The following is a 144,179-nucleotide window of genomic DNA, read 5'->3' as shown; positions in this document are numbered from 1 at the left end:
CAGGTCTCTTGAAAGAGACAGATGTCACAGCTGCCCACTAGAGAATCCCACTCATTTTTACCCAATTTGTTGACAATACCCGCCACATTCCATGAAAGAACCTTCAGGGTTCCAGCTGGAATCTTTGGTCCCAGCCCCCTGGTTACCACGTGTGCGGTGTCCGGCGGTGCAACTTCGGACCCTTGCAATATCGTTGCCAGGGTAGGTGGAGCTACAGGTGCTGCATTAGGGCCAGGTGGACTCAAAAGTGGGTGATTTGCTTTGGCCGGGGAGCTGAAGGAAATTGAACTCTCCCGGAGACATACGTCGGGACCTTGTGTAATGTTATCAGTTGCGCTTTTCCCTCTCCCCTGTCTTAACAGTTCACCAACGAAGCTTTGGGTGTGCCCGGTAGGAGCACCCTTCAAGAGTCAGTCAACCTGTTCAAGGCAAGTGAATCGGTTGGGGTGCACATAGTTGCCATGGGTAGGGATATCAATACGGGTTGGCCTATATCTTGACCCATCAACAGCAAATCCCACCCTTGTCCAACCCTCGTCTCTCCTCGTAATCAGGTCTCGTGCATTAGGATAAAAAAACGACAGAGGGACCAATTCTATAGATGTATTTCCTGAACTCCCCAGCCAATTGCAAATATGTGTGACAACCTGCGTATTCTTAAAAGTTACAATTATGCAGTCCCCCTCCCTTTTCTTGGCAGTGTACCCAATCCATGGGACCCTTCTAACCATGATTACATCTCCTCTTAAGTTAAATGGAAGGGGTCTATGGACATTTAGCCAGCTAATGACTTTATTACGTAGGGAATCATAGGATTCGACCATGTTGCTGGAGAGCTCCGGTGCCCCCAGCAGAATCACAGTATAGGCCGCCGCCTCAGGAGGCAGATTAACTGATTTTCGCCAATTGGAGGAGCTGGCTAACCGGTTTGGACAGTTAGATATTTCATTAGGTGGCCTTTCCTGTCCAGATGTACTAGCCGGAGCAGGTGGCTTCGACCTCCTGGCAGTTGGTATCGGAGGCAGTTGCCTAGGTAGGGGCACAGGGACATGTTGAGGTGGGGGAACTATAATGGTATTCTCCCGGGAAGGAGCTGTTGGTGAGATAGGAATCACAGTGATTATAGCAGTAGGGGCAGGAAGGATCCCAGCATTAGACCCGTTGGCTCCAGGCATATCTAGTTTTGACCCTTGCTGATCACCGCCACTACCACTTAGTCTTTCTTTAGCTAGAAGTCTAGCCTCAATAGAGTCCAGTTTAAAGGAGAGAGGGTCCAAAAGACTTTTAAAGATATCAGTAAGTGAGCAAATAATATGCTCTGATGTGTTGGAAATACCCCCTCCAAAAATAAATGGGCCGGTATGCGTGGGTAAAGGGTTGTGGGTAAGGGGTACAGGACTCGCCATTTCCGCACCGTCTCCCGTGCTGGAAATTCCGGGGGCAACCAAACTATCTTCAGTAGTGTTTGTCGTATGGTCAATTTTAGCCCTTTTCACACATTTAGACTTCCTTGATCTTTTCCTTTTCGGGGCAGCAACGTCTCTTTGACCCATTTGTTCCATTAGAGTAGCACCATCCCCCGTAGCCCTAGGTGGAACTAGCTCTACAGTAGAGGAGGAATCCGGCTCATAAGTAATATGTACTGAGTCTCTATCCAAGGGTGGATTTGTTGGTGTTCTTAACTGTTGTAGGACAGCCTCTATGGTTTGGTCAATGCTATCCATTAACGATAGATGCGTGGCATCGAGCAGTGATGATGATCTGACAATGGAGGAGGACCCCGGAGAAGTCAGTTTCGACTTTTCTATACCTTCGGCAATTTGCTTTTCTAACACTGTGAGGCCCTTATTTACCAATGTATTTGCCTTTACGAGAAAGTTATCCAAAGTACCTGAAACCATGGAGACAGCCTTGCTTCTTGTTTCTCTCGCAGCCATTGTGTTAAGTCCAAGCTCCCAATTAGCGAGGCAAGAGGGTAGAGGTGACCAGGGAATCAAAGCATTAGAGGGGTGGCCCGGTCCGGTCTCTACCGTTCTCTAACGGCCTCAAACGGCCCGCCCTTTGCCCGGGCTTAGCCCGCGCGCGTCCCGCGATGCGCGTCCTTAGGTGTGGTCTTAAAGTCAATTGCCGTGGTCTTAAAGTCAATTGCCCGCCGGGGGCGTGGCCAAACGGGAAGAGTCTCCAGGTGCGGCTGTTCAGCACGCCGCTTGGGTTCCTGGGACTCGCAGTCCCGCTGCACCGCCGATGACTTCTCTGCCCACGTTAATCCTGGAACCCCTCTAACAACAGGTGAGGGAAAGACACTCCTCGCTGCTCCAACCAACTTCGAGCGGCACCCGCGGAGCTGGGACCACGAGTCGCGGTCTTGTGCGCCCAGAGTGGGGGGCGCGGCCAAACGGGAAGAGTCTCCAGGTGCGGCTGTTCAGCACGCCGCTTGGGTTCCTGGGACTCGCAGTCCAGCTGCACCGCCGATGACTTCTCTGCCCACGTTAATCCTGGAACCCCTCTAACAACAGGTGAGGGAAAGACACTCCTCGCTGCTCCAACCGACTTCGAGCGGCTCCCCTCAGGCTCCCTGAAGCCTTTGTTCACAGAGCTGTGAACAAAGAAACATTGGAATGTTGGAGCTCCAGGCTTATACCAGCCATTATAAGTCCAAAGCACTCCATTGTTTTCAATGGAGCTCCCAACATTCCAATGTTCTAATATCGCTTATGAAAGCATTTTCAAATATATGAGTTCAGATTATCTGTCGTACAGAACTATCACTTATAAATGGTACTTCTAACTGCGTTGCTACAATGTGCCCTATTAATATCAGAGCTTCAACGTGTTAAAGAAATAGACTTTTTTTATTTTGAAGAGACTCTATTCTGTTTTATGTGTTGTTTGTTGTATGATTTACATAGCAAATATTTTCAGGTCTCGGCTCTCCCCTCTAAGATCCAAGCCAGACCCTGGCTCGGCTCTCCCTGTTAATTTGTCGGCTCACCCCCTCTAATTAGCCTGACAAATAGCCAGTTCATTGACCAGGAGACACCGAGCAGAGGCACACTGATACACCTCAACAGTCTGAGAGTTATTGGGGTTGTATGTATGCATGCATAGTTAATTCAAATGCTCGAACCCAGCTGGCTAGCAAGGTAGCACTATACAGAGGCTAGCCAGGGTCATTGGGTGTCGTCCATTTTGTGAACTCCCTCTTGAACCTGCACCTAAGGAGGTGCAGTGCAAGTCACCCACGATGTCCACCTCCCTCATCAGACAATGTTTCCAGTCCTGCTCTTCCACCTAAAAGTGATTTCAATCAGGTGAGTAATTATAATCAGTCCAATAGGAGCCAGCCAGGACTGAAACACCCATAATGCATTAGTTTGTCCACGAAAGCCCAAGATTGGAAACAGTGCATATGGTGAAATAGAGCGAGGTAACTGCTTTAATTCGACCAATATAGCCAGGTACTCTGGGCGGGTAAGTGTTGGGTATCACTAGGGGGTAAATGATAGTTTAGGGTTCCTTGTTCGCTGGTCCCTGCCTCAGTGCAGGAGCGGGTACAGATGTTACAGAATATCGGCCATTTTATGTGTCCGTGGTACTTCAGGAACCACTTTTTCTCGTTCGTTCAGGTACATGTTTCTCGCGAATGTTTTCTTCATGCACTGTTGGCATGGAGCGAATGTAGGTGATTTGCACCACGTTTGACCTAGAAAGCCTTCCAGCAGTCATGACAGACCTGCACCGAGCGGGCGCTAGGACCCGGCGTCGGCGAGGGGCCGGCCCAGACTGAATGGGAATCAAGTGTGCTGGAGGAGCAGAGACAAAACACACACAAAGGAGGGAGGGAGGGAGCTGTCCAGGGTAGAGCCGAGGCTGCAAGAGGGCTGCCCGGGGTAGGGAGGCTGCAGCGGGGGAGAGCGGCGCAGGGGCGTCCTCTGCTGGCCGGGCGCAGACTGGGGGAGACCGCAGCCGAGGACTGAGAGCGGGGGTCTCGCGCGAGCAAAGAGACGGACCCCGTCGGAGATAAAGCACCCCCGAAACCAGTCCCTCCGCCTTGAAAACTGCGCCCCCCCCCCCCCAATTGAAAAGACCATCGTCCCGTGTATGAGAAGGTCGCCTCTATCTCCATCCACCTGGTCCACTGAAACGAGGGCCCCTCTTCTGTAAGAGACGGGGTCAGCGGCGCGGGGGGAGCAGCAATCCGACCCCCAACCCGGCCCCCTCCAGCCCGGCGGAGGATGGCGCCGAGAACAAAGAGGCGGCGGCAGCAGCGGAGCCCCCGCGGGGGGCGCTGAGGCGGCGAGCCTCTCAGGCGAGGAGACACCCCCCCACTCAGGTAAGACCCTCTCAGGCAGCGACAGCGGATATAAATAGCATCCACCCTGGGAAGCAGCGTGCACCTGCACGGACCGTGGCTGGGGGGAGGGGGCTGTGTGCGCCAGGGGCCCGGTGAGTGAGCCCTTCATGTGTATGAGGAGAGCCCGGGGGTAGGCAACCCCATCCTGTGTGTGATCTGACACACAGGTACCCCCAGACCGCTCTACGTAAAGATCATCATCCGGTGACGGCCTTTGATAACCCTTTCCCATGTGTGAGGGTTCCTTGCAGCAATGTCAGTATGTGAGGGCCTTTGAGGACCATGTCCCATCACTCGTGAGGGAGAGCGCGCGCCACCAGTGAAGGCATCTCACGGAGAGAGAGAGAGATCCGTCCTTTGTGAGGGGCCTCTGTGGTGAGAGACCGATGCTGTATGTGTGAGGCCCCCCGGCACGAGAACAATGCCTCGTGTGTGTGTGTGCACGCGCGCGTTTACCTGCTGGTCAATGTCTGATATACACATCTCTGATTCGAGCAACAGTGTGAGCTTCACATCCCATGTTGTGAGAACACTCCTGTGTGAGCTTCACGTCATATCTTGTGATGACACCTCTTTGGGAGATTTACATCCAATGTTGTATGGATCCCCGTTGCATTCATGGCCATGTTGTGAGAGCACCCATGTGTGATATTCACGTCCCATGTTATGATGTCACCCATGTGTGATATTCCCATTCAATGATGCGAGGCCCTCTTTGGGAGACTCACGCTCCATGACATGCGAACAACCCCGTGTGAGATTCACGTTCAATGTACTGAGCCTCATTGTCTGCTATTCACGTTCTGTGCTGCAGGGGTCTGTTCGAAATGCACATCCCCTGTTGTGAGAACACCTCCATGTTAGCTTCACATGCCATGTAGAGAGGATCCTCCTGTGAGATTCACGACTCATGTTCTGAGGGTCTGATGTGAGATGCACGTCCTATGTTGTGAGAGTCCGAGTGTGGGATTCACATTCGTGCTGCGAGGGTCATGTTTGAGATTCACACCCCTGATGAGATTGTCCTGTGTGAAATGCACGTCCCGTGTTGCGAGGGCCCTGTGTGAGACTCACATCCCACATTTTGAAGGTGCTGTGAGATTCACGTCTCTTGTTGTGAGGATCCGTGAGGAGAATTCACATCCTAAACTGAGAGGCCTTGAGTGAGATTGACGTCTCACAATAAGAGGGCCGAGTGTGAGATGCACGTCCCATGTTGTGAGGGCTCGAGTGTGAGATGCACGCCCCATGTTGTGAGGGCCCGAGTGTGAGATGCACGCCCCATGTTGTGAGGGCTCGAGTGTGAGATGCACGTCCCATGTTGTGAGGGCTCGAGTGTGAGATGCACGCCCCATGTTGTGAGGGCCCGAGTGTGAGATGCACGCCCCATGTTGTGAGGGCTCGAGTGTGAGATGCACGTCCCATGTTGTGGGGGCCCGAGTGTGAGATGCACGTCCCATGTTGTGAGGGCTCGAGTGTGAGATGCACGTCCCATGTTGTGGGGGCCCGAGTGTGAGATGCACGTCCCATGTTGTGGGGGCCCGAGTGTGAGATGCACGTCCCATGTTGTGAGGGCCCGTGTGTGAGATACACGTTCCATGTTGTGGGGACCCTGTGTGAGACTTGCATCCTACATTTTGAAGGTGCTGTGAGATTCACGTCCCATGTTGTGAGGGCCCGTGTGTGAGATTCACGTCCCATGTTGTGAGGGCCCGTGTGTGAGATTCACGTGCCATGTTTTGAGGGCCCTTGTGTGAGACTCACATCCTAGATTTTGAAGGTGCTGTGAGATTCACGTCCCATGTTGCGAACACCCGTATGGGAGACTGACATCCCAAACGGCGGGGACGTCTGAGTGAGAGTGACGTCTCATTGCACGAGGGCCCCTTTGTGCGAGTCACATCCCGGGTTCTGAGGCCCCAGAGTGAGAGGCCTGGCCGGGGTCGTCGGGTCCCTGGATGCGAGACCCGTCTTGTGATATGAGGATCCATAGCTCTGTCCCGAGGGCCCGAGTGTGTTGTAGGCCCGCTTGATGGGAGCTATCTGTTGGTAGTAAGAACCAAAAGAATCGAATGTTTTCGTGTTTTTTGCGGCAGAAATTGAGGAAGAGGCACCTCTAGTGGAAGGCGGGCGTGAAAAGCAGTTGCCCATCTCTAAACCACAACCGTAGGCGCCCTGACTGACCCCACTCCGAAACAAGAGAAAGCAGAAGTGCCCCCACCCCCCCAACACACACATACACCCTCCTGGCTTCACTCAGTAGATTGTGACGTGTTCTCTGAAGTGGACCAAACAACGGTTCAGATATTTGTAACAAATTACTGGGAAAAAATCAATTTACAGAGGCCTGTGGCTCGATCACGTTTAGATTAACACATGTAAAGCATTCCGAAATGCAAGCTGCACGTAGTATGTATGCAGGGCCGAATGAAGAGGCTTATTAGAAAATGTTTGGTCTAAGACGTCCTTTCCTCTCTCTGCCTTCTAGTTCTCAGCAGTCTGCAACCCTGTGTCCATGGCCTGCCTTCACTCACAGTTTCCTGTACCCTGGGATAGCCACAGTGTTGTAGGGCATGTTGTGAGATTCCCTACCTAGCCTTGCAGTGATAGGTCATTGCTGAGACACCCGTCGTTTCAAAAGAGGCTTGTCCGGAGAAATGATGTAATATGACAGCACCGTCCTGTGCTGAAAGGATCTTGGATGAGAGGCCTAACCATTGCGTAAGGGCACGAGTGTGTCCGATTCTTCCAAGGTGTTCCGGATGAAAGCCTAAGGATGCCTGCCCCCCCCCCCCCCTTTCCCTGTTTGACTCACACCTAGGGTTCTGAAGCCTCAAGGTGACTATCGGGTCCCTTGTTGGGACGGTCCATGTCGCTTGTCGCGAGGACCCCTCGGAGAGACCCTTGTTATGACCCATAGGTCTGTGATGGTTGCGCATCCTTGAGCCCTGTCTCCCTGCTCTGTCGTGGAACGCATCGCGCGCCAGTGAGGCAGCGCAGCTCTGCCGCCCGGTGTGTTTACATGCTCACCCCTGCGGCCTGCGCTGTACTCCGGGCTGTCCAATCCCGACAGAGGTCAGCGGGGGGCATGTGGACGTGAGCCTGTTCATTGCCGGGGTCCGTTTGCAGTCCTCTGGCAGATGCGGCGCCAAGGGCCCGCTGTCGATGGCCAGGGGGCACCTTTCAGTAGCAAATGGCGAGCGCCTGCACTTCTGTATTTGTTTCAATCACAGGGCACATGCACCTGTCACAGAAGAAGGGCAATGTTAAGCGCAAAAATATAGCGCCCACGGGGGTCTTCGAGGTCAGTTGGACGAAAATAGTGCGTGCCCGGTCGTCTGATGGCGTGGATGACAGGTCTGCTGAGACCTTTGTGCGGACCTCACATCATTGTGTAAGTTAGTGTGATGGTCGCCTGTTGTGACCCCTGCGGGCATCTACAGGGGTTGTTTGCTGATCGTTAATCAGCTCTATGACTTTTTTTCTGACCGGGCTGAAAGTCTTCTGGGCGCTGTCGGAGGCATCTATTTCAGAGGAGCCACGTGTCTCAACACGGCGAGGCCACATTGACGGTAGATGCCAAGACCAAAAAGATAACAATACCTGTGCGTCACTAATACCGCATCTTTGTGAGCATGTTCATTGGTGGTTGCTGATGGTGGCCAAAGAGGCCAAGCACTGGATGGGCAGCGGAGATTGTATTCCTCCCATCGCTCCTGGACGTTCTTTACCGAGACCCGAATAAGGACTTGTCTCATGTATAGGGTTCTATACCGAAGTTTTGAGGTCTGTAAGTCATATAAATGACAGGGGTCACTGTTATCCAGTTTAATGAAAGGATTAGTACCGATCTCAGAACGATTGAAGTGTAAGTTTGCCGTGGCGTGAATCGAACACGTCGCACACAGGGCACATAGCAGATATCAGCAGGGGGTGTTTAATTTGATGGAAGGCAGGAGAAATGTGTAGTAGTAGCTTTTGCCGTATTCTATTTTTTGTTCCTAAGAGTTGCTTGCCATCCGTTGCCCATACTATACACTTATTAGGGCTGGCCAGTTTGTGCGGGCAACCAGGACCCACTGTTAGGGCCACAATATTCAGAGGGTCGCACGGAGCTGTCTGCATTAAGGTCACGCAGCACTCTTCCTCTGACCCAAGGCTTTAAGTGGGATAAAAAACATGTGTGCGTGTAGCTCTCTAAAAGGGGCATGGCCTATGTCATTAAAGGTGAGGCTTAAGCACAGAAGCTACATTTCTGTGATGCCTGTAATGTGCCACCTGACCGGTAGTTTGGTGCAAGATGAAGTCAAACATGTAAAATATAAACAGAAACTAAATCACTGACCTGAAACACCTTATTTATATTATTTGTTCAGAAATCAATCAGTGTTACTTCCCTGTACAGTTAAGGACATGAATTTAGGGCCTGATAAGGACCCGCTTTAATGTACATTTCTAAATACTAACAGATCGGATATCCAGAGGGACTGGGCCCACTCATAGCCCGGTGATCCAGTGGATCCAGGGATTTAGTCTTCCCTGCCTTTAAGTTTTACCACAGGCACCAGGCATCAGTTTTAATGCCTACTCCAGCTCCTACCTTCCCCTCCCCCGCCCATCTTCTTCTCACTCCCTACCATCTGTTCCAAGCCACCACCACCCGACCCTCACCAACACCTTGGCACCAGTGTAGAGAAGCATGGTGAGGGGGGAGTCATTTGAGATGGGGCACAGCATGGGGTTGTATGACGGAGGCACGCATGGCTGAACCATGCCTGCCTCTACACCGCAGTCTCAACCACAAATGTGTCTTAACCACACATTCCTTTACCACGCATGCCTTTACCATGCAATTTTGTTGTAAAGCCATGATCTGTAATGGGATACGCGTGGTAAAGATCACGTCTACCCTGACCCCCTCATCCTCAGCCCTTAAATCCTATCCCCCACCTGCCCCCCCCCCTCCCTGAGGCCTACAACCTACCCCACCCTGCCATAAAACTACCCCTCCCCCTCCCCCACCCTGTGGTCTAAAACCCTGCTCCTTCCAAAAACTACCCTGACCCCCCTGCCCTGAGCCCTGCATACCCAACGCTGCCCTTAAAATTACCCCATCCCAGCTCAAAGCCCTTAAAACTACCGATCTTCCTCCCCCCGCCCTGAACCCTAAAACCACCCTTATCCCCTAAAAACGAGGCCCCCAAACCCGTCCCCAGCCCTTAAAACTACCTGACCTCCCCCCACTCTGAGCCCTAAAACCGACCCCCCACTCCTAAAAACTACCCCTCCAAACCCGGCCCCAACCCTACTTACCTGTGTCCGTCCAGAGCTTCCTGTTCCGATGATTTCTCTTCCGTTCACGGCCCATCTGGACACCAGAGCACTATCTGCCTTCTCCACACATATGCGTGCTTAAGGCATGCGTGGTAACGCGTGCGGGCAAATGGCACGCGTGGCTCAGCCCGCGTTTCCCGCTGCGTGGATATTAGTGCTCCGAGTCCAGTCCCTGCTCTGGTGTGATCAGCGAGGCGCCTGTGAACACCAAAGGCCCCTGTTAAAACGAAGTAGGAGGCTCAGACATGTCTTGTAGATAGTTATAGAAGATTTATTCATGTAGTAATCTTACAGGCTCTAAGATACAAGATAATATGTAGATCTAATCTTACAGGCTCTCAGATACAAGATAATATGTAGATCCTTAGGAATGCCTGGAAATGCCCCACCAGGAGCAGGGTCCTCTCTGCTCAGCCCATCACACCAACTGATTCTCCGCTACATACAAACCAACCTCAACATTCCAAGTGACCTCACCACAGGCTGAGCAGAAAGGCAGAGAACCACAGTGGAGAGACTGCATTAGTAATAAGCACATTACAACAGCCCCCCTGTTGCCTGATGTTACCCAGCTGGAGCTTCCAGGGCACCCAATGTGGTGCCCCCAGAGCGGTGTCTGAGCAAAGGTGGCCCTGACTGCTACCTATCCTAGAGGAACGTGCTCTGCTTGTGCTGCACATCCAGTGTGCCTCTGATGCCTGCTCCGCTGCTGCCTGTGCTCTACCTGATACATGTCTGAGGGAAGCTTGCGCTGGTGGGTAGCTGATGGTTTATGTAAAGCCAGTTCTGTTTGTGTGTGTCTCGTGCAGGGGCTCGCCCTGATGCTGCCGGCTGTGCACGTGAAGGGGGGGGGGGGGCACAAGTGTGTGTTGGAAGGGGGGGCCTGTGTGGAGTTGGGTCTATAATTGAAATAGTATTGCACTTCTGCTGCGGTTAGCCCTACCCCATCAGAAGGGCCACTGGCAATAAGGGATTGTGTGGCCGTGGCGCTTTCTGCATAGTAATAGATGTGTCACCTTTGCCCCATTATCCATCATGTGTGGCTTGATCTGCAGATTTTAACATAACAAAATGTTTGTAGCTCAAACAGATCAAACGCTACTAAAAACCCTCCGCAAAGGTTAACTGGTCAGATTTCAATTGCTTTTTGCTGTCTGTGGGTATTTAAACAGGGACTAATGGGGTGAAAGCTTTGCCCAGTGTTTACGGCTAAAAATGACACAATTATGAAGTAATACTATCACAAAATAGACTGCATAATTCTGCATATGCATAAATCATACAACCCTGCAGCATCATTTGGTCCTCCCCTGTCACATAACTTCATATCGACAAGGGGCCCAGTGCTGACAAGGTGGCGAGGGCTCTCCCAGGGGTCGCTGTTGGACTGGTTTACGGGGCCAACCGCGGGCACTTGGCACAGTCCAGTGGCAGACGAGTGACAAGGCGATACCACAAGAGGCGGGGGCAGGGGACGCTTCGCTATTTTTACCGAGAGATGGTGGAACGAGGGGCGGCCTGACAGATCCGGAGCAGGGAGACGGATGGCGGGCGTCCCAGCCACACCGCGCCGGGAAGCGGATGGGGAGATTAATTACAAAGCGTGAAAAGGGCGCTACACGGTTAAAACGAAGACGTGACCTTCCTTGAAGAATCCGTCGAGCTGGGGGCGTCGTCTCTGCTCTGTACATTGCCTCACTGAGTCCCGGCCCAGGGTCGCCACCCATTATGGTTGGAGTGACCAGGCCTTGAAAACCAAAAAAACCGAGATGTTTCACAAACACAAAAGAAGGACTGAAATTTGGCATCGACTGCATAGCACAGAATGAGTTAATAGCCAGCGCGTATCACGATAGAACACAGGCAACGAGGTAATATCAAAAAATTAAACGCTATTTTTACACAGTATCATCTGAGTTAACAAAACTGCTTTCTGCTAGGAGCTGCTACCTAATCTGTACTGGACAGTGCTTGAAATGGAAATATGTAGGTACTCTGGGACAGAGTATCTGCCTGTTTCTGAGAAGTGCCAGTACTTTCCAATAAAAAGTATTACTTTTTTCTTAAGAAGTGCAGGTACTCTCCCTCTCAAAATAAGAAAGGCCCAGTACCGGAAAGTACCGGCCCATTTAAAGCGCTGGACTACTGGAAAATATGAAAACGTGCCTTCCTGTGTATTCTGTCGACTCTCGTTGAAAACCGTAGACGTGCTAAATATACTGAAATCTGCGAGGTCAAGTGCGTCCCACCTGAGAGCTGTTCTCTCCTATCCTTATTTTTGTTCTTGCCTCTGTTTTCACGGTGTGCCTCATTTAGTGGTGCAGAGACAGGACCACTGGAATTATGTGGAAGGGGAGGAACAAATTATGTGGCTGGGTTCACTGAATTATGTGGCAAGAAAAGACAATTTATGCGGCTGCAGCATTTTTTTGTGATAGCATTACTTAATTTTTTCCTTATTTACACATGGTTACACTGGCCAAATTATCACCTTATTAGTAGCAGTTTAACACCCAAATACAACAATGAGCATTTGAAAATCAACATTTGCAAATTACTTTCCACTATGGGGAGGGGGCGGCACACGGCACCACATTTTTAGTAACTTTTGATGTTTGAGCCAGGAAATTTTTTTTTTTGTAAAATCAGAAGATTATACAGCAGATGATGGATTATGTGACAAATGCAGAAAATCCATAATTATGGAGAAAATGCCGCAGCTGCAGAATCTCATTATTCCAGTGGCCCTGTTTAGAGCGGGTGCTTATTTATATGGATTTTTAAGCAAATGTATTAGAGACCTTTCCATAAAAACAGAAGTCATGAATTGCAACAAATTTATAATTTCAGTTGTTCTGACATGAGAAAAAAGGTATGCACGTATGGCACTGTTGGGGACGTAAGAGTAGATTAAGTGCGGGGCACGGCCAGGAAAGTCCTAAATGGTGGTGGTGCATGTTAAGTACAGATGTTGGCGTGTAATCCCAGTGGGTGGGTTTCAGCGGCGTGCAACTAGTATGTGGACCCTACGGGTGGCAAGACATTGTTGGAAGCAGGTAGAGAAGTCGATCAGGGTTTGGTCTACAGTGTCAGGAGTTGGTGGTTTTCAGCTGTTTCTTGAAGGACATAAACTATTGGTCAGCTATGATATTTAACCCCTTCGACGCTCATGACGAGCTCAGCTCGTCATGAGGTACGCCTCTTGTACGCTCATGACGAGCTGAGCTCGTCATGAACCGCGGGTCTTTTAAAAAGTCAGCGCACAGCGGGAAAATCCGCAGCGCGCATGGTGTTAAGGGGATATCTTGCCAGACCTTCTAAGCAAAACCTGAAAAGGATTGTCTAGGGGTGGGGGCTTTTGTTACACCAGGTGGACATGCTGGTGCTGGGCTGGGGCCCCCATCTGCCTGGCAGTATTCCTTTATTTCTTTGAGGAGGGGGCTGTTTAGTTTTTATAAAACTTTGAATATATATAATGATTTGAAGGTGTAGAGGGCTCGGAGTGGGAGCCTGTGGCGTTTACTAAGTGCAGATGCGATGTGGTGATATTTCTTTGTGTCTGTGTCCAGGCTTACAGCTGAATGGAAGGTTGCTTTTAATGGGGCTATCTATATAGCCAGGAGCCGCCCAGCTTCTCGCCCGGCCTTTGCCACTGGCTGCAAGGGACATTGCCGTTCCGTTGTCAGGTGCAATTGTCTCTGCTTCAGATACTGTTTCTGTGGCCGCAGAGGTACTTTAGAGAGATTTCCTCCCACCCTCTACACCAAATGTCACTACCTGCTTGTGTTACGCCACTCTCCGATTTCATGTCAGACAATAGGGTCATCCCCTTTTGTGCTCTGATTTGAATAATACATCTGTCTCCTGGGGACACCACTGACCCAGGCCATCAGGAAAGGGGCGAGCAAGAGGTGGCATTTCCTTGTGGTTATGGTCAGTTTTTAGGTTTCGCCTGCACCATGCTTGCGCTGTGCTTGAGAACTCTATTGCTCTTAATATTAAACTAAAAAGGGACTTTCATCCCACCTCCTCTCTTTCCTGGTTTCTCATTGGTTCTTCTGCGTGCCACTTCCATTTCCTCCATTTCTATTGACTGTAGCATATTATCATGCATTTACCAATGCTTGTTCCTCATCTGCTTCTCTTATCAATTTCCTGCCTTCGAAATACTGTTAACATATACTTTGGTGGAACTATATTTTCATAAAGTTTTGCCTTTTACTCTTGCAGCATATTTATACAACACTATATCACCCAGAGAGATTAAGAGATTTGCATAGAATCACAGGATGTTGTGCGCGGCGCTGCCGAGAGTTGAACTGGATCCCCAGATCTCGAGTGAGCAGCTCTGATCACTGCACAACATCCTCTCCACTCCCGTATTCTCAGTCAGGGAGCTCTTTCCTTTTGCTGGATGATGATTAAGGAAATCCGATCTTTATTCATTGCATACACGAAACCGATACATTACCAATGCTTGTTTGTTTCTTGCTACAGGCGTGTCGCCCTCACACGTCTCCCAGTGTTGGAGGGGTAACTTCCAAGAGCGGCCTGTGCATGTAAACATAGTGGTGCGGGGTTGAGGGGGGATTCGACAGACGACCACAGGTAAAATGAAATAAATAATTAATTTTACCTGGTTATTGTCTGTCGAAATCCCCCATACCCAGCATCAACGCTCTTACCTGCACGGGCCGGTGCTGGTAATTTCTCCTGTCCCTGGTCCGGCTACTACTTCTGCCTCTGGGAGGCACCACTCAGATGTATTGGGGGACAGTGTGTGTGGGGGGGGTTCATTCTGTCTGTGCCTTTATTACCTCTGTCAGAAGGGTCACCAGGGGCGTTTTAAGGCATGGGTGAAATGTACAATTCCCCAGGGTATCCTATCCATATTCCAAGAGACCCCCTAGGAAAGTGACCTTTCTCCGTACTTCACTTCTATTACCGTGACTCATCCATTTGGATAGAGTTTACTATTGTTTTGCATCAAGGGACTTGAATTAGCAGAAAATGGGTATCAGCATTTCGCTGTTCTGAACAGGGACCCCCAAAATATTTCTTCCCGGGCCACCAAAATGCTTAAGATCACACTGGGGTGCCATTCAAATGGAAAGGGCCAAAGGCTTCTATCACCAACGTCGGATAGGTAAGGCGGGCAGTGGCCGAAGGGCCGGTATCCGAGTTCCATCTGTGGGCTGTTTTTTGGGCAGCTGGGGGCTGCCTGTGCTGTTTGGATGCCAGCGGGCCAGGGGAAACAACCTTTACAATGCAACTTTTACAACGCACTACCATTACAATGAAACTTTTACAACGCAACATCCATTACAACGCATGCATTTACAACGCAACCATTACAACGCATTACACTACAACGCACACCACTACAACGCATGCCATTACAACTCAGTCATTACAACGCATACCATTACAACGCATAACATTACCATCCAACACTTACCCTACCGTTGCACCCCCTGGAGTTAGAATAGTAATTTTTACCCCTACACTATCCAACACTTACCCTACTGTTGCACCCCCTGGAGTTAGAATAGTAAATTTTACCCCTACACTATCCAATACTTACCAAACATGCAATGTAATGTAATGCGCTGTAATGGTATGCGTTGTAAAGGTATTATGCGTTGTAATGGAATGCATTGTGAATGTAGTTTTTAAAATTTCGTTGTAATGGCATGCGTTGTAATGGAATGCGTTGTAATGGATGTTGCGTTGTAAAAAATGCGTTGTAAAGGTATGCGTTGTAAAAGTGTGCGTTGTAACGTCATACATCCGCGGGCCAGTGAGTACCTGAGTGACCTTTCTGGAGACAGATGGGCGGAGGTGTCACTCCCTTTCTCTCGCTTGGCTGGCCCATTAATGTATGCTGATTGAGTGGGGGCAGGGTGCCTGAGCAGACATGGTCTCACTTGCATTCATGTGTGGTTCAGCAGTGTGAACTAATCCATGCATTTTTAAAATTTTAAATTAAGAAAACATCCGCAAATGTGGTCCACTTTTTTATCATGCCCGGGTCTATTTTTGATCCCAATCCAACCCTGTCTATCACAGCTCACTCATACTGCCACCTCTTGGCATGGTCATTGTGTCGCCTGGGTAGTACTTCTATTTCTGCCCGGGTTGTTACCTCTGCCAGCAGGGGGCGTGGCCTCAGAAGTCACGGGACATGGGTCCCATCTCGCTCAGCATCCAGTGCAGACGCCATCAGGCTCTTAAGCAGGTTAGACGGATCCAATGGGAAGCCCGGATTTCTCGGAGGCCGCTAATCCAAAATGCCGCCACGCTTCCCCGGTAACATCTGTTATCAGCGCTTCGAGACTCGGCGAGTTAACGCTATATGAAAGATCATTATTATTATTCTATATCCACAGGGAAAAATACCCGAGCAGAGTCTTACATTATGCACGCGGCGAAAAACTGAGTAGATTGATTCCGCCTCAGCGTTTGGGCCTCTGCCAAGCAGCCACAGACGGAGCGACCGGATTTTGCCCATTTGCAATCCCATATTTTAACTGTAAAAATGGCATACAGTCAGCTGGTTCAATTCCCTATTCAGTTTCAGAAAGGGTTCAAAAACTAGTCTGAGGCGGCTGCGCCCGTGCAGCTATTGCGCACACCCTCGCGCCTCCACAGGGAACATACTTATGTGTCTGCAGGGTTTCTCAAGTACAATACCGTAGCAGTTTCACCTGCGTGTCTTCCAGGGATGTCTAATAACCAAAATGGCCGACGTAGCGGAAGTGACGGCACACATTTTATGACACGCGGTAACTTTTCTTTTTTTTGCAGTTTTAAATAGTGCAAACTTTGCCAATGAGGTTCAGGGCGCTTTGCCTGGCTAATAGATTAAATTACACCTCTTTTTAAGGCAGCTGGACATTAAGAGATGTGCCCATCGCGGAAACCAGGACTCGAACTCGGTTCTCTAGTTCCTAAGTCAGCAGCTCATGGTGTTGAGCACTTGTCTAACCCTTTAGTGTCCTCCTCATAGGCTGGGAGAAGGCCACAGACAAGACATTACACAAGCCAAACGTCTGTTAGAGCCCAGTTTACTTTCTGTTCCTGCCATTGCCTTCATGACTCCTGAGATCTCGGATAAAAAGGGCTGGGTCAGGTCTACCAAAATAAAAGACAACAGAAACAACAGCTAATTCTGGACACCCCTCAAAACGAGTTCGAAGTCCGATTGACCCAGTCCCACTTCATCAATCACAACCCCTCATTGTCTTAAGGGCCCAAAGCTGGGTACAGATCTATGGTTGCTGATCAGCCCTATAAAAAAGTCTGGGACCTACACCTAACAAAATAAAAGCACAATCCCATTGCCAAAAGCTGGGATCTAGTGGTCTGGCTGGGCGCTTGGAAGTGTCTGTTCTGCCTGGTGCAAGGTACTCTTGGGTTGTGACTTGCTTCTCTGTTGGATATGGTGCAGTGTTTGGGCAGACCCCGTGAGGGGAACAGTCCCTGGGTTTTCCACTGCAACACATGCCTTGTACAGGTCAGTCAAAGTTACTTGAAAAGGTGGCATTTACACACATGGAGAGTTCTGCGTTATGTATGCTGTCATTGTTGTAAGTGTAATGTTAAAGCCCTGTGCCATTTTTGGTAGTCCGTTGCCACACTGACTCTGATTAGGCGTGTACTGTGCTCTCGGCAAGGTGCCCACCTCCATCCATTTCACTATGAACACCGGTTCATTTCTGAGCTTTTCACACAACAATCATTGCTCTCGAATGCTAGTCTAATTAGTTTGATGGAAACAAAGGAAAGACTACGGCACTGAAAACAATTTAGTTTGTCTAGTCTTCATCTTGGTCTGTTACCTATGTATTGTTTGCACCTTGTGGTGCCTTATATGTGATGCACAAGGCCTTGAACTTAATACAGCTCTTGACTGGCAACCAATGCAAACTCCAAAGGTGTTTTCACACTGATTGAAATTTGGGGATCCCCAGGAGGAGGCTTGCAGTCGCATTCTGGACCATCTGAAGCATAGGGATCCTTCAGGTGCTGTCCTGCCCCAGGGTCTCTGATCTTTCAGGAGTCATTGGCGAGGGCTGTTCTGGAGCACTGTACCCAGTTCTGGAGCCTCTCTGCAGAGGGCTAGGATGGGTGATGGACTGTCCAGCGTTGGCACAGAATTACACAACGAGGCGATCCAGGGATCAAGGCAGACATGGGCCAGATGCGGGCGTAGGCACTTGAGATTTTTAAATTACTGAAGAGGATACGAGCGTTACGCAAGGTGGACTTTTTCAGCTTCCTAACATCAGACAGTGGCCAGTAGGAAAGGCTCTAAATCAAGCAAGATTTTGTTTTTTGGGCTAGGTTATCAGCTCACTGCACAGAAGTGTTATTCAGATGCCCGGAGAGTGGCTTTGTTATTGAATATAGAACACCTCAGTTGTATAAGAGGGTACATCAGGGTCAATCTAGAGACTGAGTAAGGCGTTCAGTGTCTGAGCAGGTAGCAAAGTGGGCAGATAGTCCCTGTTTGGCGCCAGTTTCTAGGTTTTATGTTGGCTCCTGGTTGAGATGTCTCCCGGGGCACACTTTGTGGGCTTTTAATAGGTTGTGTAGGTAGTTGGCTGAGATGCCCCCAGGTCTACTCCCTATGGGCAGCTAAAAGACCGTGTAGATGCTTGTGGGTAGTTCATAGGTTGTGTGGTTGCTGGCTGAGGTGCCACGAGGCACACACTGTGTAGGCAGGTAATGGGCAGCACAAAAAGTGAAGGATTAAATGCCTGAATCAATCTCGGTCCCTTGCAACAATTACGGGCTACTTTCCAATCCTTGGCGTTTTATCTTGTCTATCCTTCGTGGACAGTTGATCACATCTCGCTCTTCATTGGTTGGGGCTGATGGAACCCAGGGTGATTGAGACACGATGCGACGGGGACACTCTCTGAAGGGGCACTTAGTGATAAGACCAGGGCTCGAGTCGGGGTACCACGCGGGTTGACGGCGTCCCCCCACTTACTTTACCGGTAGCTCGATAACTATAAACTGCAACTTAGTGCAAGCCACCTTTCGTGATGTCACTTCCTGTTGTGACGTCAGCGTCCCTCCACTTATTTGTTTAGGACTTGTGTCCTGGATAAGACACTCTCTGATTGGCCGCTGTCACATAGGTCACCGTATGAGGTGAACTCATTCTGGCATGACACACTAATATGAAACAAGTGATGGGTGAACAAACTGGTGGAGACGCAACTGCTACTGTGAAGGAGTTAACAGAAAAGATATGTTTTTAGGCAAAATTGGTTTCTAAGGCAAAGCTTCCCTCCCCTCTTGTCTCTATGGGCCATATGTATCAAGGCCAAATGGGTTCGCAAACGCCGAAATTCGCAAAATTTCGGCGTTTGCGAACCCATTTTCGCAAAATGGTATGTATCAAACAAATTGGGTGCAAAATAAGGAATCGCAAAATTTGCCATTCCTTATTTTGCGATTGCATTTAAGGAATTGCAAATTTTGCGAATCCTTAAATGCAATGTATCAAGGAAAAAAGAAATTCCAAAATGCCCTTAAGGAATCGCAAATTACCACCAACTCCTAGTTGATGGTAAGTTGCGAATTCTTTTAAAAAAGCATTTCTTTGAAAATCCAATGGTGCCATGTGACGCTCATACATGCCCTTAGGGCATGTATGTGCGCCATATGCGCACACATGTCATTTTCAGGGGTGCAGCAGGGTGTTCTTGAGACACCCCTGCACCCTTGAAATTATTCTCAATTTGCGATTAGCAAATTGCGAATCGCAAATTGAGAATCATTTCCCATTCATTCCTATAGGCCTCCTGGCCCATAGAAATGAATGGGAAATTATTCCTTAATTGCGATTAGCAATTTGCTAATCGTAATTAAGGAATTTTAAGGAATCGCTAAAAAATAGCGAATTTCTTCATACATACCAATTTGCGATTTCTAAATAGCGATTCCTTAAAAATCGCTATTTAGGAATCGCTAAAGGGTATGTTGATACATATGGCCCTATATGCTTTCTCGGTTCAACCTAATTCTGTATTGATCACGTTAATCAAGGAAACACGCTATAGTTTATATTGGTACAAAATTTCAGAATAAAGCCACAGATCATCTGGCAGTGCTGGCAAAGCTCCTCGCAGATGTGTCATGACAGTGAGTACAGAGTCCTGTTTACTCGCCGTCGCCTCATTTAGCACAAGGGGACCAGCCCACTCCCTTGCCTCCATCGCCCGCTGCCAAGAAACCACTTGTGGTGGCGCGCGCTAGAGACCTAATTAACATAACGTAACATAACTTTCTCCGCTGAGTGAGGAGTAAAATATTCCATTGAGATGCGCCAGCAATACAGCTTTTCTGGCATAGCTTGCGATGATTTCCTGGCTTTAGAGATCGGTACCTATCATTTTGTTGGGTGTACCCAGGCAACCCTCTGACCCACCATCTGTGTAGGCCTGGATGACATTTTATTTATTTTGGCAAAAATTGTACATTTTGTACCACGTGTATCATGTCCTGGCCTTTGCAGCCTCTTAAAACAACAGCTAATGGCCGGTATGTTCCCTTGGAAAAGTGGCAACTCAAAAGGGTAGAAGTCTGGTAAACGTGGGTGAACGCAGGACGTCACTCGGCGTGACGCCATTGCGCACTGCCTATGCTAATTAGTCCCCTTCACTATTTGTGTTAGGACCTGTGCCCTGTACATACCTGTTAAAAACAGCAGTGGTACAGGCTGTGCCTGCCAGTGGACACGTGACTCCATTGAGGAGAGGGGGGAGAGGGAGGGATGCGGGAAGCCAGATTTTCCAGGAAACATCAAAAGTCTATTCTTGCTGTTCAGACACCCCAGAGACATCTGAAAGCCCGGCCTGAAGGAGTGAGTGCTCGAGAGTGGCGAGCAGCGGAAATAAGAACAGCCCCAGTGGAGAGTTAGTGTTTCATGATATGCGCAAATAAATACCTTTTGTCAGCGGCTGAGCAGGTGAAGTGACCTCTGGAGTCGATTCCAAGCCGGTGCGAGAATGTAGACGTCAGCAAAACTATCATGAGGTTACAGAGGTGGCCAATTGTGCCATCAGAAACTTTTGTCGGCTGGTTTACAGAGTGGTGATCTGTAGCCCAAGAGTTTAAGTCTTGGCAAGGCCATCTCCTCTTTAGTCTTTCTCAGGCTGCAAAATTCAGCATCATTTCAATGGGTAAAAATAGCCCTTATAAAGAGAATGGTTGTATGAAGGGTTGTACGGCATTACAACGCAGGCTTTTACCCCGCATGCCATTACAATGCAGTTTTTACAACGCAAGTCGTTACAACGACTTGCGTTGGGGGGCGCTGGATAGTGGAATAGTTTAATTTTCTATTCCAACTCCAGCCCACGTTGACAGTAGGGAAGGTGTTGGATAGAAAATTAAACTATTCCCTATCCTCCAGCGCCCTCCAGCGCAAGTCGTTGTAACGACTTGCGTTGTAATAGCAGCGTTGTAATAGCAATACGGGGTAATGCCCGCGTTGTTATGGATGTTTCCCAGTATGAAGTGGTGTGTAAACAATAAGTTATTATCATGGTTAGTGGTATTTATTTTGCTAACATACATTAGCTAGAATCACTGGTAATCTATTTTTTTCGAAGGCCCTCCACTACACACTCTCCGTTGTACCCACTATTGGGGAGGAGGGGCGTGTGGGGTTTGCAGGAGAAGGGACGCACTACGAAGGTTTGGTAAATGGGTGCTGTGTAGTCGATACAGGCGTCGAAACGGGCAAGAGTAGATCCAACCTCAAATGCTCACATTTTCAGTATACTCACATTATGCTACTCTCTATTTTACCCAGTTTCTGTGTGCGAGGCAGTGGCGTATCACAAGTCCTCGCACCCCCTGCGATAAAAGGGGGTGGGGACCCTTTAGAGGGGTCCGGGCACCCTTCAAGGCGCACCCTTTCAGCCCAAGGACTTCGAATACCTGTGTGACATGGGAGTTGGCGGGGCCCCCAGGAGTGGGACCATCATTTTGCATTATGCCACTGGTGCAAGGGAAATGTGCACTGCCCTTGCATGTGCCATCTTAGACGTGTCCTGCCTACCCGTTCTCAGTGCATGGGGGCTCCTTGGACCCAGGGGCGTAGCTTCCATTGGTGCAGCAGGTGCAGTGGCATCTGGGCCCAGATACCCAAGGGGCCCACTGAGCCCTGATTCATGCTATATTTTATAATACAAACAGCCGCCCAGGGCCCATTCCCGTCCAAGCACTAGGGCCCATGACACACTGGTTACACTACTACTTGGACCACTAGTGTCCGTAATGTACTAATTAGCTTGAGAGAAGTTTGCGCCATGTTTTCCTGGTTGGACCATTTACGTGTTTGACCGAAGACTTCAGCCCTGCAGAGGGCGTTTGTGTTGATGTTCCCTACAGTGTTCCTAGCCCATCTAGATAAGGGACCTTGTACTGTTGCTGCCTTGTTGTACCTACTGTGTGTTAAGAAGCTTGCACTGCTGCTGTTTGTACTTGTTCTTTTTGCAAGTGAAGCTTGTGCTGTTGCCTTGTGCTGAGCCTCCTTCGTGTGAGGGATCATGCATTGCTGTGAGTGAAGCTTGCTCTGTTGCCCTGTGCTGAGCCTCCTCTGTGTGAGGGATCGTGCACTGCTGTGAGGGAAGCTTGCTCTGTTGTCCCGTGCTGAGCCTCCTCCATGTGAGGGATCATGCATTGCTGTGAGTGAAGCTTGCTCTGTTGTCTCGTGCTGAGCCTCCTCCGTGTGAGGGATCATGCATTGCTGTGAGTGAAGCTTGCTCTGTTGCCCTGTGCTGAGCCTCCTCTGTGTGAGGGATCATGCATTGCTGTGAGAGAAGCTTGCGCTGTTGTCTCATGCTGAGCCTCCTCTGTGTGAGGGATCGTGCTCTGCTGTGAGTGAAGCTTGCTCTGTTGCCCTGTGCTGAGCCTCCTCTGTGTGAGGGATCATGCATTGCTGTGAGTGAAGCTTGCGCTGTTGTCTCGTGCTGAGCCTCCTCTGTGTGAGGGATCGTGCTCTGCTGTGAGTGAAGCTTGCTCTGTTATCCCGTGCTGAGCCTCGTCCGTGTGAGGGATCATGCACTGCTGTGAGTGAAGCTTGCTCTGTTATCCTGTGCTGAGCCTCCTCCATGTGAGGGATCATGCACTGCTGTGAGAGACGCTTGCAATGTTGTCTCGTTACCGAGCCTCCTCCGTGTGAGGGATCATGCACTGCTGTCAGAGACGCTTGCTCTGTTGTCCTGTGCTGACCCTCCTCTGTGAGAAGGACAATGCAATTCTGTGAGCGAAGCTTGCGCTGTTGTCCCGTGCTGAGCCTCCTCTGTGTGAGGGATCATGCATTGCTGTGAGTGAAGCTTGCGCTTTTGTCCCTTGCTGAGCCTCCTCCGTGTGAGGGATCATGTACTGCTGTGAGTGAATCTTGCTCTGTTGTCCTGTGCTGAGCCTCCTCCGAGTGAGGGATCTTGCACTTCTGTGAGTGAATCTTGTTCTGTTGTCCCGTGCTGAGCCTCCTCCGTGTGAGGGATCATGCATTGCTGTGAGTGAAGCTTGCTCTGTTGTCCCGTGCTGAGCCTCCTCTGAGTGAGGGATCTTGTACTTCTGTGAGTGAAGCTTGCTCTGTTGTCCCGTGCTGAGCCTCCTCTGTGTGAGGGATCATGCACTTCTGTGAGTGAAGCTTGCGCTGTTGTCCCGTGCTCAGCCTCCTCCGTGTGAGGGATCATGCACTTCTGTGAGTGAAGCTTGCGCTGTTGTCCCGTGCTCAGCCTCCTCCGTGTGAGGGATCATGCATTGCTGTGAGTGAAGCTTGCTCTGTTGTCCCATGCTGAGCCTCCTCTGCGTGAGGGATCATGCACTGCAGTGAGTGAAGCTTGCGCTGTTGTCCCGTGCTGAGCCTCCTCTGAGTGAGGGATCATGCATTGCTATGAGTGAAGCTTGCTCTGTTGTCCCGTGCTGAGCCTCCTCTGTGTGAGGGATCTTGCATTGCTGTGAGTGAACATTGCTCTGTTGTCCCGTGCTGAGCCTCATCCGTGTGAGGGATCATGCATTGCTGTGAGTGAAGCTTGCGCTGTTGTATCGTGCTGAGCCTCCTCTGTGTGAGGGATCGTGCTCTGCTGTGAGTGAAGCTTGCTCTGTTATCCCGTGCTGAGCCTCCTCCGTGTGAGGGATCATGCACTGCTGTGAGTGAAGCTTGCTCTGTTATCCTGTGCTGAGCCTCCTCCATGTGAGGGATCATGCACTGCTGTGAGAGACGCTTGCAATGTTGTCTCGTTACCGAGCCTCCTCCGTGTGAGGGATCATGCACTGCTGTCAGAGACGCTTGCTCTGTTGTCCTGTGCTGACCCTCCTCTGTGAGAAGGACAATGCAATTCTGTGAGTGAAGCTTGCTCTGTTGTCCCATGCTGAGCCTCCTCTGCGTGAGGGATCATGCACTGCAGTGAGTGAAGCTTGCGCTGTTGTCCCGTGCTGAGCCTCCTCTGAGTGAGGGATCATGCATTGCTATGAGTGAAGCTTGCTCTGTTGTCCCGTGCTGAGCCTCCTCTGTGTGAGGGATCATGCATTGCTGTGAGTGAAGCTTGCGCTTTTGTCCCTTGCTGAGCCTCCTCCGTGTGAGGGATCATGTACTGCTGTGAGTGAATCTTGCTCTGTTGTCCTGTGCTGAGCCTCCTCCGTTGAGGGATCATGCCCTGCTGTGAGTGAAGCTTGCACTGTTGTCCCTTGCTGAGCCTCCTCCGTGTGAGGGATCATGTACTGCTGTAAGTGAATCTTGCTCTGTTGTCCTGTGCTGAGCCTCCTCCGAGTGAGGGATCTTGCACTTCTGTGAGTGAATCTTGCTCTGTTGTCCCGTGCTGAGCCTCCTCCGTGTGAGGGATCATGCATTGCTGTGAGTGAAGCTTGCTCTGTTGTCCCGTGCTGAGCCTCCTCCGAGTGAGGGATCTTGTACTTCTGTGAGTGAAGCTTGCTCTGTTGTCCCGTGCTGAGCCTCCTCTGTGTGAGGGATCATGCACTTCTGTGAGTGAAGCTTGCGCTGTTGTCCCGTGCTCAGCCTCCTCCGTGTGAGGGATCATGCACTTCTGTGAGTGAAGCTTGCGCTGTTGTCCCGTGCTCAGCCTCCTCCGCGTGAGGGATCATGCACTGCAGTGAGTGAAGCTTGCGCTGTTGTCCCGTGCTGAGCCTCCTCTGAGTGAGGGATCATGCATTGCTACGAGTGAAGCTTGCTCTGTTGTCCCGTGCTGAGCCTCCTCCGTGTGAGGGATCATGCACTGCAGTGAATGAAGCTTGCGCTGTTGTCCCGTGCTGAGCCTCCTCTGCGTGAGGGATCATGCATTGCTGTGAGTGAAGCTTGCGCTGTTGTCCCGTGCTGAGCCTCCTCTGTGTGAGGGATCATGCATTGCTGTGAGTGAACCTTGCTCTGTTGTCCCGTGCTGAGCCTCTTCCGTGTGAGGGATCATGCACTGCTGTGAGTGAAGCTTGCTCTGTTGTCCCGTGCTGAGCCTCCTCTGTGTGAGGGATCTTGCATTGCTGTGAGTGAACATTGCTCTGTTGTCCTGTGCTGAGCCTCCTCCGTGTGAGGGATCATGCACTGCTGTGAGTGAAGCTTGCGCTGTTGTCCCGTGCTGAGCCTCCTCTGTGTGAGGGATCATGCACTGCTGTGAGTGAAGCTTGCTCTGTTGTCCCGTGCTGAGCCTCCTCCGTGTGAGGGACCATGCACTGCTGTGATTGAAGCTTGCTCTGTTGTCCCGTGCTGAGCCTCCTTTGTGCGAGGGATCATGCATTGCTGTGAGTGAAGCTTGTGCTGTTGTCCGGTGCTGAGCCTCCTCTGTGTGAGGGACCATGCACTGCTGTGAGTGAAGCTTGCTCTGTTATCCCGTGCTGAGCCTCCTCCGTGTGAGGGATCATGCACTGCTGTGAGTGAAGCTTACGCTGTTGTCCCGTGCTGAGCCTCCTCTGTGTGAAGGATCATGCACTGCTGTGAGTGAAGCTTGCTCTGTTGTCCTGTGCTGAGCCTCCTCCGTGTGAGGGACCATGCACTGCTGTGATTGAAGCTTGCTCTGTTGTCCCGTGCTGAGCCTCCTTTGTGCGAGGGATCATGCATTGCTGTGAGTGAAGCTTGTGCTGTTGTCCGGTGCTGAGCCTCCTCTGTGTGAGGGACCATGCACTGCTGTGAGTGAAGCTTGCTCTGTTATCCCGTGCTGAGCCTCCTCCGTGTGAGGGATCATGCACTGCTGTGAGTGAAGCTTACGTTGTTGTCCCGTGCTGAGCCCCCTCTGTGTGAGGGACTATGCATTGCAGTGAGTGATGCTTGCTCTGTTGTCCGTGCTGAGCCTCCTCTGTGTGAGGGTTCATGCATTGCTGTGAGTGAAGCTTGCTCTGTTGTCCGTGCTGAGCCTCCTCCGTGTGAGGGATCATGCACTGCTGTGAGTGAAGCTTGCGCTGTTGTCCCGTGCTGAGCCTCCTCCGTGTGAGGGATCATGCACTGCTGTGAGTGAAGCTTGCTCTGTTGTCCCGTGCTGAGCCTCCTCCGTGTGAGGGTTCATGCATTGCTGTGAGTGAAGCTTGCTCTGTTGTCCGTGCTGAGCCTCCTCCGTGTGAGGGATCATGCATTGCTGTGAGTGAAGCTTGCTCTGTTGTCCCGTGCTGAGCCTCCTCCGCGTGAGGGTTCATGCACTGCTGTGAGTGAAGCTTGCTCTGTTGTCCGTGCTGAGCCTCCTCCGTGTGAGGGTTCATGCACTTCTGTGAGTGAAGCTTGCTCTGTTGTCCCGTGCTGAGCCTCCTCCGTGTGAGGGATCATGCATTGCTGTGAGCGAAGCTTGCTCTGTTGTCCCGTGCTGAGCCTCCTCCGCGTGAGGGTTCATGCGTTTCTGTGAGTGAAGCTTGCTCTGTTGTCCGTGCTGAGCCTCCTCCGTGTGAGGGATCATGCACCGCTGTGAGTGAAGCTTGCGCTGTTGTCCCGTGCTGAGCCTCCTCCGTGTGAGGGATCATGCATTGCTGTGAGCGAAGCTTGCTCTGTTGTCCCGTGCTGAGCCTCCTCCGTGTGAGGGTTCATGCATTGCTGTGAGTGAAGCTTGCTCTGTTGTCCGTGCTGAGCCTCCTCCGTGTGAGGGTTCATGCACCTCTGTGAGTGAAGCTTGCTCTGTTGTCCCGTGCTGAGCCTCCTCCGTGTGAGGGATCATGCATTGCTGTGAGTGAAGCTTGCTCTGTTGTCCCGTGCTGAGCCTCCTCCGTGTGAGGGTTCATGCATTGCTGTGAGTGAAGCTTGCTCTGTTGTCCGTGCTGAGCCTCCTCCATGTGAGGGATCATGCATTGCTGTGAGTGAAGCTTGCTCTGTTGTCCGTGCTGAGCCTCCTCCGTGTGAGGGATCATGCACTGCTGTGAGTGAAGCTTGCGCTGTTGTCCCGTGCTGAGCCTCCTCCGTGTGAGGGATCATGCACTGCTGTGAGTGAAGCTTGCTCTGTTGTCCCGTGCTGAGCCTCCTCCGTGTGAGGGTTCATGCATTGCTGTGAGTGAAGCTTGCTCTGTTGTCCGTGCTGAGCCTCCTCCGTGTGAGGGATCACGCACTGCTGTGAGTGAAGCTTGCTCTGTTGTCCCGTGCTGAGCCTCCTCCGTGTGAGGGTTCATGCACTGCTGTGAGTGAAGCTTGCTCTGTTGTCCGTGCTGAGCCTCCTCCGTGTGAGGGTTCATGCACTTCTGTGAGTGAAGCTTGCTCTGTTGTCCCGTGCTGAGCCTCCTCCGTGTGAGGGATCATGCATTGCTGTGAGTGAAGCTTGCTCTGTTGTCCCGTGCTGAGCCTCCTCCGTGTGAGGGTTCATGCATTGCTGTGAGTGAAGCTTGCTCTGTTGTCCGTGCTGAGCCTCCTCCATGTGAGGGATCATGCATTGCTGTGAGTGAAGCTTGCTCTGTTGTCTGTGCTGAGCCTCCTCTGTGTGAGGGATCATGCACTGCTGTGAGTGAAGCTTGCGCTGTTGTCCCGTGCTGAGCCTCCTCCATGTGAGGGATCATGCACTGCTGTGAGTGAAGCTTGCTCTGTTGTCCCGTGCTGAGCCTCCTCCGTGTGAGGGTTCATGCATTGCTGTGAGTGAAGCTTGCTCTGTTGTCCGTGCTGAGCCTCCTCCGTGTGAGGGATCATGCATTGCTGTGAGTGAAGCTTGCTCTGTTGTCCCGTGCTGAGCCTCCTCCGCGTGAGGGTTCATGCATTGCTGTGAGTGAAGCTTGCTCTGTTGTCCGTGCTGAGCCTCCTCCGTGTGAGGGTTCATGCACTTCTGTGAGTGAAGCTTGCTCTGTTGTCCCGTGCTGAGCCTCCTCCGTGTGAGGGATCATGCATTGCTGTGAGCGAAGCTTGCTCTGTTGTCCCGTGCTGAGCCTCCTCCGTGTGAGGGTTCATGCGTTTCTGTGAGTGAAGCTTGCTCTGTTGTCCGTGCTGAGCCTCCTCCGTGTGAGGGATCATGCACTGCTGTGAGTGAAGCTTGCGCTGTTGTCCCGTGCTGAGCCTCCTCTGTGTGAGGGATCATGCATTGCTGTGAGTGAAGCTTGCTCTGTTGTCCCGTGCTGAGCCTCCTCCGTGTGAGGGTTCATGCATTGCTGCGAGTGAAGCTTGCTCTGTTGTCCGTGCTGAGCCTCCTCCGTGTGAGGGTTCATGCACTTCTGTTAGTGAAGCTTGCTCTGTTGTCCCGTGCTGAGCCTCCTCCGTGTGAGGGATCATGCATTGCTGTGAGTGAAGCTTGCTCTGTTGTCCCGTGCTGAGCCTCCTCCGTGTGAGGGTTCATGCATTGCTGTGAGTGAAGCTTGCTCTGTTGTCCGTGCTGAGCCTCCTCCATGTGAGGGATCATGCATTGCTGTGAGTGAAGCTTGCTCTGTTGTCCCGTGCTGAGTCTCCTCCGTGTGAGGGTTCATGCATTGCTGTGAGTGAAGCTTGCTCTGTTGTCCGTGCTGAGCCTCCTCCGTGTGAGGGTTCATGCATTCTGTGAGTGAAGCTTGCTCTGTTGTCCCGTGCTGAGCCTCCTCCGTGTGAGGGATCATGCATTGCTGTGAGTGAAGCTTGCTCTGTTGTCCCGTGCTGAGCCTTCTCCGTGTGAGGGATCATGTATTGCTGTGAGTGAAGCTTGCTCTGTTGTCCCGTGCTGAGCCTCCTCCGTGTGAGGGTTCATGCATTGCTGTGAGTGAAGCTTGCTCTGTTGTCCGTGCTGAGCCTCCTCCGTGTGAGGGATCATGCATTGCTGTGAGTGAAGCTTGCTCTGTTGTCCCGTGCTGAGCCTCCTCCGTGTGAGGGTTCATGCATTGCTGTGAGTGAAGCTTGCTCCGTTGTCCCGTGCTGAGCCTCCTCCGTGTGAGGGATCATGCATTGCTGTGAGTGAAGCTTGCTCTGTTGTCCCGTGCTGAGCCTCCTCCGTGTGAGGGTTCATGCATTGCTGTGAGTGAAGCTTGCTCTGTTGTCCGTGCTGAGCCTCCTCCGTGTGAGGGATCATGCACTGCTGTGAGTGAAGCTTGCGCTGTTGTCCTGTGCTGAGCCTCCTCCGTGTGAGGGATCATGCATTGCTGTGAGTGACGCTTGCGCTGTTGCCCCGTGCTGAGCCTCCTCTGTGTGAAGCTTGCACACACCTGTACACGGCTGTAACGTGTGAGCATGGACTCTCCTGCTGCTGCTCCCACTGCTGTGCTGTTGCTGTGTGCACGAGGGAGGTTTGCTCCACTCATAACTCGGGTCGTATCTTCACATGTGCAGCCGGGTCTAAACACCAGTACCATGGGTCCTATTCCTAGTTTTGAGAATGGCTTCCTAGTCCCTATTGGAGTGTAATGAAAAAAAAGCACAGCTGTACTTGTAATCTTGTATGCCCCTTACAATCGGGGGTGTAGGTGCGACCACACCTGTTGCACTACTGATAGCTTCGCCATTGGTGTGAAGCTGAGCGTGAGGGAACCCATCATTGCTGCTTCCGCTCTCGGGCCCGGTGATACTTCCGCGCTGTCTCCTGCTCCCTTCTTCACCCACAACATGTAAGCATCAGACCCCGCCCGCCCCGGCTCGTCAGCCCGGAAGATAGATCGGTGAATGCTCTGAGCGCTCTCCAGGGCCAATGCCGAGGTCGGAATTAAAAGGCTGCCTGTCTCTTAATGGCCATCATCTCCCTGCTGTGATTGGCAGGCGGCAATGGGGAGCGAGGGAGGGGCCGCACAATACGAAGATCAGAGGGCCGCCGCGGCGGCTGCCTGCAGCAGCCTCCCGGAGTGCAGGCAGGGAAGGCCCACCGCCACCACCACAGGGTGAGAGAAGAGGTGCGAGGGATGCCGAGCCTGGGTACAGTGAGGTAGCAAGGACAGCCGGGGCAGGCAGGGGATGTCGAGCCTGGTTGACCCACCACCGAGGCAAGCAGAGGGTGTGGTGCTGAGCCTATGATAAATGCAAAAAGAACAATTGATGGACAGCATGCCGAACAATGTCATACGTTCACCCCAGTACAGAGATCTGGGCTTAAATCCATTATTTGTTTCCTCACAATGCCATTCCAGTTTGGACCCAGCCATATGCAAATCAGTCTTGGCCCTTCACCCAATGGGAACAGTCAAACCCGAACTGCCAGGCCAGGTCTTCCCTAGACTGGAAACAAACATCCTAGGCCCGGTTTCGGGCTTTCAGCCCTCATCAGCCAGGATATCTTGACTCCACTGGTGTGGAGAGCACGGAACTCACATCTGAGCATACCCATCCCACTCGGGGTGACAAATGCAAAAAGAACAATTGATGGACAGAATGTAGAATAATGTCATACATTCACCCCAGTAGAGAGATCTGGGCCTAAATAAGGCCCAACACAATGACAGAGGAAAGGACAGGCGGGAGGGTGATGAGCTTCGGGTGGATGCACCTCAGTGACTGAAGAGAGCAAGGGGGATGGGGGTGAGCTTGGGGTAGACCCACCACTATAACAATAACAGAAGAGAGCTGGGGTAATGGGGGGGGGGGGCTTGGGGTGGACACACCAACACAGTGACTAGAAGAGAGCCGGAGATGGGCGTGCTCAGGGTGAAATGTAGATTCCACTACAATGACAGAAAAGGACTAGGATGACCAACTGGCCTGAATGCAAATTCAGTACAGTGAGTGTAAAAATTCAGGACAAAGGGTTAACATTCATTACAGATATTCATTGAAGAATGTCAAAATGCAGGACAAAAATCCCTCCAATAAAATGGACTATTCATTACACGTTTACCTTATTTCTAGCAGGAAGTGAACCCCTAGCCCTCCCCAACACTCTGTAAAATTGTCTTCTTAAATCCTATCAAGTGTAGGCAATTAATTAGCAGTCGGGTGTCCTTTCAAATTAACAATTTTTCACCAATGTATTGGAGGAGAATGCCAATCCCTCTTGCATGATATCGAATTGGTGTTGTTGGCGAAAGCGACACTGAGGGCGCGTCCGATGTATCATTCACAAAAAAATTGTCCCATTGGTTGTAGATTTTCTATTATTAACTCCATTGCTGCGATATATTAATAAACAATATTTATGACATCAGATCAATGTCTGATGATTTTCCGACTGAAATATTCTGTTAATACACAAACCCCACATCAACAAATAAAAAGACACAGTGGCGGCTGCTCCCGGGAAGCAGTAGGGTGGTGGGGTTAAAAAAAATCACTTACCTGCCGGCCGGCTGTCCGGCCTGCCGCCACTCCATCATCCTTTCTGTCCTCCTCCATCTGTGGAAACAGGAAGCAAACACCAGGCTCCCCTAAGCCAATCACAACGCTGCAAAGGAGCGTTGTGATTGGTCTGAGCGCCGGACAGGGACCGGGAGCCTGGGCATGTTCGCCACCCAGGCTCTGCAATATAGCCTGGTGGAGAACTTGCAAAGTGCGCATGACTGTTTGGCTGGCGAAGATGGCCGGCCAAACAGTCATGCGCACTTAGAGAGTGCCACACTCCTCCTCCCTGCTCTGCCCAGCCCCGCAAGACTGCCTCATCACGGAAAAACAAAATGTAGAGGAGACTTCCCCAAGGGGACAATCGCTACCCCTTATTGTTTGTCGTTGTTGAGATAATGTAAGACCGCAACCGTTTTTTTTTCTATTTACTGGATTGACACTTGAAAGATTATTTTTCGTTTTTAAAGTATTAACGCTCGCTGAACATTCCATCTTTATGAATGATGTTATAATGATCCTCACACCAGGGCCCAGGAGCGAGGACGTCACTGCTTGTGGAAGCAGAGACTACTAGGAAACACATGCAGTGTCACTGTGGATACCGCCAGGGGGGTTAACAACTTCATAGACTCTTACATTTCGTAATGAAGTAAAATCCCCAAAGGGAGATGTCAGTGGGGGGCGGGGAGAGACGTCTCCTCTTGATTTGTTTATTCCCCGGCAGAGGCCCTTCCCTCTCTGAGCCACGGTGATGTCACGGTGACGTCACACTGCAGCCAATGTCACTCGCACCCCTGACTGGAAAATCAAGTTGGCAAGCAGGCACGGGCTGAGTGCCAGACTGGCCATTTTGCCCCTTTGAGCTTTTCCTGGTGGGTGTGTTGCAATGAAAGGCCCCCTCCGCCCGAGTCGGGCAGCGTGGGTCTGGTTTAAACCTTATTGTGAGGGTTCCTGTTGCTTTCCAGCTCAGCCCTGCAGACAAACCAACCCAGGAGGCGGCTCGGCCCCAGACCGGCGTGCCGGGGCTTGTCTGCCTGCACGTTTATTGCTTGTCAGTTGTCACTGAATAGGGCTCCAGTGTGGAGTTAAGGGACGTCCCTTGGGCACAGTGCAGCAGGTGCAGCGGCACCCAGGCCCAGAGGTCTGATGAGCTCAATCCATCCTTATCAAAGCTGCCTGTTTGCTACCAAACCAGGGTTTGAATTGAGAGCAATGCTTAGGAACCACGTGATTTTATTTTACTGTCTAGACACATTGTGTGTGTAGATCTGGATCAAAGGTTTCAGGAGGGGGGAAACGGCCTTTACAACGAAGCTGTTTCCACGAAATCTTTAACCACGCATGCAGTACAACGCATGCGTGGTTACCACTAAAGCCTTTACCACGCATACCTTTACTACGAGGTTTGTAGTAAAGGCATATGTGGTAAAGGTAAAAAGTAAAACGGGGAGGGCTTGGGGGGGTCTCCCCCCAAATAAAAAAACTCACCTAAAGTCACGTCGGGATCTGCACATAATCAGCGTCGTTTAAGAGAAATCGGAAAAAATATTCCGTTTCCTCTTAACGACGTATGACGTAGCCACGCAAGTAGTCGAGGTAAAGGTTATGCGTGGTAAACGAATTCCGTTGTAACGCATGCGTGGTAAAGGCATGCGTTGCAACGGAATTCGTTGTAACGTCATACATTCCAGAAGGGACTATAATTCTTCTAATAACGACGAGACGTATTTTCATGAAAGCGCCTCTTTTCACAGTTCTGCAGTTTCCAAGCTCTGTAAGCAAAGGATGTTGTATCTGCTGCCTGATTTAATGGACTGTAGTAGGGAGCCGGGCCCTAAGCATTCTGCCTCGGCTCAGTAATTTATTCAGCGCCCAATAGCGAGGCTGACAGTGGGTTGCAGCCTATTTCAAAAAGGCTGTCAACGTGCTGAGCCAAGAAAGAATACAATATTCTGTCGGTTGTCATGCCCTTTCCTTTAAATTATTTACATTAATGTAGAAAGCGTTTCTACCGCGAAAACCGTGAATAGTGACAAGGTGGTATATCCGGTCATGGGAGGTGTAATGTTTGCACACATCAGTGGTGAATGCGACAATGCATATATATAATTCAGGTTTCAGTCATTTTTTATTATATTTTACATGCTTACAGGTCAGGCACAGGGTTGTAAAGTGATTTACCAATGCTCTGTCAAGCACCAGTCAGGATTAGAACATAGGCCACAGTGGCGTAGTAAGGCCGACATGGGCCCTGGTGCAAACAAGCAACGTGGACCCCCTGTGTCCGCTGGATTAGTAGTAAAATATAACCATATGGGGTCCTCAGTTTGCCTTGGTGCCACTGCACCTGTTGCACTGTTGATAGCTACGCTCCTGCCACACATGCTGTGTGTTATGGCTACCCCTAAGCCAGGGACACTCCAATTGTGCAGCCGGGGACTACCAAATTATGCAACGGGTAGTGGTTAATTTGTAAAAAAATAAGTGCCGGGGCTCTTGTCAGGAGGCAGCTTGCACAAGCCCATTTCTCTTGTTAGCACGGCCTAAAACAGAACCAACTACTAACCATGAAAGTGGGGAGGGGGTGTGGTGTTATGGCCAGAGTTGGCGACTTTGGAGCTGGGTTACCAGTTTCAGGTCTCAGTGTCGGCTCAAAATCCTGTGATTCTGGGCATATCACTTAATTTCCCTGAAAAAGAATGCGCCCTTAACCGGTGCTAACGAAAAGCGCCAGTGTTGATGATTTAGTGCTGGTGCTGAGCAATGGAAACCAACAGTTCAAAATAAGCACTGCAATGGGGTTCACTAAAACATGCAGCAAGAAAAGGCAAATTATGCAACATAATGTGGCCTATTTTGTGATAGTCTTACTTCAAAATTCTGTAATTTTGGCCCATGTTAACACCGTCTGGACAACGTTTAACCTCATTAGCACCAGTTTAGTCACCCAAATTCAGCAATAAGGAACTGAAAATGAACCATTCTATCTTTGAATGGGCCATTTTACTGTGCGAGAACGGGCGTCACAGCAGTTCAGTAACTTTTGATCTGTTTGAGCTAGAAACAAAAATGTTGTTAAAGTCTGCCATTATGCAGCATGCGATTAATTATGTAGAAAAAGTGGCAAATCCATAATTATGCAGACAATGTTACAGGCGCAGAATAGCATAATTCCTGTAGCCCTGCCCTTAGCAGCTGGCCAACTTTGATTTCTGTCTTACGTCCACCCTAGCAGATTCCTGTAACTTGAATTTTGAGTACTTCATTAGTGCCGCAAGGTACTCATTTTAAAGGGAGTATGTGAGGTGAGCAAGTCAGCATCTGGTAGTGAGAGCTGAGCCAGGGATCATCAAGGCACAAGGACAAAAGATTCAACATGTAAAAGACACAGCAAATGGCTTGTAAAAATATGATAATATCTCTTTCTTCAAAATCAGGTTATTTCTTGAAAACTCGTGTTTCATTTTAGTACAAAAGTTTATTTCATTTCATTGGCATCTTCTAACCTTAATACTGTTTAAATATGATCTTTTCCAAGTGTCCAAGATTGGTGCCAACAGGCGGAGAAAATGGTTTATCAAAGTAGAGGGTGCCCTGCAAAATGGGAAAAGATTTGGACCTCGATGGAATAATATAGAAACTAATACTGTATTTATTTTTATTTATTTATTTAACTTGTAACGCGCAACAGCGACCCGCAGTGGGTTTCCCGGCGCTAAGGATAGACTCAAGAAGAAAGAAGTATCAGGTAATATCAAGCAGACCAGGACAACGGGCAGATCACTCGAAAAGCAAGGTCTTAAGTCCCTTCCGGAACCGCAGCAAGTTATTCTCCAATTTTAAAGCAACTGGTAAAGCGTTCCAGAGCTTGGGACCTAGATGAGCGAAAGACCGCCCACCCATTCTGGCAAGTTTAGTAAACTGTAAAGTGGGAGAAGTACTGGTACAAGTGGGACTACAAATCAAGATGCGCCACTACAATGTTGTATGTGCTGAATAATTTCCTTCTGTTTACCACCACCTTATGCCACCCTGTCTCTGTATTATTGCAAAGGTGTACCCTCAATTCTTTTATAAAAAGTTTAAAAAAAATCGGATCTTATCTTCAACCGGAATGCCTGATGACAATTCCATTAGTGAATTAACGGCTGTCACTTTAATATGGCCAAGATTGCTCCTGCTCCAGGAGCACCACTATTGTCTATTAAATAATTACATGAGTGAGTTTTTTTTATAGGATTCATCGTGCACTGAATTGCTTCAAGATGGGCTGATATATGGCGTTCTATCAGAATGAGACTCAGTGAACTAAACTGATTTTCTTGGGATCACATCAGTGTTTAATTTGAGCCAATGGCGTCTGGTGGGACCTACTGGTACACATTATTGCGGATAGCCACTTATTTTACCTCATTAAATGTTATCCCAGAGCAAGAGTGAGAGAGAAAAACACTGAAGGAGAAAAGGAGGAAGAAGAGAAAAACACATAAATGCCAAAGAAAGAATGCAGGAATGAAAGGGAACATGTAAAAGTCATATAGAGGGATAGGGAGTGTCTGGTGTTGGATGAAAGAGCCATGAGGTCGAACCAAGATTGCACAGCCTGGTATTCAGCCCTTCTGACATTCGATATCACCGTTTGCAGACTTCTGGGCATAACTGTGGGCCCAAGCACTTATTGTTTTACAAATTGAGTACAGGATCACACAATTTGGCCAAGTGTGCAGCCAGGATTTAAACAATAGTTTCCAGGTCATCGAAAGGGCAATTCAGCCATTGTATGAATATCTTCTTCTTCTTACTAGCAAACGATAGAGCTTTGTGATCAAATCTTTCACAAACGTCAATAAGTACAATTACCACATGTAAATTCAGACTGACAAAATATATGAGGAAAATGTCAAAGTGCATTTCTTTAAACAAAATACAAAGTTAAGATTCTTAAAAAAAAAAAAAAAGTTAAGAGTAAGGGAAGGCTGTCGGCTGTTTTATGTTAGCCTCATTAACTTGCCCTTAATGCAAGTAAAGGAGAGAGTCATCAACTCAATTGGTAATACACAGTGATTCCGACTTTAGAGTTTGCTCACCATTTTCAGATGGTAAGTGAGACCTGTGGAATTGCAGTATAGCTTGGAACTTTGCCAATTTTCTGAACTCTCCCGTCATGGGCCTAGTGTCTTTAAATACAGTGCATTATAGGAGGAGGTGTGGCCAGGGCCGGTGTTTGGCATGGGCGAGTTGGGCCCTGGACCAGGGCACCAATCTTCAGCAGAGCACGGAGCTGTCTGCATTAAGGTCCTGCAAACAATAGACTTAGGCCTAGATGTATCAAGCCTTTTGCGAATCGCAAAGGCCGAAATTCGCAGAATTTCGGCCTTTGCGAATCGGAAACGGTCTGTTTGCATGTTTTGGCATGCATTAAAAATTCGCAAATTAAGGAAATGCAAAAATTTGTGATTCCTTATTTTGCCATAGCATTTAAGGAATCGCAATTTTGCGATTCCTTAAATGCTACGTATGTAGCATTTTTGAATTGCGAATTTTGGTTAAGAAATCGCAAATTATCACCAACTTGTAGTTGATGGTAATTTGCAAATTCTTTAAAAAATGCACAATTTGGCATTTTTGAAGGTGGCATGTGACGCACACACATGCCCATAGGGCATGTATGTGCGCCATATGCACACACATGTAGATTTCAGGGGTGCATCAGGGTGTCTTTGAGACACCCCTGCACCCTTGAATTTATTCTCAATTTGCGATTAGCAAATTGCGAATAGCAAATTGAGAATTATTTCACAATCATTCCTATGGGCCTCTTGGCCCATAAGAATGCATGGGAAATTATTCCTTAATTGCAAATTCGCAAAATGCGAATTCGCAAATAAGGAAGACTAAGAAATCGCAAAAAAATAGCGATTTTCTACATACATTCCATTTTGCGATTTCTAAATAGCAATTCCTTAAAAATCGCTATTTAGAAATCGCAAAATTGAATGTTGAGACATCTGCCCCTTAGCTCCAATTATTACAATTAATCTGCTTTTAATCAGTAGTCGAAGTGCATTAAAAAAAGTATGGGAACTGGCATGATGCGTGCAATGGGGGTGGGGTGGGTGACTGGATAAAAAAACAAAATATTATGAAACTTTTTTCGGTCTCTCCTCTTCTGGTAACTCCATATAAAATTAGACACATCCTAAATGAAAATTAAATGCAAGTTAAATTAGTCAGTGGGAAATGCACTATTGTATATTATGAAAATTATATTAGTTAATGCACTGCAGGGGTCAGTGTGTGTAACCAGAGAGCCACAGTACTGAATCCGGGTTGATGCAGGGGAGACTAGTGATCAGTGGTCCCAGTCTGTGACAGGGATCACTGTGAACATGTAATCAATACCTCTCAACAAGAATATGTGTGTCATCAGGAAGCTTTAGATGATTCCATCAATTAAAGCCAATGCCGGCTTCCAGGCAGTCTTTACGTTTGCCGATTAACCAGTTGTGTACATTTACATTTCTTTCAGGCAAGCCGGCACCCTGGCAAGAACACTGGTTTAGCTGTCTGCGCCTCCATTGGTTTCATAGCACAGGAGGCTCCCTGCCTTATTCTTCAGCTAAAACATTTCGACAGAATTAACTGTCCTGGGATGGTTGTCTTTTCACAAACAGTAGGGGAACTGTTTTTCTAAAATGTAAAAAGTATGGGCTCGTCGTACACCTCGGAGCCCCCCCCCCCATTCGACCACTGGTTTTAATCATTTTTTTATTTGCTGCAGGTGCTGTTTTAAGACCCCTTAACCCTCTTCCTTCCTCTTCCCTCTCCCGCCACACACCAATAACTCCATCCACCCCACCAAGAACTTGGCACCAGCAGAGACCTTTTGAGGCATTGGCGAAGTGGGCGCGTGCCCAGGGCCCCAGCCTTTCAGTGGGCCCCTGGTAGAGCCTGCTCTGCAGACAGTCCTGACCTGATGACCTTGAATGGTTCTTAAACCTAGATTGTTTCAAATACTGTTTTCTTTTAACGTATCTCAAATATGGGTAATGAGTGGGAGTTGTTTACAGACATTTTGCAGAAAGATTTTATATTTATGTTTTTCAACACCATGCATCTTCCATGAAATTTTTTTTTTTAGATCGCAACAGGACCTCACATACGAAAAATGGAAGGGGGTCACAGTGATTATTTCTGATAATATTTGTAAGCTGCTACTGCATTATGCTGTTGAAAACACGTATTGCAATCCATTATTACTAAATTAAACACATTTAGTATTTGGACCAGTGTGCCTGTGCACTGTCATTGACCTGGCCAAAGAAGGTGTGACAGAGTCCTAATTGGATCATAACTTCAAAGCTTTTCTGAACAGGTGCCCGAAGATACATTAGGCCCAGGGCCCCCAAATCCTTAAAGATGTCTGTGGGCACCAGCCTGATGGAGCTAAGCACAGGAGTGAATCAGACGAGATAGGGGTGGTGCTGAGATGTTTGTGTTCAGAGTCAGCCACTACTTTGATGTAATCACCCTTAACTCACCCATGAACACAAAATGGGCCCCATGCTGCCTCATTTTATTCACCAGCAGCAGAGAGGGCGACAGATTTCTTTCCAGCCATAGCTCTAGCTGATCAAGGAATAGCTCTGGGTATGGCCTAGCAGCTAGAACTGCAGACTATGGAAGTGTGGAGCCAGTTTGATCCTCGTTTCTGCTCAGCATCCTGTGATTCTGGTAAATCACTTAAGCGCCCCATGCCTAGGAAAGAAACAAAGTGTGTGTGGTGTGATCTGGTCCCCTGGGACCAGTCTGCACCATACAAATCTGTAAATAAAAATCAGTTGCTTGGTTTGGGTCTATTTTGGGTCGCCAGTCACTGTGGGGCCATTACCGAGCCAAAGCTAAATGTTCAGGACAAGGCATGTTTGAGCTTTGCTTGGCTTTCCCACCTCCAGGTGGGGGTTCACAAGCATCACTGTGACACAGGAGACAAAATGGTCCAGAAATTAGCCCCCATAATCTCAATCCAGCAGCCATATCGGAAACAGGTGCAGCTATGTGCAATTGTAATTTGTAATCGTATAGCACTTACCGCCACTGACGAGGAGTTGAAGCTCTTTGCATCGTGTAGCACACTACTCCAGAACCCATGGTTAAAGATAATAGGTAGTAGATTTATAATATGTGCTTCCATTTTCCTTGTGGAATTGTCAAGTTATGGTACGTTACTGAAGTGTTTGAAAAGGGATGAGTTAATAGAATTGGATTGGTTACGAGAACACAGCATTGCTTTTGGCACAATCATTCATAGTACTGGAGTAGAATTGTGAAAACTGTCCCACTTGTACCTGTCAAATTTTGCTTGGAATGTGTATCTTTGCTAGTTTTTTCATCTTTAAATAAGTCCAGCTATGTGTAAATGTTTGCACAATACTCCAATGTATAATACAAACTAAACAACATATACCTATGTAAGCCATGTTTGCTTTATATTATCTTCTCATGTAAAGCGCTCTGATACCTCTGCGTCTAGCCAGCGCTATATAAAACTTTTAAAAATAAGATGTGATTTGGGAGTGGTGGACATATGCGCCTGTTGTGCAATATATTTGTAAAGTGATCTAGTGCAGTGATGTCACTGCTTTCAGTAAGAAGCAGTGGCTAATGGAAATAAAAAATGGGGTGCACAACAAGTCACCTACAAGTTTACTTGACTGCCATTAAATGACGAAAACAGAGCAGGGTGGAGCGGAATGTGAGCAGAGATAAAACCGCAGTGCTCTCACCTTCCTGTAGGCACTTTAAAAGACCCCAGTAAGAATCCAAAGAGTAAAATTCCCTCGCGAGAGACATACATCAGGTCACCGAGTATTCAGAAAGAAGCATGGCCTGTTTCCTTATGCTCTCAACAGTGCTTAATTTGTGCCGGTGGTTGAACTTTTTTGAGGACCGGTTCTTATTTTTTTATCGTCAGACTTTCGCCGAGCAAGAGAGAGGACAGAAATGGGGAAAGGGGGGAGTGAACAGTGGGAAAGTTGCGACGTGAGGATAAAGCAGGGATGGAAAAACCCCTTAGAATGACACAAAGAGAAAGGACGAATTGTGTGGTGGAAGAAACAAGGGCGAGGTGGAAACAAGATTAGGCGGCCTCCAAAGAAACTATTAAGGCCTGTATGCACTCACGTCATGCATGCTTGTATTTATTTGTTTATTTATTTAGCAAATTTAGCGCTGGAAGAAGACCCCCAGCGGACCCGAGTCCTCAGAGAGAGCCGTTATGGTCCAGTGCGGAAGATGCTACCCGCCCCATTCCATCATCTGCTGTCCTTCCAAGGTCATCCGAGATGCTGAGCAGCAGTGACCCTCGGTTCACCTCTGCTCAGCAGAGCGAGGCCGGCTGTGCAGCGTCAGGGGGGGCGATCGAAGCAAGACCACAAACACATCCTCTTGGGCTCTACATTACCCTTCCGCGGTTTCTGCATCTTTGGACTGGAGCACGGTTTCAGGGGTCCAGCCGTGTCAGCATCTTGGGCACCGCTTCCAATTCCCTGTCTTCTGTGAAGGAGGTTTTTAAAAATAAGAGCAGCTGAGCTGGTCCAGGTCAGCGGCTCGTAAGGTGCAGGTTATGTCAAAGCAATAACCGTGCAAAGTAAGAGATTGTAAAATAAATTTGTTCAAAGGGATGGAGAAAGAAAAAATATTCTCCTTTCATGCACCCAAATCTAGGTATTATGGGGCAGATGTATCATCCGTTTTTTTTTGTCGCAAACGCTGCGATTCGCAAAATAGCAGCGTTTGCGACAAAAAAAACGGGATTTGGAATGTATCATGCAAAAAGCCTTGCAATATTAAGGAATCGCAAATTTTGCGATTCCTTAAAATTGCGAGGCTTTTAAGAAATGGCAAATTGCGATATCTTATTTGAAATGTATTAAGCATTTCAGTGTTGCGATTTTTGACTAAGAATTCGCAAATTACCACCAACTTGTAGTTGGTGGTAATTGGCGAATTCTTTTCAAAATGCACTTTTTTAAAATTCTAAAGGTGCCATATGACGGTCATACATGCCCTTAGGGCGTGTATGTGCGCCATATGCGCACACATGTCAAATTCAGGGGTGCAGCAGGGTGTCCTTAAGACACCCTTGCACCCTTGAAATTATTCTCAATTTGCAATTAGCAAATTGCTAATCGCAAATAGAGAATAATTTCACATTCATTCCTATGGGCCTCCTGGCCCATAGAAATGAATGGGAAATTATTCCTTAATTGCGATTAGCAATTTGCTAATCGCAATTAAGGAATTTTAAGAAATCGCAAAAAAATAGCGAATTTCTACATACATTCCATTTTGCGCTTCTCAAATAGCGATTCCTTAAAAATCGCTATTTGAGAATCGCAAAATGGTATCTTGATACATCTGCCCCTATATTACGTTAACCCGGTCTGGGTATAGGACGAGTATTTAAGGGAGTGGGTTTACAATGCTTAATTTGTTTTGCAGCTGGTGTGCACCAGAGCTCGTTTATTTCTGGGTGTATTTTGTAGCTAAGCATCGTGGAAGGGAATAGTTTTTTCCTGAGGAATTAAATGGGACTCTTCAGCCTCTCAGGCTAGTTTATCCACAACAGTCAAAAACTACCAGTCAGCTCACATCCGAAGAAAAGGTGGAGTGGCCTGAAAGGTAATCGGGAGATTTCTTAACAGGTCCTATCTAATGAATCGAGATGGCTGGTACAGTACCAGTTACTGGTGGAGGGTCATACCCAGTGATCGAAGTGGAGGGAAAAAGTAGGGGAACTGTGGGCGGAGAATTGGAGGGTGGGATTAACTTGAAGATTGGGTCAGAGGGCGGAGTCAGAGATGTGGCCAGAAAGAGCAAAATATCCCAATTTTTAGTATTTGTTTGTCATTTCACTGGCCAGTTAGAGCTTATTACGTTATTTAATTCAACAAATGGATACACATGTTTATTATGGTTTAATATGAGTTATTGACATTAAAATACATTCACAAAGTGGGATATATTTCCTATCACAGAATGTCCCAAACACACTTAAAAGTGGAATCACAAGCCATTTGTCACCGAGCCATGCAGTTTTATCAGCACTTCTCCCTTTTTCCACAGAGCAGTTCATACATGAATGGCAAAATATCATAGTCTGCAAATGTTTTCCACATAATTATGGCTCTGTCATATTTGCCTCATAATACATCATCTGCGGCATAATCCAATGGTTTTAACCAAAAAAAAAGGTAGTTCAAACAGATCTAAAGTGACTAAAAAATATGACGTGTTGCTTCGGAGTAGAGGGCCCTTTGCAAAGGTTGACTGGTCACCTTTCTCATTGCTGCATTTGATGATTGCACCGATACTAATGAGGCAAAATCTTTGCAGAGACGGTTCGTTTGTGTACAAATGTCAATCAGAAAATGTACTGCATTACGGTGCAGCCTTTTTTTGCTGCATAATTTAATCAACACTGCGACATAATTTTGTCCTCAAATGCTGTATAATTCCAGTTGACCCAAAGCAGGCAGCACATGTTAAAAATGCCAGTGCATTAAGCAGAGAGAATATAAAGCTTGCAAACTTAGTTTGGTGTGCGTGAAAATCCTGCATTGCCGATCCCCGGTGAGTTGCACTACTACTGCTGATACAAGGCCAATGGAGGTTTCAATGGATGAAGCAAGCTGGTCTCAAGGGTCCTGTGACCACAGTGACAGAGTCCCTGTCGCTCTATGGTGTGCAGTTTCATAGCCTGGAGGTGAAATTCAGTATGGATTGTGGTGGGCAGGCCTTCAAGGTTCACCCATGCTTGCCACCACTAGGGTCCACCTGCTGGTGCTAAGACACCAGGGCTTTTAAGGTCTTGGGGGGCCTTCTAAGGTCTAGCAAGGGAATATGCTCCCTCATAAGAGTGGTCTGGTGGACTGGTCATGAAGGCCAAATCTGCCTCCCCAGTTCTAAATTTGACAGCTCTGGCCATAGTGCCACATCCTTTCCCCTAATGAACTCCACACGGCCCCACTGAGAGAAACGTGCACTGCCATCAGCTACCACCCAATTGTTCCCCACTATAAACCCCTGGATGCAACTCAATTCAAATTATGCACTAGACAAAAGTAATATGCTGCCTGAAAAAAAGTAATAACTTTGTGGAAATAGCAAACACTCATAGGGAATGCAAGACTAAGTAAAGCAGTAAAGCATGTGAAATGTAAGCAAGAACAACATGGTTTCCTAAACACTTTTATACGCATTATTTAGAAACCAATTAGGGTTTTTGCCTAAAAAGTTAAGGACATGACTGCAGGACCCAGAAGGAACCCCTTTCAATGCCCATTGCTTATATCCTTACAAAACTAAACAGTATGGTTTAAAAAGACCACATCCCTGAACACATTTTATAAACTAAAATAAGAAAACTTGCTGATAAAGGTTTTCCATTCCACATGTCAACCAGGTTTTGCAGTACCACCAGGAATGGTGCACTGCCCCACCTGGGAAAAACAATGCTGTTCAAAAAATCACAAGAAAACTAAAGTAACTCCTCATTGGCAAACTCTGTTAAGTGGGGCCAATGTGTTTGTTTGGGTGTAACTAAAAACAATCTGGCTACTTTGTGACATGCGGTCTTGCTTTCTTAAGTTATTAAGTTTTTGTATTTTGAACCTTTTTTCTCTCCGTTCCGAGGCTGCACTTTGGAGTAGAAAAAGTACATAAAAATATGTCATTTCCAGCAAAAGTTTTTTTTCTTTTCTGGATCCATTTCACAGGGGAATGAGTGAAGGAAAGGAGAGGAAAGAGAGAGTGAGAGCTGTTTCTTGAAGTCACGGTTTTCAGCAAGTGAGGAGGAGCGAGACACAGACAGAAAGAGAGGGAATAAGAGGAAGAGGGAGTGGCAGCTGCCAGCAGCAGAGCAGGAGCAGTGGGCACTGTCCTTGTCTTCTCTGGGCAGGAAGGAAGAGGAAGACTCCTTTTCCTTCTCTGCCCACCTGCCCGTTCCCGAATGGCCAGGAACGTCCGACCCTTATCTATAGGTCTTGGCTATTTTCACCATCCTGGGATGCTTGATTATTAAAAAAAGTAGGGGGACGGAATGTATTAAATTGAAAAAGTTGGGGCACACCGTGCCCTGACGATCCCACCCACCTTGACCACTGCTCGTATATCCCATGATCGACCCTGCCACTATCCTCCCGGCCTTCTGAGGTACAGGCATTGCGGGGATTATATTGGTTCTAGAATTGGCCAGTCCAGCCTAACTTCCCGCATCTTCACATAATGGTAGATTTTCCCAGTCATGTCTGGGTCCCATCACAATTGTTTGGACTTGTACTAATTTATCATCCAAGAATGTGGATTAAATGGGATTTTAGCCCCATTGAAGTATTAATTTCTTCAAGACGCACATAATCTTTTTACGGGCCAAAAGGCGCTATTTCAGCATCTCATACCCACAATACGGCCACTCTAGTGCATAAAAGCATCCACTTTTTATTGTGCACTGTACAAATACGCCTACAAAAGAGAGGACAGCTGTGAATATTTGTGCAGTACATTTCCAGAAAGAAATAGGACTACAAACAGTAGGTTTGAGCGGCATGCCATGTAATCTGGTGTGCAGTTTGATCCAGCAATGGGTCACTTTTCCACAACTCACTTCAGTTTTACCTTCACTTCCTAATAATTTCCATCTGATTCTTCCAAGTAGATTCTTAATTAAAACAACATTTGAGAATCTACTACGCAGGATGCAAAATTGAAAAGGTACACAGATCTCAGAAGCAACCCTTATGATGTAAAACAAAACTTATAGTATCACATAGCTTAGCTTCTTGGAGGGTTATTAAGATGTTACAGATGGTGGCAGTGATTTGCAGGCAGGTCCCAGGCTGTACTGCTTTATATAAAGATAATACTGTCATCCTAAGCTATAAATGCCTCCTCATTGAATAACCACCACAGCAGCAAGTAATTGACATCTGCCACGAAGCAAACAAGCCATAACTTTGTTACTGCGTGCCGACTCTGCTTGAATAATCTCTCAATTATTAACTTGAAGGAACATTTTGGAAATGCAATCATTTTGTCTCTGAGCGTCTGCCTGTAATTCTTAGGCAAAAAACTCATTTTGGCTTCAAACATCAGCTTGCCGTCTTATGAAAATAGACCCTCAAATTACACTAAAATACCAGCATTTCTCTTTTGATAAACAAGTTTTTCCATCTACCTCTCCCCCTAAACAAGCTTGTGATATCAATGTTTTTTTTTTGCAGATGTGCAATAAGCGCACACTATCCTAAGCTCAAATTTTCGATGATTTCATGTTTAAACGCCAAGTAAAAATTACTTGGGGTTGACACCCACATTCTGAACCCCGCTTCTCCCTAATTCGATGCACCTATTGCTTTTTAGTACCTCTCTAGTATTCATGTTTTGCTGGCTGGTCACATTTGAATGCTCTAGCCATCCAAAACGAATATTTAGATTTTTTTCCGCAGATGTTTCTTTAGCCTGTGAAATTTTCCATGGTCCTATTTTTTGCCTTGAACAACACACAGCCTTGCGTTATAGACACGACTTTCCATCTTTCATTGATCTTACCATTAAACCTGCCGGATAGCCCTCATCACCGTCTGCCAGGCTTGTCCATTTTCAACCTCTGGTTCTGCAAAAGGGCCGTAACGCCCTTGCACTTAGCTTGATTGCTGTGATTCTTACCCAGCTCTTCCACTGAAGCTTTCTGCACCACCTGCACTCGCTCTGAACTTTACTGTTTTGCGCACCCTGTTATCTTCCTCCATTTTCTCTCTATACTTCTGTGACTTCTCGCAGCTGGCTGATGATCTGTCTACCCAATGATTTTGTCTAAATGTCCTCGTTAGCTTCTCAATTCCCAAAGGACCTGATTCAAAGGCCGTACATTGTAAATTGTAAAAAAAATGATACTTGTATAGCGCACTACTCATCCGCAAGGGTCTCAAGGTGCTTGTACGAATACCGCTGTGGAACCCATCCTGGCTTTCCCTGTGAGGTGTCCACTCCTGGGCATCCCCAAGGTGGAGGCCAGGCATCCTTAGCATTGTGGGGGCCGTTGTGGAGATTAAGCAAGCTATTGCCCAGAGTTGCAAAGTGTGACCCATGATTGGAATAGGCACCGAGGCGAGAATTATCAGGTCCGTGGAATTTTGAGCCCAAGACCCGCCGAGGCGGGGAATTGAACCCTGGTCCCGGGCTAGACCTCTGCATCAGGGTCTGCCGCTCTAACCATTGAGCCACACTTCTCCACATTTGCTCACCCAGGATCACTCCTCCGTTTAGATACTTGTATGGATTCACAAGGGTTATGAAGGCACGGTCCAGGGGCAGATCTTTCTCTCTCCTGGGCCCCTCTCTGTGGAATAAACTTCCTCTGGAACTCAAACGCATCCATCGCGGCTACCCCCTTATTCCGAATAAAGCTAAAAACTTGGCTTTTTCCTAAATTCTAAGTCCATACCCTCATTCCCCCTCGGTTAGCCCTTCTTCTGCATTAGCGTCCCAACACTCCTTGGAGTAACAGTCGCGCCCTAGAAATCATATACATACATACATAGAACCTAAGGGTACTTCTGGAAATTTGTGCCAGTTGTAGACATCCATGAGTACTCACATGCATAAAGTTTATACATGCAGAGTTTTCGTCTTCTGGAAAATTCTGTTTTTGGAAATTAGAAATGTGTATTTGCACAGTTACCCCTTTACCCCTCGTAGAGACAAAAAAATCTCCTTAGAGAAGTGTCTCGCTCTTTCCCCCCATTTTTTTCTCCTTAGTCATGCATTTGAAAGAAACAATTCTGTGTCAATTTCCAGAATAGGAGACTGCCTATAAAAGATATGAAAATACTTTATAAACAAGTTAGTGCTCTACTATGCCTGCTGTGTACCACCCAAGTAATGCTCAAATTCCAGCGCCTTCTCCTGCATAAACAAATGCTGATAATACACCATGCTGGAAGATTTGTTGTGTTTGTGAATGCACTTTGCAAACCTAAAATACCACCAGTTCTGAGTCTGGGATTAATGATTGTGAGTGTTACATTTACAATGTGATATCTTTGGACCCAGAAGTCCAGTGTAGATGTGCTCTAAGTTTTGTCAGTTGTGTCCTACGTTTACATGGTATGCAGCCTTTTTCCTGGTTGATGGATGCTCCATCCTCCACATCTGTCCTAATTCAAGGGTCCCAAAAGTCTGTGTAAACAGATCCCCCTCGTTGGGTTTCATTGCTCTATTATTTCCCAATTCTTACGCCTTTCACTTCAATTTTAGCTCTTTTTTTGCTCTACCTGAAAGGTTTTGGCCATCTGTGCCTACACAGAAAATGTGCAGTTCTTAAGACTTCCTGTAAATATTGCTTGCAGGGTGGTTGAAGGCGCCCGGAGAAATGATGATACTGCAGTTTTGTTGAGAATGATTTCTCATGTTTGCCAATTTTCGACTCGGAGAGGAAATCCTTGCACAGCTCTATCGTTCTATATGCAAACATATCCAAAGTTTTTGCAGAGCCTCGGTCAGAGCAAATTATGAGGTCCTGTTCATGCTCTCCTGATAATGATGTTGCATCCTGGACTAGCAGCAGCTGCCTGAAGCTTAACTCGGAGAAGACAGAAGTCCTCGGCCCCTCCCCCTCAAAATTGGACAACACCTGGGGGCCAACCGCCATCAGCAGCCCCCCCCCACGGACCACGCACAGAACCTCAGCATTATACTTGACTCCTACCTCACCATGACCCGACAGATCAACGGCGTGGCCTCCACCTGCTTCAACACCCTCTGCATCCTCCGCAAGACCATCAAGTGGATCCCCTCAAAGAAAGAAAGACCGTCACCCTTTCACTCATAACAAGCAGACTGGACTACGGAAACTCCCTCTATGCTAGAATCAACAAATCCCTACTACGCAAACTACAGACCATCCAGAACACCGTGGCCAGACTCGTCCTCAGCATCCCCTGACATGAGCACATCACCCAACACCTCTGAGACCTCCACTGTCTCCCCAATGAGAAGAGAGTAACTTTCAAGCTACTCACCCACGCCTACAAACCCCTCCACAACAATGGACCCAAATACCTCAACAATAGACTCTCCTTCCACGTACCCAATAGAAACCTTAACTCCGTCGACCTCGCCCTAGCAGAAACCCCATGCATACGCAGAACCACATAGGGTGGAAGAGCCTTCTCCTACATCGCAGACAAAGCATGGAGCAAACTCCCAGTCAACATCAGACGCTCCCCTACTCTGTACACCTTCAGGAAGAGCCTCAAGACCTTGATCTTCGACTGAACAAGAGCTGCCTCCAACCCCCCCACCAGCACCTTGAGACCCTCATGGGTGAGTAGCGTGCTTTACACCCCCTGATTGATTGATTTGTATCTCAAAAACAATCAGTAGTCCATTATAACTTGTATCTAAGTGGTGCAAGGCAGTCCATAAGGATAGAAGACTCATCGTCCAAACAATTAATACACAGGAGCCATAATGTTGAATTCCAAAAATGTTTATTCTTCAAACATAAGGACAATGGCAGGGCTGGAAATGCAGGTTTGAAGAATACAATTTTGGGAGGATTCAACATTATGGATCCTGTGTATTAATGGATTAGATGAAGAATCTTCTGTCCTGATGGACTTCCTTGCACAATTTAGATACAGGTTGTAATGGGCTACTGCTTGTTTCTGAGATATTTTGTAGCGCTCCCTCTGTTGGTTGGGATTGATTTACAGATGTTCAGGGTTTATGAACAGTAGGACCTACATTGAAGGGTGACCATTTTAGATTGTTTGACTACTATCAATTGTGCTGTATTGTGGGGCTATTATTGCTCAATTTGGAGTTGTGTCTCCTCGTATCATATTTTTGAAGAAAACAGCAGCTATAGCATCTAGTACCATCTAGTTGCATGGTCTTGTTTGCCTCCCCATTATTAATAAACAGGCAGTCTTGCGTTCTATGAATTCATTTTGCAGCAGGAGAACTGGGCCCGAATGCCCTCTCTCCCTGACCTTGTGAACGCTCTGTATCTTGGGGGACTTATATACAGTACCAGGACTGGTTAGTTTCTGTAAAGATGTTTAAAATGTCATTTGCCATTATCCTCTTCGGATGATTTTGGAATTGATCATCCATCTAATTATCTACTGGCTCTCTTAAGATTGACCACCTCTACAATGTACAATTGATTCAGAGCTTTGGACTCTGTTTTTTCTTGATCCTTTTTAAGGGGGCACCTAATCAACTGTGGTTGGGATGCTGGGGTAGAACACATTTAGGGTTTCTTTAGCGTTTATCTCTTCCCAGGGTGTTTCGAGGGCAATCGTGTGAAATTTTTGATATTTTGACTTAAACTGCCTAATAAGTTTGGGCCCCAGGTTCATGGGTTTGAACGGCCGTGTGGTGTGTTTAATTATGTCAAATGAGATTATAGAGTTCTGGTTGTACGATGGATTTCTGTGACTTGATGTTATATGTGAAAGCTAAGTCGGAGTGTCGGCCTGCATGGTGTTAGGGCCCAGTCTATTTGGTCGAAGATTTTGTATGAATGTTTTTTTCTTTTGATCGAACAGCAAACATAGAAAGATGTGTTACATCATAGAAATTCATTAACAATATAAAATAGGTATGCTTCATCATTAAAATTAAAACATTATTTATGGCTTTGGTATACTATTGCCTAGTCTCTCTTAGACATAGTAAAGTGCAAAGCACTGAAAATAGCTTTAAGAGAGAATATTTGGACAATAAAGAAAAAAAACTATATTGTTCGAGGATTCAAGGAAAATAACCTCCAATCACTCTAAATTACTCCCTCCAAATTCTGCAGAATCCCGGATCGTGCCACTAAAGAGGCTATTGCAATAACCCCCCCCCCCCCCCTTTGTGGTTGCTTTAATGCATTTTTACTCAGTTTAGAGATGCCAAAAAGAGCCAGGCTCGAGTTGAATCTGTCGACTATTACAAAGAGCCCCAATACTGTATCCCAAAACTGGGTCGACATTGGACAAGCAAAAAAAGTAGGGAGCTAGTCGCCTGCTCCCAATTGCTGCCAGCGAAAACATTTGTCCTCCAATTCAGGGAACATTTTATGGAGAGCTTTCGGGGTATAATAAGCCATCCAGCGTGACAAGAATGACATTCACTTAAAGTTGGCGCCCTTAAAGACTTGTTGTCAAGTTGTGAAATCGTCTGCCACTCAGCCTCAGTAAATAAGCAATTATAGGAGATTTTAATCAAAAAGTTTTTTATTAAGTGACTTACCCCTTGATTCCGCAGAAGGTTATACCAATTAACAACCCCTCTTAACTTTGGTCTAAACAGACCAGCCGTAAGGGGAGATGAGCCTACACTAGCCACAAGATAACATTTCTTCACTAGATGTGTGAACTGCAAGTATCCAAAGAAAAATAGCATACAGCTATCACCGCACCTAGCTTGGAGTTCCTACCAGGTAGTGCATCTCCCTCCCATCAGAAAATTACCCAATTCCCTGAAACCGTGAATATTCCAAAATCTTAAATGACTAGAATGGATATGCAGCCCCACAAGTTTACATTCCCTGAGCTGCAAGTCTTCATATCCAGCAGACTTAATATTCATGGAGTATAAAGACTGAAGTTCGATGCGTAATTCTTGTAGTGTCGATTTTGTATGAATGTCGATGGTAGTTGTTGGTTAATCCATCTGCCCAGTATTTAATTTGTGTCTTTGTTTGCTGGTGTGCGACACAGGCACATGTTGATGACCAACACAAGGTAGCGGTGTCGTCTATTTTTTAAAAAGCACAACAGCAAAGTGTTTATAAAGTCAATACATAATTAAAAAAATAATAATCACAAGGGTGCTCAGGCTGTTCTTCCAGCCTTGGGTCACCTCGTATAGTCAACATTTTCTGATTTGTACCACTAATTGTAAGTGTGTGTCCTTGGCACTGTCAGGGGCTTGCAGGTGGTGCAAGCTGAAGTGGCACCTGAGAAATATCTTGTGCCTGGCACTTATTATTTTACAAACTAAGCACTTGATCTGTGCCTCCTCCCCGATTGATCGAAGTCCTCCATATCAGCCTCCTCTCAGCCTTAGTCTGAGGTTCAGTGGTAGTCCCAGGGTTTCATCTAGGAAGGCTGAATTGTATCCAGGGGTCTGCAGATCACTGCCACGATGACTGATTAATTAGACTGAGTGTGCTTCAAGCATGTGGCGCAGGCGTATAAAGTGTCACGTATCTCAGTGCATGCCATCTCATCAGCATATATGACTGCTGCTCCTATGCCTTTTTCCCGTCTTTGGGTAACGTTGCGGCACGGTACGTCACTTTATGTGGCCTCGCTGTTCCAGGAGGCTTGAAAGGCAAAAGTGGTGTGAAGTAGTTGGTTAGCATGTGTGGACATGAGCGTATAATCATGCAGGCATTGGTATCTGAGCAGGCAGGCATTCTGGTAGGTACTGGTGGGGAAGGATGACCAGGGCAAGTCTAGGTACAATGGTTGTCTTGAAAGAGACACTTCGCCTGTAGGTTGTCAGTAGTTTGGGTTGTGGTAGATGCGTGCATGAGATTGGGATGGCTGTTGGAGGGGAGAACTGGGAGAGCTCAGGGCATATGGTGAAGGGGGTGGAGCAGGGCCGTCTTAAAAGCATTATAGGCCCCCGGGCAAAGCAGTGCACTGGGTTCTGCCTACACAACCACTCACAGGAATAAAAATGTTTAACGTAAAATTTGTGTTAAATTCTGGTCTGCATGGGGCCCCTATGCTCGTGCCCGCCCCCCCCCCCCCCTCTCCCCACCGGGCAACTGCCCAGCGTGGCCATGCATTAAGACAGCACTGGGGTGGGGGTAATGTGAGTGGCCTGCTGAGATTGACATACTGCCTGGAATTGGCCTCCTGACAGCCTGCAAAATCGAATACATAGGGTTAGATCTATGCTTGGAGATAGAATCTCATTATGTGAACACTGGGACCTTCAGAGAAAGAAAGGGCCTTGCCTCTGATGTGAAATGCCTTTTGTTACTGTAAAAGGACTCTGATAATGCCAGCAGCAGGCGTGTCACTCCTTGGTTGGTGATGTGCCCTTCCGCTGGAAGGTAATGCATTGATGAGTCTGCAGGCTTTGGAAGATAAGGTACCAAATAAAGCATGCAGGTAGCGTTTGTCTTTGAAAGAAAAAGCTCCAAATAACAAGAATGCAGATAGCATCAGCAGGGGCAATATGGTTCTGAAATGACTCGTCTGTGTTGGTAATGTAGTTTGTGAAACACTCCTCAAAAGCGTATTAGCTGGACAGCATTTGTTTACATTACAGTATGGTGTAATATATGGCCATTAAGATGTTGATTCTAGACGAGTTGCTCCGGCTATATAGCTACCCTATTTTCCGTCTGTTTAGTCTCCAGTCTTTGTAGTTCTACTATAAGCCTTTGACTGCACTTAGCGTCCATTGTCATCCTTGAAATTCTAAAATGTCTTTTGTCTATCATAGGTGCTGGAAGTAGGGGTGCAGTTTGCGGGGTGGGGTGTGCTGCAGCACCCCCAAAATAACCCTGCTGGAGTTCAGAAGTTGAATGAGCAATAAATGTGCCTTAACATTTTATTTGTATCTTTTCACATTTGATGTGCGTTCAAAAACAGAGGACATATGTCAGGCTGTGTCTGATGACAAATTGCTGCTCATTCTGACAAAGAGATTGGTGTTTACTTTTCTTCATCGGGCTACAGGGTTAGAGGAATTTTTAAAGTGAACTGACACTTTTGAAAGGTGGTAGGATATTGGTTTAGTCTAACACACAACATTTAAATACCAGTAAAGTAACCAGGGCCGGCTCTAGGCTCACGGAGGCCCTGAGCAGGGAGTGTAGGTAGGGGGCCCGAGGCCGCCAAATCCCTGCCAGGGGCCGCCACGAAAATATGTATCTAAGAATATATATTGGCGTGGCGGCCCCTGGGGTTTGGCGGCCCTGTGCAGGTGCAGGTGCACAGCTTGCACATGCCTTAGGCCGGCCCTGAAGTAACTGTGCAGATATTTCAAAATATATCAGTAGTTAGGAAACCACGAACTAAGCATATTTGTTTGTAATTCTGCAGTGTGATAGAAACAAAGATTTAAAAAAGATCAAAGCACTTTAAGGCTCTTTATTTGGGGCTATCCAAATGGTAAATATTTGTTGAAAAATTATTTCCATGCATTATAGTTTGTGCACTATATAGTTTTCTCAGTAAAACTGCATGTCAGTGCGATTTGTATGGGCATTTCAATGAAAAATGTGCTGCCTGTAAATCATGGTGCAGTACCACACCATGCTTTAGTAATAGATTTTGAAGCACTGTACTCCAAAATCACCACAGCTCCATACACCACCTTTATCACTCCTGCTAAATGCGCGTGACTCGTTTGCTACACTTGTTCTATGTGTGATGCTTGGATTTCTCTCAATCCATATGACTTCAGTGATATAACATTGATGACAGCACCCCCACTCTCAAAATTATTCAAGGACCACTATCGGCTACAACCATGCTTGCAATAGACCCGATTCAGGTGGGAGACTCCTGATTCTTTAGGTCAAAAATGACATTATTTTGGCTGACTCCCACCTGTAATTGCCTTAACTTTAATGGAAGATAATAGGGGAAATGCATTCTCTCAATTGTATTTTTGAAATCTTCCACTTTCCTCTTCTAAAATGTTGGCATATATGGCTACAACACTTTACAGCGTAAACAGCAGTTATGCACCCTCTACTCTAAATCAAGCCCATCAGTGGGAGTAACCAATTAATAGTAGTTTACGCACTCTGCAAAGAATGTTACATAGCTGCCAAGGTTTCAGACTGTTTTTATGTGTGATATTTTTCATAATTGCAGTGTAATTATGAGTGACATTCAACGATTATGAGTGACACTTTGCTCACGAGCGAAAGCAAGCAAAGGAGATCTTTAAACTGCTCAAAAGCACCAGAAAAGACCCCTTGTAACCTGACCGTACTGTAAAACAAAAGTGTAACTATAATATTAAACTTGAACAGCGACTGGCCTCAAGGGCAAAGAAGCGCTCACCAGGGAGGGTGCTAGAGGAGTTTCTTCTATACTTCTTCTATACCCCACAACATCCAGAAATGTAATCCAATATCATAAAAATCCTGCGTTATTTGTGGAAGTCTGTTTTGAAAGCAAATTTCTCATTTAATACTGCAAATATAGAGAACAGACAAAGATAAACAGATGTAAATATAACTTATTTTGCTCTGTGGTGTATAGGAGGGGCTTGGTTATATTTAACCTGCCTCGTCTAACATCATAATTCACAAAAATTATGGAGAAGTTTGCTCATCTGTGTCTCCAAGATAAGCCACGTAAAGCACCTCCTGAGGTAACCACAAGATGTAGAAACGTATTTAGGCTTTATTATTCCAACTAAAGAAAAAGCACCAATGTTCTAAAATGTTCACCATGGTAACAACCAGTGCTTAACAACGGCGAGCGCAACTATCACGCTCATTTTTTGTCTTAAAGTTTACAGGTATAGTAGAGAATTTAGAAGGACAGCGGCGGACTCCTGGTGCCGCACTAGCCTTGGGCAGCGTACTCGAAGTAAGTTGAGGTTAATTAGAATGGAGGGTGTGCACTGTCGTCTCCTGCACCTGTCGTTGCACAGCCGAAAAGCCCGGACCCGCGCGGCAGAAAACTGAACGCAAGCCGTTAATCTGGAGGCCACAAAGGTTCGCTGATTGCACATTTGTTTATGACTACCTTGGACCCTTTTCATTGATAAGCGTACGCTGTCCAAGACACATCATATACGCCCTGACGAAGTTCGAAACACGAACGAAACGCGTTGGCTGATGTTGTGCATTATCATGTTTGATGCACCTGAATAAAGTTCTCTCTAAAGAATACACTAATTTGGCTTCCTTATTGGACATTATAAAAATTGGGAAGTGCACCACTCCATAGCTTGTTTTACAGGTATAGTAGTTCTCTCCAACGATTATGAAATTGGGAATGCAAGTGCCTGTTTAATTCTCAGCTCTGCGAATGATCTGGCATCTCGACAGTGGTGGAATGCCTAGCAGCATCTGACTCTGACCCTACCATCTTTTTAGTTTCTACCCAATGATGGGCATATCACCCTACATGCATGCTCACCTTTGGCCCCTCTCACTGCTCCGGCAAAAACGTTCTGCTAGGCAACTGAGCAAAGCATGGAGCCCGAGACCAGGTAGCCAACACTGGTATCTGTGGAGGCAGGGGAACCATGATAGTACAGAAAGCATGTGAGCTTCACAAGGTCAGCAGTCAGCTGAGCCACTCGCTGTCATATTGGAACGGGCCAATGAGTTCAGATTTGGGAGTCTGAGTGGGGCCATTGTCAAGAATGGACCCTTAAACGAGCCATGTTTGAGATGGAGCCAAACTCAGATAAATTTGGAAGACATGGAATGCTGATGATTGCCCTGCTATGTGTCCCCTACAATTTGAAGTTGACTAAGAAAACAGAAAAAAACACCCATGTGTGACATTATGCCCTCTAAATGTTACAACACGATCACGCGAGTGCATAGCTGCCACAGTTTCAGATTGCTTGTGTGGCAGCAGGCTGCGGCTCTAGGCGCCAACTCTAGGGCTCCGCTACTGTCATTTAAGAGCCGCCCTGGCGCAGGAGCTCGGTGTGCTTCGTGTCACACCGGCCCCAACCCTCATTGACCACTCGGACGCCGCGCTGCTGTAAATGCAGCTGTGACTGTCACAGCCGCTGACCTGCTTCACCCTCAGCGCGCAGGTGGGCAAAATGCGTGATAAATGCATTTTAATGCAGTGATGCGGCCCACCTCATTAAAATGCGCTAGTCTAGCACCTGATGCGTTGTACTTGGCAGGGCTGATATTATCCACTGTTAACATCATGATTATCGCACTGTAGAATAAGACACATGCTTCTGTTCTTTCTTTTACACACATAACCTATTTGAAAATCTCCTTTTTTGCCTTATACCATAAATAATCTTACAAAAATAAATTCAGACATATCTTTGTTGCCACAAACAAATCTATAATCACCATAAACTCGAATCTAGCTTCTATAAATGTAAAGACGGGTGTGGGCCCATTGTCTTTGCCAGTGCTAGTTTCACCAGCAAGCTCGTGTTTTATTTAGTGTTTTGTGATGTTTTTAATTGCACTTCTTCGCGTGAGATGTCTGCTGTTAATTTAAAGCGTTCTTTTCAAGAGTCACCGTAACAGCGACAGAAATAGACATTATCACGGCTAGGGAGCCGATTATTTCTATTTCAAACACAGAAAAAAAGCGTCCCCAAATTGTGCTGAATCTGCTGCCGGCGGCCCCGCACGCGGCTATGAATAACCTCAGAAGCAGCGAAGGCGAACTGACGAATCAGCGAATGCGAACTGACGAATCAGCCGACGGAGGCCCGTGGCGTGAAGCACGAGCCGCTGGCGTCCACGCATCACGACCAGCACGCAAGCCCACGGGGCCGGGCAATCACGGAATCAAAGGGGCTGGTGTCATGTTAGGAAACACAGATGATTGCCCAGGCTTGTAGGTTTTTTAAAACGAGGCTCCTTGCATGTGCAGCAGCTGTACTGTATCTGGGATCCTGTGAGACTCAGCACGAGTTGCAGGGCTCACAATAGCACGCTGACAGGTGTTAAAGGCGGTTTATTGTCTTGTAAGGAAGGGGCGGAGGAGGAGTTGGTGATTGTGCGATGCTAATTCAATCGTGATTTTTGTAGGGAAGGGTTTTTTATATTTTCTACAGTATGAATTAGTACGAAAGGCGACGCGAGTGCCGCCTTCCATGGTGTTGCATTTACCATAATTTGAGTTGTGGTCCACGACAAACATGAGGCAGACAACATTGACAAAACAAGTAGGCCTGGATTTTCCTTTATATTAAAACGCTTTTGTGATCAGCACGAACTTGCTTTTAAAAAAATTATTAGATCGTGTTAGTGGGAGGAAGATGTATCATTCGATACGAAAAACACTACTAAAGATGTAGGTTTTGTGTCACATTCAGTCCAACCAAGAGGAAAAACATTTTCCCCAAGAAAACCTATAATTAATTGTGACAGTTGGTCTTACATGGGCATTGCATGGGGTAAGAAAGCTTCGGAATAAATATCAGTAAAATACAAAGTTTATGGGTGCCCTGTGACCTATCTAACCAGGTTACATAGAAAACAAGCATTGACACAGTCACTATGTTTTAAAATTCTCTGCATTAGTCATACAGTTGTGCATGTTTGTTAGAGATGGGTGAGCCAACAAATTAATGGGGCAAGCCGAGCTAGAGCCAAGACAAGGGGACTCGACTCGCTTTGCCCTTAGATCCCAGGCACAACCCAAACCCAGAAAATGTTTGCAGTGTAAATCTTAAAACAAATATTACCTAAAATATGATAGACTCAAGATGTCCTGAACAGGATGCTGATCTGTTACACATGCTCTGGTCCTGCCCCAGCCTAGGGAGATATTGGGGTGGCATAACTACTATTTTAAAGGACGTCGTGGGTGACATGGGATGGCACACAGTAGATACATGTCTCCCTGGTCTATATAGAAGGCGTAACGAGTTCAAAGTACAGGCCAAATTCGCAGATCTGGCTTTGCTCCTTGCTAAGTGAGGTATCACTAGGAGGTGGAAATCCTCCGTAGCTCCAACACTGCTCAGCTGGACGGAAGAGGTGGAGAAGTGGGGACTGGCTGAAAGCGTATAGCTATCTGGCGAGAGGAGAATAGAGGCCTAAGAAAGGAACCGATCGCTATGAGTTGGGACCTCTTGCTGGAAGCTTTGAAAGCAGCAAACACACTCCTTCCATGAAGCTTTGTAGGAGTCTCAACACTTTGCCACCACGCTCCTGCATGGATGGGGGCCTCTCCTAATGTAGTTGCACTACAAGAATTACCGAGCTTGGGATCTAGTTTCTCCCCCCTTTTCTTTCTTCCCCCAATTCACAATGTACTCACCCACCAACTGGGACAGACACCCCACTTTCAGTTTCTTATAAGCTAGGTTTGAGCTACACCCTCATAGATTTCGGTGTTCGAAGGACAGGTGTGACCCGTCAGCAGGGAAGGGGGGGTGGGGAGTTTAAAAAAATGTGTATTACTTGTTAATCTTTGAATTCAGAAACTGCTACACTTGATATGGTGGCAGGATGAGAAGAGTGAGCATATCAGGATGCAGGCTGTTTAGCCGGGTCCCAAATGAGACGCGCATACCAAGGTGGTACACGGTCAAGTTGTGTAGTAATTGTTTACGATTTATTTTTACCACCCGGTATATATGTGCTATCTGCTACAAAGATTGTCATTATTTGAATTTTCTTCTTGATTGTACTGTGTAGTTGGAGAAACTGAATACAATTTGTTTAAAAACACAAATTTGATAGGCTCTTCAAAATTCAATAACTTGTTTTTTACCTTTGATAGCTCTTACATGAATACGTCACATTACAGCACTGAAGTAAATATTGAAAGTAATCAATTTTAATCATGATATTAGAACCATTCTATCTTTGCTCCCTACCTTGGTGACAGTTCCATTAGTGAACTATAAGGTAAGATGGTTGTTGTGTGAACCCTGTATGTGGCCCAGATTTTTATAAATAGAGCAACATTATAGTCTATTAAATCATTCACAATAGGTTTTTCTACATTTGTTTTTCTGAACTCACATATTTGAAGGTGCTTTCATTTCATGGGGAGAGGAGTTGGGTTAATGGCTAGGGCGGTTGACCTAAAATTTGGGGCACATGGGTTCGAATCTCGACAATGATTCTGAACATCCTGTGATTCTGGGCAAATCACTTAATCTCCCCGTGCCTAACAAAAAATAAATGTGTCCTCATGTAATACAACTGGTACTATGTAAAGCGCTCTGATACCCGATACCTTCGGGTCAAGTTTGTGGTTTATAAAACACCGTAAAATAAAAAATAAATGTGCAATGGTGAAGAAAAAGAAGGATTGGTAAAATCAAACAATTGCCTAGGATCACACAATTTAGTTAAGATTGGAAGTCATGATTAATGCAGGTTTTCTAATTTCATTTTTTTTCACTGTGTCACTTCTACAAGGCTTTTTTGCTTTGGAACGCCCACCTTCATACATTATACCTGACGCAGGTATAATGTGACGCAGGACCTTACAACGTGACTCATCTCCTTAATTGCGTCACGTTGTAAATGGGCCGCATTTTTACACTGTTGCTGCTTCACTTTTTGTGACGCAACTGCGGCGCAAAAATGACGCAAGGGGCTTGTAAATCTGCCCCATAGTGTATTGAAGAAAATTGTTCAGTTTCCACGCCGTCCATACTTTTATCTATTTGAAGCAGCACCATTCCCTAGATACCATTTCTGTTCTTGTTTCTATAGCAATAGATCAGCCTGAGGAGAATGGCCAGTATGGCTTTTTGAAGCTCATGGACATGAAAAGTGAATTTTTGTCTTGCGCTTATACCTTTTAACAACTAGTAAGCTGCGCTGATGGGAGACAACTGCGAAAGATGAAAAAATCATTATTGGTAAATGCACTGTAATACGTGTATAATTTGTAATACTTTTTTTGAATTTTTTATGTATCTTCTTGTACAAAAATATTTTGTTGATAAACAAAACCTGGTATGTATTATAGTGCAGCTATGAACTTATTTAGATGACGGTTTGATAATACGTTTATCAATTGAAATGTGTTGCTTTCATTTGGTATTGGAAGCTGTCTTTTAAAAATGGCAACTGCTTTCAGAAAATAGTCTCCACCAGATACTGAAAACAATACACCGCATTCCCTACATTGGAAGCACTTTTCAGGAGTTGAAATAATATACATCTGAAAGTGAATAGCTTGAGGTTGAGATAGAAATGCTCCTTTAAGCAAGATGTTATTCAGAATGTCTTAGAGCAGTGCCTGCAGTGGTCTCACCCTAAACAATCACTGGCTAAAGCGAACTGACCCAAAGCCTGTTCTCTGTGCAGTTTTTAAAACATAAGGGCAGATTTACAAGCCCCTTGCGCCACTTTTGTGTCACTTTTTCCATGTTAAAAGTGTCGCAAAAGTGGCACAAGGGGCTTGTAAATCTGCCCCAAAGTGTTTTGGTCACCATGGCTCTAAAAAGAAGACTATGAAAAAATTAAAAAAGAAAAAAATAACTAGGTGCATATTTTATAAATTATTCTTTTATTACAAATGTTGTGTGTGTGGCACAGAAGGAGTAATAGCATATGTCTTTGTTCTGGTTGTGCAAGAGATATTTTCTCATTCTAATGATGAGGGTTTCAGAGGTAGTCCCAGTGCTGACAGCGTTAGAGTGAAGATAGAGCAGTAGACATGCATAGCTGCCAAGGTTTCCGATTGCTATGAGTGACAGTTGCATAATTTCAGTGAAAATATGAGTGACATTTCAGGGACTATGAGTGACTCTTTCCAACATAAAGATGAGGGAAGCACATAAACACCAGAAAATACACTAATTTCAGCATGGAGAAACTCTAAGAAGATCTTAAGCGTACTGCAGGGGACCAGAAATTGAAGGGCACTAATCTAGTACTCTGACAGAGACTCGAGTGGGGCTGGCAAGTGGTAACTACTTTAATTACCTAACTCGGTTCTTGGTAATCCGATTTTCATCCAGGAAGTCGCAGCACTGTGTGTCTGGCCTCGGCGATTGACTCTGGAGCAGGCTAAAGGCTACCTCGTGCCATCCGCCCCCTCCCAGGCAATCATTTTCGGTTTGCCGCCGGTGCCCGGAGAATTCAGGCAGCCTGTCCGAGTCCTCTCCTGACAGCTGTTGCAAACGAACCAGACGTTTGACGGTCGGTCAGAGGTCATCACTCCGACCACACTCTACAATGCACTTTCCCGATCGGCCTCCTCAATACTGAGCTGTCTGTGGTGGTCCGGCCTGTGATAGCACTATACTCAGCACTGCCACACTCCTCGTACCCCCGCTTGGTCGCAGTTTGGTTTGCGCCGCCGCCCGCGCTCCCCAATGCCTCTCTTCTTGCGCGGCGAGCGACCATGAGTCAATACTTCAGTGTCTGTGTGTCCTGGCACTGTTGTGTCGCCGCGCCGCCGCCGGTGAAATTTACTCGGGGTCATCAATTTACATCATCTGCATTTGACGCAGCCTATGCTGAACAAAACAAATATTAGATGTGTATGCCAGGCTCACCTGTGATAGCATCTTGAAAATCCGAAACTGATAGTGGAAGTTGAAGATATTTGTAAAGCGCTCTGATACCAAGCGGTTTCCTGGCGCTAGGGGGTTGACCCGACGAGAGGGAGGCACCGGAAAGTTACTGTGATGGGTAGGCTTGAGAGAAAAGGTGGGTTTTTAGGGCTTTACGAAAATCCGAATAGACAGTCATGGACCTGATAGACAAGGGGAGGGTGTTCCAGAAACGGGGGGCCAAGATGGAAAACCTCATGCCGCCCACCCTGGTCCTCCGATACCGAGGGATGCTAAGGAGAGCCTGGGTAGAAGAGCGGAGGCTGCGGGTGGGGACATAAGAGGTAATCATGGAGTTAATAAAATATAGACTGGGGCCGTGCCAGCACGGGCCATGAAGACCGTGCAGCCCATCTTAAATAGGGATCTCTGCAGAATGGGTAGCCAATGAAGAGACTTAAGCAGGGGAGTGGTGCGATGGAACTTGGGAAGCCGGTGGATAAGACGAGCGGCTTGGTTCTGTATGGACTGGAGGCGCCGCCGCTCATAGGCAGGAATGCCCACGTACAAGCAGTTCCCATAGTCCAAACGGGAGATGATCATGGCCAGGATAATGAATTTGAGGGCTTCGAAGGGAAAAAAACGGGAGATCTTCCGAATAACTCTGAGGGACAAAAAGCAAGATGAGACGATGGAGCTGATCTGAGGGCGCATGGAAAGGTCCTGACTGACTTTGATTCCCAGGGTTTTGACAGAAGCAGAGGGTACCGGGGGGGACCAAGAACGGGAGGCCAAAAGGCGGAAGTCCAAGGGCTGGGGGAACCACCAGTCAGGACTAACTCCGTCTTGTCCGGATTGAGTTTTAGATGATTTTGATTCATCCAATCGTAAATGAAGGTAAGTGTGGTTTGAAAGTTGAGAATGGATGCCGGGGAGGAAGAGAGGTCAAAGACAAGCTGGAGGTCGTCGGCATAATTGAAGACAGAGACCTCCATATTGAGCAGGGAAACGATGAGGGGATGGATATAAAGATTGAAAAGGAGAGGGGAAAGGAAGGAGCCCTGGGGGACCCCACAGGAAACAGAGCGGGTGGGGGCAATAAAGCCCTCGAGTTGGACCGCCTGCGTCCGGCCTTGGAGGAAAGAGGCAAGCCAGGCCAAGGCAGTCCCCCGAATGCCCGCTGCTCCGACACGGTCGAGAAGAATGGAATGGTCGACCGTGTCGAAGGCAGCGGACAAATCGAGGAGGACCAAGGCCTGGGGAGAGTTGGAATCTGCCTTTCTCCTGAGCTCGTCCAGAACGGAAAGAACCACTGATTCGGTCGAGTGGGTCGACGGAAACCTGCTTGATGGGAGGCCAGGAGGTGATTGTCCTCGATATAGACCGAGAGACAAGAGGTAATATGGCTCTCGAGAATCTTACCCAGAAAGGGGAGCAGGGAGATGGGCCTAAAGTTGGCGAGGAGAGTAGTGTTTCACATGCCCTTTTGCTTGCCGTCCAGTAACACCCAGACTCTGTCCTGGCGGCCGCTACTACCCGGGTGGGTCGCTCACTCCTCAAATCGGACACTCTCAGGTCTGGCATTGTTGAATTTAGCGGGTTAAGTAAAATGGCTGAGTATAGCGCACGGCAGCGCCAGTGCGGAGCTGCTTGCAGCAGACAGCGCACCGCTGCAAGTGCCATATTTGAACAAATTTGCAGAGCCGCGCAAAACCCTAGGCAGATGGCATTTTCGTTAACAAACTTCCCTATGGCAGCAGGATGCAACGTCCCTCATGTGCCGTCTTGAAGCACACAACCTGATTGGCCGGCTGCTCAGCGAGGATTCAGGAAGGTGACACATTGTATCAGTGTGAGTCACCTTGCGAGCAGCCTTAATTTAGCTCAATTTAAGCCTGTGAGAGCAGTGGGGACACGACGCGCTGCCACACTAAACAGTTGTAACTGCCAGCCAGCACTTCAGTGTCCGCTGTGAGACACATGCATTATGCGTGACAATGCATTTCAGTGCGGTGATGCGGAACACCACACTGAAATGCGTTAGCGTCACACATGATGCGTGATACTTGGCCGGCCTGGATATGGAGATGGGTAGGCTACACCGGTTGCAGGTCCTTATCTTCCCTTAAAATAATTTGGATTAATTCAGCCTTTTATCAAAGGGGCCCAACTCCACGTAGGCGTGTCAGACACTTAGAGCTTCATTTTGGTAATGGTTAAAATTACTGATTATCTGAGTTTTAAAGGTGGTATTAGATATAAAGGGCCTTATTACGATTTGCAGGGAACTGGCTTTGTGAAAACACCCCACCATAACAAAACAAACACTAACAGTGCCACAATGCTATTAGCCAATGCCAGTCCTATTAGCTTTGCGAATATTTGTCATGCTTGAGTGTATACAAACTGGCCACCTTACCCTCACCACCATTAGTTTTACTTGATCCAGCCGGATTGTCATAGATAAAAGCCCATTTTCTTTTGAAGTTCTTCCATTCAACAGTGATTTAGCAGTTTCCTAAAAATGTCAGCAGAATTATTTTTCAACATTTTCCCTTTTAACTCTTAACTCTTAATTCCGCCATTGTACTTTTTCTTCTAGCTAATCTAGCCCAAAAATATTTTATCTCCGTTTTCCATGTATTACTTTTCGCATTCTTTTTAGATCTTCGTTCTCCTACACTCATATTCAGTCGGTGTAGACATCTGGTCCATTGACTCTGTAATGCAACTAGGCAACATTTTAGAGAGATTACATAACATGTATTTGTTTAATAGTTGGTAGTTGCTTTACATTTTACAACATCCTTTATTCCAAAATAGTGAATATAATTTATACAAGGTGGACAGCCATTCTATTTGAACATTATCTTTTTACTCCAATATTCACTATTTACAGATATATACATTTCAGTGTACTCAAGCCAGCTTGTGGAGAAGTTCGACTACAGGGATGGGGCTGAGTCAGCCTAGCAGAGGGCCTGAAAGAAAAATGTTTCCTAGGTAGGTTCTTGGATCTGTTTCAGTTATTCATTTTGCGTGTAGTTCTACATTGTTTGGTGAGTAGTAGTAATCTAATTCTTATTTGAAAGTTTTAAAAGAGAAGGTGTGATGATTGGTAGCTTTATACGTAAAGAATCTGGCTGTTGCCAGAAAGAAATGTCTTTCCGTAGCACGCCAGGCAAGGGATCTGAGGGTGATGTAGCCATACTTCTGAGTAATGGAGATCAGTCGTTCTTTTCCTCAATCTACCGATATTTCTTTCACTTTATAAACACCTTTGTTTCAACACAGATTTTGCTACTTTTGATGCAACATTTTGTAATTTATTTGACTTGTCTCATCTGTTTTTCTTTGATGTATTACACATTTCAGAAAAAGATAACTTTACTAAGTTCTAGTAACTTTGACTTCCTACAAACTGACTCTATATTTGTGGGTAGATTACTGTTTGTGAGTTTATAGTATTTGTGGGGCCTTTCCCAATAAAGCCACTTCAGGCAGCTGCCTTATGGTTCCAATGCAAACTCTCCTTGACTGCTAGTACCAAGGGCAGAAGGAACTAGAAGTTTCCAAGAGAAATGCATGTAAAGTGCAATCAATACCAAACAATTGTCAAGCACAGAAACAACACATAAACTATAAAGACACGTTTAATGAGCAAAAAGACAACAAAATAATTACAATTGTAACTAAAGGTATGATTTTTTCAAAAATTTAAGCCAAACAAAAGTGCCCAGAACTTTAAACGTTTGCACTATTTTGATGAGGTCTTCTCCCTTTGTCAAAGTCCAGAACTGTTTTTTTGCATTTGGGACAGGATCTAGAAAGTGTAAGAGCGCCCTGGAAATGTATGGGAGCAGATCATGATTCCAATTTGGCACCTCCAAGTCAAAAGAGGTAGCATTAAGGCTGTCATTTGTTGTGCCAACTGCTCCTTTTCCCCTCCCTGATGGCCAGTCCTTGTTACATGGGCCTACAGACTGGGCTACTGTCTTGTGAGAGCCGGATATTTAACTCCAGTCAAGAATATGTATTAAGCATCTGGAGGTGAGGTGAGTAGTAAAACGAGCTAGAAGTCGGTTTTAGTTTGGGCAGCCCAAAGTACATTGTTATAAAGCTGCTTTTCCAGAAAAAAATTAAATATCTTTCTTTCGCTTGAAATTGGTAGTTTAAAATTAGGTGGAAAATAACTTGGCTAGCATTTTCTCAGGTGAAAGGGTAATGATGAAGGGTTTTAATTTTACTTAGGAGTGTTCATGCAGAATCTAGCTGAACATACACAGTGAAAACAGATTTTGGGCATTTAGTCACTGTGTGGGCACAGTATTCCAAATATTTTGTGTGCCTCTTTTATATATATGAATTAATAAGCACTATTGACTGAGGGCTTACAAGAAAGGGTGGACGTAACTCCCGTAATTTGGTGTAGTGTAATCACACGGAGTTACCTAAGATTTCCATGAAATTAGGAGAGAGGAGTAATTCTGCCTTAAGTGCTATTTCTTAGTGCAAAAATGCCCCTTTTGCGTCCAGAATTGAGATGAGGATGCATTTTGTGCTAAGAAATAGCGCATAATGCAACAGAAAACGAATGGCAAGCACAAGTCGTCACTTGCATTGGCTAAATGGGCTCTTAGGGTAGGATTTTTCCCCAACATACTCCCTGCATTTACTCTAATTTGTTAGCGCAAAATGCACCCTCACGTCCAAAATAGGCAAGAAGATGTATTGTTGAGCTACGAAATGTAGCTAAGTGCAGCAAGACATAAATAGCAAGCGGGCTGCTCGTGAAATGTTCCCTTGCGGTAGGATTTCCCCCCCAAAATTATGCAAGCATGAGTAATCGCGTAATTATCAGTAATTCTGCATCAAAGAGTAACGCAGAATTACTCCAATTACTCAGGTGTGTATGAAATTCCGCCCAGACTTACCTACAAGGCACCCTTCATGGGTGTGGTAAAATATAAAAATTGTGTTTTGTACATGCACAGCTACTTCACATGGTATCCTGCAGTGCTTTTAAACTGCAGCCAAGCCAGAGCACAGTGGAGCTGCAGGCCGTGATATCGGTTTTTCATATTTGTGTGTGGTGTAAATACACACTGCAGCCCACATTTGACATTAAACTCCCATGGCACTGGTGCATTTTGTAAGCACCATCTACAGTGGCTTTACTGGAAGTTAATTAGACCAATTTACTGTAACAAATGTTGTCAGTACCATTTTAGGCCCAAAGCACACACACTGAGACACTGAACAGGTGTGTCGTAGGACATGGAGTCCTAATACATCCAAAAAAGACAACTCACCTACAATGACCATAAAAATACCTGGTTGTTTGGAGAAAAGGAAAGCATGGAAACTTCAAAATCCTTATACAGGAGCATCAGTCTGGATGAAATGTCCCAAAATGAAGCCTTAACACTTGTTTCCTATCTTACAAATGTATTATTTTTTCTATGTTATGCTTCCCCTGTGAAGGTGACAGTAAGGTGACTTCTAAGTACAGAAGAAATGCTCCAGCATACAGTCATTATCCTCTTGTGGCATGCCAGAATTAGGCATTTGTCGAACAATTTACTTCTGCTGCAGGACTTGTGGTTGGCAGTGCAGTACTCAGCGGGTGGGATGTAATCATGCTGATTATAGAGTAAACCAGTGCTTTTTTCTTGAAAAGCTCTCTGTCTCTGTTGTATTGTGCTGGTAGTTAAGTCATGACCGCCTGCACCAGGCTGACTTTAAGAGGATTCCCCTACCCTTCTTACAAAGTTACGCTTCTATTTTTACTAGTAGTACTAATACTGTCACCATTGTAAATCTTTCTGCATTCTACTTACTTTCTGATGTGCCGATTCATTACATTTTCTATTTTCCCCCATCATGGCCCAGCATTTCCTTGCCCTTCGTCTGCCTGTATCTTCTTTATCAATGTTTGCGGCTCCCCCTCCTATTTTTCCTGCTGCACTGCATCCCTGCAATTACTTCTTCTTTTCCCTTATCCTGCAGTCAGTTCCAATGGTGCATTGTCGTTGCAGACACATGCTTTTAGGTCAAGCCTACAGCGAAAGACATTGTGGGCTTACTAAGAGCACACAATGACTTACAGTCTGCCCATTGCTTACTATTGGTTGGCTTTCCTGTCACTCTCATTTGCCTGCTCCTTATTCATGCCCCAGCTTGTCAGCCTTGTGTATGTCCCTCCCGGAGTATTGACTTTGGCTAATTTTTGCTTGGCCATACGATAAGCAGGACTTGGCACATGTTTGAAATATTTTGTACTGAGAATATTTGATTTTGATTTAGAGTGGAAAAAGCAGAATCCTGATGAAAAAAATTAAAGTTCTGATGGGTTGACCAGAGACTCTCACACAGCAAATGCAAATTTCAAAGGTACATTGATTTGCAGCGTAAACCAATTTGGCATTGTGAACCAGAATTAGTATTAACATGATCAGTTGGACTTCCGGTTGAATCCAAGTTTGCCAAATAAGATTTTTGCATTCAAAACTTGTGCAGTCTTATCAGTCATTTCATTTGGTTGCTTCAGTTTTGTTACCCATGACAATAAATCACAATGAGTATGGCCAAGTAGCTTACAATTGTGACCAGTTCTGCGAGATTACACTATTAAGTTATTATACACGTTATTCATTCTGTACTCTTGTTTTTTCAGAAGGGTAATGAATATAGAAATCAGTACCAGCAAATAATGTAGTAAACAAAACTAGGCTTCCCATTGGTGGAAATGTGTTATTCATTTGAATGAACACATATCTGTGTGTTATTGAAAATAATTCACGGACTTAACACTACTTTGTTGAATGTATGATTTGGACCTATTGGTGTTTGTTCACTAATAATAACCAACCATGAGCGAAGTGTCTAACTTCCACAAAAATAGACAATTTTTCTACACCAAACATTTAAAGAATTTGGTTTATTTTGTTCTTTTAGTTTTGATGTAGAACCAACAAGGGTTAGCTAGGTGCCAGAGTGCTTTACGTAGCAGTTTCACATTTGAGCAGTGCAGTGATAAACAGAATTATTTCTCAACAGTATACAATTTGAATGTTCGCATAAAAGTTTCAGAGATGACCGTAGCAGTAATAAACCCGTTTGTACAGTATTACATTTGAAAGATAAGCATACTCCATTCTGTACTACAACAAAGGACAGGATGTTTACCACAACATCCAGAGGCAGTAAAGAAATGGCGTCTGGGTGGCAGCTTTATATGATCCTAGTGAGGGAGTTGGAAGAATTTGATGTGTGGGTGATGGCAAATCAAACACCTGGTGGCTATAGGGTCATGTACTCATTTATGAAAGTTCATCTACAATGTATATTCGAGTACCTAGGGGTTCCTTTCATGGCATTGTTTGAGGGATCACTTGTAGGTGGTGAAGGAAGTGGTTATTCGAATATGCAGAGGGAAGGCATTTGTTACATACCGAGTTACCCATGTCTCAAGTCTTGGGCATATATATATAGGCGCTAAAATTGCATTGTACCATTTGGCATTTACCGTGGAATCCTGTTTGGTGTTATTGTAAAAGGAACACTTTGCAACAATGTAGAAGGACTTTACAAATGGTAAAGGTAGTGGAAGATGTGTGAAAATGTTCAAGTGTTTCTAGAGATTAATGATGATGAACAACATAAACGAAAACCAATACCAAATAAGATTGAACATGAAAAGAACAGACAAATTGAGTAAACCGCCCAGTGTGGTTTAAGTATTGGAGGGAGTAAAGAAATGTTAGCCGAATCAGGCAGCTTGTACATATTAATATGTGAATCGTATATTGGAAATTTAAAAGGAAAGTCATTAAGTATTGCCAGATATGAAAATGGGGGGGGTAAGGCGGGTAACAAATGAGTTGTTAGGAATGACATCATCTTCCATAAAGTATAAGGAAGGAAGTGTATATAAAAGAGAGTATGTCAAAAGTTTTAGGTTGGAGACACCAGAAAGATTTACATGTAATCTTGGATTTCAGTTCAAGGGACCCTGCCATAGTAATTGACAGTAATAGGGAAGTTAAAGCAACTGACTGGATTGTTATGAAATACTCTGAAGTATTCACCAGTAAGTTAGGACTATTCAATGGTTTATTCATAAGATAATATTTTTAAAAAATGAGCTCATCCTGTAGCCCACAAGGCAAGATACATACCGAACTCGGAGAATGCACCATTGCAAAACTATATTGATAGATCATTGCAGGAGGACGTAATTTAGAGGACTGAATCTTTTGCATGGGTTGCCCACATGGTTTTGGACCTCAAATAATGGGGCAAGATGCTCTTATGTGTAAACTTATGTTGACGTGGTTCTCAGAAAAGAGCACATCTGAGACTGAGTTGCTTGAATAAAAATTGGGTGCTCAACCCACTATGGATAAAGGCGAGAAAAGAAGAAAACCCACATGGTTTCGTATGCACTTCCAAATCATATTGGGGTAGATGCTTAAAAAGGACACTTACAATAATAGCATTACCACCCAAATTACTATCATGGTACACTTATCGAGTAAGCTGCACTGCCAAATCAGAAGGGACTAGTGTGACTGAAATCTGGCATGTTTAGAGCAGGAGGCTTCTTTGGAACTGGTATCTTGAAATTACTTGATGATTTAAGATCAAAATACAATATTCAGGTATGGCAGTTACTAGCTTACGGCTGTACAGTGTGAGCACAATTCATTTAACAGAAGGCTGTGACTGAACTGCCGACCCATGAAGTTATGGAACGAGCATTCTTGATCGTTAAAGGGAAAAAATGAATATGTTTACAGTACCACGCATTGGTGGGAATGTCAAAAAGTGACCTACTGCATCATAGATCTAAATGGCAAATACATCTAGATAAAGAACGCTCAGACCTTCAATGGAATTTTGTGACTGGATTTCCAGGAAGACAAAGATTTATCAAAATAGGACGCACTTAGTATGCCCGAGATGTCGTTTTAATGATGTAGATTTTAAACCTATTGTCTGGAGTTGCACAGTTATTGAAGAATATTGAAATGTAATCACCTACTAGGAGGACTGACAGGGCAAGAAAGCAAGCCTAATTGTATAAAAGATTTACCTGCTGGCCCACATGAATAAGAATAAGAATGCAAACGCTAGATGTAAATGTATAGGTTTAGTATTGTTACCAGCAGAAACATCAATTGCTATGCAATGGACATACACCGAGATGGTTAGATTTGAACAGAGGTTGTGGCATGTCTACTGAAATGGGCAGAAACTGAGAACACTGTAACAAATAACCTGCAGAATATAAAGGGCGTGATAAGAAGAGCGTACAGAATTTGGATGAGCCTCTACTGCTACTAGCAGGAAAAAACTCTAATAGCAGGTCACTGAAGTGCACACATGGGTGAATACACATAATGTAAGTCATCATATCCAAGTGAGTGTAATTATGAAGACTGACCTATGCCCAATGGTTGAATGGCGTACATGGAGTATAGACATACAAGGACAGGGCCACCCATCTCAAGATTACCAGGATGTCACACAATTGTGTCATTTGATCCACAGATTTCACAAGAGTTTCAAAATTTAACAGATTGGGAATAAACTACTAACACACTAATTATGTATACCCATTTTAGGACAAACAAGATGTCTCCGTTATGATGGTAATATGTATATAATTAAAATGTTACCCAAATAAGTTGTTTTATGTTTCAGCAGCGGTGTTTAACACACTAAACAGACAGCTTGTTGGGAAACGTCAAGAAAAAAACACTGAATGTTTTAAAATAACAGTGTCTCCTTTTTAAAATGTTAATGAGACCATGAAATGTATTGGCCAGATGTTGAGTATTAATAAACAATATTTAAAAATGTCTTGATTTTATGTTATTATATTGAATATAGAAATAATCTCGTACATAAATATTGTTAACAAAAATATCACCACATTGAGTGTATACTTGTTATTAGTAAATCTAAAGAGGCCATATTTCTTTTGAATTATATTTAGAACACAATATTTATGTTAGAAAATATTGACAATGATATTCTAGAACTGCACCATAGTTGTATGCTATGTGGTCAAATCAAAATAATTGTATTGATAGCTGTGGCACAACACCTCAGAGATGTTGAGTTTCAAGAGTCAGGGCTAGGTTTTCAGGTTACTAGATCTGTCATCAGCATACCACAGAGTGAACCTACATGAAATTCTTAGCTCTTGGCATTGATTATTACTCTGGTTGGGCATAGCGCTACTGCATGATGTAACTTGGGTTAAAATCTGTGACATTGGTATTCTAATGTTTAATGCAAGATATTTTTTAAAGGGATGAATGAACAATGACTGTATTCCAAGGTTATGGGCTATTGCAAATGGATTCAGAATATGAACATTACTTCATTAATAAAGGTGATGAGATGGTTAGAAGAAAGGGAAAACATGGTAAAGAAAGAGAAATGCAATGGATTGGGAGAATACAATTCAAGATGTGTGGACAAGTATGCCAATGTGTTAGAAGCCACGAGGGAAGTAATGCATGAGAGAGAGCATTCTTAATGAGATGATAATTTAAGTGTTTAAGGATCTAAAATGCAGTATAAGTAATGCTCCTAAAATGGAAATGTTGCTACTACTACCATTGCTACTACTGATGCCAGCGATGTAGGGATAGGAGCAGCTTTATCGAAATGGTGGATAGCCTGGGGAATATTGGTACAATTGCTGTAGGCAGACAGAATATTACATTTTTTCGTTATTGAAAAAATAGCACTACCTTATGCTAGCCATAACATTATAAGATTCTAGGTGTCTGGGAGAAAGTGATTTCAAGGTATGGAATACAGTTTTTCGATGAAGCGTATGAAAGTGTTGAAAATGTGGTTCACGGCTGCATCAAGGTTGTCTAGTGATGGAGAAGGGTGAGATGCAGTGGGGATTATAGTCTGGTTGACGATGATGGTTGTCAAAGAGTTGGCATTAAAAGAGAGTAGAAGGACTTCATGGAAAATATGTGACTATGAAGAGAGTGTAGCAACAGATATTTGAATAGATAGGTGGATCGTGAGAATTTATGTCGTGAAAGGGAGGGGTTTTAAAGAGTGAGATATGATTTAACACATGTAAAGTACGCAGAAGAGATCATATCACACTGATTACGAGTTTAAAAGATAGTGTCATTTTTTTAGCTGATAAAGAATATCCTGGTTGCAGTGCGCCTAAAAGGAGAATAGAATAATCATGATTTGGGTGGTTGGACATGGATGAGCAAACAGGAGACATTGAAGTATTGCTAATGATATGCAAATAGTGAGTTAGTCCTCAGTCACCTAGCTTTGTCTCTGGCAGAAATAATGATGAAACCAGGAGATAAATTGGGTTTAGAATTCAGGGGATTGGTGCGTACTTTGGGTAAACAAAATAAATATATAATTTGTTTGCCTAGTTATCATTCTAAAGGATTACCTTGAAAACCCAAGTAGTGTGACAATGGAAGGAGTAAATGGGTTTATTGCTTAAGATTTTAAAGATGAGGGCTCTTCTGAAGGGATTTTGGCAGACAACGTGTTGCAATTCACCTCAAGACAAATATGTGATTTTATGGAAAAACAGGAAATAGGAGTGCCCTACACAGACTATAGGCATCTAGTGGAAAGGGTAATTAGATTTGTCATTAAAAGTAGTTGTCTGTAGCAAATGTGACGTCATACAAGAATAATTTCAAAGATTTCTTGTGGGAATATCGAAATAAGTCACATTTCAACACTGAAATGTATCTTTTTGTGTCCAAAGAGAGAAGGTTGCAAATTCTAAGTTGATGACTCCATGGTTTGTTAACAGTGGACCTATGTGGGTGGACAGAAGAACTACAGACCAAATGCAAGGGAAACAAAGATTGTACATAGAGAGGTATATTAAGAGGAAAAGGAATTACATTTATTGAGCTAGATGATCGTAACTGGATAATTGTGCAGAAAACTAATATGGTGAAAAAAGAGGATTCTAAATCAAACATTGTAAAGTAGTGGAGAGGAAAACCAAATGTGGTGAAACTGGAGAATGGACAAACGTAGTTTAGGAGATGTAAGATACCAAAGAAGTCAAATTTTATTTTATGTTGCAAAGACGTTTTGTTAAGAGTCGAGTCTGTAACACATGTACTCAGTACTTGGGCTTAGAATTGCAAAACTTTGAAATAACCCATGCTGTTTGGAATGTAATGTGAAATCCCTCTGTGTGTGTGACTATAGATGGGGAAATTTGTGAGTCCTGTGGTATACCAAAATCTGATTTTCTGCTCATCTAACAAATATAGCTAAAGATAATTTACAATAGTGTCTGGGGATCTTATCAGCTATCAATAGGCTATGGTCATTCCCTGGGAAGGTCTGAGCAAGTGAAGTTAGGCCACTCATTTATTTTTGGCAATTGGAGTTATTAGAATTTTCTTGGTCGTAGCTTCATTTTGAAGCTGGACACTATTTTCCTTTCAATGTTGGGTCAGGATTAAAGCATTTCAAGATCTTGATTTGGTTCCTAGCGGTGTTCGCAAGGAAGGGGGCGTGGAGGTCTAGTTTTCATCCACATTTGGATCAGAATGTTTTACTTCTGCATCACTATACTATAAATATTCATATAAGCAGCAGTTTTATAACATGTCATGATACTGAATTGTGTACCATGATTTATACTGATATAAAAGAGGGAAATTTCCTCAGCATGCATGAACATCAAATTCCGCTGAATGTAGTTTTATTCTTGAAGGTTCTACAGACTACATTCACTTAGAGGCAATGAGTCAACACCTGCAATGAACAATTGGTTCTCAAGCATATGCTTGCTATTCTTGTTTCTGAGCGTTGTGGGTGTTTTCACTTGGATAATTGATTGCTGTCATTTTTTGCTGGCTCATTTGGTGACTGTGTATGTGTCTGAATGATTCTGTGAGGCTGCTGTAAGTCTGCAGAACAAGTCATTACTCATCCAGCGTCACTCTATGTCATCTTCTCTTTACAGTGCCAAGATGAACGTGGGCTCCATGGAGCAGGAGCCAACCAGGAAGCTGGCCTGTTGTGGAGTGCCCCTCATCACCGAGGACATGCAGTCTCTGGCTATCCGCACCCTGTCTGGTGCCGACATCTACAAGCATTATGACCTGATCCGGGAGCTTGGGAAAGGCACCTATGGGAAGGTGGACCTTGTATCCCACAAAGGCACAGGTAATGTGAGAAGCTGGCTGCCATTGCCTTATTACTTTCCTCTGTTATTTTCACATGTCCACTGTTGGAAATATGTTTCTTCATACTAGCGTTGTGGGCACAGCCAGACATTTTAAGTCCTCTTATATTGTTTTCCGTGAGCAAGACCCCATATCCATTAGTCTTGATTGATTGGTAATACATGTGTTCTAATATTAGTTCAGTTATGAAGTGAGAATTAAGGGCCTGATCTAAAATTTGGCAAATAGCATAGTCTGTCAAAAATGCAACCGATATCCCGTCTGCCGTATTACAAGTACACTATATGCTATGGCACTTGTAATATGGCTAATAGGATGTACTTCATGCTTGAGACAGAGTATCCCATCTCCCCAATTCTAAATCAGGCCCTAAGTCTTGAAAAAGGATTTATTCTTTGCCTGCTTTCTAATCTTCACTAGTTAAAAAGGTACGCAATTATATAGGGTCTAAAAAGTTCTCATTTGAGTGTGGTTTTATTATGGTGGCGGGTGGTCACTGCTTTAAGGCAATTGTTACTTTCTACCCACTATTAGTGACTACAGGAAAAAAAGGTTACTATGTTGCGTCAAATTGCTTCCTATTGGAAGGTGGTATTTTACTACTGCCTGTTGTTGAGGAACAGTAGAGGAACATATTTTTACTCTATCCGTAATTTTTTATTAAAAATATTTAATCATCTGTGCTTTTATAAAGTGCTTTATTATTATTATTATTATTATTATTATTATTATTAAAGGCTTTTATAACGCGCTCTATTACTAAAAAATAGTATCCTGGCGCGGTAGAGGCGGAACAGACTGGGAAAGGACAAATATTAAGAAACATAGCAGAAAGGATTAGACTTTAATATTAAAAAGGTGAGTTTTCAGTCCTTTCTTAAAAATATTAAGAGACGGTGCAGTTTTTAAGTGGAAGGGAAGGGCATTCCAGGATTTTGCTGCTTTTACCGAGATTGATTGGCCGCCAAGTCTGCAATATTTAAATTTGGGGACAGACATCTGGCACAAGTTGGCCGATCGTAGAGGGCGGTTAGGTACATACAAACAGAACCTTTTTCTCAGATAGACAGGGCCAGTTTGATAGATGGCTCGGAAGGCCAGCACTAGAATTTTGAACAAAATCCTGTGGGCGATCGGGAGCCAGTGGAGAGCACAAAGCAGGGGACGGGCGCTGGAGCGCCTAGGTGCATTAAACAGGAGTCTGGCGGCGGCGTTCTGAATGACCTGAAGGCGGTGAATCAGGTATGCCGGCAATCCACAGAACAGTCCGTTCGAGTAGTCTAGTCTAGAGAGAATTAAGGCACGGATGATTGTCTCTTTTGCTTCTTGTGGTAGAAGAGGGAAGAACCTACGTAGGGTTTTTAGGGTGGCAAAACAAACCCCCGTGAGTTTCTTTATATGGTCCTCGAACTTAAGGTTCTTGCCAAACCAGACTCCCAAGTTTTTCACTGGGCCAGAAGTGGCTTTTGGGGGGGGGGAGATCAGCAGGCCAAAGACGCTCACTAAAATCCTCAGGAAAAGAGCCGTACAGCAGAACCTCGGATTTACTCTCGTTGCATTTTAATTGTGCGTGTGCCAGCCATTGAAAAACAGAGGACAGACAGAGTTGGGCATTCGACGTATCTAAATTATCTTTAGGCCAGGTGAACAAAAGCTGCGTATCGTCGGCATACGCCATAATTTTTGCCCCTAGTTGTTCAGCGAGATAAATCAGCGGAGTGAGGTAGATATTAAAAAGCAAGGGACTTAAAATGGACCCCTGGGGAACACCTGTGAGAAGTTGTTTAGGGGTGGAAGCAAATGGGGGCAGCCAGATCTGTTGAGTACGATTATTCAAATAAGAAGTCAGCCAGTCAAATGCTGGACCAGTGACACCAATATCTGCTAATCTGGCGAGTAATAGGGAGTGAGGCACCGTATCGAAGGCAGCAGAGAGGTCCAATAAAATCAGAGCCGCTCTGCCACCTCCGTCAAGGCACTCCCAAATAGCTTCTGAGATTTCGACCAAGGCCGTCTCGGTGCTATAGGAGGCCCGGAATCCGGATTGAGCTGGATGTAGGGCCTCAGTTGACTCAACGAATTTATCCAGCTGCTTAAAGACAGTCTTTTCACAAATCTTTGCAAGAGCTGGGAGCAAAGATATAGGCCGGTAATTAGACGGCGTGGCCGGATCTAATCCATTTTTTTTAAGCAATGGGAGCAATTTGGCTTGCTTCCAGCATGCAGGGACCGTAGCTGTAAGGAGCGAAAGGTTGATCAGCTGAGTAACCTCATTTCCCAATGTTTCCGCTAATCCCGCAAATACTCTAGCCGGGCAGGGGTCAGAGGGGGATCCTGATTTTAGAGCAGCCACAATAGAAGTGATGTCAGATTTTAATTGGGGAGTAAACGTAACCAATTGCTCAGTACGTGTGGGCATTAAGGGACGCAGAGTGGTTAGAGGTGGTGTGGGGCCATTGCAAACATTTTGTAGGTCCTCCTGAATTTTAGCGATTTTTTCAATGAAAAACTCAGATAGTTCTTCGCACCATTCCTTCGAAGCAGGCAACAAAGGTTGTGATGCACAGGGGGACACAAAACTTTTTACGATCGTAAAGATTTCCCTACTGTTGTTGTTTGCTTTATTAATGCGTCCTGCAAAATAGCTGCGTTTAGCCGATCTGATGGCTGCATAATACTTTTTTTGTGCAACCCGCAGATCCTTTTTTGCCTCGGGAAGATAGGCTTGTCTCCACAGCCTCTCCAGCTTTTTACAGTTTGATTTAAGGTCTCGGAGGGCAGGGGAAAACCAGGGTTTGGAGGGGGTAGAACGGAGTCTACAGACCCGACTACTATTAATTGATGCAGCAGTAGCGCATTCCACCCATGAGTTAAATGCGTTGGCTGCGGCCTCGATATCAGAAGGTAGCGAAGGGCGAGAAGCAGCAAGACCCTCAGAGAGGGTGTTAAGATTAATCTTCTGTGTATGGGCAGTTTGGGGGTGGATCATAGCGGCAGTTATCAGAGGCCAAGAGAATCTGATAAGCTTGTGGTCCGACCAGGTTACTGGCTCAGGATGAGTCATAGTGATATCAAAATTAGAGCATACCAGATCGAGAATATGGCCTCCTAAATGGGTAGGGCCTAAACCATTAGGAATCTGTGAACCAGGATGAGAAGGCAGACTGAGGTGAGGGCATAGGTATGGCTATTCACCTAGGTGCTGCAGCCAGCTTTCAATGATTGTTTTGAAAGTTTGAGGTTGCTGATGTTTTTGAGGTAGTGTAATAAAGAGCTCCATTTTTTGGGTCCCACATGTGTGATGGGTTCTCACCAGCTGTCTTCTTGTTGGTCCTAGAAATAATAAGGCCCCGATTATGACTTTTGGTGGTGCAGGGCCGGGTAGCCTGCCACCGCCAGGCCCTCCCTCCGCCAAAAGTCGCTGCGCCTGCCCACCAGATTACAAGAAATTTCGTGGCCTGGTAAGCGGACGGCATGGGGGTTCCCGCATCGGTGCCTCTTTCAGAGGTGGCGATGCCTTCGAAAAAAGCATTGCATTTGGAACACCACACAGGTTCCTGTACGGCATGGACTTAAAGGTCCATGCCATGCAGGAACTAGGGTGCATGCATACAAGAGAGCACATGTAGTGCCCCCCTGCATGCATCCCTAGGCTGACGGGGCACAGGGGTCACTGTAGGGCCCCCTCCATTTCAGCAATGCCAGCCGGTCTATGAAAACGCTGGTGGTCCTGAAACTTGTAATATGTATGGCAGTGCTGCAGCGTCACCACCTGCATCTTACAATGGCCTTGCACCACCACCAGGAAGAAGCGGTTCCCTGGTGGAGCCAGTGGTCCAATAAGGTTCCGACAGTCCAACTCGTAATAGGGCGGTCAGATCGCCGGTGCAGTGGTGGCTGAACTGCCACAGCCACACCGCCATGAGTCTGGCAGTCATCGGACCTCCATACTTATAATTAGGCTCTGAGTGTGTTTCTATTGGAATGGTGAAGATAGATGCCTAGAATATATTTTGCAATTTGGATGAAAGGATAAGATGGCATATGACCACAAATCATCTTTTGATTGGGGTGTGAAGTTTGAAAAAAAAATCTGTCTGTAGTAGTAAAACAAACACTGCACCTTGGCGTGGAGTTATTAGTTCATTTGTAGCTCTTCTATGAAGGGAATTGCAAAAGACCAGTTTGAATTGCTCAACAAGGACAGTTTTAGCCAGGAATTGCTATGACAGAAAAGGTTGAATTTATATAAAATGATATGGAGATCTGTTGTTTGACTGGGCGTTCAATTAAACTGGCCATCTATTGACAACGTTCTGTTCAGATGACTAAGACATTTGAGTGGCCTTAAATATGAAGGACGCATATTCTGGTGAATAACCATGGAGACTGTGCCTTGACTGGGGAGTAAGAATTGAATTTGTACATGTTTAGTCTGATACAGTTTTCTTGTATACACCTTTCCACAATATTATGTTATCTACTGGAATTCACGTGACAGCTTCCGAACAGTTACAGGATGAGTTGACTATCATTCACATGTTACTGGAAGAATGTGAAGGCTTCCATGAGGGCATTGCAATGGTGGGTTACACAGATCTTATCTATTGTGGATGAAAATTATGATCACCACTGAGATTACATGTCCGACATTAGAGCGCCTTGCCACTGTCTCTTTTTGGGAGGGCGGCCCTCTTCAAAATGATGACCCTGCCCCGCTTTTTCTATGTGCTCCTTAACTCACCCCACCTGGTACGCGTGTCCTGCTTCCGGATCATTGACTGTGAGATACGCAGTCTCCTGTGCGACGGGGCCCCCACGTATTGCCCTCTAAAATCTGACTTGGAGCTGGTTTGAACGGGATATCGCCTTCCGGCCATCCAAAAGTACTACTGGGCGGCACAACTAATGCCGATAAATTATTTGGTTCATCTACCAAGGGAATATCCAGCATTTAAAACAGACAAGGATAACATAGGCCAGGTGGCCAGTTCAGAGCCCTTTGCCGAGGCCCAAGAGCTGCACCTATTCTTAGCCCCACTGCTGCAAAATAGCCCTCTGGCACACTGCACTTCATAGCTTAGGATGGGTGATAAAATTGCACAAGCCCCCCCCCCCTCCCCTCCCCCTCTCGTGGGACAGTTTCAGTTAGGTACCCTGGCCACATGTGGTGGGTTTGACAAATGGGGTTGGATAGGGATATCAAAGGTTGGAGATTTGTGGAAGGGTGGGTACGTACATTCTTTTCCTGAACTTCAGAAAGAATACCAGTTGGCTCCCACTGAACTCTTCCGATATTTGCCAGTTAGAAGTGAACTGCGGAGAGCGATCCCTAGAGGGATGGACCTTCCAGAGTCCTTTCTGCTTGGGGATATATTATTGGATGAATATATGTTTTTTTTAATTTATTTTTTTAATTGTGTAAGTCGTTTATTGCACATATAGCCAGTATAGTTACAGGTGTTATGCCTACAACCTCAGCGGGCCGGCCTTTCACTATCCCAGTAGGAGCTGAGCGCTTTGAGGTGTACACAGCCATTTAGCCGACATCCCCTGGACCGGCGGCGCATTAGCAGCAGACATGTTCAAATGTTTACACAGTGCATCTCGTTTCACATAGCATATATTTACACTTACATTTTGCTTTTTCTTATCCTTATTCAGAACTTTAAGGACCTTAACTAAACCAAGTAACCCCTACAAGTATAGTCCCTGTGTCACAGCATTCTCCTCTCCGTATACCAACGTCTCCAATACATCCACAGACTCTCAAACAATAAGATCACAAATTGCACCATTAATATCATTCAGTTCCTGCCGATGCCTGCACCTGCAGATAATCCTTTAGATACATCCAGAAGTCCGTGGGACGAGATCCAGTCGGCAATTCCTCCCCGTAAGTTGCCAGTGTATCCCGACAGTAAGTCAAATCTGTTAGCCAGTCTTTCACTCTTGGTCCCTGTTTTACATTCCAATGCATTGCCACCCTTCTCTTAGCCATTAATAGAGCAATCACGCAAAACTTTCTCTTTTTCGCTCTGAGCTGCGGTACTAGGCTCAATAGACAGACCAGAATCGTGCAGTCCAGTGTCTCCCCAAGCATCTTACCAACCTCCCGCACCACCTTCTCCCAGTACTCTCCAACTAAGGGGCAGTGCCAGGCTAGATGTAGGAAATCCGCGTGTTCCTTCCTGCATCGCACACAATTCGAGTCTTCCCGTAACCCATATCTGTGGAGCCTCTCAGGTGTATAGTACACCTGGTGTATGTATTTAAAGTGTATAATCCTGAGGTTCCCGTTGGGTGTCAGCATACCGGTGAGAGAGCACGTTATCTCCCAATCTTTCTCAGATAATGCATCATTCAGTTGCGCATTCCATTTATTTCTCATATTTTCAGTGTTGCCCCCCACGTCTCTCTGTAAACTCGTGTAAAGTCTGGATACCAGGTGTGTGGCTGCCGGGGCCGCAAGAAGCAATTGTAATGTGTCTAGTATTTTAGGCTCCTCCGGGAACATAGGAAAATGATCCCTGACCGCTCTCTGCAATCTGTAATATGTGAAGCTGAATAATAACGTCGGGTGGCTTATGTAGTGTAGGCTGTTTAGTGTTCGGAAAACCCCGTCCTCGTACAGGTCCCCCAATGTGTCAATGCCTGCATGCCGCAAGAGATCCATCCCCACCTGTTCCTGTGTGACCGAAAGAGCTGGGTGATTTGCCAGTGGAAGTTTCGGCGCGTACATCGGCAACCTTCCGGAAGCCCTACCCATCAGTCTCCAAGCCTCAATCGTGGTGTTCACTGGATTGATGTCCCGATCATGTATTCTAGGCCGCCTGTGTGTCAGTATGTTAACCAGAGGTATCGGGTCAGCATCACCCGATTCCACTGCCACATGAGACAGAAATGGTATTTCATGAAACCAGTGATGTGCAAATTGTGCTTGGGCGCAGAGGTAATACAAATACATATTTGGGACCTTAAAACCTCCCTTTTCGTACGGCAGTGTCATCGTCTGTAATTTTATTCTAGCATGCTTACCTGCCCAGAGTAGACTCAAAATCATTCTGGTAATATTTCGGAATACATCTGTTGGAGGCCTAATGGGGATGTTTGTAAATAGGTACAGAAGTTTGGGCAAAATTACCATCTTCACTATTGCAGCTCTATCTGCTAACGACAATGGCAGCCTATTCCAACGTTTAATTTTATCATCTAGAGATGATATCATTCTGCCGTAATTAGTTCTTATTACTAGTTCTGGATCCCTGTGGAACCACACCCCTAGATATTTAGTGGGTTCTTCTTGCCACTCTAGCGGGTAATCCAGTGGAATCGGGGCAGTGCCGTCCGTCATAGCTAAGACTAGGGACTTTGACCAGTTTATTTGTAGTCCAGACTGTTGTCCGAATTTAATGTATTCGCGTATTAATGGGTTGAGGTGTTGTTCAGGGTTTTTTACATATACTACTATGTCGTCTGCATATAGGGAAATGTGAATCGGACGGGTCGGGAGTTGAATTGCAGAAGCGTGATGGTGTTGTCTAATTAAACAAGGCAGTGGCTCCAACACTAACGCGAATAGCATGGGAGATAATGGGCAGCCTTGTCTCGTTCCCCGACATATGGCAATCGGCTCTGAAACGTATCTGTTTACCCGAATACGGGCCGATAGGTTCGTATACAGCATTACTATCCATTGTGTGAAAATGGTTGGGAAACCCATCCTTATCAATACCGCATGCAGAAAAGGCCAGGCTATCGTGTCGAACGCTTTAGCCGCGTCTAACAACACCGCTACAGCTTTGATATTAGGCGCCAGATAGTGTGCCAGAGCAAACAGTGTCCTAGTGTTGTGCGCAGTGGATCTGTCCGGTATAAAACCTGACTGGTCCGGCCTGATCAGTAATGGCATTAGTGGCTTAAGTCTCGCGGCCAGTAGACTCGCTATTATTTTCGTATCAACGTTTATTAGGGACAAGGGGCGGTATGAGTCGCAGTGCGCCTCTTCCTTTCCCGGTTTGAGCAAGGCTATTAGCATTGCCTCCCTCATAGAGGTCGGTAGTGTTTGTGCTTCGTGTGCTGCCCCATATAGCCTGACCAAATGTGGCGCCAGCGTATCAGCAAAAGTTTTGTAAAATTCTGCTGTGTAGCCGTCCGGCCCCGGTGCCTTGTTGTTTGGCACAAGTTTTATTGTGTCCAGAACATCCTCCACTGTAACAGGGCGGGCTAAATAATCCCTGTGAGCATCTGACAGCCATGCAATTTCTACGTCTGCCATATATGTTAGCATGTCTGCCTGTGTTGGAGTGGGTCTCGCTTCATATAGAGTACCATACGTGGACATGAATTCTTCCAGAATCCCATTTACGTCTCTAATGAGTGCTCCCTCTCGTGTCTTAATCTCTGTTATATGGTGTTGTGGTCTACCCTGGCATATTTTCTCCGCTAGTGTTTTGCCCGGCCTCCCCCCTTCTCCATATGCTCTCGCTGTTGTGCGTTTGGCGATGTAGTTTAGTTCATCTGTCGCGAATTGTTGGTGTTCCTGCAATAATGTTTTGATGCGTGCTAATAATGTTATATCCCTCGTTTGCACGTATTCCTGTTCAAGCGTTCGTATAGCTTTTTCTCGCGATGTCAGTTGTTGTCGTATGTCCCTCAAAATTCCCGATGTGGTGCTAATGCACACCCCCCGTATTGTGGCCTTGAATGCTTCCCATATGAGACATGGATCATCAGAAGTTGGGCAGTTTATTTCAAAGTATTCCACAATTGCTTTATGCAGTGTGTCCGTGTATAATGGGTCTTTCAGAGCACCCGCATTAAATCTCCATGTGAAGGGCGGAGGTGTGTAGTGTGGTATCAGCAGCTCCAAGAGCACAGGACTATGGTCTGATAATGTTCTAGGTAAGTGACTGATCCCGACTGTCCATGCCATTACTTCGCGCGTGCCCAACCAATAATCTAATCTGGACCAACTATTGTGCGCTGCAGTGATATGTGTTGCGGCCATCACCCCCGGGTTCCGCATTCTCCATATATCCGTCATCTGTAAGTCAGTAATTGCGTCTGTAAGCTTCAGTCTCGCACGTTTATGTGGTTCTAATGTGTTGTGTGATCTGTCCAATTCGTCTTGTAGCGCTACGTTGAAGTCTCCACCCCACAATACGTGCTCGACCTGGAGTTGTGCTATTTCCTGCCATAGTTTTGTGTAGAACCCTGGGTCGTCTATGTTGGGGCCATATGTGTTTACCAACGCTAATCGTCGTCGTCTCACCATCCCAACCACAATTACGCTCCTTCCCTCTGCATCCCGATGTATTGTCGAAATCTCAAAGTGCACCCCCTTACGTATGAGAATGCTGACACCACGAGAATATGTGGAATAGTTCGAACTGGAGATCGACTGCGCCCATCTTGCCCCTACCGTGCCATCTGTGTTAGCAGCCTGGTGCGTCTCTTGCAAGAACACAATGTCTACATGCAATCTATCCAAGTAGGCAAAAATCTGTCGTATCTTCTTCGGATTCCCCAGTCCCCGAACGTTCCATGTCATGCATTTAAGTGTGGCAGGTGGTGTCATGTTAGTGCGATTGGAAGGCATCCTGGTGTTGTGAGATATAAAACCCTATGGGTGTAGATATTTGGTAACGCTCGGTTCCGGAATGTGGCGTATCTTGCCAATCATTTTCCCTGATAGTTACGGAGGTCGCAATGCTTCTTAGACACAGTGACAACTGTCTAACAACTCTCATTTTCCCCTCTCTCCCCCCACCCACTTCAGCGCCCAAACTTTGCCAAAGCCATCCCTGTAATACAACTAAATAGACAGTAGAACTGTAACAGGGGCGCACCCGCTTGGGGGTGTCGCCAGGTGCACACTTCTCCATCCACATGGTGGACGTGGACAGGTGCCTATGTCAATCTTGAAACTTTTGCTTGTTTAACCCGTGGTAACATTCCCCGCCTCCCTCCGCAACCTCTTTGTGTGTACTACCAGTTATGGAGTCGTTCCGTGCATTTTACACAGTTTGTATCCCAGTGGTCGCAGTCTTGGGCGTCTTCTCGCTCAATTCCTCCCCCTATCCCTCCGTTACCTGTGAGGATCGATTCAGTTACTCACTGTTCCAAGCGTTTGGGTGGTAGCTGAACATTTGACAAGCCTGCTCACTGCTTTCCATTGACCATAGTCCTTGTAATTCCCACACCCTGTCTCACTCATTGCCTTCCTCTTGTCGCTGTAGGAGTTAGTGGTTCTCGTATAATCCGTTGCTGCTGAGGTTGGTCAGGTGGAAGCAGTATGTCACTTATTCCAGTGTCTCATGTTGTCGCCTTCTTGTAGTTATTCATCGTCGCTTCCTTGGTTCTCCCGCTCCTGCGTTTTTTGTCGTTTACCCAGTTTTTTAACAAATTCATGCGCTGCTTGTACTGTGAGCAGAACGGTGGGCTTACCCGCCGCGATGACCCTAAGTCTTGCTGGATATAGCATCGCATATTCAGCGCCTAGGTCCCGCAATTTCTTCTTTATCGGGGCGAATTCTTTCCTAGCCATTTGAACCGCCATGGTGTGATCCGGATAGAATTGCAGGGCGTTGCCCTGATGATTGATGTCTCCCTTCTCTCTTGCCAGTCTTAGGACAGTGTCTCTATCTCTGTAGTTTAACATGCGGGCTATTATCACACGGGGCTGTGCTCCCGGTTAAGGAACAGGCGCTAGAGAGCGGTGCGCTCTTTCCACGAGAAAGACTGACGATAAACTATCCGCTCCGAACAATTCCTTCAGCAGTTTCTCTATGTAATCCTCCATTTTCCCCGTGTTGGTGGACTCCGGCAAGCCCGCTATCCGTACGTTGTTGCGCCTGGACCTGGCTTCTTGGTCTTCCACCTTTGCGCGTAGCATCTCCACTGTCTTTTCCAGTCCTCCACATACCTTTGAAGTGTGGGCTGTGTCATCCTCTACTCTTGATATGCGTTGTTCCGCCTCCACCAACCTCTCGCCGTGCTTATCAAGTTTGGCGGCCATGTTGTCTACCCGCAGCACCACAGTATCTAACTTGTTGTTCATGTCGTGAAGGCTTTGTTGGATAGCTCGAAGGACCTTCTCCATGCCTGACCCCTCCCCGGATTCGCCGTCACCCTCTGTGTCCGACAGTCTGGTGGCGCCGCTTTGTTGCTTTTTCGCCTCGAATTGCAGTTTCGACTGTTGTTTCTCTGGTTTACCCATGGCGCAGGAACGAGGTGGGGCGTTTCGTCGTGTTTTTTCTGTGTTGACACTGGTGAAATCGTTTGTTGCCTGTGGTTGACGGTTTCTCAGTGTAGTCGACCTATTAGGCCCTGCGTTATTCATCTGTTGCACACCAGTTGAGCGAGTCGTCCTTTCGGCGGTATATTCACTTGTTAGACCCTTGTGTGCTCGAGTCTTCCTGGTAGGTCACCTGGCGTGTAGGACGTTGTGTAACTGGAATCTTCTCTGTATGCTTACCCCCTCTGTTTTACTGAGCGGGCGAAGGGTTAGCTCGGCAGTTGTCACAGCTGTAGCACCTTCAGAATTGGACACTCTGACCCTCCGTTCCGACCGTTTTTACTCTAAAGTGTGCCACGTGGTCTTTGTGGTTGTGCATAGCGTCCTTACTGCTGTGTTTCCTGACACTACTATTATCTTCAACTGCCGCCCCTCCCCCGCACTCAGGGTATCACAGCCTTACTATGTGTGTTGCCTGCCGGTGTAGTCGGGGGCGACTTAGTGCCCGCAGTCTGTCCTCAATTACCTCCTGCCTCCACTTTTGTGCCGTTTATACCTGCCCACAGGTGATGGTCGCCGTTTCTTGGTCACTCGTAGGCTCAGTATCGGGCTCCGCGAACGCTTGCAATTATGCGTTCCACTGCAGCCGCCATCTTGCCTTCGCTGGAACGCACGCCAAATCACCGTCTTCTTGGCGTTCCTGGGCTAACGGTGTGCTCGTGTGTCATTCTCGAGTTGTCCCAACACCTTGGAGCAGTCGGCAGTGTGTCACTAAACGCACCCTTACGCCTCCGATGGGCTCGATGTCCAGATGCTCAGAGTGCTCGCGTCCGCCATCTTGATGTCTCTCTCTCCCCGGAGCCGTTTTGTTAGTATAAGTACGCTATTGTCGACCTTTCTCCCGTTATTTCCACACCATTTTGCAGATACTTCTTTCCCACCTCCTCGGTTGCATTTTCGGAGGTTTCACGGCGGTGCACACGGGTTTTTGTCGCTTTCAAGGCACCCGTCCGGCGGAGCTGACTAACGAGTCAACCAACCCGCTGTGCGCCCTCTAGCGCCCCCCATTGGATGAATATATGTCACAAGAAGCCATCTCATTTACCTATCACAAATTGATTAATAATGCCCCTGATTAGGCTTTGTGTGCATTGGGTGAATGATCTGCGCGAATTGGAAGATGACGAATGGCAAGAGGCCTTGGGCCTCCCCTGGAGAGTTGGCCATACGTTCTAGATTCAGCATGCACTACCCTGGTTAAAATGGGCAAATCCGACCATGCTGGGTGCCCTAGAGACTAAGGCCGGTAGGGTTCCTTTTTCCATATGGTATGGAGCTGCCCCATGCTTCAAACTATTGGAGGGGGGGGTGCTCGTTTGCCTCGGCGAGGTGGTGGGGAGGTGCTTTGACATTGTCTGCCAAATGGTGGCAACTTAATTTGTGGGAAGAATCGGACCTTACCCGTATGGAACGGCTTTGGGTCACCTTGGGACTAATGGTGGCCAAATTAAATAGGGAAACATCCTTTACAGCGCATGAGTTACAAGGCATGTCATTACCCTACATTTTTTACTTCGCAAAAACTTTTACTACGTAAGGCTTCACATTGTAAACCATTACAATGCGTTCCCCATTAAAACCCCCCAGTGGCGTTTGAATAGTAACTTGTGTTGTATCGGACAATGTGTTGTAATGGTTTGCGTTGTAAAGCCCTGTGTTGGAAACCTTTTTGCGGAGTAAAAAACGCGGGGTAATGGCACGTGTTGTAAATGCGTGCGGAGTAAAGTGTCCTATTCGGCGAAATATAGACTGCTTGTGGAGGGTTGTGGTGCGTCCAAGCTTGAAGGATTGGAAGAAAGTTATGGACTGGTGCATTCTGGCAGAGAGAGTGGTGTACGTGGATAGGGGCTGCCCAAATAAGTGTAACAAATATGGAGTGGTTGGAATGGATACAGGGGTGGCCTGTGTGAACATCTGACTGCTGCCGTGGATGCCAGGGTGGACTGCTGTCCCGTGAAACTTCTGTGTCACGGTTTTCTCAGATACGTTGTTTGTCCATTTGATCCCTGTCGAGGGCTACGCTGTTTGTTTCTTTGTCTTTATACCTGAAGTGCGACAAGTACAGCGTCACTGGTGTTTATTTTGTATGATTGTTAAATAAAAATAATTTAAAAAGAAAATGCTGAGCGCCAAGACTGCAGAATTGTGTGGATCTGCCCTCTTTTAGTAAATAGTGGTCTTCTTGAGAGAAAGGAATTGAACCAGAAATCTGCTTACTTCAACACTGGCAATGTTGATGCTCTGTAAGAGAATACCGTGACCAGCAGTGCTAGAAACAGCTGAAAGGTATCATAAGATGAGTAATACTGATTTGTTCAATTAATACTAAGATGAATGTTCTCTTCTCTAGTCAGTGCATCTGAGGTCCATGGGCTTACTGTTCTCACTTAGCTAATTTTTTTGTCCTGGTTGAGGTCATGCATTTTGTGCCACTAGCAATTTGCAAAACCTGGGCTTCACCAGGTATTGCTTCTCTTGTATGTGGAACAACCATCAGTGGAAGCCTGCTCATTTTGTACAACCATCACATGTCTGAACCATTTATCAAGGGTTTTGTGGGTGCTCTTGCAGCGCTTTGCCATTTGCACAGCGCCTGCTGGCTTTTATAATAGCAACTAAACAGATGCAATGCTTATCGTCCTTATGGCCCCACCTACAAAATACCTTCGTAAATAAACCCCACTGTCTTTTTAAAAAAAATCCCCTTTACTTATGCAGACCGATAGTGACCGTATTTCATATTTGCTTTGCAGTCTGAGGAAGGAGTGGCACAATTTAAGATTAGGAGCTTAGAAACCGTATACAGGAGGCTCATCGTCTTCCAGTGCAGTAATAAAGCAATCCATCCAGGGAACATATTCTTGGGTCAAATGTATCTTTTGTTATTAATCAACATTTCGAAAGCATTGGGTTGCAAGACCGTCTTTCCCTCAGTACCGGACAGCTTCTAGCTGGATCGTGTCTCTAATGACCACTGAGTTAGGCTTCAAGGAGTCAGTAGACCTTTGGTGACTGTCGGTTTTGACCCCTGAAACTCTGCCCCTCTTTTTGACGAGTCCATCTCCCTGTCTGGGTACCATAGCCCTGTTCTGCCATGAGTTTCAGCAGGTGCAAAGTCTAACTCCAGTGACATCAGAAGACAATGCAGAATTTGTTCTAGCTATCTTACTAAATCTAAAATACAAACAAAGGGTTGTGAGTGATGCGGCAAGTATTGCCGCCTCTGATTGCAACGTAAGTGTAAACCAAAACAAGTAGTCAACGGTGCTACAGGTAAGAGGATAACCCCAAACCTCCAAAGTCCTTGAAACAGTAATACAGATGACCTGTGCACACGCAATTTACATTGACAGTATAATACTGTATGTATCACAAGAGCATCACAATCATAATGGACGAAATGATGTTTTCTCTCCGTATGGTTTTATTGTTTTTTCAAGTGCCCAGCCAACACGTGTTTCGTCAGGGTGTATCCCAAGACTTCTTCAGGGCTATAAGATGTATAATAGCAACCTGTTACACAATTGTACTGGCATCACATGATTACAGGTAGTGGCAGACTACATGGAATGTGACTGTAGTGCAGAATTCACTCGACGTGACATCCCAGCAAACCATAGTAGTGAGTGTGGACAAGAAAGTCATAGCACACCTCCTCCGTGACTTTTTCCGACATAACGTCAGAGCTTTCGTGCCTTAATTGCCTATCTAACAAATGGAAATACATTCCCTGTTGATTCTCATATGTCAGCAACGATTAAAATTTCACATGATCAGCACTCCGAGTTTAAAAAAACAACATCCTCCCAGATGAACGTGAAGTGCACAAGAAACAAGTGGTGAAGAGTTGGGGCATGCGGAAGGCTAAAAAATCCTAAGGAAACCATCTTACCTATTGGACAGATGGCTACAGTGTCAGGCTTCTACAGAAAGGGAAACAGACTAGAATGAGCAAAGAATAGGGCTTAAATACAGAAACAAAATAGGTGGGGTAGTTAACCAATATTTTGTTTCTGTATTTCAGCCCTATCCTTTCTGCAGTCCTTGAGATGAATGGTACCATCCATGCCTGCCAAGGAAAATCCACTCAAAAAGCATGTCTCCTAGAGATCTACTTTATCAAGATTATATTGCCTAAGAATTCGTATTCCTGATGCCTTTACATCATTTCATACCCAGTGCGTTAGGTTTCATTGTACTGACCTGAGATACCCCAGTCTGTCAGTCATCGTGAAACACGTGACAAGACCATCTCACCTACTCTGGTCCCTGCGGGTTCTACCGCAGGAACTATCGCTCACTCGTGATACCAGAATCCTACATTCTACCCTCACAGGTGCCCTGTCAACAACCATTCAGGACCGAGTCACTAACCACGTGCAACCTACATGCCCAAAGCTATAGGCCGGTTCACCACTCCAGCTCACAGCCTGAACCAGTACAAAATCATGGGTAGTCGGTAAAAGACACCCCTAAGTGAAGGGGTAGTTATTCCAAAATTGCTTTACCTAACCTCACTGGCAGATGTAAACACCTGTGTACGTATGGTCCCAAATGGGCTGAGCTGCAAAAGAGACACATTGGGGCTTATTAACTAAGGATTTGTACTGGTAGTTATTTTTTTAAACATGTTTTTATTGTCATTTAAGAAAGATAATTCAATAATGCAAGTTTTAGCAGGAGCAGGTTTTTGACCTTACAATAAGCACAGGTTCACGAGAGTAGCATTACATCATAAATATAGCATCGGCATTCTGATGGTCAAATAGCACATGAAGGCATTATACAGTTAAGATTTATCATCAATGTACTTACAACCTTTAACTATCCCTTCAACCCATGACAGTGCGCTCCATATAGACGTGCCCTGTTTGCATCTGTCGCACTTCGGGATCCTACAGCCACTTACACTCGCATGCTCAGCTGTCTTTAACATCCTGGTCCTCAGGGAGTCATGACTGAAGATATACGTCTAGTAAAGTCAATATAGTAAAAGATGCAATCAATGTCAGTAAAACAAGAAATTAAATGAAACCACAACCTCACCTGGTGGGCATGGGGGGGGAGTCAGACGACAGAGTGCTACTTAACAGGAGGATTACCAATGAGAGAAAGCTTTTTGCCGGGGAACGGAGTGTAGTGAGGGGGAAATAGTTTGTTACATCAAGTCATTCCTTTCTCCATCCTAAACAGACCACTCAAGGAGATGATGCCACAACCATGTCCGCCACTTGTATGTCCATTATCTATCCATTCACCACAGCAGCCCGTCGTGAGTCCCAGGCACGGAGCATCTCTGTCCAGAGTTCCGCCAAGGGGCAACGCCCGAATCCATGAGCATCCTCCCTCATTAGTGACCTCTCCTCTGCCCTGGACCATGCATCCATATCCCGCTCCCAAGCAGCAACGGTGGGGCCCGCTTTGGACATCCACTTCAGGGATATATATATATATATATATATATATATATATATATATATATATATATATATATATAAGGTGTCATCTGTGCAGCCACTGAGCTTACCATCTTGAAACTACCTGAGGAAGGCGGAAGCTGAACGTTGTAGTGGAAATATATTTTTGTTCTTTGGTGAATCTATCTGTTTGAGTCACTTCTTTCTTATATATTTTATTTCTTTGTGACTCATTGTATCCTTTGGGATCCAGATTTTTGCCCTGGCTGACTGTTGTTTTCTTGTGATCCTTCATCTTCAAGTATATATATATATATATCTATTACCTACTGGCGGTCGCCAGTAGGTATATATAGTTAGGATTTTTTCTCTATGGGTTTTTTGAAAATTCTATGTCTAATAACTTTGGCGTTTGTGGACGGAATTGGCTGAAATTTTCAGGAAAATGGCACATTTTGTTTCTGAGCATCCCTTGAAAATTTGGGGGGGGTTCGTCAAGGGGGGGCCGAGAAAAAAGGGGGGTCCCAAAACGTGTTTTTAACATTGAGTTTTCCATAGGGCGGTTGGCCTCACTTTTAGCCCGAACGGCTGAATGGATTTGCACGAAACTTGGCAAAATTGTAGGGACTGGTAGCCCGATGTGCCTTTTGTAGGTCTCAATATATGTGCTCCAGTGGATTTTGAGAAATTAACGTTTAAAAAAAGATATATATCTGTAACAGCGGACTGGGCAGCGGCCCAGGACGCGTACTTGTCGCGCAACGGAGCTTTGTGAAGCGAAGCTGATTGGTTCTCCGGCGTCTGTCAACATTCCAAACAGTCCGTAGCGGCCGCCATCTTGTCTCTCGGTAGGATCGAGAGACAAGAGGAGGTCAAAACAAAGGGGGAAATAACTATAAGGGGGCATAGTAGATCCTCGCTGACCCCCTAGGTTTGATGTGGAGGTTTTAAAAGGGCCCCGCGGGGCAAAAAAAAATAATAATAATAATAATCGAACGGCTGAATGGATTTGCACGAAACTTGGCAAAATATTAGGGACTGGTAGCCCGATGTGCCTTTGCTAGGTCTCAATATATGTGCTCCAGTGGATTTTGAGAAATTAACGTTCAAAAAAAGATATATATCTGTAACAGCGCTCCGCTTCGCGTAACGGAGGTTTGCGAAGCTGATTGGTCATTCTGTCACTGGGCTATAGTTGGGCTACATCTGGCTGATATTTGGGCTACATTTGTTTTTTTGTGTGTCTGGCGGCCATCTTTGGGCTACATTGGGCTACATTGGGCTTCATTGGGCTACATTCGGCTAATTAGCAAATAGCTCATCGCAAACTAGGAATGGTAAAGAATCGCTATTTATTCCTTAAAGTTCGCTATTTAGGAAATGCAAAAAACTTTGATGATACATATGGCGGTTCATCTCTAACAAGATAAGAAGCATAGGGATACATTTATGATGACTGGCGCATCACCAGGGATGTGTTAGTCATTCTGTGCCGCTGTTCCGTCACCTATGGTGTGCTGCATTTACAATGCGGCGCATCATGGGGCAAAAACAGCACAGATGCGTGATGTATCTGTGCCGTAAAGGTGGCGCATTGCTGGAGTTGTATCGCAAGTGTGATGAAGCTCCAGCAAGGGTCGGGGGTGCCCCTGTCGCAGGGTTTCTGTTCTCACACAGAACTGTGGGCAGAGGATTGGAACCTCGGCGAATGCATTGCTGGAGTTGTATCGCAAGTGTGATGAAGCTCCAGCAAGGGTCGGGGGTGCCCCTGTCGCAGGGTTTCTGTTCTCACACAGAACTGTGGACAGAGGATTGGAACCTCGGCGAATTAGGGTGTCCCAAAACTCACGTTAGTAATCAAAAACTCCTTAGCAAGCTAGGTACAGTGTCACATTGGATATAACAAACTCTCAATGTTTAGACAATCCAGAATATGAACTTATAGTACCTCAGGATACGTGGAACTCATGAACAGTCGGTCGTTATAGATTTCTTAGAAACCAGAACATGGAGTTAAGAAGAACAGATGTGTATTTGAAATGTTTATTTACTAATGCCGTCTTCTCAGGCGTAGTACCTTAGATAATAAAAGTACACATATTATCAGTAGCAAAATTACCAGCATAGTTACTAGTACATAAAAAGTGAATGGTGATAGTATGTTAACATGCTGTAAATGAATAAGAGTTAGCAACACTTATAAGCAGCCGCGGGCCGTGGAGGGAGTTACGGTGAGGCAGGAGGCGGGGAGGGGGAGAAGCAGGGTGGAGAATACAAGTACACATATTATCAGTAGCAAAATTACCAGCATAGTTACTAGTACATAAAAAGCGAATGGTGACAGTATGTTAACATGCTGTAAATGAATAAGAGTTAGCAACACTTATAAGCAGCCGCGGGCCGTGGAGGGAGTTACGGTGGGGCAGGGAGGCGGGGAGGGGGAGGGGCAAGGTAGAGAGGGCTCCACCCTGCTTCTCCCCCTCCCCGCCTCCCTGCCCCATCGTAACTCCCTCCACGGCCCGCGGCTGCTTATATCTCACCCTCCCTAATACACATATTATATTATTTGCTAAGAAGGTCTCTTTGTGTTGGTTTAGGGCGTGCCCATACTTTAGTGTCTTAGATTTGAAGGAATCACATCAGCATACACCAGCTCTCTCTTCATGTGAACCGCATCAACTATTGTGTATGTGTGTTCGGCAAAGCAATATAAAACCCGCCTCATGCCCAGAATTGGCAGAAGTTGCACTTATGTTATGAGTATGAAGTCGTGAAGATCAGACCTCATAACAATTCTGTATCGTGTTGTTCTTGAAACTTTAGCACTCGCTGTACAGATATAGTTTAACAAGTAAAGCAGATAGTAGACCAATAACATATTATTCTCATGTAAACCACGATGAACTACTAGGTGGAAAGCTAAAGCAACAACTAAGTGTCTTGTGCAGAAGTTGCAAAAAAGGAAAAATGGCGTTTAAACCGGTAATGAGCCCATGCTAACTTAACACGGTGTAAAGATATCCAGGACCTAGATGACACCTCCCCATGATCCGGAAACGAACTGAATAAGATAATAGAAGTGCCATCTCATGAGAGCAGATTGCAAGTTTATATGTGGACGGTCCGCAAGGTAAAGCATTAAAAACTAGGAAAATTTAATGCTAAAGAAAAATAAAACAGCCAAGTACTTTATCGAGTCTTAAGCCAATAGGCAAGGTAAATAATAAAAACTTGACAAATAAGTCAATGAATTGTCAATGAAATGCTAGTACTCAGCATATCAAACATGAAAAAGGTCTATGACATAACTGTGTATGCAAAATAAGCTGCAACAGCCTCCAATAGGAAGTCACCGTCTTCATCCGAAAACAGTTCAGCCATCCAATTTAAAAGCGGAAAAGAACATACGTGCTCTCCCAGCACCGGATCCTCTATCACCATCAGAGGACAGCTCGGTGGGTTTTCAAGAAAGCTCTGTTCCAAGAAAGACTGTGCTGCCGCCAGTAAATTCCAGGGACCAAGTAGTCCATGCATCAATGCCACAGCCATAATCCTTTCGCCAGGACAAACCAACTCGTGAGTAATGATAGGAGTCATCAGCTGATTAAAGTCGACGTCAGGAGAAACCGGTCCGCAGAGACACAAATCAATGGCCCAATCGAAATCACAGGTCAGGCAGTGAAATACAGGCTGGACACAGGTGAAGTAGGAGAATCGAAAAGATAATCCATATGCCGTGCTTAATATCGCCAACGGCATTGTGCCATAATATTCTAGCATGCGATTGCGGAACAGTGTCAGCAGCTGCAGGGTGTGAGGTTGCATAGGAGGGACATCCATATTTAAAAATGTAAAAAAGCACAAGAGCGTCCGCTGGTAATGCAAGTAAAAATGCCAATCCACGAACCAGAGTGCAGAAAATGGAATGAAAGGAAGCAGGGATGACTCCAAAGATTTTCTCAAATGAAGTCACGAGACCACTGGTAACAACTTTAAAAAAGTGCGCCAGGGACTTTGTGGAGGATGCGTTAAAGATAGTCGGAAACATGTTGCTGAAATTGAAAGGCAAATCTTAATTTAAAAGGGTGTGCACCTCTGTACGGGTGTTCGCTATGTGAAGTACGAAAGTTTCACGGGCCGAACTCAAGGCCACCTCTCTCTGAGACAAAAGAGCTCTTATTCTTGCCATGCCGTTGAAACGTGTCCCAAGGTTGGTATTTGTGGCCAGATTGAAAACTCCCTATGTTCATGTGTGGGAGGAAATAGAACATTTCTGCAGCAAATAACCCGTTCACTTACTGTTACGATAAAAGGAATACTTTTAATTAACTCAGAACAATCTTCATTATTGAGCATCAAATAACTACCATTTTCCAACAACTTGAACGTGGGGATGATAGCAGGAACTGGCGTGCCTTGCAACACGCAAGCCATATTTGGTCGGTGTTTGTTGCATGAACCGTGTAACTGTATGTGCCTACACATTAGTGAATGATCTGGCGTCTCAGTGCATTCCTCTCCATTCAGATAAACTTCTTGATCATCTTTGAAACATCTGTATGTGTATGGAAGCGACCAGACCTCATGAAGAAAAGCACTACCTAAAGAATACATTTTACAGCTACAGATATTAGCTGTTAAAAAAACAATGAAATTCACAGAAAAAACCATAGGTTATAGACCATATATAGTTAGGAATTAGCATTTACAAAACCTTGAAAATTCACTGAAAAAACCATAGGTTATAGACCATATATAGTTAGGAATTAGCATTTAGAAAACCTTATTTTACTCACACAAAACCATTGAAATTCCATATATAGTTAGTTGCACTAACTATATATCGCGCACCCGCAATCCACTGCTGATGATGTCACATATTACATCATTCATGACATGGTCAGTGACATCACTGATGACATCACTGATGACATCTCAAATGACATCACTGATGACATCATCTAGTGTCTGTGTGTTTTTGTAAAGTTTAAATACGTTTTACATATTGAAGAATGAGTGGATGTATGGAAGACTGAGTGTGTGTGTGGCTGGCTGGGAGGTGTGTGACTCTGTGCATATCAATGTGTACTTGTATCAGTGATTGTATAAGAGAGTAAGTATGTGTTAGTATATGTGTGAAAAGTATGGTGTTCTGTGTTTAACTATAGATGAGGAAATCGAAGTGTGATGGATTCTTCACAGGACTGACTAGGTGTATGAGTGCATATGATAGTGTTCTAATAATAACTGACTGTATGTATGAGTAATTGTATGGGTGAATGAGTGAATGTGTGTGTAGACGTACGAATCAGTGAGTGCGTATGTAGTAACTGGTATTGGTGTGTCATGATGTCATCAGTGATGTCATTTGAGATGTCATCAGTGATGTCATTTGAGATGTCATCAGTGATGTCATCAGTGATGTCACTGAAGTATGGTGTTCTGTGTTTAACTGTATAGATGAAGAAATGGAAGTGTGATTGATTCTTTACAGGACTGACTTGGTGTGTGAGTAACTCCATGGATGAGTGGCAGTGTGTGACTGTCTGCATAGGTGTATGATTGCATATGATAGTGTTGTAATAATGAGTGACTGTATGTATGAGTGATTGTATGGGTGAATGAGTGAATGTGTGTGTAGACGTAGGAATCAGTGAGTGCGTATGTAGTAACTGGTATTGGTGTGTCATGATGTCATCAGTGATGTCATTTGAGATGTCATCAGTGATGTCATCAGTGATGTCATTTGAGATGTCATCAGTGATGTCATCAGTGATGTCACTGACCATGTCATGAATGATGTAATATGTGACATCATCAGCAGTGGATTGCGGGTGCGCGATATATAGTTAGTGCAACTAACTATATATGGAATTTCAATGGTTTTGTGTGAGTAAAATAAGGTTTTCTAAATGCTAATTCCTAACTATATATGGTCTATAACCTATGGTTTTTTCAGTGAATATATATATATATATATATATATATATATATATATATATATATATATATATATATATATATACCCTGTTTCGCCAGGATCAAAGCGAGGAATATAAATGTAGTGCCAACCTTACACTTCTTAGGCCTGGGGAATAGGGCAAGGTTGCAAACCTCTGTGTTACATGGGAGAGAGCGTTCCAGAACTCAGTTCAGTGTAGCGATGAGCATCTCCCAGAAATCCCATAGTCTTGGGCAGTCCCACATCATATGAGCAAATCCAACATCGAGTTTCCCACACCTCGAGCAAGCCCGGGACTCCCCCTCCATGAACAACTTGGAGTCGGTGGGGTGGGGGGGGGGGGGGGGTAAAGTATGTCATATGTATATAATTGAACTGGTATTCCTAGAAACACGTCCAGGTCTCTTGAAGGATTTGCACAGGTACTTGTGTGGCGCACCCCAACTCAAAGCCTTGAATTGCTTTACTTGCTTTTCCAAAGCCTTGCAGGACCAGTTCAAAATTATGTAGTGCAGCACAAGTGCCCACTCAACCTTTAATAAATCAAGGGCTTTGAAAAAAATATGTATGGGCAGTAAATCTCCAAATATTCGGTTATTTAGTACCTTGTGTAGCAATGTCCCTCTATTTGTACTTTCCAAGTGTTCCTACTCAGGAGAGACAGTGACCATTTTCATCCTAGAATTGGCCGTTTTCAACCTAGAATTGGCCATTTTCAAACCTTTTTCTTCTGTACTCCTCTAAAAATTCTATTTTCGCTGTGCATTTTACGCGGAAGAAGACTTTTTTCTGACCCGCAATGCACCGTTTTTTTTTCTTTCTACTGCGGGGAGTTATCCTTTGCAGAGAGCAAGATAATATGTCACAGAATGTTTTAGTCAGCTCACAGTCATCGTGGAAATTAGCAGCCGTCTTGGATGGAGGCCCTGAAATGGTCAAAATAGCAACAACATCTAACAGAAACTGGCAAACTGAGTCATGAATTTGAGCAGCTGCTTCTGGGCTCCGATCCTACAGGAGGCAGCAATACGCGTGCACATCCTTAAATCCCTAAAAACTACAAACAAGGACAAATAAACGAAATTGGTGCACACAAGCAGCGTAGAGATGTGCAGCACTGATCCACTGTAACCGAAGCAGAACCTACCTGACACAGAGAAATAAAACATATGTGTTGTGATTCATTTAAGCACCAGTAACATTTCGAACTGAAATGTGCGAAGCACAATTATATTCCCTAGGAGTAGGAAGCAGATAGAATGCATGGATAACATGAACCAAAGAGAGGGAAGGCTGCATTCTATAAATGTCGCCTTGTGTCAGATCAGCAGCAAGGACGACCGCTAAGATACTTTGCTGGGTTTCCACAGTAAACCTTCTTGAAATGTTAGCTCTTTCAGTAATGTTAGATATTCTTTTACTCTAGTAATCGTAGCAGACGATATTTTAAGGTAATTTTATCTTCTCGGGGCTCATCTGTATTTCTGGTGGCAACGATTTTGATGTACAAAAACCAAACAAAATGTGAACGCCTCACACAGTAATTTAGGTATGGCCAGGAATGTGTGGTTGGTAGAAATAGTAGGTACGGTGGGGGGTGGGGGATCTGGGGTAGATAGTGAATAAAAGTGGTAGAAAGATTGGAAGGGAACATCTTTCTATTGGAACACGTACAATTCAAGTGTTTCCCCCCCCTTGTCTATATAAAATTTGTGGCTATAAAACGAGGGTGTGATGAAATTAGAACGTTGAATGTACCATTTGTATTTTACAATTTTTTTTAATTTTTTATGTTTTACAAAAAAAATGTTGGCCTGTCCTTTGTATTGTGCAGGTCACAATAAGATTGTAATTTTAATTTGAATTTTAATTGTTAAGTTTAGGAACTTTATGATGTAGAAATGTAAACTGTTTTATTCTTTTCGTTTTGTTAATAAATTCTGCTGTACTTCATGTTTATGACCGCATCAGTTCATAATTTTATCTGGTTGATTTAAAGCCTAAGTTTTAGCTTACTTGTTTTATTCCGCAAGGGAACCAGCTCATTCTCAGGTTTATTACCCTATTTCCCTTGATTTACTTAAGGGGTTCCTCTCTCTCTTAATAATGAACAGCAAAACACACAAGGTGATGGACGGAATGTTGCACATCGGCAAAACATTCACCCCCAGTCACAGATCTGGGTTTAATCCATCGTTATTTTGCTCACCAAGCCACCCCTGTTCAGACATGGCCATATGCAAATCAGTCTTGACCCTGTGCCTCATGGGAACAGTCCAGACCGAACTGCCAAGCCATGTCTTCCCTGGACCGGAATCAAGCAATTATTGCAGCCAAGATCGACTTAGGAAATATATACTACCTGTCTATATAGTAAACATACACTGGCTGCAAAAGACAGCGAATGCTGCTGCTACAGTGGTCATCATAGGCAGTATCACATTGTTTTGATTTCTACTCCTATCTTGAGGAAATTTCACTGGATCTAAATCCTGCCAGGAATTAAATTTAAATACACAGTACTGCTGCATGAATCTAGATCTTCTCACTAAGCGAAACACGAGGGATGCTTGTGAGTGCCCTGTTTTCCCCATTAGTAGCTATTTTTTGTTTATTGCCAAGTGTGCTCACCTTTCTCATTCCCTTTCACTGCCCTGCATATGCATACCTTTTTTAAATTCCTCTGCCACCCTTTCTGCACGAACTTTTGTTTAGTGTATGGAACAGCGCCTCACATAATGTGTGTTGGGGTAAAATGGGCAGGCCTTGCAATCATGGAGGGGGTCCTAGCACAGGGCAACAAAGATGCTTAAAGCCACTTGGACCACCTTCATGATACAGCTTCATGCTATCTTGATCTTAACCCATATATATTATCAGAGTCCACTCAACACTCCACAAGTATCTAAGTTTACGTTCGGTTGTAGGTGCAGTGACTATAAAAGTGAGAATAAAAGTCTTGAAATCACAATGAAGCACTGCACCTGACAGCCTCACCTGCTTGAAGTGTCATGTGCAGAGGCTTAAGTGCTACGTTCCTGATTGGGAGAGTTTTGCATTTCTCAGGGTCGAAGGTTTTTCTGTCCTCAGATCTCTGTCAAAGATAAATGGTTGTTTTAGCAAATCAGAAATGTTTTCCCAACTTTGGAATGGCAATGTGCTTGCGGGCTTCAGTCTGTAAAGATATTATCACCCACAATCGAACAATGGCATTTTAATCCTATATTTCAACCCAGTCCATTCTAAACTCAATAAATGATTTATTTATTAAAATAATTGTTTACATAGTTTTGTATGTCCCTCAATAGGTGTTCTTCTCTTCACTTCAAAGTCTCCCATAGTTAGTCGGCTGTATTCGGATTCAGAGCCTTACATTGATCTAAAGTTGTTTAGGGCATTTTCTAGTAGCACTTAGGTGGGGCAGGTAGTCAGAAAATGTATTGGAATTACCAGTGCTGTATGTGACAACTATAACCATCTCCAGTTTGAGGTTTGTTGTCCATTAGGCCTTCCTAGATGATTGCAGGAAATATTTGTGCCAAGATGTAATGTTACTTCAGTGTGTTATAATTCGACACAGTTGGGGAGCTGGATCCTAATCCCTTATTCTGCCAACCTGCACCCAGTGGATCTGTTGGTTATCAATGGGCTTTGGACGATTGCCACAAGATGGTCATGTGAGGCATCCCAAGGCGATGCTGTGGGTCGGTTCTGCTTCTGCCAGTTATGGGCTCAGTGACCTTGGTGATCAAGATTCGAGGTTAGTCGAAAGGGTATCTAAATTGTTGAGTTTTCAGCAGTAAATGATTGGAACCTGCTCTCATTATTGGATGCAGAGCATTCGAGTGCTCTGTACCCAAAAACTGAACTACAGGAAATCTGATCTATGTTTCTGCTAGAGGTGCACAGTGTGGAGGTAGTTTCTCTAATTGTGTTTTGGACCTCTTTTTCTTCTCTGGCACACACCACAATTTTGCCTTCTGAGTGTTTTTACATGACTACCCTGCATCACCAGTTAGCAATATCTGAGCAATATCCTCAGCGTCAAATGTACCATTAACTCCCTATCGCATAAAACTTTGCCTCTCGTCTAAGATCAGTTTGTTGAAGTGGAGAATCAAAATGAACAGCCGAGGGTCTCCGTCAACTCAAAAATTGCCTTCATTATCTGCATCAAATATATGGTCAACACTTCCGGTCCCTAGCTATGCCCATTCCAATAAGACTTCCGTGTAATCTCGCCATAATTACTGTTTGGTGATAGTGATAACTGCATTCAACTCCCAATTTGACTTCACAAACTCAGTCGAGGTTGGGCTACCCATACACCAAATCGTCCTTGGGATGTGATTCAGAGAAGCAAGACCTGCAGCTGCAGAGAAACCTGAGATTTCATCACTACAACCTTGAAATCCCTAGATGACCGCAAATACTTGATCCACCTTCAAGCTCTCTTCATCAGCCACAAAAGCATCCACTGGGAGGTCCTGAAAATACCCCAGTAACATAACACACTGAAGGACGCGGCCTGTGCTTATCCATTAAAAGCCATTTCCAAGTTCTCCGAGTTCACTGCAGCTCAAAAGGATATAGGTGCTTCAGGGTCTAAGGACTCCAGCTGAGGAGCACGCGCCTTTCCCCTTCCACAACAAAGCCAACTACAGCGCCTTGAGAAAAAGAATTAAACAAATTCTCTTGTCCGTATCATTCATAGATCCATCCCTCCTACTAAAAAATTCATTGCAGTGATTTTCTTTGCAGAGTTTCACTGTAAATATATTTGATTGAGACTGATGAATGAATTCATTCATTCAACACTTGCAGATTGTGTTATGCACCAAACTGAAGTCCAACGTGCATGCCTCTGTGTTCTTTGTCTGACAAACATTTGTTTACTAACCTTTTTATAGCTATTGAAAAATAAAGATTGTAGCAAGTAATTATTCCACATTGCATTCGAAGAGGTTTATCTGATTCATCCAAGACTTTATCGGAAAGTATGCATTAAAGTCTGATAGACTGTATCCTAGTTTAAAAGAAGATGCAGGCTCAGTCTCATACCAGTTTTATGTTTTGTTATGCATGGCACCATCTGTGTATAGACACACTATCTTTTTATAGATTGCACCATCTATTTCTAGATCGCCCATTTTTTATAAATCACACTTTCTTTATATAGATGGCACCATTTCTCAATAGATATTTTTATAGACCACAACATCTTTTTATAGTTTTTATAGTTTGCACCCTTTCTATACACAACACCATCTTTTTATAGATTGTGCCTCATTTATACTTTGCACCTTCCTTTATAAACCAATGCATCTTTAAATAGAATGCCACATTTCCATCCATTTGGAATTTAAGTCTGTTTTTACCCTTTAAATTGCTGGCCTCCCCTCCTTTTTTTGTTTCCTGTCCCTCCTCTTGGAATCTTTTGGACCTTCGCAGCATGTCTTTCATCGCCCACCTTATGCATTACTTCAGTTTCCTTTCTCAGTCCACTTCTCCTTTCCCTTTTCTGTTTTCTGACATTCACTCGTCATTTCATTCCCTCCATTACCTCTCCCGTCTTCTGTTATAGCCTTAGAGCCCACTGTATCATGCTCGACCGGTCATTCACGGCCTGCTCCTGTTAAAGACCCAAACCATAGGCAAGGGCCTTTAACAAGGGAGTGGGCCTTTAATGGTCGGTAGAGCCCGCTACGGAGGGCTCTAAGGCTACTGGAACACTCTGCCCCTAGAGGACAGAATGTTCTAATTTGGAAAACTAAGGCCTCACGGAGCCCAAAGGGCTTGAAATCTCCTTGGTTTCCATGAGGCCTTTGTTCACAGCAACAGTTGTGCCAAACATTGGAATGTTGATGTTCCAGGCTTCTACCAGCCAATGGAAGCCCGGAGCACTCCATTGTCTTCAATGGAGCGCTCAACATTCCAAGGTTCTAATGAAGATGAAAGAAGTCACTCTTATATCTCCCACTTCTCTATCTCTCTCATTCTTCCATAAGTGATTACCCATGCCCTTGACAACACCACAGTGAGCCCTTATGTTTCATTTGGCTGTTTATCGCCGTCCCAGAGAATGCTTTTTGTGCCATACTTCACCGATATACCTTATTAATTTAGTCCATTGCTTCTCTCAATCGCTAGACCACTTCATCCATCACGTCCCAAAGAATAACAACATTTATTCTGCTTCTCTGCCTGGTACTTCCAAGCTTCCAGGGGGCGGACGTTTCCTTGATCACTCACTATTCCAGCTCGCTTTTACACTTTGTCGTTTCTCTTTCACGCCTCCCCTCAGGCCTCCTCATCTACCTTCATCTTTAAATTTAAAACAAACCCTTGCATGCCATAGCAATAACATTGAACTTGTCTGTGTCCCCCTTCTCAAAATAGAATGCACCATCTGTCTGCAGTAAAACAACCTATATAACTGACCACTTCGATACCCTTCTACCTCACTACAATCTAACAGCAGGCATGGATCGGCCGGAAGGACAAAGTCGTACCAGCTAGCAATGTTTTGCCACACACCGCAGAGTAGTTGCAAGGGAGGATGGAATGAGTCTCCTACTTTCATAGCGCTTCCAACCATCACTCATCCCATGCCAGATTCACCTCTCTTCTCCCATGAATACTACACTAGCACTGTTATTTCGTCGTTCAACAGAAAGGTCTTCTTCTACGGGATTTATTGGGTGCTTTTTTAAAAATATGTTTTTATTATTTCCAAAGCAAAAGCATTCAATCATGTTCAGAATACGAAGGCAAACAGGCACTCCTTTAACGACAACCCCACCTGGTCGCACCCAGGTGCAAGAGACACTGCTACAGTCAACAGATACTGTGTACCGTTCTTCGATAATAGAGCCAAATGTAATCAAGATCGTTGATAAGCAAACATAGTAGCAACTTCCAGGGATTTATTGGGTGCTTCTTGAGGACTTCTAAGCTGTAGTGGAATCATTTCCCCAATCTACTCCACCTGATTATTATTGGCGATCTTAACCGCAACCTAAAAAATCACCAGCAAAACACCTTATTCTGCTACCTCCAGCTTTCTTTGCAGAAAATCTTCTGTTGCTCAATAAATACAACTTCAAGTAGACACAACAGTACATCTCATGTTTGCCACCCTCATTAATAAGTCATATGTTCACCAACCAAGTTAATGTTTCATAACAGTTACAATGTTTCATAACAGGCCCAATCATTAGCAGCAAAAAAACTGATTACATCAGAAGGCATCCTTACTTTTAGCAGTCTACTAGTCAGATTGCTTAAAGCACATTGTGAATTTGTCACCGCGGATACCCATTGGAAATCGGCCATTAATGTAGTATTTGCAGCCCGTAGCAGCCATTAAATCTCTTTAACTTACCAGTGTGGTGCCTCATCCTCCCATACCATTATCCTGAATATATTTCCATTGGACTGCATTACTCTGCTCATCCTAATTAGGGTGGACCGTGTGGTGTGTTTGTTTTTCTGTCTGGTGAGGAACAAAAAAAAAAATACAAATAATTACCACTACACCCAGGGAAAAAAATCTCTCAGGCGGTGGGTAGTCGTTAGTTTTTTTTGTATTTAAAAAACAAACTCTCACTTTAGGAGTCTGTTTCAGAAAACAAAAAAAATGTTAGAGTTTGGTGGATAGCCGTCCAAACCGATGTCAGCTGCACACCAATTTTTTTTGTCGTTTCTGTCAAGGTACAGAGATCACTGCTGGGACAGCGGTTATCTCTAAATTTGGCAGATGGACCTCAGGGTGGCAGAAGTAATGTCCTCTTCCACCACATAGATTACCATACGCAAAACTGTAGATATGTCCTCTTATCTCCTTGCAGCAGGCGAAATTTCTGCGAAAGTGAGTGTTTTTTCTTTTGAGTTCACCACCTGCACAGATCCATTCTGGAATGGACAAAGTATATTGTGAATTGGGTCGTGGTGGACCACTGTAAAGCTATAATTGGTATTTTGAACACAGACTTTCTGCTAATCCGATCCCCTAGTACACTATCCATCATCATGGCAGTCAATACAGCTCTTTCTCCAGGATCATACGGTGCAAAGGATTGCACACTTGAGGGCCCATTCTGAGTCAGAGGCAGCGGTGTTGGTGATAGGCCTGGTGGTGGTGGATGTGTGTGTGTGTGTGTGCGGGGGATAAGAACCATACAGCTCAATTCCAAGTTTTAGCTGTAGCGGAACACACCTGACAAAAGTCATTGTCACAAACATTTGAACCTTGACCCGATAAGCGTGGTTCAGCATATCTATTCCCATTCTGTGCTTGATAGTGCGAAGTATCTGGTAATTGGAATGGAGATACTGACGGGTCACCAGTATCTCCCCGTCCAATTACTGTCCAAATCGGAAGAGGGCCTTGTTCACAGTGTGCAAATGCTACATGCCCGAGATCCCTCTATGGTTTCTGCTGTTTTCAGACCTTCATAATTGTTTTTCCTTCCTTGCTATATTTACCCCTCTAATCATTTATTTTGAACGCCACCTGCAAAGCGTTGCGTCAAAGGGTAGCCTCTGCCCAAAAAGCATGTGGTGGGGGCTGCTGAGCTGCTCAGCCACCAGCAGCTATTTGGATTGCTTGTTCTGTTTTTTCCTAATTATACACACATCCCAGATCTTGGTCGGCTTACCGCCTGCAAGCGATCTGGCATACTGCATGCAGAGGCCTGCGTCCGCTTGGTCTTCTTGCGTGAGGCGTGATTGGTCCGACACAGCACTGGCAGCAGAGCCACTGTGTCCCTGTGGTGACAGCTTAGAAGGTCAGACCTTGTGTAAGTGTCAAACCCTTGTACAGACTACCTCATCCTTTTGACAGCAACCCCACGGACACAAAGTGCATGCTATTATGTGGGTACTGCATAAACAGGTTGGCTTCTGTTTCTTTGATTGTGAATTTAAAGGTTGAATGTTACTCATTACGAATGTTATTCATAGCGCCTTGAGACCCTCCCTGATTGATTGATTACGCATTGCAGAAGACGCCTGTTTATCCTTCAAACACGTTTTACAGTAAAATGGCAATGCAGGCTTTAGCCCCAAATCATTGTGTCTTAATATAGTCGGATCCGTTTGCCCTTCTCCGTAGAGCATCACAACCAGCAAGATGGAAGTGGAGCCTGAACTGAATGCCTGTAGCTAGTGGTGTGATGTGTGACATATGCCTATGTATGCATTCAGTCATTGAGCTCACTCTTAAGAGAAGTCAACTAGTCACGGGTGTGAAGACGAGTTTCAAAGCCCGCACACTACTTAACCATGGATCACCTGTAGAGGTAGAAGCGAGGCCATTCATCTTATGTAGCTGATCCTCTCCTGCTTGGTCAATTGATTGGCCCACCAGCAAAGAAGATAGAGCGCTCGGCCTTTTTGCCTACTTTTCAGTTGCAGATGCAGTTCTCAATACTCATTGCATCAGTGACCTCTCAGAGGGATTGCCTCTCATTATAGGAGGGAAGAATAGGAGCCGTTTAGATTTGCTCTGAAGTCACAAGTGCCAATGAATCTCTCTGGCATCAAAACAAACTGAAGGTGCAGAAAGCTGCCCTTGCTGTGTTTGTTAGATATTTCAGGCTGCCACCTGACACACAAGCTTAGTTTCTGAATGGTTGTGTTTACCAGCACCTGTTTTCTTTTACCCAGTGCAACTGTTGAATACTCCTTAAAGTCTTTCCATGAAGGGTTTGAGTGTTCCCTGGGAGTCGACAGTCGAGCTTAGAGTCCACAGAGAAGCCTCCGAGCAAAAGCATAAACATGTTGGTGATGCAATGCATTGTAACACAGAAACAACAACCAGAGGGCTCGAAAGCAAGTCACAGGCAGACACTGCATTAAAAAAACACAATGCATGCAGACAATGAAACCCCTGTCCCTCGCTGCGCGTGCCAATGAGCTCTGCGTAACCTCCATGCACTTCAGAACACTGCTGCTCCAGCCCTTCCTTTAAGAAGACACCGCTATGCTTGTTGTCCAGAGATCCATTCGTTGTCATAGAGGAAACAATACACTGCTTGCTCTAGACATCCACGACTGAAAGACCACATTCAAAAGAATTGGGCCTATAGCAGCAGCGGTTCCTCCATGGAGCGGAGGAGTGCCCTCCTCCCCCCACACTGATGCAGAAAGCTGGAAAGATAACATAGTAATACAATGATTTTATTACCACTTGATTTTTCTGGCTTACTGCCGAACGGAGTGGGCAGGGCAGGGCTAGTGTGTCATTGCTGCTGATTGGCAGCAATGATGAGTGGCAGTATGAATTGCGCATGTCGGTTTTGCTGGCTACCTTGCTATGGCCAAACCGACATGCACAATTCAAACTCCAACCCGGCTGTCTTAGACACCTGGGTTGTAGAGCAGGCACAGGCCTTTAGTGCTCTTTGGAGCGCTGAGGCAGCCTTCTCCAGCCATTCCAGACGCTTCACTCATTCAGCATGAGAGCAGTGTCTGGATTGGATAAGGAGCTGTGGGACCTTGCGCTCAAGGAGTTTGGGGCCGGGGCCGAAGAACACTGAGGACGTGCTGCAGGCTAAGAATGTAAGCAAAACTTTTGTATCTAATTTTTTTTATGTAAAATGTTTATTTGTATGTTTTTTAATTTTAATTATGTCGACCCACAATATTTGTGGGGCACCATCCACCACTGGCCTAAAGAGATCACAGAAAAAAAAGAGAATTGCGAGGGACCCTTTATTCACCAAAGGAATAGGGTTCCGTATTCAACGAAGAAGATAAATATTTTCTTTGGCAGACCATTTATCCTTTCATATGGAAGTCAAAATTGCCTCATTACCACACAACTCCTATTCAAACTCCACCTCCCTCTCCCACAGGCAAAAAAAGAGAAAAAAGTATATCCGTTTGATAGTCCTTATTTGTGAATATGAGGACCTCTTAAATCATATAGAGATTTCTTATAGAGTTATTTGTCCCAGTTGTAGGTAAAGCCAATGAAATTCAATGATTTCTTTTTACAGGGCCTTTTACTAGATGAGGTATTTTTCATTTACTCCCAGTGTCATAAGATTTCCATGATTGTGGAATTATGCCTCACTCTTGTTGGGCCTCCATCTAGATGTAATGGCGTTTCTTCACATCTAGCTGAAGCAGAGTGTATGTTAAGAAATGCCGTTAACTCTACATAGTTATTGGTGAGTTGAAGGTGTTTGTCAGTGTAACTCATTATTTTCCATATAAAGGGATGTACACTCAGCATGCCAAGTTGAAAGAAGGGCTTGAGCCGTAGTGGTGAGATTTTATTCAAGAAGGAGTTTCTTTATCTTGCAGATACATTTTAGGAGACCATAGAATGTGTATATGACCTGTATTGCCCAAATGAAAGAGATGGGTAAAAGTGGACACCACATCCCATCCCTTTTTTCATACCAGCGCACTTTCCCTGAACTGCCCTCTTCCGCCTTTACAATTTGTAATACCTATTGGGCTGCTATCTCCATTACTAAAAGTAAGAGTTTCATTTTTAAAGTATTTGTACAGTAGCTGTGTAATGCTGGCTTTATGTTAAGCACGTAATGTCAACGTTTCCAGAATGTGGGCACACAGCCCACCCTTCAGTGTTAGAAGTATAAAATGGAAAGAAAGAAAGTTGCATTTTTCCAATGCTAACTTTGCATTTGGCCAAAACTGCACCCAAGAAGAATACAAGTCAGTCACTAGTTGATCAATAACTGCATCCATCCATCATCCTATCGCTTTATTTTACGATAGCTTTCAACTGCTCACAAATCTCTGTGCAATGGTAATACACATACATGTTCAGACAAATGGCTTGAGAGATATTATATAATCTTTATCATTTGTGACTGTTTCTAAATCTCATTTCTCAACCCTGGTTGTTCGCAGGGCATCCACACTCTCTTGCGGTTTCAGAGCACGGACCTTAAATTAATCTTTCTTTTTCTCATTCCTTTCTCTCCAGGGACCAAGATGGCATTGAAGTTTGTGAACAAGAACAAGACCAAGCTGAAGAACTTCCTGCGGGAGTTTAGCATCACCAACACCCTCTCTGCCAGCCCCTTCATCATCAAGGTGTTTGACGTGGTCTTCGAGACAGAGGACTGCTATGTCTTTGCACAGGAGTATGCCCCGGGTGGTGACCTGTTCGACATCATCCCTCCTCAGGTACAGCCATGCTACCCAGACCTGCTGGAGTAATTCTAGCCGCCTCAGATACAGCTAACTCGTGAGACTCTGCTACTAAGCTCCTCCCTGTATCACACCTCACCCCATTGACATATACAAGAGTATTTTCAATGAGGTCAAGGGCGGTTTTCTTCAAAACTTCACAAACTCGTGAACACATGATAATGCTGTAGCTCTACTTGAATGGCTCACCCCATTGACTTAGGCTCGATCATTGATACTGAGATACGTTTGATTTCTGCTACCATTTTGGGGAGAATGTGAGGAATGTCAGTTTCATCGATGGCTTAGAACTTGTTTGGTCAATGGTTGGGCTGGCAGCTTGTTGGTTATAACTTTGTACTCATTTGTTTTGAACACTGCGAAAGCCAAAACGCTCTTAAGTGATTCCAGATTTAAGAGACTAAGTTTAGGAGCTATTAAAGAACTAGCTTTTACATGAGTTTCTGAAAGATGGGACGAGAGTAGTGTATCTAAGGTGTTGGAGTCGGGCGTTTCAGAGAGTAGCTGAACTGCAAACCCTTTTCATTTCAAGGATGAGTATTTGAATGAGCGGGTTTGTTCAAATCCAGAGGAGTGGATTGTGCTCCTGATAACTGAGGGTAAATATATCGAGAAGCAAGAATATTGTGGACATAAGTTTGAAGACCAAAACACTGAAAGGAAAGCGCATAGAGGAAGTATAAATGTACCTCTCCTAACTCCACATATACGTACCTTAAAGATATATATACATATATGAGTCGAGAAAAAAGGTAAATAAACCGGGTCTTTTCACCTCTGAGAGTGCGGTCCCTTAATTTCTTTGAAGTACTGAGCTGGCTCTGAATCCGTAGATCCATCCGCCACGTATAGGACCGGCACCAGTTCCCTAGTGCTCAGAAACGCGTTTGTTGGTGGACCAGAGCTGGATATATATTTCAAATGAAGTCCCAGAAATGTCCCTGCCACAGAGGCGCAACACCAGGGCACAGACTCCAAAGGCAACAATATATCTTGATAGTTTTATTTACATATCAAAGTCCAAATTATAGTTTTATTTACATATCAAAGTTCAAATTACGCGTTTCGGCCGCTAGACATGCGGCCTTGATCACACATCTTATATAGATATATATATATATATATATATATATATATATATATATATATACATATATCATCATGGTATGCATATGCAGAGGCAGGTATGGGAAATCTAAACATGCTTATCTTTCGATATTTTGTATTCAGTATTTTGCTATCCATATCTGTATACCTAGATATTCTAGCTTCAGTACTCTGGGGGTATACTGGAGGAATGGAGCGTTCGCACGTCCTTATATAGGGTAATACGACTTTAGGACTTATAGTGGCAGATTGTTTGCAGAGCATTATGAGCCAGAGTGAGTGACTTCAGCATCGGTGCTTGTGACCAGGGCAGACCGATCGTAAAACAAGTCTTGCTGCTGGGAATTGTTGCAACTGAAGTTTCTTTACCAGAGTGGAGCTCACACTTTCCAGAAAGCAGTTGCAGTAGATACATTGGGTGTGTTTGATGGTTGGGTTATAGACTCCACTGATGTGAAGAAAAGATGCTTCAGATTGTGAAGAAATTTATGAGTGAAGTTTCAAGCAGACATATTAGAATGATAAGACCCAGTTATTTTTGTTACTAGATACTACTGTTGCTTTCATATTTAATTCCCATTTACGTTGGCACTGTGTAGTCTTGACTATTTAAAAAAGGATGGAGAAGGTCTAGGAACAGACTTCTTTACGTTTTGTTACTTGAATGAGGTCAGGTTAGGACAGTATGTTAGGTCTGAGAGCAATACGTTCTAATGTTGAGCACCCAAGACCTGCAAGAAGCAGGGAGGAAGATCCCTGCAAGAAGCAGGGAGGAAGAACCCTGCCTCTTGCGACTGAACCATGGTTGTGCAAACAGGTTTGCCTTGCTTGATCCTCGGTAACGGTTGGGCATGAAAGGTGGAATAATAGACTGTGGGAAATTGGGGTCCTGATTCATCCATGCTTTGAAGGTGGTCCAGAGCAGTTGTCCAGTGTATGCAAGTATTTGAACCATTGTATTTGAGATTTGTTGGTGCTTCTACCTGGGTATGTGGTATATGGTTTTCTGTAGGGTTGCCTAGTGCATGGGTCTTCCTAAATGCACTGGGGCAGATTTACAAGCCCCCTTCGCCGCCGGTGCATCACGTTGCGTGCACGCAACACCCATGTCCACTGATGCATTTCCAGATTTACGAGAAATCGTAAACCTGGAAATGCGTCAGTTTGCTGCGCCACCATAGGGGTGGCGTAGCGAGGCACAACGAGGAGAAATGTTTTCATTTCTCCTCGTTTTTTCCTCTTTCAATGCGTACTGCATTTTACAGCACACATTGAAAGAGGAAAATGCCTGCAGTGATTGCTTTTGTGCAGGAAGGGGCCCCTTCCTTCACAAAAGCAATCTCCCCATGGCGCAGGCAGCTGTTTCTGCGCCAGCGCTGGGGAGAGCACAGGAATGCGGCATATCATTGTAGATATGTGGCATTCCTGTGCTCTGAAAGTGCCGCAGCATGGCGCAGACAAAGGGCTTGCGGTGCAGCGCTGCAGCACTTTCTTGTAGATCTGCCCCGCAGTTCCTTGTTATACGTAGTAGTACACAGTGTTTGCTATTTCAACTGGATGATATTTTATACCTGAATGAGTTTGTACTCCACACTGTTGCATATTTGTGGTTATTTGTTCTAGATTTTGACTTATATACACCATTGCAGACTTTGTAAATAGTTTTTATGTATGTATTAATGTGTGCTGAACATTATTTCATTGATGGTTGCTGTTTTAAAAAATTTGTGTTGTACATTGTTGAATACAACCTATTTGTACTTAACATTGTTTTATATATGCCATCATTTACATTGGCCTCTTATTATGTATACAAGTAATTAAGTCTGGTAATTTGCTTAGTGTACATCATGTTGCCTTGCTACAACAAGGAAGTTATAATATCGACCTGAGCTTATAGTGATCCACATTATCAAGCTAAGTGGAGTTGGAGTTAAGAGTAGTAAATCTATGCTTCCCTAAGTATGCTTATTTAGGCGGTACATTGATAGTCCTTATTCAGGTCTATATTCTTAACCTCAGTATGGGACATATAGCTGCTTGTGTTGGTGGTTGTTTGGTGTGTTCAGTGGATCTTCTTGCTGAACAAGCATTTGTGCTTTATGCTCATTTGCATTTGGATTTTTTCTACAGCATGATATTGGATGCATGGTCAGCGACTAGCTGCCGCCCCCCCCCCAATCCGGCACCCAACACCAAGGAACGTGGACACGAGACGTGTTTACTCTTTGGAAGGCGGGCGCTAGTCGCCCGGCCGTATTTATTAAAGTATGAAATTAAAAAGGGTTTTAATTGCATAATCAACAATGAAATACAAAAATCAGCAGGACATTCAGTTATACAATCGTTATCAACAAGTTTGAGAGCCTGACCTTAACAAAACTCTAATACAAGTTGTTCCTAGCTTAACTAAACATCCTATCTTGATTTTTGTACATTTCTGGCCATATGGCAGGGTCACTACCGGTGTCAGGTCCTACAAGCTGCGCCTTCCCCTTAGAAGTGCGCATGCGCAGTGTTACCCCGGGAATTGCCCGGTCTACGCCCCAAACTCCATTTACCCACTAAAGGAGGGCCCTTACTCTGCGCCGATGGCGTCATGAGTCCACGCGCGCGGGGTGGCTACCAGCCTAAGGAAAGCGTGAACTACTCCTACCCGCGCTCCTTTGCATATTACCTTGCCCCTGGAGTACTGGGAGTGGCCCGCAGGCTCCTCCCCCTGGGCGGGAACCTCCATAGGATGATGCCCGCCCCCTCAGACCTCAAATATGTGCTCACCGATAATGACCTTACCGCATGCCCCATACCTAATAAATACGACGACCTATGGAAAAAAGTCTAAAGGACAACTACACTGGCTAATAAATAACAGTATCCACGCATAGCTAAAGGGGAAAAAAGGCCTAACGATACATGGCATAAAAATTACAATTCGGTTCACGCATGTTGCTCATAATCACAATAACTACGTATATCTACAAAGGGAAAAAAGGCCTAAAGACACATATCTTCAAATATAGTTCACTTCACACATCATTTTTCTACAAAGGGAAAAAAGGCCTGACAACAGATCACAAAATACCACAACAACCTACTCTCTCCCGCGGTCTATACCTATGAAACTTACCATTAGACCGGACATAACGCTGCTTAAACTTTGTACCAAGGGATGGTGGGTGGGAAACAAAGAAGCCCCGAACGCGGGGCACAACGTTCAGCGAGGGAGCGTCCAGGGACAAGGAAGTCTCCTGGGCGCTCCCTACCTCTTATTCCCGAGGGGCCGGGTGGCCCCTCCTCACGCCCGCCCCCCCCGACCCGGAACCAGTCCATTGATTCCGGGTCAGGAGGGGCGCCGGCCAATCGGCGGTGGGCCGCGCCCCCAGGGCACGCCCCCACCGTCGAAAGACCCGAGGGGAGGGGGGGTGAGGCGGTCGCCGCGCCGCCATGCGTGCGGGGGGGCCGAGGGCCCCCCCTTTTCACATGGTCAGCGACTAGCTGCCGCCCCCCCCCCAATCCGGCACCCAACACCAAGGAACGTGGACACGAGACGTGTTTACTCTTTGGAAGGCGGGCGCTAGTCGCCCGGCCGTATTTATTAAAGTATGAAATTAAAAAGGGTTTTAATTGCATAATCAACAATGAAATACAAAAATCAGCAGGACATTCAGTTATACAATCGTTATCAACAAGTTTGAGAGCCTGACCTTAACAAAACTCTAATACAAGTTGTTCCTAGCTTAACTAAACATCCTATCTTGATTTTTGTACATTTCTGGCCATATGGCAGGGTCACTACCGGTGTCAGGTCCTACAAGCTGCGCCTTCCCCTTAGAAGTGCGCATGCGCAGTGTTACCCCGGGAATTGCCCGGTCTACGCCCCAAACTCCATTTACCCACTAAAGGAGGGCCCTTACTCTGCGCCGATGGCGTCATGAGTCCACGCGCGCGGGGTGGCTACCAGCCTAAGGAAAGCGTGAACTACTCCTACCCGCGCTCCTTTGCATATTACCTTGCCCCTGGAGTACTGGGAGTGGCCCGCAGGCTCCTCCCCCTGGGCGGGAACCTCCATAGGATGATGCCCGCCCCCTCAGACCTCAAATATGTGCTCACCGATAATGACCTTACCGCCACAGGCCAGTATTGTTAACCGACGATCTGGCCTCCCCCTCTAGCCCCTATCTAAGGACACATCCTCCTACCCCAGCCCTCCAGCCAAGCCCAGATATTGTCAGCCCATAGGACATTACCCTCTTCTGTCAGATGAACCCCGTCTCTCAAGTAATACTTTTGACCCCAGATGCACCCATGAGGTATTGACTGTAACACGGGGGTTCGGAACAACCTATCCAGCCGTGTGTTGATCCTCTTTACCGAGTGATTCAACGCCCTGACTGAATCGCCCCCCCGCCACTGAAGTCGAGGTATTAGTTGTGACCATACTAGTGTGCACCCGGGGCAGGTCCTAGCTATCCAACCCGCTGTTGAGATAATCTCCTCAATCAAGGTGCGCCTGCCCAGTGTTGCCAAATCGTTCTCCCCAAGGTGAAGTATCACCACTGACGGTGGAGCCCGCTGGCGTGCCAACAGCCCTTGGAAGAATCCCCTAAACTCGTGAAGACACAACCCTCCTCTGCCAAAGAACGTGATATTCAACCCTAGTTGTGCCGCCCTTTCCTTCTTGTCACCTGACAGGAAAACACATTCCGCTCGCTTCACATATGAATGACCAACAATCCAGACATCGTTCTTTGTTGTTTCCTGGTCGCCGCTCCGTGCCGATGAATATTGGCGGTGCCCGACGACAAATTCCTCCCCTGCGTAACAGGTCTGAGAAACTGTAAGAGAGCGGAAAAGAGACCAAGCGTGAGTGACAGGTAATCATAGCATGTCAATCCGAACATAACGTTTATAGCAGTCTGACGACCACCTCCCAATTGTCTTCACTCTGTCCACTGGGAGGCCCCCCGCCACCGCCTCAGTTGCAGCCCCAATCCTGAAAGAATGAGATCCAAAATCTCTAGGGTCAAGACCCGCTTTTGTAACCCCAATTTCGAACACTCTCCTGAATTGATACCTGGTCAAGGGGCTCCCGTCGGCGTGACAGAGCAACGCCCTGCCTACTGAACCGACCAATAATCCCATGAGTGTTTCCACGTGCCTCACCGGGCAGCACGGGTTGGCGGGGGCCCGTTGCAGAACTATGGTGTGACCCCTAGCTTCTTGATCGGTCTTTGATTTCTGGATAATCACCCACATGGTGTCACCCCTTATCGTCACCCCAGCCTTCTGCAAGCCACCTAGTATGTCAGCCTTAGATCCTGCAACAAGTTCACTAATTCTCAGTGCCCCATAAAATGCCAGGGAGAATGCCGCCCTAAAAAGAAGCACTTCCCACTCTGAGTTGCAAACAATCTCCAGCGTGCCCAGTAAGGCTGTTAGCCGGGCCAACCCCATGGGCTTCCTTTTATCCTTCTGGTGTCCTTGAATACGGCGCCATCCCCTTAAAGCCTTGCGTATCATAAAGGTATTGGTGGGATCCCGAAAGCCCCTAGCTTGAGCGAAGAATGACACTGCTGCCCTATGTCTGGTTGCCGCTGCTACTGAGCGCCCCTCTTTGTGCATCCATTCTAAATAGGCTGCAAACCCATCCTCCTTTGCCCAAAGCACTTCCCACTGTGGCCCCAAAAAGGAACAATAAGACAGAAACGCCCCTTCGTAAGCCGTCTTGGTCCTGGGGGCTAGGCTAGCGACCACGAGGTCTTGTAATCTGGGGCACCAATCTGCCAAAGTACTGCTGGGAAGTGTGCTGGCGAGGGGTCTGCTGTGGGGAGATGCTCCCTGAAAACCTGCATTTTGAAGCGAGAAAGGGCGTCAGCAGCATTGTTTAAAACACCAGGGACATGTTTGGCTCTAAAATTGGCATTCAGTTTAAGGCAACGCAGAACAATTTCTTTGATCAAACGAAGTATGAAAGGACACCGCGCCCCCTGCTGATTGATACATTCCACCACTGTCATGTTATCTGACCAAAACACCACTGATCGGTTACATAGGTGTTCGGGCCAAACCATCAGTGCCACCCATATTGGAAAAAGTTCCAGGAAGCCAATGTTGCCGAGCAAACCCCATGTGTTCCATTCTCCTGGCCATTGTTGAGCGACCCACCTATTCCCTAGGATGGCACCAAAGCCCACACCACCGGCCGCATCGGTCCATAGTCCTAACTCCGCTGATGTAGTGAGCGGGCCGGGCCAGACCACCCTACCGTTAAAATCCTCCAGGAATGCCATCCAAATAAGCATATCCTGGCGAATTTCAGCCGATAGGCGCGTGCGGTGGTGCTTTTCCCTCAGCCCCTGCATCGCGTGCGCGATGGAGCGAGAGAAGGGGCGAGCCATTGGGATGATTCTTAGTGCGAAATTCAGTTGCCCTACCACCTCCTGTAATTGCTGCAAAGTGACCTTCTCCTTCCGGAGGCATAACTGTAGCGACGTTTTGAATTTGCGCACCTTGTCCCTAGGTAGTCTAAAACATTTCTCAATTGAGTCAATCTCAATGCCCAGGAATTCCAAGCAGGTGGTCGGGCCCACTGTCTTCCCAGGCGCAAGCGGGACCCCAAAAGCCCGCATGAGCACGCAAAATTCCTGCAATGCTAGTGCGCACTCCTGAGAACCCGCTGTACCGAGGAAGAGGAAATCATCTAAGTAATGCATGACCCTTTGATGGCCTGTCACCTGTCTCATGGCCCATTCAAGAAATGAACTAAACATCTCAAAGTAGGCGCAAGAAATAGAACAACCCATAGGCATGCATTTGTCCATGTAAAACCTATCCCTAAAGGTGAAACCTAAAAGATGTCGGTCTGCCGGGTGTACTGGGAGGAGGCGGAAGGCGGACTCTATGTCTGATTTCGCCATCAGCGCCCCGGGTCCAGTGGCCTGTAATAAGGTCACAGCCTGATCAAAAGAGGCGTACTTAACACTACATATACCTTCGTCAATGGCATCATTCAGGGAGGCCCCCTTTGGCGCTGATAGGTTATGAATCAATCTGAATTGCCCCTTCTCTTTCTTGGGGACAACTCCCAGTGGGGAACACACAAAATTGTGTACTGGCACTGCAGAAAAAGGGCCAGATATCCTGCCTAAGGAAAGCTCCTTGTCAATTTTGGCGGCCACAACAGCCGGATTGTGTGTGACTGATAATTGATTCCTACAGTGCGCACTACCTGTGTATCCCCCGGCCGGGATCCTAAAACCTTTGGAAAAACCTTCCTGGAGTAGGGTGGCCGCTTTGTGGTCAGGGTATCTGTTCAAGAATGGAATCATTGCCACCACATCCACTGGAGTGGGGGGGCGTGACGCGTCTGACTTATAGTGGCCTTCCCCTACCCCTCTGTCCTGTGTTACCTTGCTTGGACCTACAGGTAGATTCTGGGTGAGAGGGGTGCCCACAGGAGGCACATGCATGCCTAAACTTGCACGCGGCCCTTGTGCAGGTACGCTTATTAAAATCCCAGCACACCCCTTTCTTTTCTGGCCCACCTGCCCTAAATTTCCCAGGCACTTCACTCGTTTGGGGGGGCCGAAAGGGCTGCTGCGGTCTAGTGAACACCCTGCCCGCACCGAACTGAGGGGGAGGTGCAGTGTCAGAGAACTGTTTGTGCCAGGCCATGGAGTCTACCGTGTCCCATGGTAATGCTCTATTGAATTCCAACGCCTTCCTAAAATTTACATCATAACCCTTCCATGCTTCCCCAGAATACTGTTGACTCCACCCCACAATCCTGCTCGAGTAGCAAGCCAATGCAGCCTGCAGATCTGGAGGACGCTCAGCCTTAACTGCAGTGAAAACGGCCCATGCTTGCATCCAATTATTGAGATTTTCCTCAACCCTAAATCTAGTACACTGCGCCCTCCATTCACTTGGGAGCATCCACTCTTTCAGTGCTTTTGCCTGCTCCATTTCCCTATTATCCAATAATAAAGAATAAATGTACACGTATTTATCAGCCCAAATCATTTCTTTAACAGCTAAAGACACATGTTGCGCTAGATTTTCGCTCCTCGAAGGTACTACACCGTCCCCCAAGAGTGGCAATGCCACTTCCTTACCAAGTGCGGGCACCGGGAGCGGCTTCCCTTGTACTCCGTCCAGCTGAGGAACACTTGGACCTGCAAGGGGAGAAGAAATTGGCAATGCAACACTGTCGGCTATCGGTGCCGATCTGATTTTTTCCACGAACCTTGCCGCCTCTGCCGCATGGTCTGCAGAATTCGGGAAGGCTCCCCCTTTTTGGAGCCATGGCATCATGGCCGTTAACTGAGCTACCAATTCAGGCGGCATTGAGTCTACGTTACCCCCCGGGACAACAGGTACCACTGGGGTTATGCCCAGTGGTCCTGGCACAGCTGGCGGGGCGGGCGCCGGGTGTGGCCCGCCTGCACCCGGGATTGTGGGCACCGGTGCAGGAGCAGACCCAGCGTCTACTGGTTGACCTGCCGGCACGGGCACCACAGGGGCAATGGGTGTAGGCACATGCGGGGGTGGGACCACCGCGGGCGGTGCGGCGGGTAACGGATCCACTGGGCCTGGGGCGGGGACCGCCTCCTTGGGTCTCTTGGACCTAGGTTTCCCTTGCGGGGTGACAAATTCCCCTCTTGGCACTGGTGCCACCCTCTTGCGAATCGGTCGCCCCGACGGGCCCGGTGCCTCGCTCTCTCTGTCATCCAACCGAGCCTCCCGCTCCTTAATTTGACCTAGCTGTTGCTTAATGTCACACATCTCCCGCATCATAGCCCGCATCATAGCCTCCATGTTGGACCCCCTTTTTCCACCCCTCGGGCCCGGCATGACGCTTACCCAAAAACACCTGCTGCCTACTCTCTTAGTTCCCAACAGTTCAACTGTGTGTACCTTGCAGATGGAGGGTCACCAGGGGGCTTTCAGCACCATGCAACGGCGACCGCAACACTAGCGGCTTGTCCGCTTATGTAAGGGGTGAGTAAACCTAATGTAGACCCACCCGGCGGCCACCAGGAGCGATGAATGCTAGCCCCCCGTACCCCTCTTACCGATCCCTCCTGTATCCTCGCCGGCGATGATGGTCCGCGATCACAGCCCCCACCACGTTGCGTGCCCTGTCTGCGAGTGAAATGGGCCAAAATTGCAGTTTAAGGTTTGCCTGGGATAGAAAACAAGTATTAATACCGTGTAATAAAAGCAGGAACACTTTTAGGAAACCCAACTTAAATAGAGAGGACGATTGGACCCTCCCTGTTAACCACACTGTTGCTGTGGGACCTAAAAACACCTTGTATCAGCGACCTTCAAAATAACACATATGCAAAAGGCCAGTACACTTCTGCACCAAAACTTGCATTCATTCCCCTGTATTGTGCGCTTTTGTGCAACAACAAGTAAATTAATAATTAACACCACACAGTTAGTCAATACCATACAGTAGTGAAACAGTTATCAAATGTCGCTACTCGTTTCCTTACAAGACAGACATGAAAACCTTTATCACAGAGGGGCTCCGATCCAGGTGCTGCCCTGGTCGACCCTGCTTCCCTTCCTTGCACGATAGCAACGGCCTAATCTGCCCTGAGGCCACAAGCGTGAGAAACGGAAGGCGCAAATGGTGAATTATACAAAGACAGATGCCACTCTTTCCCGCGCTTCTGAATTACCCCTTACGGCGGGAAAACTCCCTTTGCCGGCCAAACACGGCGCTTAAACCTTGCCGCTGCCGTGAGTTTTAACGTTTGAGCTCTTTACAGTTTTCCAATTCTGCAGCTCTGGCAGGATCCGAACCCTAGCCTGTGATGGCTGTGCCCACCGAAGGTAAGTAACTTAACTGTGCAGTCCAGCCGCCCCTCTACACGATGGTGAGAGTATTTTAGCCTACTAATTCCTGGCCCAGAATCTCATCCTGCATCTCAGGTTTTGAACACCCCCCTGAGGCCGCTGCAGCAGGGCGAGCCGTGCAGGTGCATGCGCGTTACTCCCGCTTAGCTCTCCCGTTCACGAATGCGGCGCCCTCCCGCTTAGCTCTCCCGTTCACGAATGCGGCGCCCTCCCCGCCAAATACCTCTACACACGCCGGTCTCCTCACCGCGGGCTCGCTCAGGTCCCCGATGCGGCGCCAATCCCTCGCCGCTCCTACTACCAACGCCCGTTAAACCTGGAAAACAAAAGGTGGAAATTATAGACAAAGGAAGCCCCGAGCGCGGGGCACACCGTGAATCCTTCGCCGCTCCTAATACCAGCGCCTGCTGGTTCCTAGCGCGATACCTCGCTGAATCGGGTTAATGAACCTGGAAAAGAAAACGAAAAAATTATCAAAAAACAAAGAAGCCCCGAACGCGGGGCACAACGTTCAGCGAGGGAGCGTCCAGGGACAAGGAAGTCTCCTGGGCGCTCCCTACCTCTTATTCCCGAGGGGCCGGGTGGCCCCTCCTCACGCCCGCCCCCCCCGACCCGGAACCAGTCCATTGATTCCGGGTCAGGAGGGGCGCCGGCCAATCGGCGGTGGGCCGCGCCCCCAGGGCACGCCCCCACCGTCGAAAGACCCGAGGGGAGGGGGGGTGAGGCGGTCGCCGCGCCGCCATGCGTGCGGGGGGGCCGAGGGCCCCCCCTTTTCAAATGCTGTTGATTTTCTACATGTAATTGGATTGGATTTGCATATGCCCAAATGGCATTGAGCAAAACTGGACACATTTTCTAACGTTATTTGCATAATGCTGTACTGTTGCTCGGTGCAGGATATTGTACTTGGGGACCATTCAAATCACAATGAATCATCATCTCTCCACCTTGCCCCGTACAAATGCGGATCAGGGACTATCTGAGTTAGACGCATCATCCTCCTTGGGCTCCAAGTAAGCAGCCATGTTAATGCATACCCTGCCCCAGACAACGCTCTTGCCCGATAAACATGGCCATACCGGATACCTTGCTAACCTGATTGACTGTTGCACAGGTGGCCAGAGGAATCTCTTGAGCCGAAGACCCAACAATAAGCTTCCAAAGAAAAGCATCTGCCCTATGCTATGTTTTGAGTGAACATTCAGGAGCAAGACACAAACTGAGCACCTGCCTACTCACTAGAAAGCTAAAGATACAAATTATGTGTGGCATTCACATGCAGATGATTCTTGTACCTGATAGTTTGATGCATGCTGTTGCTTTTTCCGCCTTTTGGGTACGTGGTTGTTTTCTCTGTACACTGATTGATGTATTCACTTCTACTAGATCCTGTTGCATGCAGTTACCTTCACTTGTGATTCTTTGTTATGTGTGGTTGTTATACTCAAAGGTGTTTGCACTATTTTTCGTATGTGTCTCCTTGTACTATTTGCGGTTGTATGTCACAAGATCAAGAATATAAACCTACTGATATACTGAATCCACAATATCAGCTACCAACATATCGTTAAGGTAATCGTGCTACTAGAAGTATAGAATTACGTATTTTAAACCCACATCTACACACCTCGACAGTAAGTTGGCAGTCGATATTGTGGAGCTGAAATAAGTGCATCTCATTATGTAAACGTTGATGTTATGTTGATACCTCATTGTTTGTTGGTGTGTGTGTGTTTTTTTTTTTACTCTTGTGAGTTTTATGTTGATACCTGGTTGCACCTATGTGGTAGCTGGCACCCACAGTTGATTTTAGAAGGCAGTGCTTTTGCCTACAATTGTTTTCTGTACTCATTGACTTATAAGTGTGTCTTTTTGGGCTATGTTGGGTATGTGGGGCACGTTATTTTCACCTGATGTTTGGTGTAGTAGTTATTTGTTCCTGTGGCCGTTGGATACTCTAGGATTGGCCTATGGTTTTGTGCAGCTATAACCTGAAAAACAATGTTTTCATGTACAGTTTCTTTAAGTTAACAAAGATGTACCGTCATACTAACAAGCTGTGTTTTCTCCCCATTGTGCAGGTGGGTCTTTCTGAGGACATGGTGAAACGTTGCGTTCAGCAGCTGGGGTTGGCACTGGATTACATGCACAGCAAAAACCTGGTGCATCGGGACATCAAACCAGAGAATGTACTCTTGTTTGACCGGGACTGCCGCCGGGTCAAACTGGCAGACTTTGGCATGACCCGTAAGGTGGGCTGTCGAGTGAAGCGCATCAGCGGCACCATTCCATACACAGCTCCTGAGGTTTGCCAAGCTGGCAGGGCTGAGGGCTTCACTGTGGACACCAGCATCGATGTGTGGGCATTTGGAGTGCTCATATTTTGTGTTCTTACAGGTAATTTTCCCTGGGAAGCAGCCTCACCCTCGGACACCTTCTACGAAGAGTTTGTGCGTTGGCAAAAGGGGCGTTTGGTGGGGTTGCCGTCCCAATGGAGGCGCTTCACTGACAACGCCTTGCGCATGTTCCAGCGTCTCTTGGCACTGGAACCTGAAAAGCGATGCCCCATCAAAGAAGCCTTCTACTTCATGAAGTATGACCTGATGTCTGAGGTGCGGAGGCGGCCATCCTATAGATCGCGAAAACACACCGGTGACAAGATGTCTACTACGTCTCACCGCCATGAGACTCCCCCCTCCTGTGCTCCCACCCCACTGAAGAGGACCATCCTTACAGAGGGCAGCGGGCTTAGGTTGTCACCCGCCACTTCCGATGTGGGCCTTCCTTGCCCAGGACCTAGCAGAACTGATGGACGGCAGGACAAGGGTAAAGGCCAAATGGTCCTGGCTACAGCAATAGAGATTTGCGTTTAGCCTGAAAGTAGCAACAATATGGATTCTAGTAACATTCACCAAGGTTGACTGTGACTTTTCAGAGCACATAGGAAGTGATGTCACACGCAACTTGGCATCATGTTGCGCATGTCCACATGTGGATGTCAGTTGGGGCCAGTATGCCTGCCCACAAGCAAAAAATGAGATTTCTAAAAGCAAATTGAAGGAATGTGTAATAATAATGAAAACATTGCCGTGCTTTTAAATATGAAATTCTTATGGAATTCAAATGAACATGTATGAATGGATTTTGGATCTGTAGACTATATTTCAGTAGCATTGTAAGGTTCCTAGATAAGAACTAAGATTTTAGGGTAACCGCATTGATTATTAATGTAGTAGGAATTTAGTGCTGGTGTAATGCACAATACTGATAAAGTTATAATGGAAATACCACACTCTTCCCCAGAGCCAGTAGCACACCTGATTTGGCAGTGCCAGCACCCCACGGTAGGTCACCCATGTGCCTCAATCTTGTCTCACAGGGATCAGCCCGTCTCAAGAAGATCTTACTCTCATTGAAACTCCCTTCATTGTTTTGTCTTCTCAACCTCGAGGCAGCTCTGAGAAAAATTAATGTTTCTTTGGAGCTGTATGTCGCTGTATGACGGTCAACAATAGAGACGTACAAAAATATTACATCTATTACATAGCTTATCCCTACATTGTCAATGTAAGTAAATAAAGGAAAATATACATTTACTATTCTTATATCTTCATCTACTTAAAATGACAATATAGTGGTAGACAATATAATGGTTGCACTATTTTTGTAATGGGATACATCTCTTGTAATATAGTGTCCCCCACCATGTACAGACAATCAGTCTTTGATCAAACCCTCAAGGATGATCCTGGCTTGAAATAATGAAGGAAATCTACCCCGCCTCACCCTTTACAATCCATTTCTGATTAAGCTCTTCTTGAATGGCCCTTCCCATACTGGCCCTCGATCCAAAGGGATCTCAGCAGCCATGAAAACTGTTTTAACGCATTCATTTGGTTACATTCTGGTGATCGTCTCTATAGAGGTGACCCACCTCTTTTGGGCACCACAGATTGGCAAAACCTTTTCTTTGGCTACTCGAAATTTCATCTGCCCACAGAATGCAAATGTGAGAATATATGTTTGTGGGGCAGAAAAGGCTAAAGGCTTGTATCTCTCTTCCTCCCTCTCTCACAACCTTAAATAAGCTTTCCTAAACGCTACACCTTTTTAATTTGGCAGATATCTGTTGTGTGACCGATAAAGATTCCTTTCTCGCAGCCGAATGAATTTAGTCTAAGTTGAGCTATTCCCCATGAGATATGGGTTTGTGGTGAACTGTTTTGATAGAATCCAGTTTTGGTGGTATGCTGGGACTCGTCAATCAAATGAGAACCCAAAGTTCACAAAGATTACCTACAAAAAATGGAAATAAGGCATTGTATTTGATACTGATACTATGAGTAGACAGGTCCATCATTTTCTAAAGGTTATGTGGGAACTCGTACAACATAACACAGTTGAGTACTGCGCTTGCAGGCCTGTACAGCAGTAAGTGAGTTGTGTTGGATCAGCAACCACACATAGTCTTAGTAAATGTGGGACACAGTGTGGCATTGTTTTGTGGAGTATTGTTAGCTGCCACTGTAAGACTGACTGCGAAAGCTATAGAACTCCCATTGCAACCCCTGATTGTGGGAAGAATCTCTTGTCCTAACACGACTAGATTCCGTGGCCAGGCAATAAACGACCTTCACCCATGCATACAAAATGTATAGAAAACATTTGTATCAGTTTTCTGAACCCACTTTCATTGGAAGAAGAAGTCACTGACATATACATCCCAAAAAATGAAACTGGCACCAATTGCCAAGAGCCATGTTAAGTATAGGCATTGTGCCACTGATGTCAAATTAAAATAGACTAAAGCAATTTGTAAACCAAGCTCTCTACATTTGGGAGATATCTTCTAGTAAGTGTTTGCTGAAGCTCACAGTCTTCCCCTGAAATACAAGTTATACAGGGCAAACATTGTTTTTAATATGTGCAGATTCTGTCAGGGAATCCAGTTGTTCATAAGAAATTTGTAGACGTGATGAGATGTGCACCAAGGAAGGTCCACCCAGATGCTGTTGCCAGAGAAAGGGATACCATAAATACCGATTGCCATTTTCACCAAACCCGTGCACACTTTCTCAACAAATATTTTTGTCTGTCTCTTCACTGTCCCTATTTGGGGTTCATCATAAGGTTGTCTTGAAGGGCTCGTTAAAAGATAATGGCCTTTTCTCCAACTGTAAAGTTGATTTATATCCTCTACTCTTGAAAAATAGCTATTTATTTTGTGTTTACAGGAAAGGAAAACCTCTGAACATGACAATTATTTCATACACATTATCGAAACATATTTGATTGTCCATTTATTTTCAGGGCTAATCTGAAAAATAGGGGATTGGAAACATCCCCCCTTAACATGGAGAGAGCTATTACAGAACTAGCGTTACGAAAGTTGTTAAAGTAGGTGCTATGTTACCGGTAGTGATGTATGGCCACATGGGTCACTGGCTCAATGTCTTTGGTGTAATCACAAATCTGTCATGAAAGCAATAGTAATTAGCTCCAGTTGTCATCCCAGACTGAACATTGATGTTATCAATTGATTCATGAGTGTGTACATACAGAAATGTATTCCCGTTCAGGCAGTTTCACAATTTATATTGAATTATTTGTTGTGTTCGATTGAAATTTTGGGAATGATGGAAATAATCTAGAATTATTTTTGGGGGATAGATCACCAGTGACAAATACATGTGTGGTCGATGAAAATAACCTACAATCATTTTTGGGCGATAGATCACCTGTGACAAACAATGTGTGGTTTTGTGGTGCTTTCCCTCCGACTTGCTTTCAGTGTCCTTAGGTTTTACCATCATAACTTGACTTTATTTATCCTTTTCTGTGGGAGTTTGTTTGAGATCACATCTTGAAGTGTCTCGATCAGACAATTTATTGAAGATCGCAGGCATTCTGCTCTTTATAGACCAAACTTCTTATCTTTTTTGTTCTACAGCCCTGTCAGGGTCAGTGGTAACATGAATGGACTGGTGCATGAATGCTTTTCACCAGCTCTTATCCGTAGTGATACTGGGATTGATCCAGGTTTGAGACCGATAGGACAACCCATTGACTATCAACAAAGGCAAGGCTGAAAAATGTGTCACACAGCCCGCCAATCCTTGACCAAGGCAGTGGATAACAAATAATATGGCATAATGAGATTAGTTGAGGTCAACAATCATGCCTAAGTCTTAGTTTTTTTTATAAATGTATTTATTTTGATTCCATGTAATTTATTTTTGTGTTACTGTGTATTCTCTGTGTCTGTGATGTTATGTCATTTGTGAGTGTAGATGCTGATCCCTTGTAGCCACTATTTAAGAGTTAAAAACTTGAAATCAGGCATTTAGTCTCTTTTATAAGGTAGACTTTGGCATGATGCATCTACTTTTGTCTGAACACCAGTTAAAGGCGTACCTTATGTGGTAAACCTGTGCTAGGTCTACCACATAACATTTCTTGTACTGGAGCCTAGAGATACATAATGTATGTAGCCTTACGTAGAGAGCTCCTTGCCCATCAATACCTGTCACTTACTTTGAAAACCATTGCAATTTAAATGCCTCATTTAAACATAGTTGTCTTGTTCGTCCATCAAATAGCCATGACAGACATAACTCTGGCAATGTATTTTGAATGTTTACATCCATCCATCTAAATTCACTGGTCACAAGCTTCAACAGCACACTTCCTTGACCCTTTAGTATCTGTTAAATATTGAGGCGCCTCAAACTTGTGAGACAAAAATGTCATGTGGAATCAAGGTTTTCTCACTTGAGAATCCATAAAGAGAGAGGACCGTGATACAATTTTCTGTTCATGCCCGTATTCACAGCTTGTAAATCACTCCATAGGACATGTGTAGCAAAATGTATTCAATGATTTAATTACAATTTAGTGAAACCAATAGTAATCTGATTCTTACCAGGTAGTTTTATGCAAAACCTCCTGCATTCAAATATTATGTTTATATGTTTGCCACTGATTTACAGAATGGTGCTCAGGTTGTCAGTCCTGGGACATCGAAAGATGTAGCTAGGATTTTAACCTGTAACTTTCAGGTTAGTTCACATCCCTCATCTGATGCTCACATTGATATGATTCTGATAGCAATAGCAGATAAAACAACATTGAAGTCATTGACAAGACTGCTATAAGGACCAGCAGGAACCAAAACAAGTGTTAAGAAATGAAGGAGAAATTTCTATAAGTTACTACGGCTGGTACTATCCAAATCATCACACACTAATACAGCGACTCTTATATCTTTTGCTCTCCATCATTCTTATATCTTTTGCTCTTCATCATTCTTTAACAGTTTTGACATATATTTTTCAAAATCTGATCAGCCTTCCCCTAAAGTTTTATGATGACTCACACAGAGTTTAAACAAGAAATACAATGATGTTCAAATGGATTGTGAGTAAATGCGGGTGACCAAGAGAAAATTACTGCAGAACCTAAGACCGGGCACAAATCTCTGGGACTCCAAACCTTTAGTGTTTCAAGGTACAATGAAATATGAATGAGTGAGAAGTCTTCAAAGTGGATAGTAATTGAGGTTGTGTTAGAAGTGTATGATGTCAGTGATGTGAGGACAAATGAGTTGAAATTGTTAAAAATGCAATTGATTACTTTATCATCAAATCAAACAAAAGCTGGCATGAATGGTTTTCTACAATACCACCTCACCCTTCCTGCTAATGCGAGGTGAGGATGATTCGTGGCATGTGAAACTCAACAAAGGAATCCGGTAAAGTTGCCTCTTTGGAAGCACTATAAGCGAATATGTAACCCCAGCATTTAATCTGGATATGTTAGGTCCCAGGACCATTTGTAGCACAACATTAACTCTGGGTAGATGTCCTCCTTAACGCCATTTTCCAGTGTGGATGTCTCCATCCCTAGGGCAGCCAGAGTGCTGACGACTGGCCTCAGACAACATATGATGGTTGGTTGTAGAGCATATCTGTTTCAGATGCTGACTAAATTAACTTGCACTATTGTCAGTAAAGGAAGATTGTCTGTGATTGGTGTGGTTAATGCTAACATAACAGAAAGGCAGATGTTTAGTCTTGTGAGGATCAGTTGAATACTCAGCTTGTCAGAAGTGCCCACTGGCAGTCTAGTCTTGCATCACAATGGGAAAGGGGTATCCCAATCTGCTGCTCTAATACTGCTAGAACTTTGGGAACATGCAGAAAGATTTTCTGTATTTGAATAAGGAGATTGACCACAATGTGGTAGGTGAACTCTTGCTTTCGCCTGGGTAAGAGTAGAGAGCCGAGCCTAGCTCTGCCGATCACATAGCATAAAGGGCTACATTGTTCTAAAGCGAAGGTGGCTTACAGCTACCGTGGTTAGACTGTTCTCGCTGTTCAACAATAACTGATCTAACAGTGTGTAAAAATGAGAGATCGGCTGCCAAAACAACATCACCAGCCTCCCAACATGCCCGGACATAGACAGCTAACTGTCAACAAGGTGGGTAAAAGCCAAGGGAGAACCTATCTCCTTTATATCGCCTTCTCCCACCCCAAAGGTTCAACTCATTGGAGAGCCAGAAGAGCTCTGAGAACTCATGCCTGCAAGAGACAAGATTACTCGAAGCAACCAAATTGCTTCGTACCTGGGCAGGAAGCAGGATCAACACTAACTATCTTCGATATCAACATTCCCTGTGCAGTGGTATAGTGTTGTCCAACACCCCGACTCCACTCAACTTAGGGCCAGTCAGTTCCTCACCCATTGGACCAAAAGCTCCACACACTGCTGCAGAACTGAATATCAGACCTTCTGAGTGGCTTGAAGATGTTGGGGAATCTGTGTAGGCCACTGCCCTGCTGGTCTCTAAACAAGGACCCAGAACTTGCAGTTTTAGATTTGTAGGCGTTGCACTGATGTAGACATTTAAGCAGTGGCTTCTCCTTTGCCTTAGGCCCCTTTATGTCCTTGATCTCTTAGTGCAATAATGTAGAGCTGGAGAAGTAATAAAACTTGTTTTGCTGTTGTTTTCCAACCCTTCCTGTATGGGAGGGTTCTTGTCACAGATGTTACCTCAGTTTTAGTTGAACTGTTGAAAAACCAAGAAATAGTAAAAAAAATGCAAAAAATATACATAATTGAAGATTTTACTAGTTTCTTTCTTAAAAGAGTGGTTTAATGTCATAAGGATGCAGTGGTCGTTTTGTCATGTCTGTTTTAAGTATTAATAAAGAGATTGGAAGACTACTTCAGTGACTTAATGTTTGTTATACAGTATGTTTGTTGAAATAAAATGCATGTAACAATTTTTTCCCAGAAAGAGACTCCAACATAGTTTGCAAAACCAAAGAGGTTTGTCAGGATGTCATTGCCACAAATGTCCTCACCTGAGATTTCTCCAAATCAAATACAGTTTTTTGCCTTGTTACCATCCTCTAGAATATTGTGGGTCCAGAGTAGTTTGGCCTGTCCACTCCAACTGTATATAAATAATTTTGTTTTACAAATAGGCGGTTTTGCATAAGTAGTGGTCCATCTACGGACATCCATCTTGGAACCTCTTTTGATTATTTCTCAAACTCCATCTTTAAACATTGCTAGTATTTATCGAAACTCCATCTTAGAACTTTGGTTGGTTTTGTCCCAGACTCAATCCTAGGACTTTTCTTTGTGTTATCCAAAAGGCAGAGTGTCCTCTGTGAAGACACGTTTGGGTAACACAAAGAAAAGTCCCTTCACAGAGGACTTATAAATAATATTGAGTCTCATCTGTAACTTCACCTGTCCCATATGTTATTGGGATTGCCATCAAGGAGTACCATTGAGTGCATAGGAATTCTTAATTTCCTACATACTCTCCTTGAGGGCTTAGTATGTAACAATCATTTCCTCAGTCCTACCAGTATTTCGGGGGCGCTGGCATGGCGGAATCTCTCCGAAAGGCAAACCCACCTGTGCATGAAGGCATTTTCAGAAAAAAACATGAACACCTTGCGCCTCTTCCTTGTCACAGGATGACTCTTCACCAGAAAATTCATTTCATTGTCTTAAATTGAGAATGTTATGAACGTCTCACTGTCCATAAAGATGGCTTAAGAAGAGAAGCCAGGTACCGATGAATCGCGGGTTTCCCTTTTTCTCAAACAGAATAAGGAACTTTGTGTGCCTCTGCACTTTCCTTCACGGAGTTCTTTCCTTGTAAGTAGAGGTAAGTAAGAAATACTCATTTTGTCCCAATTATTTTTTACAGTTTAGGGGACTATGGCATTAAAGGTCTAATTGTATCTCCTGTAGGCAGTCCATACTGCTTAGAAGCCTTTTGGCAGGGGCATACAATAACGTTTTAAAAGTATGTAACATGCATGCCGTATAGATGCTACCTGTCCAGGTTCACCACTGTTTCATCCTCCCCTCACTAGCACTTCGACTATCCATGAAAGCAGATCTAGGGATTCTGAGAAGTTTGCTGTGACCCTTGGGGATTTGTAGGAGCTGCCAATGATTCTATTAATTCATCCTCTCCGTATCCACCAGAGAGTGGAAAATTGAAAGTGCCTATCATGTCAGTAATTGAGACCGAACCCACAAGGGGATTTGGGGGGGGGGGCTGGTGGAGCAGGATGGTGCTGAATAAAAAGTGGCGGGGTAAGATATTTTGGAGATAATCGCTAGTGTATGTTGTATTATTATCTTGGAAATAATCAGTATTTTACCCTGTATTATTATATTTGCATCTTAGGATACAAAAGTGGATTTCCTGTCCCTTGAGACATGCTGCCTCAGCACCCCCTGGATCATAGACAGGCACAAGTACAAAGATTGACAGTGCTGCTGGAGAAGTTGTACTGCTTCCCTTCCTGCAGGGCATTCCTGCCCAGAATTCCAGTTCAGAACTCAGTGGTTCCTCTGTTAGTACTGGTGTTTCCACAACCCTGCCAAGATCCCTGTTATTCTGGCCCAAGTAGTCGTTGCTCCTATGCTGCCAGATATGGGGCAGTAATACCAGTGCCACCTGATGGCTCAATGACTGACGAGCAGACTGAGGTGGCTTGTCAATCCTCAACAAATATTTGCCTGGAGTACCTGCCCATAAGCATTTCACTTTGTGTTGAGATTCCTGCTGGATTCAAGTTCAGACGACTAAGAGGAAGCAAAAACTAAGAGCAAGTTGATGAAGAGGAAGGTCTTTGAAGAAAAGTTTGGAATCGAACGTCTGCCTTTCCCTCCTCTGAGGAGGAGACTTAGGGATCATACGAAAGGGGAAACCTCACTTAAGAAGACTTATGCAGCAGCATCATTTTGCCTTTGCTTTCCAAATTCAGCTAGATCGCTTTTTAAAGAATTTTACACCATTCTGCCTACCCCAGAGAGGATTCAGAAAGTAAATGATTGAAAGACAATATTGAGAGAAACAACGCAGTCTGCGTTGGCCCTTACTTTAGATGAAAAAGCCTGTTAACCTGTTTTCCGTGTCTGCCATAGCTACCAGAAGTCCTTTCTAGCTGAAAACTCAATAGCTGATCTAGGGCTTAGCTACTGAAACTACCCTTTCTTGGACAGAAGCACAGCATTCCATCTCACTAGATCTTGCATTTCTTCAAAAGTAAAAGCCGGTTGGCGAGCGATTGCCCCATTACCTATTCCTCTTTATTTCTTCTTTTCAGTGTCAGTCATTCTCTGCTTGATCTTGAATGCTCCTTACTTCTCCGATCCTTTTTCATATTTATCCTAATTTGACCCCACTGTTAAGGGAGAGATCAGCCATTTCTCAAGGTCTGGGTGAAAGAGCTTGCCCTTGACTTGCCGCAATATTATATGTGACCCACTAGGGACACAACAGCAAGGCCGAAGACCCCTGTTAAGCATCAGCCACTGGCCCAGGATAAACAGGACATTCTTGTCCCATGAGGAAGTAGGGGAGTGGTTTCTCCTCAATCATTATTTTGGTCCTAAACGTATCCACCCCATCACAGACCTGAAGGGTCTGGACTAGGTTGTTATGTCTACCACATTCAGCAAAGAATCCATCGAGGAAATAATCACTTTTGTGAGTTTAGGAATTTCCTTTTGTTGGATTGAAGAGACAGTTCATATTTTAACATTTGTCTTTAGAACTTCCTGTGATTTTTGCTCTTGGATGGCCATTTCCACAACTCCTGGTACCAGCCCCACATATTAACTCCCTAGATTTCCTGGACTATGATATGCAGATCACGAACCTCCCGTCCATCTGCAGAGATGTGTAGTAGTGTCTTGTGAACTGTGCAATTTATATTGAAATGCAACTTCCAGAGCCACAAATGTTGGCAGCGGATATCAACTTAAGGATGCGGAGCAACCCTGGCTTCAGCACGAGCACAAGGACTTTGGTGTACGCAGAAGGCAACCAGTCCTAATTGGCAGGAACTGCTGGCCAATTTCCAAACCACTTATATAGCCTGAGGCATTGTACTGCCGGTGGCAGGACACCCAACCTTGTAGCTATGATATATGGTAGCGCTGATGGTACTCATTCCAAGATGACCTGTCACCTGGTTCTATTTAGATAGAGGAGAAGCCCCCCCCCCACCCCCGCTATTAAAAGCTTTTTGTATCCTGGTGGTGAATAATGAGATAGCAGACTCCCTGAGCAGGACGTTTCCCTGCTTTGTGGAACTTGCTGTGAATGTGGGCAAGTTCTCACAGGTCTGGCAGTATTTTGACTCAACAATTCTTAATCTCTACTTCAACTCCTGAACATATGCTCCAGATTGATGGAGTCCCTAAGCCTGTGGAATTGACACAATATCTTTCTCCTTGCTTGTGGGCCGTCTATTTTTCCCCGTGACAGCAGGGGTTTCAGCTGAGTTTCGGAAGTAGACGACTGGCAGGTTTGACCTTGCCCTTTTAACTGAGAGAATAGGAGCCCTAACCCAATACAATAGAACAGGAGCACCACTTAAAGAAACCCCGCCCAGTCACTATAAGTAGAGGGGTAAAAATTACAATTTCTTTGAAATGGGAGCAAGAACAAACAGTACTCCCAAGTTACATTCGTGGATGCTCCATGGGAAAATGGCAGTTTTGTGGGCATCACTTCTGAGGTGTACTCGGGATGGATATTCGGTCAGTAGTCACCTCCCTTTTTTTAATGCATTTGTTTCACACTTTCAACTTTAGGCTGAGCCTTCAATTAAAATCATCGATACGCCAATTCTCAGATTAGCTTCTGTGTTTCTCTTGTTCAGGGCACATGACTGCAGCATTATCCTCCGCTCTGTTTTTCTAATGAACAAGATAGACCGTTTGTCTGCCATCAGGAGATGAAGTAGTAATGTCTAGATTTCTTACTCTTAATCTTCTTTACATCAATTTCTATTTTTCCTAGTCCCAGTCGATAAGCCCTTCGAAATGCTTTATTTTTTTAGAGTTTTATATAGCACGAACTAGACCCGAGGAGATCAGGTATCAGAGCGCTTTACATGAGCACCAGTTTAGTTACACAAGGACACATTCATTTTTGTTAGGCATGGGGAGATTAAGTGATTTGCACAGAATCACAGGATGTTGAGCGTCATTGCAGAGACTCGAACCCGGTTACCCAGCTTCGAGGTCGACCCTTCTAGCCCTAAGGCTACATTATCTCCCCTACATCCTCTGCTCTATGTCGATAGAAGGCCACAGGAATGACTTCTTAACGTCTTATCCCTTCACCTGATAATGAAGAGTTTAAAGAAACTGTGGTCAAGTGCAACAAATGAGGTGTTAGCCTCCCGAGGTGCCTTAAAGACTGTGACAAGGAAAAGTGGGACTCAGTTTAATAAAGATTATCGGTAGGTAATCGAGCATTGGCAGTTCTGATGATATATAAATTCAACATTCTGATGAATACCATATAAATAACTCCCCAGAAGTAATCATATTCTACCATGGGCAGGCCCAGGTCTTTGTATATTATTAAAGCATCTGATTTAGAGTTGGGTGGTGATTTAAAAACTTAAGATTTTTGTAGAAAATATGAATTCTATAGGAGACCTCACTAGTGGAACCTCCACCACCATTTTAGTCCCAGCACATTCAACTGAATTCATAGGGTGTTTATTTATCCCCCACAACTCTTCATTAGGCTGTGGAAAAAAGGGAAATGGACCCACTAGAAATAGCATGATCCCTAGGGTCTTGTTTACTTGTGTGTTTGTTCATTAGCAGTGGCTGAAAGTGAAAACAGGTTGTCAGAAGAAAGAGGCAATCACAAAGCGAGTGCCACGATTTCATCTCAGTTGTATGAAGTAACCTTCATACAATTCTATAAGTCTTTTGTTTCAATTCATAGCAACTTGTTCTCCTTCCTTCCTGCCACAATGTCTAGTTTTCGTGGCATCTTGCCACTCACCCTTTTAATAATGGACTCCAAAATGTTATTGAAATAATAACCACACATTGTTGGAATCCCAAAGGACCCCAAAATACACAGAGCAGAAAGCTGAACTCTAACCTGATGAATTAAATGCAGAGTTGCATGGTAATCAAAAACTCTTCCACCATCGATGCTCTACGTCGCTTTGCTAAGTTATTACTGCACAGTTTACTCTTACAGGATCTCCTGTTCCAAGCACAGATCACCCAGAAGATTGCAATTGGGCCAAGAATTACAACTTTCTTTAAAACAGACATTTGGAAAGACCACTGCATCTTTTCGCCGTATTGTGTATTAGCTGTGTGAGGTTGGTTAGCTTATAATGTACTTGCACTGTAATCCTGGGAAGGGACGTGACCTTCTCCTCCCACCCTGTTCTTCCACCCTCCCCAAATACAAAGACATCTGTAAATAGTTTAAAATCTCCGAATTGTGTCAAGGAGCTTTTTAAATGTCTTATTTAATTATATATTGATGAAGATTGCTAACAAATAAAATGATAATAAAAAATGTAATATGACAGTCCGGTCCATTTATTTAATGTTCCAAGCAACTGATAATATCAAGACTTAAAAATGTCCCACGAGATTGAACCCTCAAGGAGAATATAGAATTTAGCAAAATTCGATAAGGTTAAGCAAAATTGTGTTTTTAGAGCGATGTTTGATTTGCTGGGGTCTCATTGACGTTTTTCATGCAAGCGCACACTTTGGGTAGAAAAAGTCTTGCGAGGCCCATCAGAAAACTGGTTTGAGCAAAAAATGTTTCTTGCCGAACAGTCCTCCTGTTTGCGAAAGATCACACAAAATTGCTGAAGAAAAAATATGAAGAAAAATTCAAGAATTTCGTATAATCCAACATTCAGAAATGACACAAGTTTAGTTGGGGTTATTTAAAATGTGCAGTCTCCTCATCCGTATAAATTATATTCAGAGGCTATTTCATGCATCCAAAGTTTCTGCCTACTATTCCTGAATATTATATTAGTTCACCTTTGTACATACAGGCTGATTTATATTTACAATTTGTGGTGGTTTTTCTTTGCTGAGCATCTCTAACAGAAATATGGTACAAATTTCACATTATATTGTAAACAGAAACATTGTATGGATGGAAATTAAAACTAGTATTCTTCTTGGCGCTTGAGACAGTATAGAGTCGGAAAAGTGTTCAGAATATTTGCTGTGGAAGAAAAATGGACCACAAGATGCTGTGGCGATGAGGCAATTCTTCAAATTATGGAAGTGGTCCTCGAAGTCTATTTTGAAGATGCTTAGGGTTACAGCAGCTTTTAGTCATACATGAATGGGATTCAAGTAGAAATTTGTTAGAAGAAATTAACGGCCAGATGTATGAAACAATTTCACCCATTCTGTGTCTATGGGAATATGTGTACATACATCTGGCCCTAAGACTCAAATTTTGAGGTGTACAGAGTGTTGGAGAAGAAGCCCTGAGTAATTTATGAATAAAGAGGATATCTAAGGGAGCAGAGAGAAACGACCAGTGTTAGGTGGATATGAGGCAGGGACAGGTGATGGACAAATCTTAATACTCTGGGGTGTGGACTTAGGGCATATTGCAAGGCATCCTGCTTGATATTTGTTGAGTAAGGTAGCGGTAGATGGTCTCAGAGGTTCATTAGCAAGTTGCTCAAGAAATTTGACCACCAAAATCTTATACCACATGACCAAGCCAAGTGAAGGAAGTCTGCTTCCATTTCGCGGCAGCAAATGCATTGTGCATCCGAGTGGAGTCCATACTTTTGCAGTTAGAGGGGAGAGAAATGCATTTGTTGTAGGTACTTAGAACAGATGATTCTTAAATTGCAGTTAAATGTTAGTTTACACGTTGAGGCACAACAAAATTCCCAATCTGCTAGTGAGAGTGGGTTGTCTGATCCACCTATTGAGTGCAGTGGCCAGGTCTATTGTTCTGTTTTTCTGGGAGGCATTGTATAATCTGGTAATGAGACTCTTGCGTGTATTGCAGGTCAGTAGTACCTGCAGCACCCCTAGTGTTGTCGGCTTATTGGGGAACTGCTGTTAAAAGGCCTTCATGGCCGCACGGAGTCGATAATACATAAAGGTCAAGAGTGGGGGTTCTGTCTCTGTGTGTTCAAGAAGTCCTCAAGTGTTATGAACCTCCCTCCCAGGTATGTATCTACCATTGTCGCCTTCTCTGGTACGTACAGCGCCCTGAGTTTCTGTGTGACTGAAAGTGCTGGGTGGTAGAGTAAGATCAATACTGGTGCATACACCAGGGACGTGCCTCCCCGAATGCTAAGTGTTTGCCAAGCTCTTGTGGTTCTTGGTATGGTGTTTATTACTGCTGGTGTCACGTCCATGCACATATCGGGTAGTATGGCCTTGAGTGGTATGGGGTGTACATAGTCACTTTCTATCGCTGGGTGCAGCTTATATTTAGGAAGTTAGTTCCAGTAGTGTGCAAATTGTGCTTGTGTTCAGAGAATATACAGGTATCGATCTGGGGTTCCAATCCCAGCCTGCGCACGTGGATGGGTGAACATTCTCCAGCTAATTCTAGACTGCTTACCCGCCCAGGCGAGGGTTATCATGTAGGATCTGGCGGTTTTAAAGAAGGCCTGCGTCCGATTGAGAGAGGGATATTAATGAACATGTATAGGAACTTGGGACACCTGGTTGTCCAGTCTCGAAACTGCAGTGCCATAGCTCTGTCGAACATGTATTTACAGGTCCCTATGTACCCATATACCCAAATATTTCATAGAGTCCATACGCCATTCTAGAGAGAAATCCAAGGTATGAGGTTTGATGCTCAGAGTTAAGGAAAAAATGGTCAGCTTGGTTCAATTGATACTTAGCCCAGAGTACCTCTCATATCTAATGTACTCACAGATAACCAATGCCAAATGTACAGAAAGGTTATGTACATAGAGCGCCATATCATCGGCATGCAGGGATATGGTCAGTGGGCACTGGCAAAATCGAAGGGCGAAGTCAACACAGGCACACAGGCTAAGAGTACCAGTGCCAGGTGAAATAACACTGGCAACAGTGGGCCCCTCTATCATGTTCTCCTGTATATTTTAAGCATGTCTGATGTGTTACAGTTTATACGCGCCCGCGCCGCAGGGTCCATGTACAGCAAGTGGATCCTTTACGGTACAAGACCGCAAACATGTAAGTCCATTGTGTGGAAGCAAACACCTTTGCGGCATCTAATAGAACCGCAGCCACTCGGACGAGGGGTCCAGCTTGTGGAATACTGCAAATAGAGTGCACAGATTCTGTGCAGTGGAGCCTGACTGGTCTGGCAGGACCAGCGCGGGGAGCAGTGGCTGGAGGCTAGCACCCAGGATCTTCTTCAGAATCTTGACATCTGTGTTAGTCAATAACAGCGGACGATAGGAGTCGCACCTCTCGGGCATTTTATCGGACCTCAGGAGCGCTATTATTAGAGCTTCCCTTAAGGTTGGCAGCAGTATTTGTCTTTCATAAGCACAGAGGCTACAGAGACTTGCACCCCACCTCCAAGACTTGTACACAGGTACATGTCTTGGAGGTGGGGGACAAGTAGGTCTGCATATGCTTTGTAGAACTCCTTTAGGAGCTCTTCGCTCCCTGAGGTTTTTCCATTTGGGAGTGAACGTATAGCGTCTCTTATCTCAGCCTTTGTGATGGGCAGTACTAAAAATTCTCTTTGCCCTGGCGAGAGCCATGCCAGTGCCACATTGTCTTAAGTATGATGCTGTCTCTGGTGCAGAATCACGAGCCCCATATAACTATGTGTAGAATTCCACGAACTGCACCATGATATTCGGTTTGTCATAGCAGACATCCCCTCCCTGGGATTCTAGTCCTACAATACAGGTATGCGCACATGGCTCCTTGATATTGGTAGCTAAACTATGGCCAGGACAGCCTCCCTCTCCCTCTCCGTACACCATTGCAACCTGTCATCTGGATAAGTAAATGTAAATGTATGTATACTTGTAAAGCGCACTGTTACTCCATCTCGGGGCGTCCTGGCGCTGTATACCGCTGGGGAACCCGTCCTGGCTTTCCCTGTGAGATGGTCCCTCCTGGGCACCCCCAAGGTGAAGCCAGGCATCCCCGGCGCTCATAGGGCCGTTGTGGAGATTAAACAAGCTATTGCCCAGAGTTGCAGAGTGGGACCCATAGTTAGCGTAGGCACCTAGGCGAAAATTATCGAGTCCGCGTACATTGACCCAAGACCCTGCCGTGTCAGGAATTGAACCCTGGTCCCGGGCCGACCTCTGCTTCAGGGTCTGCCGCTTCTAACCAGTGAGCCACACTTCTCCACTGCCTCATCTTCTGTGCTGCAGTGTAGTTCTATTCTGTGATCTGCAGCCAGGGCCGGACTGGCCATAGCGGGCACCGGGCGTTTCCCTGGTAGGCCGCTAGGGTGGGGGCCGGTTTTGGGCCACTGGGGGGCATTTTTGTTACCGGGGGTCGGCAATATCGGCCCCCTGTAACAAAATCGGCCGAAACCGGCCCTCGCAGAGTGCTCAGCTGCACTCCCCCTCAACCCAGGGCGGGGGGCTGGCTGAGTAGTTTGCCAGGGCCAGTTTCCGTTCTCAGTCCGGCCCTGTCTGCAGCCTAATGTATGCTGGGATTGTAGGGTTCGGGCGGGCTTCATTCTCCCGTTCTAGATTCCTCTGAGTATTTTCTATGAGCTGTAAGTGAGATCAGATGGAGTTTAGTGCACCGGCCTGCAGCCCAATACAGGCACCCTTGATAGTAATTTTGAATGCTTCCCACAGTGTACTCGCCTCCTCTACAGAGACCTTATTTTCTTCAAAATATTGCACGATTGCCATGCGTAGTCCATCTCGAAATATTACATCTAACAGGGCTGCGGTCTGTAGCCTCTACTGAAACTGCGTGGGCATGTGGGTGGCAATGGAAACCTCCAATAACACTGTGGCATGATCTGATAGTGTTCTCTGCTTATGTTTGACGGCTGTTGCACATGTGTTACGAACTTTTCAAATTTAACTGGCTTTTATTCTGTTTTGTTCAAATATTATCCAACTTGACTTGTTTGTACGCGATACAACTGTTCAAATGTCCATTTGTTTACCCTGCCTGTCTGTTGTAGCATGCAAAGAATACAATATCCTAGTATAGAATTCAGTATCATCTGCATTGGACCGTACAAGATTATAAGAGTAACAGCGGGGCCACACAGACTCCCCTGCACAATAACACAGCGTCCCTGATAATCCGTTTCGGAATGTGTGATCGTGAATGGATTTCCTGGAGCAGGATGAATAGGAGGAAGCCATATGGACTCCTGCCCTGTTAGTCCCCACAGCCTGTACTGTTCAAGTTGTATTTCTTGTAGAGGTGTGACTTGCACTCTGTGTCAGTCCAGATTGGTGAATACTTGCCTGTTCTTTTTGGGATTATTAAGACCTTGGAAACTCAATGTGAGGAAATAAAAGGGACCTGTACCTTGGGTCATTCTAACTGTGAGCTCTTATGGAGTTGGATACACAGTAAGATCGGGCAGGTGCGATGCGGCAACACATACACAATGGCTTTGGTACACTGATGAAGTTGAAAACAATGAACCTAATTCCCTCACCCTACCCACTTCAGCATCCCAACTATGCTAAAGCCGTCCCTGTAGTTAAGAAAGAAGAAAATAAAGAAAACAAACCTAATAATGCAGCATACAAAGATACATAGCATCATTTTGTAAAATCATGTGAGGTGCAGCCTCGTGGGGCAGCTAGAGGCCGTGGTATCCTCCAGGTGGCCGAGAACTAGACTGTGAACAGTCAAGTGGTTCGGTAGTTCATCATCTACTAATAATGAGCGCCCAGGCTCTGCAAGCCAGACAGCAGTCGGGTAGCCTCCGAGCCAAAGAACAAGAGAATGGGCCAGTTGTGACGTGCAATGCACACTGAACACAGTCCAGGGTTATTTCACAGCCCAACAGCAGTGTAGTTTGTGTTCATTACTGGGAGTACCAGGAACAAACAGCAAATATGGTTCCTCAGTGGGACGGCAGAAGCACAACGTACATACCATCAGCTAGTCTTTACTCCCACAATCGGGCATCCAAGGTACCTGACTCAGATCTCAGAGGACTGCACTGTGTTTGTGAAACTGCCTTAAGGAAGTCCATTGCTGCTTTTGGCGTGGTGAATATTTTCTGCCCACTACCGTGCTCGACGCCAAGGTGGTTGAGGTTGAGCATGGCATATACCACCCCTGCTGCTTGTAGCTACTTTTTCACCTGTAAGAATTCACATGAGCAGGCTGTACAGCTATCATGAAGTCCGGCTAGAACGTGACATCATATCCTTGATATACTATTGTTCCTTTCTCCCTGGAAAGATGGAGGACAGGGCAGCAATTTTGATAATTCAACAGTTTGGCCATTATTGGCCGCGGAGGAGTCCCAGGAGGCGAACAATGGTGTCACAGACTTCCAATAAGGCAGAATTCGTGGAGGACTCAGGTGTGAAGCCGGATTGGCAGACATGAAGTGAGTAAGAACTCTCAAGTAATGAAGTGAGCTGGCCATTCATGATTTTCTTTAGAATAGTGCCCAGCCCTGGAAGCAGCGAAATGGCTCTGAAGTTGGCTGGAATTGAAGGGTCTGCCGGAGGCTTTTTAGTAGAAGTTTGACCACTGCCACTTTCCAAGCTTTTGGAACTTCGGCCATGGAACGGGAGGCATTTAGTTTCTGATTGCTAATTTGATTTACAGTAGCAGTAGCCTTATGTGAAAGGGCCAGTGGGCAAGGGTCTCAGGGAGAGTCCGATTTGTTCGAAAGAATAGCTTGACGAGATCATAACGAAATCTCCTGGAAGCATTGCATTGGCCGGCTTACCATGTAGCTGGCTGAGTTCGGGGCAGGGGGTTATAAAGCCATAATGTAAAGTTAGTATATTTTCTTCAAAGAAGGTGAAGATCATATTACAGAGGCCTGTTAGTGGGAGATTTCTCTTGATATGGCTTTGAGCTGTAGAAAAGATTTAGATTATGCTACGATTTCTGGGCCAGTCTGAAACTGGTCAGGTCCTTGGATGTGTAGCCAATATATATAAAAGAACTGATTGTACTAGGATACAAAAACTTTTTTAAGGATCCTACGGACAGTATAATATCTCTGCCCAAACGCTGGCTTCTGAAAAATGCCACCTGTGACCGTAGGCTCAGTTTGAAGTACCAGTGAGGTGAAGACTGGTCCAGAGCCCTGATGAAATTGCCGCAAGGCTACTTTCTGACCTTCTCATATTTTTTCTTCTTAAATACACTAACAAGATGGTTTACAAGGGTGGTAGACTGACAAACATTAAAAATTGGACTCCTGGGTCCGGCTGCTATTGGCATTTTTCAGAAGCCAGCGTTTGGGAAGAGATATTATTATACTGTCCCTAGGATCCTTAAAAAAGTTGTGTGTACTAGTACAATCAGGTCTTTTATATATATCGACGTTTATGAGTGGAGGGCGACCTGATTGGTAATTCCCTCTTAGGCTCCTAATTGTGGATGACCTTGGATTGTAGGCCTTTCGCCATTTACGCTTGTGCTGCTTACAGCAGAACTTTCCTCCGACTAGAGTAAGGGAATGCCAGGATCTGAATGGGTTTGGGCGGCATTTGCCAGGGTAGACTAAGAGCACTGTATTTTAACTGAATTCATGATCCACTGATTGAAAAGATTGGGATTGGCTGAAAGTTTTCCCTTAAGGGGATGGAGGTCATGGTCAGCTGGGTTGTAAGATTAGGGTTTGTCATTTTACTCCATTTACGAATGGTAGGACTGTGGGCTGATTGAGGGTTGGGTAGGCCACTAACTTCTGTCATCAGTCTATAAGGAACCATTATGTGATATGACCAAGATTGAATTACCGTTTCCTCTAAGACCAATAGCAGAAAGTTGGTACAGATCCCATCCAAGGTATGCCCAGCTGAATGAGTAGATGCTACCACTAGTTGGTAGAGTCTCTCTGAGGCTAATTGCATCGGAATTACCCATATCTTCAAAGTGGTAGTTAAAATATCCTAATAAGGTGAAATTCGCATATTGAAGCAGTAAAGGCAATAGGACCTCACCAAGAGTGGCCATAAAGTTGGAACCCGAACAAGGCGGGCGATAGACTAAACGCCCAGCAAAGGACTGAGAGGGGATAATTTTAAGACAGAAGCCTAGACTTTCGGCCCACTTCCAAGTTGCCCACCTCAAAAAATCTGAATTGAAGAGAGTCGCAAAAGATAATGACTAAACCTCCAGAATGCCTAGTTCTGGTAGCAAATGCATCACTCGTAATAAATATAATCTTCAAGCAGTATTATTCCTCCAAGACAAATCTATGACTATATATATATATATATATATATATATATATATATATATATATATATATATATAGATATTAGTTATAGTCAGGACCTAGTTTCCATAGGAATTCCGCAACATTCTATTTGGAATAACTTTGGCGCCGGTTGACGAATCTACGCGAAATTCTCCAAGAAGATGTGGCGCTCCGCTTCTATCTTGAAGGTTTCGGGGTGATTCGTCAAGCGGCGGCCGAGAAAAAAGGGGGTCCCAAAACATGTGTTCCCCATGCAATTTTCCATAGGGACCTTTAGACACGGCTACAGCCCGAACTACTGAACGGAAGTACACCAAATTTGGCAAAGAGGGAGAGTTTGGTTCACAGATCACGCTTTTTGTTAAATGGTGTAAATCCGTGCAGTAGTTCATGAGAAAATCAAAAGTAAAATCATAGATATATCTATGTACAAAGTAGGGTACGCGTATCCTCCGAGGATCATACTCGTACCCTTACGAGCACGAGCTGCATGCTAATTGGCTGTCAACTGTCTGTCAACACTCCAAACCAGGAAGTGTTGGCAGCCATCTTGTGTCTCGGTAGAACCGAGGCACAAGAAAACTGAAAAACAAGTGCGCAAAAGGCGCAAAGGGGGCAGGGTAGAAACACCCTAACCCCCTGGGCTTGCTCAGGGGGCCCCACAAGGACCCGCAAAGCCTCCCCAAAAAATCACGGGTTGCGCGTAGGATACGTGTATCCCGCAAAAAAAACCTGAAGCCTGCTTTAGTGTAATTAGCCCCCGGGACGCCAAGTCCCATCGGCAATGTGCTTTTTTATAATGGGGGCCC

The 144,179-nt window shown here is 45.5% G+C and overlaps 1 protein-coding gene across 4 annotated transcripts; it reads left to right on the top strand.

The window, feature by feature from the left end:
- The first annotated feature begins 56,818 nt into the window (after positions 1-56,818).
- Positions 56,819-131,211, top strand: SBK1 (SH3 domain binding kinase 1). Of its 4 annotated transcripts, XM_078663038.1 has the most exons (6): positions 56,913-57,044; positions 59,782-59,930; positions 64,474-64,577; positions 74,584-74,786; positions 109,450-109,652; positions 122,735-131,211. In XM_078663038.1, the coding sequence occupies exons 2-6, from the start codon at positions 59,913-59,915 to the stop codon at positions 123,524-123,526; spliced, it is 1,320 nt and encodes a 439-aa protein (XP_078519164.1). In that variant the 5' UTR covers positions 56,913-57,044; positions 59,782-59,912; the 3' UTR covers positions 123,527-131,211. The 4 variants fall into 4 exon arrangements, with proteins under 4 accessions (XP_078519167.1, XP_078519166.1, XP_078519164.1 ...); XM_078663040.1 differs by lacking the exon at positions 59,782-59,930 and having other exon boundaries at positions 56,838-56,938; XM_078663039.1 differs by lacking the exon at positions 56,913-57,044 and having other exon boundaries at positions 59,538-59,930.
- Positions 131,212-144,179: the final 12,968 nt, after the last annotated feature.

This window comes from Lissotriton helveticus, chromosome 10 (genome assembly GCF_964261635.1).
Source record: "Lissotriton helveticus chromosome 10, aLisHel1.1, whole genome shotgun sequence".
NCBI classification, from domain to species: Eukaryota; Metazoa; Chordata; class Amphibia; order Caudata; family Salamandridae; genus Lissotriton; species Lissotriton helveticus.
This window is presented reverse-complemented; position numbering and strand designations above follow the sequence as displayed.

What these genes read in the sequence shown, in the direction of transcription:
- SBK1 (XM_078663038.1), top strand. An exon ending in GAAAGAAAAATGTTTCCTAG is followed by an intron (nt 64,578 to 74,583) that starts GTAGGTTCTTGG and finishes TTCTCTTTACAG; the next exon opens with TGCCAAGATGAACGTGGGCT. An exon ending in TGTATCCCACAAAGGCACAG is followed by an intron (nt 74,787 to 109,449) that starts GTAATGTGAGAA and finishes CTTTCTCTCCAG; the next exon opens with GGACCAAGATGGCATTGAAG.